General features: G+C 47.1%; 8 protein-coding genes, 3 long non-coding RNA genes, 1 other non-coding gene and 3 pseudogenes across 32 annotated transcripts; 4 read left to right on the top strand and 11 right to left on the bottom strand.

Annotated features, from left to right (window-relative positions):
* Nucleotides 1–14484: 14484 nt before the first annotated feature.
* On the top strand, nucleotides 14485–14623 carry LOC120693667. The gene has a single exon (XR_005683123.1). It is a non-coding gene; the product is annotated as a small nucleolar RNA Z247 (small nucleolar RNA).
* An 8506-nt stretch (nucleotides 14624–23129) lies between these two features.
* On the bottom strand, nucleotides 23130–23813 carry LOC120687990. Its single transcript, XR_005680934.1, has 2 exons — nucleotides 23676–23813; nucleotides 23130–23439 (listed from the first exon to the last, which is right to left on the bottom strand). It is a non-coding gene; the product is annotated as an uncharacterized LOC120687990 (long non-coding RNA).
* Nucleotides 23814–29379: 5566 nt separating this feature from the next.
* Nucleotides 29380–30433, bottom strand: LOC120692306. The gene has a single exon (XM_039975573.1). The coding sequence runs from the start codon at nucleotides 30287–30289 to the stop codon at nucleotides 29753–29755; it is 537 nt and encodes a 178-aa protein (XP_039831507.1). The 5' UTR covers nucleotides 30290–30433; the 3' UTR covers nucleotides 29380–29752.
* Nucleotides 30434–55274: 24841 nt separating this feature from the next.
* On the top strand, nucleotides 55275–55903 carry LOC120689603. The gene is made up of 2 exons (XR_005681331.1): nucleotides 55275–55393; nucleotides 55499–55903. It is a non-coding gene; the product is annotated as an uncharacterized LOC120689603 (long non-coding RNA).
* Nucleotides 55904–60552: 4649 nt separating this feature from the next.
* On the bottom strand, nucleotides 60553–63984 carry LOC120689602 (annotated as a pseudogene). Its single transcript, XR_005681330.1, has 10 exons — nucleotides 63661–63984; nucleotides 63067–63203; nucleotides 62920–62966; nucleotides 62118–62444; nucleotides 61953–62035; nucleotides 61775–61850; nucleotides 61627–61688; nucleotides 61448–61543; nucleotides 61183–61344; nucleotides 60553–61032 (listed from the first exon to the last, which is right to left on the bottom strand). The product of XR_005681330.1 is annotated as an alcohol dehydrogenase 1-like (transcript).
* A 13937-nt stretch (nucleotides 63985–77921) lies between these two features.
* On the bottom strand, nucleotides 77922–80689 carry LOC120688093. The gene is made up of 3 exons (XM_039970257.1): nucleotides 80074–80689; nucleotides 79843–79959; nucleotides 77922–78402 (listed from the first exon to the last, which is right to left on the bottom strand). Exons 1-3 carry the CDS (start codon nucleotides 80092–80094, stop codon nucleotides 78292–78294), a joined length of 249 nt encoding a protein of 82 aa, XP_039826191.1. The 5' UTR covers nucleotides 80095–80689; the 3' UTR covers nucleotides 77922–78291.
* Nucleotides 80690–83420: 2731 nt separating this feature from the next.
* On the bottom strand, nucleotides 83421–87445 carry LOC120688092 (E3 ubiquitin-protein ligase MARCHF11-like). Of its 7 annotated transcripts, none has more exons than XM_039970254.1 (7): nucleotides 87045–87433; nucleotides 86701–87002; nucleotides 85274–85408; nucleotides 85156–85198; nucleotides 84740–84805; nucleotides 84453–84567; nucleotides 83421–83764 (listed from the first exon to the last, which is right to left on the bottom strand). In XM_039970254.1, the coding sequence occupies exons 1-7, from the start codon at nucleotides 87180–87182 to the stop codon at nucleotides 83622–83624; spliced, it is 942 nt and encodes a 313-aa protein (XP_039826188.1). In that variant the 5' UTR covers nucleotides 87183–87433; the 3' UTR covers nucleotides 83421–83621. The 7 variants fall into 7 exon arrangements, 5 of the variants coding, with proteins under 5 accessions (XP_039826188.1, XP_039826189.1, XP_039826186.1 ...); XM_039970255.1 differs by having other exon boundaries at nucleotides 86701–87008; nucleotides 87051–87433; XR_005680971.1 differs by having other exon boundaries at nucleotides 85287–85408; nucleotides 86701–87445.
* Nucleotides 87446–92804: 5359 nt separating this feature from the next.
* On the top strand, nucleotides 92805–94623 carry LOC120687761 (flotillin-like protein 1). The gene has a single exon (XM_039969785.1). It carries the CDS (start codon nucleotides 92898–92900, stop codon nucleotides 94350–94352), a length of 1455 nt encoding a protein of 484 aa, XP_039825719.1. The 5' UTR covers nucleotides 92805–92897; the 3' UTR covers nucleotides 94353–94623.
* Nucleotides 94624–104829: 10206 nt separating this feature from the next.
* Nucleotides 104830–106880, bottom strand: LOC120687621 (flotillin-like protein 2). The gene is made up of 2 exons (XM_039969643.1): nucleotides 105729–106880; nucleotides 104830–105570 (listed from the first exon to the last, which is right to left on the bottom strand). The coding sequence occupies exons 1-2, from the start codon at nucleotides 106671–106673 to the stop codon at nucleotides 105034–105036; spliced, it is 1482 nt and encodes a 493-aa protein (XP_039825577.1). The 5' UTR covers nucleotides 106674–106880; the 3' UTR covers nucleotides 104830–105033.
* A 3868-nt stretch (nucleotides 106881–110748) lies between these two features.
* Nucleotides 110749–113537, bottom strand: LOC120693203. 2 transcript variants are annotated; one of them, XR_005682921.1, is made up of 3 exons: nucleotides 113263–113537; nucleotides 112482–113166; nucleotides 110749–111389 (listed from the first exon to the last, which is right to left on the bottom strand). It is a non-coding gene; the product is annotated as an uncharacterized LOC120693203 (long non-coding RNA). The 2 variants fall into 2 exon arrangements; XR_005682920.1 differs by having other exon boundaries at nucleotides 110749–110902.
* A 1956-nt stretch (nucleotides 113538–115493) lies between these two features.
* On the bottom strand, nucleotides 115494–120458 carry LOC120690653 (zinc finger RNA-binding protein-like). Of its 12 annotated transcripts, XM_039973386.1 has the most exons (7): nucleotides 120177–120458; nucleotides 119437–119553; nucleotides 118303–118395; nucleotides 118041–118104; nucleotides 117374–117514; nucleotides 117003–117239; nucleotides 115494–116163 (listed from the first exon to the last, which is right to left on the bottom strand). In XM_039973386.1, exons 6-7 carry the CDS (start codon nucleotides 117141–117143, stop codon nucleotides 115645–115647), a joined length of 660 nt encoding a protein of 219 aa, XP_039829320.1. In that variant the 5' UTR covers nucleotides 117144–117239; nucleotides 117374–117514; nucleotides 118041–118104; nucleotides 118303–118395; nucleotides 119437–119553; nucleotides 120177–120458; the 3' UTR covers nucleotides 115494–115644. The 12 variants fall into 12 exon arrangements, with proteins under 12 accessions (XP_039829320.1, XP_039829319.1, XP_039829317.1 ...); XM_039973385.1 differs by having other exon boundaries at nucleotides 118303–119553; XM_039973383.1 differs by having other exon boundaries at nucleotides 117374–118104.
* A 153-nt stretch (nucleotides 120459–120611) lies between these two features.
* On the top strand, nucleotides 120612–123313 carry LOC120690654 (annotated as a pseudogene). Its single transcript, XR_005681854.1, has 2 exons — nucleotides 120612–121619; nucleotides 122723–123313. The product of XR_005681854.1 is annotated as a translation initiation factor IF-2-like (transcript).
* Nucleotides 123314–124764: 1451 nt separating this feature from the next.
* On the bottom strand, nucleotides 124765–130548 carry LOC120690651. Its single transcript, XM_039973378.1, has 6 exons — nucleotides 129285–130548; nucleotides 126481–126536; nucleotides 126128–126361; nucleotides 125732–126020; nucleotides 125429–125625; nucleotides 124765–125289 (listed from the first exon to the last, which is right to left on the bottom strand). Exons 1-6 carry the CDS (start codon nucleotides 130455–130457, stop codon nucleotides 125136–125138), a joined length of 2103 nt encoding a protein of 700 aa, XP_039829312.1. The 5' UTR covers nucleotides 130458–130548; the 3' UTR covers nucleotides 124765–125135.
* Nucleotides 130549–133859: 3311 nt separating this feature from the next.
* LOC120691318 (nascent polypeptide-associated complex subunit beta-like) lies at nucleotides 133860–136766 on the bottom strand. Its single transcript, XM_039974361.1, has 6 exons — nucleotides 136658–136766; nucleotides 135495–135562; nucleotides 134863–135011; nucleotides 134712–134768; nucleotides 134400–134438; nucleotides 133860–134230 (listed from the first exon to the last, which is right to left on the bottom strand). Exons 2-6 carry the CDS (start codon nucleotides 135560–135562, stop codon nucleotides 134046–134048), a joined length of 498 nt encoding a protein of 165 aa, XP_039830295.1. The 5' UTR covers nucleotides 136658–136766; the 3' UTR covers nucleotides 133860–134045.
* A 4360-nt stretch (nucleotides 136767–141126) lies between these two features.
* The window catches only part of LOC120688865, a 5980-nt pseudogene continuing 5872 nt past the window's right edge, over nucleotides 141127–141234 (bottom strand).

Raw genomic sequence — 141234 nt, 5'->3', positions numbered from 1 at the left:
TCCAATGGGTCATTTTGCCACTCTTGACACCAGGCAACATCCAAACACTCATACTATAGTCAAGAGCCACCTTGAGCTTCATCTTTAACATACTTGTTCATCCAATCAATCAAGAAGCAAGATTAAGGACTTGAGTAGAGAGAAGCTTGTGTGCATCCATTCTTGGTGATCGGTTCTTGCTCAAGTGAAGGCCCTAGCTTGTTACTCTTGGTGATTGGCATCACCTAGGCGATCTTGGTGATCGAGGTGTTTCTCGCGGAGCTTGCCAAGGATTGTGGGAGCCCGGAGAAGAAGATTGTACGTGGCTTGATCTCCACCACGCCGGGATGGTGAACGGAGACTCTTAATGAGCGCCCTCGTCTTGGTGACTTGGGAGGTGACAAGACTCTTTGTGAGTGTCACAACGTGGATTAGGGGTGTGTGCCAACACATCGATACCACGGGAAAAAAATCCGGTCGTCTCTTGTCCACTCTCTTTATTCAAGCATTTTCTTTCATGCAATTTATTCATGTGCTTGACTTAGAGATCATAACTTAGCTCTACCTTGCTAGGTTTTACTTCTCGTTAACTCTTTCTTAGCTTGTGTAGGTAGTTTAGTTATCCGGTTGGTGAATTGGTGCCTTACTAGCATTGCATAGGTTAAGGTTGCTTTATTGTGTTTTAGAATTTGAAAAAGGCCCAATTCACCCCCCTCTTGGTCCATCGATCCTTACAGAGGTCCCGCCACCCGCGCTGCCCGTGGAGTCGTTGGATGGCCCGCACGTCCCGGGGGCTGCTCGTGGACTGCCCGCGTTCTCCTCTCCTTCCCGAGCTAGAGTCGTGCCATGGCCTCCATGAACTGCAGCAGCAAGTTATCAGCATGCCGAGCATGCTCAGGCAGTCCAGGCGGCACGCGGGCGCTTCCTCCGCGGAGCTCTCGCACGGAGGCGTTGCCGACCTGGCCCACGATAGAGACGCAGATAAGGACAGGCGGCACTGCCGGTCCTGTCCCCCCAGAGGTGGCGCAGAGCAGCAGTGAGGCGCCGTCGATGCCATCCCCCGGCGGCGGTGTCATGGGGCAGCAGGGGGCGACGCCGGTCCCGTCTATCCCTCGGTGGTGGCACGAAAATAGCAGGCGGGATGGAGGCGGAGTGCGTACGGCGCGGGAGGAGGAGTAGGGGCCTCCCTACAGACCTGTGGGAGAAGGGGCTCGAGTGGGGGAGATAGGGGCCTCCCTAGAGTAAGGACTCGGGTAGGGGGTCTGCTGGAGTGAGTTTTTTTCGCTCTCAGACCTACTTTAAAAGTAGAGATGTGAGTAGAGGGCTTATTGGAGATACTCTTAGAGCACCAAGGGTGCATGATAGTTTGGGACCAGAGTACAGTTAGAGCCCTCTTGGTAGCACTCTGCGCGGTCTGCTCTGAGAGCGAAGCCACAGTTGGAGCAGACGGAACTTTTTTTTAGGGTCTATTGGACAGGGCTCCAGCTCCAGCTCCATTGGCGGCTCCTGCTGGAGCCCAACTAAATGCTCTAGAGGTGGAGCGGCTCCATCCTATAACTTATGAGAAGGTGGAGCGGCTCCATCCTGTAACTTATGAGAAGGTGGAGCAGCGACTTTTCCTATGAGAAGTTGGAGTAGCCGAAGCCATAAGACCCAGCTCCGTTTGCTCCAACTTCGGCTCCACCCTTTTTGCTGGGAGCCAGAATCCTCCCAAACAGAACCTTAGCTTCGCCTTCTCACAGTGCAAAATGGCTCTGGCTGTCCCAACCTCCGCGCAGAAGCCCTCAGCTGGCACGGTGCGTTTGGTGCAGCTCCTCAGCTTCAACGCAGGAACTGCTGGCGGAGCCAATGTGGGGCAGCAGCAGCACCAAACGGAGAGCCAAAGCGCAGCGAGATGGCAGTTGGGGGCCACAACACGTCACTAGATAGACGGACGGCCGGATGACCAGGGGCGGGAAAGGGGGGGCGCAGGGGCCTCGCCCCCCCCCCCCCAATCCTCCCTTAGAACCACTAATACCCTCTAATGATATGGTACTAATTATCAAGATTAGCCTATATTGCCCCCCCCCAAAAGCAGTCAATAATTATTTGGCCCCCCTTAATCCAAATCCTGGCTACGCCCCTGCGGATGACATCTAGGCCATTGCACTGGGTGGATGACAACTGGGGCTAGAGCATGGTTACTATTTATATAGGCACAAGGGTCATGGCACTAGGTGGTAACCGGCCCAGAGTACAATTTTTAGTTAGATAAATGACAACTGGTGTTAGATAATGCATACTTGGGCGCGTTTGGTGTGGCTCCAGCTCTAGCTCCTATTGCAACTCCTGTAGGAGCCGCACCAAACAGGGTGCTCCATTAGCAGCTCTAGGGCCTGTTTGGCAGGGCTCCAAAAGCGACTGCAGTTGGAGCCCTACCAAATGGTAAATTTTGCATTAGCTTCGAGTTAGGAGCCATCCCTTTGGGGGCTGCTCCGGCGGAGCCACAAAACGTGGCTCCGCCTACTCCAGCTCCGGCTCCACTCGGTGGAGCTCCCAAATGGGGTCGTTGTAAGGATCACCGGGGTGTCCGACCCTAGAGGGGGAGGGGGTGAATAGGGTCGCTAATTGCTTTTTAACCTAGGGCTCAAACTACTTGCATAAGATAAACCTAACACGTCCTACGCATGCTAGTTATGACTAAGGTTTATCTATGCTACTCTCTACTTACCCCTAAAAAGACTTGCAACCTAGCTAATCCTAATCAAACTAACTAGGAAAGTAAAGGTATGCAAGGTAGAGTAAGTGCGGAAACGTAATGCGGTAAGTAAAGAGGTAAGTGCAAGAGGGATGCAAACTCCCGAGTAGACACGGTCATGTAACGTGGTTCGGCATAAACGCCTACGTCCACGGGACACCGAGGCTCTTCCGATCACCGTCTTGCACTACGCCACCAATGGCGATGCCGGCAAGCAAAGGCAAGTGCCCACAAGACACCGAGTCTCGTGCACCGCCACCGTCTCTCTCGGTCACCCGGCCGAAATCCACTACGGAGCTTCTCCACCAAGGAGGGGGCCTCCTCTTCCCCCGCACAAAGTGTCATTGCCACTCCACACCAAGACGGAGGGTCACACGACGGATCACAAGTTGCTTGCCGCAGCAAGACTTCTCTCAAGGGAGCTCTCGCAAGAACTAATCCCTATTACAAGCACTAAGCACTCTCACAAGTGTGCTTAAGCTTATATGATATACAATGAAGCTCTATGGTGGTTGGAGATGATCTTTAGCTCTTGTATACTTCCTTGAACTCCAGCACTCTCAAATGACCCGGCCTTGGGGGTATATATAGGCAGCACAAGCAAATATAGCCGTTGGAGAAAAGCTGCCAGAAAACTGCGTAACGCCGGTTAATCCGACGTACCCCAAAAGCCATCATCGGTTTAACCGGTGTATGTAAACTGCTACGTGAAAAACTAGCCATTAGCAATTAACCGGTGTATCGCCGGTTTAACCGATGCAATCGACCGGTGTATGTAAAATTAGCGTCGGTTTAACCGGTGATTGTAACTTCTTCACGTTCCTCCAAAAACCACCTCTCTGGATAACTAAACCGATGCAATTGACCGATGCATCGTCGGTTCAACCGGTGTATGTATTTTCATCGGTCTTCGTTTGCCAATGCACCGACGTATGCATTTTCTTCAACGTCGGTTAATCCGGTGAGTGTATCTTCAGTTTCCAGCTTCTGGACAATTACACCGGCGTGTGTCTTTTCCTTAACGTCGGTTCAACCAGTGTATTGAATTTCTTCACAGTCTCTTCGATTCTTGTCCTTTGAAACCCCCGTAGGGGTGGCCCTTCGGGCCTTGCTACGCCTCTCTTCTCTTTGTCATCACTTGAACCTAAAAGCCTGAGAATAGTCATCTTAACAATCACATTAGTCCAAGTGTTGTGTGTGTCATCAATCGCCAAAACATTATATTGAAATATGGCATGAGAGGATATTTTCGCTACAGTCGTAATATGAGGATTACAACTCAGGCTAAACCACAATTACTGATTAGCGAATGACTACGAGCAGAGGGATAGTGCATTTTTTGGATCATATTTAGAACGTTTTAATTCTACTTCTTGTGGTTATGGCTCAATAGGTGGATGGATCACAACTAGGGCCAGCTCGAGCACCCTCCTTTGTCGGTTTGCTTTTTTCTAGATTCATATATATTTGGATGGATTTCATGCTTCTACATGTTACTAATTACAATGTGGAGTGGACAAGGGGCAAGGGCCAATTCTCCTTCCCCTGTTTGTTTTCCCCCATTTTTTTAGTGATGGGCTTTCTACTATGTCTAATTTGAGGGGAAATGCACTAACTCCGCGTATCACTTTGATTTAGAAGTTTGTCAAATAAATTTTATTTTGTAAAATTCTAAAGAACTCAAGCTATGACAATTACAGTAAAAATAACTCGTTATTGCAGTGAAATCTTGTAATATGCTTTGAAACACTTAATATAGCCAAATATTTCTGGCACCTTGAAAACATCACATTTTTTAGGATAAAAATCAAGCTGATGGTTATTTCTTATTTTATAGGAGAAAAATCAATCTATTATGGTTATTTATTAGTGAATTATGGGTTGGCCCAATTATTGTCTAGTGTGGTTTTACCTACGCTTTCTTGTGTGTAAGGCTAGTGGGAGTTTTATAAGCACAGTTATCTAAATTGGGAACTAGATAAGGCTGTCTGCACTCGTCATACTCTAAATCTATCTTCTAAAAGGTATATTCTGTCCTGGTCATCAATATTCTCTCCTCTACATTCAGTTTCTCCGCACTCCATACTCTACAGACATCCTCTGTACTAACTACCAAGACCCGGGTCCCACGTGCCAGTGCCCTTTTTCTTTTTTTACACCCCCGCCGCCCCACCTCCCTCCGCTATCTCTCTCTCTCTCCCTCCCTCCCCTCTCTCTCTCGGCCTTGCCGGCGTCGACAGTCGACACCCGCGCGGCCTCCCTCTTCCGGCCTCCACCGTCGGCCATGGCGGAGCTATAGCGGCGATGGCGAGCGCACGTGCGCGGCGGCGGCGGCGGGCCACGGCGAGGCCGCGCAGTGGCGGCTCGGCCCGGCGGCGCAGAACCCGGACCGCTCCTCCCTTCCCTCACAACGAGCAGGAGCCCTGCCCCCCATGGAGGGCCTCCTCGCGGTCCGCTGGATCTGGCGCTCACTTGAGGTCCGGCCGTGGCGGATCTGGTGCCCCCTCGTGCTCCAGCCAAGGTGGGTGAGCGCAGATTCCGGCGGCGGCGGAGCTCTTCCTTGAGCAGCCTGCGTGACGTCACCTCTCCCCCCTCCCGCCTCGCGCACCTTCCGACTCCCCGCGAGCTCGGCCGTGGCCCCCCTCGTCGACGGCGGCCATGGCGCGCGGCTGCACAACCGCATCGCTCTGGGCGCGCGGCCGGGCGGACGTCGGCGTGCGAGACGGCGTCGGCGCGCGCGCGTCGGCTCCGATCCACCCTCCCCATCTTCGGCGCGGAGGAGGCCGGCGCGGAGGCCAGGCATGCGGGCGTGGCCTCCGCCCTCCGCTCGGCATCGACGGCGGGGCGGACCAGCTCGGGGCTGTGGCGGCAGGCCCTCCCCCCTCCTCCCTCGCCTCTTCCTGTGTGTGGCCATGGCACCGGCGGCCATGGCGGCTCCATGGCGCCGGTGGCCAAGGTCCGCGGCGGAGGAGGACCGGCAGTTGGGGACAGGCGCGGAAAGGATGGAGGGGGCCCGCGCACGGCAGCGTAGCGGCTCGTCCGTACGACGCGGTATATGGCGTGTCGGAGGCCGTTCGGGATCGTAGCGTTCGTTTTTACCGTACCCACTGCAGCGTTCTTTACGCCAAAGTCATACTCCATATGGATAGAGGTTGGGGTAGCGGGCGGCATCCCATACCCAGTGCAGCCAGTCTAAGTGTGCTAGATTAGTTTTATGGTGCTGAAACTCTCATTACATCTCATGAAACTCATCGTTCTCTCTCCTTGCCATGTCAGCAAAATTGATAATATTTAATACCATGAAATCCTCCACGAAACTCACATTGAGGCCAGTCTCATTTGAGAGTGTCATGACACAGTTACCAAAACTGTAAACTAGGTAATCGAGCCGAAGGAGTGTCATCACCACGACACACCTCTCACATCCCCTGACACTCCCCCTTCTCTCTCTTATACCATGTCAGAATATTTAATACTCATGACACTCCCATTGAGATTGACCTAAGCGATTTCTTGTATAAATGATTTTATGCATGTGACAAATTTAGTGCGGAGCTAGCTGGCCAATCGTGTGGCCGTGCCGTGACGTGTGCAGGCTATCGGCACCTCCAAGAATCATTTTTGTTGAGCTCAAACTTGTATGCATCTCTTTTGGAAGTTGATCTTGAACCGCTGGCGTACATTGAGTCGTCATACTTCACCTTTAAGCCCCAAATTCGAACTAGAGCTGATGGAGGGTGTGCTGAAAAACAGAAACCTCTCTTTTACCGGATTGGATCAGGTTTGAGACCGGCTAGTAGGTTTTCAGTGGTCAAATATGTCTGTGTCTGTGTGAGAGCACCCGAGTTCATCTCTCGCATTCGGATTGGTGCTGTGGCACATGCATATATTTGCTCTCGTCCAGTCGGATCACTGCAGGCGCGCGTGTGTTTGCAGCACGTACGTGATGTTACACCTTCAATAATCTTGTTTAAATTAGAGACCGTTCGTGGAGACACACATTGTGTGTAGTATGTGTGCGTGTGTACATCCAACTTCTGAATTACATAAAAGTACATGCGAGTGGCGTCACCGCCCTGGGCACGTACGTACACACCCTTTTCATACAGCCACACGTCTTTACCCTCTTCCTTGTCGCTAGTACATCTGTCTCGATTCCGTTGAAGAAAGGCATCACGCCGGCCGCTAGACTTCTTTTTGGGAGCACGACGACGTCGCGGTCCTGCCATATACTTCGTCCTAGTTGTGAACAGGCTCGCAAACGCAGCAAGCGGAAAAGTTTGTGCGCCATTGGCGCACAAACTTTTGCGCTCCAAAGATCCCTGGCCGGTGCAGGAAAAAAGGTCCCAAAAGTGGCCGTGGAGGTCGCTGTTCGTCAAATGAAAGAAAACCACTAAAGTCGACGTCCTGATGGTTTTTTTTGGAATACTAGTACATACATTCATCTGCCGAAGTGCCGATCCACACCACACTCCGCGTGGCCGGGTTTAATTAGCTTCTGACCCGTGTAAACTGTGTGATGTTATGCCAAGGCAATCTGTGTGAATGTGGAAGAATTGTGGCTTACCCATATTGGAGTTTGAACTACTCCTACAAATTAAGGTCGCGATGCCGAGATGGCTTGCAGAGCATTTCTACCTTTGTTTTGAGTTCTGTTCGTGTTTGCCCATGATGGCAATGGCATGTGATTGTTTTGAGCCAGGTCGCCTCTGACATGTTGACGCATACAGTATTGCTACGTCTGGTCGAGATAAGATGAATTTTGGTTGCTCCCATAAGAACACATTGCATGCGATAAAATGGATAGATAACCACCATAATTGTATTTATTATGCGCAAATATTCTCTTATATATCTTAGTTCATCTTGTTACTCTCCTTAACATTATTTAAGATATATTAATATCATTTAGTATACGCTAATTATGCACTAGTAACATCATTAGATGGAAAATTGCTTGCATCTAGCGAGCCTGCCCAGGAAGAAACTGCCACCATTATCATTTTCCGGAGCCAGGCTAATGACACTCCCTAGTATTTTTTGAAATATATTAATATCATTTAATTTACACAAATTATGCTGTAGCTACATCATTAGCTGGACAATTGCTTATAGCTAGCGAGCCTGGCTCGAAACGGCCACCATTGCCGTTTTCCTGGGCCAGGTTGGTGACACTCCTTAGTATTATTTGAATATATTAATACCTTCTAATTTACCCGAGTTATGCACTAGCAACATCATTAGCAGGACTATTTCTCGCATCCACTGAGCCTGGCCCGGAAGAAACGGCCATCATTCTCATTTTTCGGAGCCAAACTAGGTGACACCCTTAGTATTATTTGAAATATATTAATATTATTTAATTTGTACAAATTATAGACTAGCAACACCATTAGCTAGAAATGAGTCTGGCCCTAGAGAAACACCCACCATTCTCGTTTTCCGTGACCAGACTGGGGACACTTCTTAGTATTATTAAAAATATATTAATAGCATTTAATTTGCGCAAATTATGCACTAGCAATGTCATTAGCTGGACGATTGCTCGCATCTAGCGAGCCTGGCGTGAAGAAACACCCACCGTCAGATTGTTCAGATTGTGCGAATTCTTCTTGGTTGCTAGTGAGAAAGATAACTATTTTTGCGAACTACCAGTACACTTCTATGTGTGCTAGGGGCGGACCTAGCGTGGGGGCAGGTAGCTAGAGCCCCCTACCCCGCGCAGCCCATGGAGCCCCAAGCAATTTTTTAATTATGAATGAGTGGAAGAAGGAAAGGAGAAGAAGAAGAAAAAAGAGGGGTAGGAAAAAGAGTTGGAAAATAAACCCCTAGATTCACATACTAAATGGGCCACTGCCCACCATTGTCGTTTTCCGTGGCCACGCCGGGTGACAAATTTTGCACCCAACGAACCAAACCCAGATGGTGCAGGCAGCCAAATAGATTTGATCGGAGCAAAAAAAAAAAAAGGCAACCGATAACACGGTAAAGTTCTTTTCACGGAACTGCGTAAACGGATCAATTTCTCTGTTTTGTAAAGTACTAGCGACATATCCCTAAAAAAAAGTACTAGCGACATAATCCTGGCAGGACCAAGACCGTTTTTTGAGTTCACGTAAAGTATAGGCACGAATCGATTGACAAATAATTCGATCCGTACTTGGCTATAACCAGCAGGAGAGTACGGCTCGTTTGGGCTCGCAGGACATACTACGCACGACGCTTGCAGCAAGGAAAAGACGTCGCCGTACATGCTGGCTGCGGCGATGCGAGAGGGCGGAGGCAAGCACGCGCATCGGTCATAAGCCGATGGAGACCCGGGGAAGCGGGCGCGGCGTCGACGACACCCGCTCGGCGCGGCTCGTCGTCGTCGCTTTCCCTTCTAGAGATCCGAGGCACGCCGCTGCGTGACTGCGTGCGCGCGAGGGCGTGGAGTTAGTTCCGGTGGAGCGACGCACGCCGCCGCGTTCCCACAGACCACAGTCCCAATCCCCAGTCGAGCCCGGTCGTCGCATGCGGCGGCCGGCCGCGCGCCTCGGGCGAGGTCAGCAGCGTCAACGTCGCAGACGCCTCGCCACCCCTCCTGCCTGGGTCTTCGTTGGCTCTCATCGCAGAGGACGACGGGTCGCCGTCGTGCGTCAAGGTCCCGGCTGGCCGTCGCATGGCTCCCGGGCCGGGCCGGGCCCCGCCCGCCCGCCATCGTATCTCCCGGTGTATCTTCTTTGTGGACTGCTGCATGAGTACCGGTACAACGCGTCATCGGCGTACCGGCCTGTGCTGAGCTGCCAGGCGGCAAGCTGCACACCAGGACCAGGTGCGCGGTGCGGTACTGCGTGGTCAAAGGTCGGAAGAGTCCACTACTGTCATCACGGAGACGACGCGTGATGTACGAGCGGATGAGCTCGTTGTTAAAAGTTCTTCTCGTCTCCTCTCATCCCCTGACGTGGATGCGCCCGGTTGACACTTCAAACCGTAGCTTGCACGACAGGTTCAGGTCGTTAAAATCCACGTACCCAATTGCACAGCACGCACAGTAGCTGAGTATTGTACATGCTTGTCTTAGGGACCCATAATTTCCCAGTGCGTTACGAATTAAGAGGGACAAAAAAACTGCAACCGCGTCAAATTTGTGTTAGTGTGGGCGCCGAAAAGGATTGGTAGATGATAGTACAAATATGATGACAAAGCGGTTCGAAATGGTTTGCGATTTTTGAGATTTTCCCTATATTTGTGTAATGCAGTTACAAATTTGCTATGAAATCGATTAAAATGGCAAATATTATGTTTTGGTAGAACCAAAAAACTGTCGGAAATCCATATTCATAAAAACGGAAGACGGTTCCGGACAGTAGGCGAGTTTACGGCACCATTTTTTACCCTTTGTGGCCCGGACCCAACGATTTTATTAATTTACTTTGTCGCATGATATGTGTATCGGTGTGTGAGCAGCGTACAAGCCTATGCAAGGATGAGTTCATGAACCTTTGGGTTTTCCTTAGCTGTTTATGTTGTATTTGTACAACTCTCAATTTTATGAAAAAGATAGTTTTATTGTTTTCATTTTTATAAGAAAACCATGTTTTACATTGTTGTAATTTAATTTCATTGTCCTTTTCAGTTAATTACTGCACTAAAATTAATTCTAATATTTTTCCCCCTCCATGCTCTGGTGTGGATATGTTCCACTTAGATGCTTGTGCTATGCATCAAAGTTTATTAGCAGCATGTTAAGAAGGTATATATTATGCTAATTTACATGTTTATTTACAAACTTATACATATTCATCAAAGTGATTGTGAGTTGTATTGCTTAGGAGACTTTTGCTTCCTGATTTAGGTCCTGCGAGCGTTCTTTGCACTCATTTTGCTTCGTAATACAATGAATAGTTCTGATGGGAGCAGAAATTGACTGATCAATGCGTTGTTTTAGTCATTCCATGCTTTAATCTGTTAGGGTTTGACTGAAATCACAGTTCATTCATCCAGCTTTTCCGACGAGACAAAATAGCCTTATTATTGGACCAATGATTTCAACTGAGAGCAACCAAAAAAAAAAGCCGATTGTTGGATCGACACTACAAAAACGATCGTTCACATGTCTTCACGGGCTGGTCCAACTCAAATCCCCCACCAGGCACACCTGGGCTGGGCTAAGTCCTAATAGGCTAAAACTAAGGAAACAATACGTCGTGACGGGTATCTGATCAGGACCTCAGGCCCAGCCACACAATACCAACCAGATCAATTAGTGGGCTTTAGGAATTGGTTGCCCAGATCTGTAACGGAGTTAGGCCCAAAAGGATAATTGCCCACTCACGAGTCCATAATTCATCTGATGGAACATACCGACAGGACAACCAAAAAGCTTTGGCAACCTCAATTTTTCATAAGCCTGATTCTTTCCCCCTCTTTCGAGCATTAGTCTGGACGTCTCATCATTCATCAACGCAACCTTCCCCTTTTGGCGCGGGCGCGAGTGCGTGAGGAACATGTTCCTTGGCTTCGTCAGGAAACCAAGGCCCTGTTTAAGGCCCTGTTTAGTTTTTTACATGTAAACGCAAAAACACCGTAAACGCATTATTTTATAATGGAATCTTGCTAATTTGAAGCACTAAATGAAGTCTATTTACAAAACTTTTTGTATGGATGGGCTGTAAATCGCGAGACAAATCTAATGAGCCTACTTAATTCATGATTTGCAACAGTGATGCTACAGTAACCATCCGCTAATTATTGATTGAACATGGATTAATTAGCATCATTAGATTCGTCTCGCGATTTACAACCCATCTATGTAAAAAGTTTTACAAATAAACTTCATTTAGTACTTCAAATGACCAAAATTCCTTTGCAAATTTTTTTTGCAAAATGAACTAAACAGACCCCAAACCAAAACCAAAACCCTTAGTGCGGCTTTCTCGGACAATGCCAGTATTCCCATCAAGAGTGCACAACACAAAGGCTGCGCAAAAGAGGAAGCACGCCGAGATCCAAAGCTGCCGACATATTAAACAGACCTGAGAAGAAATCATATGCCGTATGGCTAGTCCTAGTCCTAGCAGAAGTGGCTCGCTTCCTTCGAAAGCGCAGGCAGGAGCAACGCCATCTAGCCCGTCCGGTTGATCTGACCGCTCGGCGTCTGTGTCTTCCAGCAGTCGCTTCACTGTTGGAAGTGGGTCGGCACACACTGATTGGCACGGAGGAGCGGTAGTGCGCGTGCACATGATCGTATCGTCACTCTCCTAGATGGCTGATCTGATCGCTGGCGCAGCTGCGCGACGCCACAAGCGCTGTCCACAGTCCACTGTTCCACACAGCTAGCAAGGCATCAGGGTCCAGATCGACCGGCCGGCGCCGTGCCAGCCACAAGCCCGTGTCCGGCCATTGAGCCGCGAGCGCGCTGCCGTTCGTCTGCCAAGTGCCACAAAGCCAAAACGGCGTGTCCGCCGCGGTGGGCGCACCCGCGCGCGCGACGCCTGCCCGCCGCTGCGGCCGATGCGCGCGTGCGCGGCTGCGGTTGGTCCGGGCCCGAAACCGATGCCGCGGGGGTGGCTCCGGGCTCAGCTCAGGCCGGCGGCCGGGGCGCCGAGGCCATGTCGGCAGCTCGCTCGCTCCTTGGCGTTTTGATTTGTGGGTTCCCGTGAAGGATTCCCGAGAAGCGATTGCCGGGGGGGGGGGGGGGGGGGGGGGGGGGGGGGTTGGCCTTTTCGTCTTCCCGACGCCTTGCCGATCTCCAAATATGCGCAGCAGTGGCAGCAGCACTCAGCAAAGGGGCCCGGAGGCGTACGTGCGCTGGGCCCTCGGCGTCCGCGCGCCACGCACGGCCTGGCTGCCTGCTCGCCTGCTCGGACAAGGCTTCGTGGAACATCTGTCTGGCCTGTGGTGCTGTGGCCTCTAGGATCGACGAGAGCGAGCGAGGCGAAGTACACGTACGTAGGGTAGAAAATGAAAGTGAAAATTTCCGATTACCGGAACCATTTTTGAGATTTTATCGAGATTCTGGTGTAAACAAAATGAAAACGGCTACCGAAAATACGGAAACAAAAATGATATTTTTATCTAAAATTGAAAACAAAACGATTTCAGTCTCTATCGACCGTTTTCAAAAATTACCGTATTTATCTAATAGTTTACCGCTGGTATTACTGTATTTGAAGTCTAGCACTAGCACTAGTCTAATGGCACCGTATTTGAAGTCTAGCACTAGCACTAGTCTAATGGCATGCTAGTCTATGTTTAGGTCTCTATTTGAATTTGGTTAATGATCATGTATGACTATGTCACATATGTTGTGTGCAATTTTGTGCCATACTATCGTGCATGCTACTATGTGTCAGTTATCACGGATTGGTTCGATATTTGGATTAATATCTTAATCGAATCTTCACTACTTGCATATAAGATGTGTCAAGTCATATAGTTAATGTTATGCTCTATTGTTTGATATATTTATCGTTTTTTAAATATCGTTTTGATGGATTTCGACCGTAATCGATGTGCTCTCGACCGTATATTTCCGTTTTCGAAATTACCGGAATACTGATGCCATTTTCGTTTCCGAAAATATCATACCGCTCTCATTTTCAATAAAAAATGTGAAAGTAAAAATAGTGAAGTCTTTCGCCCCTACACGTACGGTTTAAGGTGGGCGAAAAGCAGCGGTGGCAGATGCCCCCGGCCCCGCCCGGTGCGCGCCGTGCGCGTCCAGTTCCCTGACCCAGTGTCCGGCGACCCTTGTCCGATCTCAACTGTTGCCGCACGCGTCGAGCTTCCGGCTCCGCTCCGTCTCTGCTGACCGGACGTGCGCGCGCGCCCCCCACCGCTCGTAATCGACGCCCGATCCAGACCACGGTGCTCGAACAGGACGCGGGGGTTGGCCGCACCTCTGATCCACCAGGATGCTGCCACGGTAATCGCTCGCTTTCAGACCTGCTGGATGGACCACACGTAATGAACATGCCCTAACACTTGCTCTCAGGAAAATAACATGTCCTAACTGTTAAGATACGGCTAAGTATAGCTTAGGTGATGAGTTGTAATCCTAACCACCAGAGACTTGTCTCGGCTTGGGTTGTATGAGTTGTTGTAGAAGAGATATAGTTTGTTGTAAACAACTCTAGCCGGCTCTCTCTGGTGGTTATCTCCACACCTATGTAAAAGGCCACGTTAGGGGCTCTTCCTCATCAATCAACACGCATCCGTCGTGACCCTAGAGAAGGGCCGACGTTCCTCCTCGCGCCTCTGTTACTTTACATGGTAATCAGAGCCATTCTGAAGAAGCTCGAGTCATGGCCAGTTCATCTTCAGCCGCCGGGAGTTCTCTCCATGGCAGCACCGTGACTGAGAAGCTCACCAAGGGCAACCACGGGATGTGGAAAGCCCAGGTCCGCGCTGCTATTCGCGGCGCCCGTCTACAAGGCTATCTCACCGGCGCCACAAAGGCACCTGACGCCGAGATTGTCGTCAAGACTGACGGCAAGGAGGTGAAGAAACCCAATCCGGCGTACGAGCAGTGGGAGGCCAAGGATCAGCAGGTCCTCTCCTACTTACTGTAATCGATCTCCAAAGACGTCCTCTCTCAGGTGGCGTCATGCGAGACGGCAGCAGAAACTTGGAAGATCATCGAGTCGATGTTCGCGTCGCAGTCACGTGCAAGAGCCGTGAACATGCGTCTTGCGCTCTCTACCACCAAAAAAGGTAACATGTCTGTTGCAGATTACTTCACCAAGATGAAGGGTTTAGCCGACGGCATGGCGGCGGCAGGAAGGCCGCTGGATGATGAGGAGCTAGTTGAGTATATTCTCGCCGGCTTAGATGAAGAATTCTCTTCGCTAGTTGCTGCCCTGGTAACCAGGGTGGAACCGATCTCTCTTGAAGACCTCTACGCCCAGATGCTCAACTTTGAGACTCGCATGGATCTCATCTACGGCAACAAGCAAGGTGGCGGGTCGGCCAACGTGGCCAACCGTGGTCGCGGCCGCGGCCGCTCCTATGGGCGTGGTGGCCAGGGCCGTGGCTATGGTCGTGGCCGTGGCAACAACAACAACACCTCACGCCAAGGCGGCAGCGGCGGCTACAACAACCACGGCAACAACTACTCCAACAGCCGCACCAACAACTCCGGAAGTGATGACAAGGTCCTCTGTCAAGTGTGTTTCAAAAGAAATCACACTGCAGCAGAGTGTTGGCATCGGTTCGATGAAGATTTCGTCCCCGACAAGAAGCTTGTTGCAGCAGCGAACCGATCATATGGAGGGGACGCCAATTGGTACACAGATACCGGCGCCTCTGATCATGTGACCGGCGACTTGGAGAAGCTACAGATCAGAGACAGGTACAATGAAAGCGATCAAATCCACACTGCTAGTGGATCAGGTATGGACATTAGTCACATTGGTCATACTACTGTTCGTACCCCTAGCCGTAATATCCATCTAAACAATGTGCTCTATGTACCACAAGCTGAAAAAAATCTTATCTCTGTTCATCGTCTTGCCACTGATAACTCTGTCTTTCTAGAATTTCACCCAGACTTCTTTTTGATCAAGGATCAGGTCACGAAGAACACGTTGCTTAGAGGGAAGTGCCGCAATGGTCTCTACCCCCTTCCTGCTTCCGCCAGTACATCTACAATAAAGCAAGCCCATGCCGTCTCCAAGGTCTCCTTGTCTAGATGGCATAGTCGTCTAGGTCATCCATCTTCTTCTATCGTTAAGCAAGTTATCAGTAGGAATAATCTCCCTTGTTTAGATGAAACTCCAAGTGAGTTAGTTTGTGATGCTTGTCAACAAGCAAAAAGTCATCAGTTACCTTATTCAAAGTCTGTTAGTGTCTCGAATCATCCTTTGGAACTTATATTTTCTGATGTCTGGGGTCCTGCACCAGAGTCAATTGGGAGCAAACGATATTATGTGAGTTTTATTGATGGCTTTAGCAAGTTTACTTGGATATATTTGCTAAAATATAAATCTGAAGTTTTTCAAAAGTTTCATGAGTTCCAGGCTATGGTAGAGCGACTCTTTAATCGGAAAATCCTTGCTATGCAATCCGACTGGGGAGGTGAGTATGAGAAGCTTAATTTCTTCTTTACTAAAGTTGGGATAGTACATCATGTCTCCTGCCCACATACTCATCAGCAAAATGGATCTGCTGAGCGAAAGCATCGACACATAGTTGAAGTTGGCTTATCTCTTCTCTCTCATGCCTCCATGCCCTGAAATATTGGGATGAAGCCTTCTTATCAGCTGTTTATCTGATCAATCGTGTGCCTAGTAAGGTCATACAGAACATGACTCCCTTAGAGCGCCTATTCAATCAAAAGCCTGAGTACTCCTCTTTAAGAACTTTCGGGTGTGCCTGCTGGCCGCACCTGCGCCCATATAACACACATAAGTTAGATTTTCGATCTAAACAGTGTGTCTTTCTTGGCTATATCCCTCTGCATAAGGGGTTCAAGTGTTTAGATGTTCCCACAGGGCGTATTTACGTTTCCAGGGATGTCATCTTTGATGAAAATATTTTTCCATTCTCCCAATTACACTCCAACGCTGGTGCACGCCTTAGATCTGAAATCATTCATCTTTCTCCCATGCTTTTGAACCCTTGTTCTTATCATCATGGGGACAAACGTGTAGTAGGCCAAAGTACTAATGATCCTGTTAATTGCACTAATGATTTTGTTGGAGATGACAGTGAATATCAGGGGCTAAATCAATTGGGTGAAGCATCTGGTACACCAAATGACGCTTCTCCTGATGACACGGCTCCCGATGAAGATTTGCCGACACCAAATCCCATGGAAGCTGCGGCGTCGAACGAGTCTTCTTCCAACCCGGCAGCACCAGCAGCTCCACGCGAATCAGGCGAGGCCACGCACCCAACAAACGATTCGCGCATGGTGACGAGCGGCTCGGGCGAGCCTGAGCCAGCCGTGCAGGCGATAGCACCAGGTGAAGGGGGATCATCTGTGGCGCCTGACGTAACTCGACCGCATACACGACTTCAAAGCGGCATCAGAAAGGAAAAGGTATACAAAGATGGTACTGTTAAATATGGTTTCTTCTCGTCTGCTGGTGAACCACGTAGTGTAGAAGAGGCTTTAGCTAATAATGATTGGAAAGCTGCTATGGAAGTAGAATACGAGGCTCTTATGAAGAATAAAACCTGGCATCTAGTACCTCCTCAAAAAGGAAGAAATGTCATAGGATGCAAGTGGGTGTATAAAATTAAACGGAAAGCTGATGGGAGTTTGGATAGATATAAGGCACGGTTGGTTGCAAAGGGCTTCAAACAACAATATGGAATAGACTATGAAGATACTTTTAGTCCAGTTGTTAAGGCCACAACTATTCGTGTTGTTCTGTCTATTGCTGTCTCACGAGGGTGGAGTATGCGCCAGCTTGATGTCCAGAATGCTTTTCTTCATGGGTATCTAGAAGAAGAAGTCTATATGCAGCAACATCCTGGATTTGTGGATGTGACCAAACCAAATTTTGTCTGTAAGCTTGACAGATCTTTGTATGGACTCAAACAAGCGCCAAGAGCGTGGTATTCTCGGTTGAGTACAAAGTTACTTGCTTTAGGCTTTCAGGCGTCGAAGGCTGACACATCATTATTCTTCTACAGTAAAGGGAATATTACTATGTTTATCCTTGTTTATGTAGATGATATAATTGTGGTCAGCTCCATGGAAAAGGCTACGGCAGCACTTCTGGCAGATCTTAAAGGAGAGTTTGCTCTCAAGGACTTGGGAGAGCTACATTATTTCTTGGGCATCGAGGTGAACAAGGTATGCAATGGCATTGTGTTAACACAAGAAAAATATGCATCCGATTTGCTTGCAAAAGTAGGAATGGTTGAGTGCAAACCAGTTAGCACACCACTCTCTACTAGTGAGAAGCTGTCTTTAAATGAGGGTTCACCTTTGGGTCCAGAAGATGCAACTCGTTACAGAAGTATAGTAGGTGCATTACAATACTTGACCTTAACTAGACCTGACATTGCCTTCTCTGTCAACAAAGTATGCCAGTTTTTACATGCTCCTACAACAGTTCATTGGGCTGCTGTGAAGAGAATTCTCAGATATTTGAAACAATGTGTTCGGCTAGGTATCAAGATTAATAAATCTATGTCTACTCTAGTCAGTGGTTATTCAGATGCAGATTGGGATGGTAGTTTGGATGACAGAAGGTCTACAGGTGGCTTTGCAATATTTCTTGGATCTAATTTAGTATCATGGAGTGCTCGAAAACAAGCCACGGTTTCAAGGTCTAATACCGAGTCAGAATACAAGGCTATTGCCAATGCAACAGCTGAAATTATGTGGGTGCAGATATTGTTGAAGGAACTTAGAATTAAAAGTCCTGCTGCAAGGTTGTGGTGTGACAATATAGGTGCCAAGTATCTCTCGGCCAATCCAGTTTTTCATGCTAGAACCAAGCATATTGAGGTAGATTATCATTTTGTCAGAGAACGAGTATTTCAGAAATTGTTGGAGATTGACTTTGTGTCATCCAGAGATCAAGTAGCTGATGGGTTTACTAAAGCTCTGTCGGTCAGACTACTAGAGAACTTCAAAAGCAATCTCAACCTCACTCGGTTATGATTGAGGGGAGCTGTTAAGATATGGCTAAGTATAGCTTAGGTGATGAGTTGTAATCCTAACCACCAGAGACTTGTATCGGCTTGGGTTGTATGAGTTGTTGTAGAAGAGATATAGTTTGTTGTAAACAACTCTAGCCGGCTCTCTCTGGTGGTTATCTCCACACCTATGTAAAAGGCCACGTGAGGGGCTCGTCCTCATCAATCAACACGCATCCGTCGTGACCCTAGAGAAGGGCCGATGTTCCTCCTCGCGCCTCTGTTACTTTACACTAACACTCTCTTCACAGACTTTTATCACCGGCCGCATAGTGAGTAGTGACCAATCAGTACTTTTTTTTTTGGAAATTACCAATCAGTACTTTATGTAGTGGCAAGGCAAGGCGCGGGCGGGGCCCACTGCCAGTGGATGTCCTCGGTTGCAGTTCACTGGGTCCACACACGTAACGTGTTCGTCCCCAGTCATCCACACGGGCCGTGTTTATTCAAGAGTTATAGTTATTTGGGCTAGAACTAATTAGCTCAAATAAATAGTCCTCCAATAAAGAGATTTTTTTTAATAAAATAGCTTTTGGTATGTTTGGATCTAAAAGTTATTTAGTCTTTAAAGCATTTTTTTTCTAATCATTGGAGATCTACTACCTCTTGATATAGTGAGTCCCACTTGAAATAGCCCAAATAATAATTCTTTGGGTGAGATAGTTTTTTGAGATAGGCTATTTGCAAATAGCCAAGAACTAGCCCTCATGTTTGGAGATTTTAGGCTATTTTAGGCTATTTTAGACTAAAAATAGCTCTAGCTCTTGGATCCAAATATGACCATAGTCTTTGTTCGTTTTTTTAGAAAATAAATAAAAAACAATGCACATGATTGGTAGCGCCTGATCAGAAGGCTTTGGTAGGTCAATTATAAGCGCGCCTACATCTCCTACATTGTGCACCTCTGTTTGATTGACACTTGAGCAAAGCAGCTGCTAGCCCCTAGCTGCTGCTAGGTAGCTTGGCCTTTACAGTTCAGTAGTTCACGCACGCGCGAAGATTCCTCCCCACCAAGGCACCAACGACAGGCAACACTCCTCTTCCCCCCGGCTGATCACACGATAACCAGCGAGACGTCAAAAGTTGTCTCCCCATCTCACCCCCATCAGATTACCGCACGGATCGCGATCCCATGTGGCATGTGCGATTTTTTTTAGAGTCCTGAACCTGGAGTTTTCTTTTATGTAGTTGGACAATACTGACTCTTATTTAGATGCCTTCAAAATTTTACAAGACCCTTGTTTAGAAGCGTAAAAGAGAAGCGGTAAAGTACTGTAGCATTTTCATTTGTATTTAGTAATTATTGTCCGGTCATGGGTTAACTAGGCTCAAAAGATTTGTCTCGCAAATTATAGACAAAATGTATAATTAGTTATTTTGTTTAGCTAAATTTAATATTTGATGCATGCGTTTAAAGATTCGATGTGATATGGAATCTCGTAAAGTTTTGAATTTTTTTTTGGAAAGCACCCAGGAGCACTGGGTAGTCGTGTAAGATTTTGAGCGCCCACGTTGACCGGACTCAACGCAGACGAGGCTGCCCGAGTAATCTCGGAACACGCCATACTGCAGCACTCACGCCACCACACACGCACACACCCCACGCACGCACGCTACAGTACCATGGGAATGCTGTTTCCAGTGGGACACCCGCGTCGCCCTCGATGGGAATCGAACGCGGGCCGGCAAGCTCGCGCGCCTGGCGAGTTGCCAAGCGAGCTACGGCTAGTTCGCGCAAGTTTTGGAATTTTGAAGGGAACTAAACAAGAGAAAGATTTTCCATCACATCGAATCTTTGAATGCATGCATGAAGTATTAAATGTATCTAAACAAAATAACTAATTATACAATTTATTTATAATTTGTGAGACAAATATTTTGAGCCTAATTAACTCACGGCGGGACAATAATTATTAAATACAAATGAAAATACTTCAGTATTTTACAACCAAAACTTTATGCATCTAAGAGCATCTCCAACAACTTATGTATTATGTTATCTAAATTTGAAGATTGTACCCTTTTATAAAAATAGAAAACCCCCAAATTATACAAGGTAATCCAACAGACTAGGCATAATTGGTTCCACGTCAGTTCATCCCCTCCAAGCCGAGCTCTCTTTTCCACTGAAATTCCTCGCAGTTGCTTGTTCTCTGCTCGATTCCTCAGATACACCGCATCATAGGATCACCACCAATCCATTTGAGCTCTTCCCAAGTTGAATCTACCACCGGAGCCCCAATTTCGGTCATCTTCTTCCTTGGTCTGCTTTCCTCCATGGCCAGCGCCCACCAAAGCAGCTTTGGCGCCCCTATTCTCTACCTCCCAGCCGAGGTGCCAGTAGGAGCGGATCCGCGAGTAGGAGCAGCACGGGATCTGCCGGCAGGAGCAGCACGGCGCGCTGGTGGGAGAGAATGCGGGAGCCACGCGGGATCCACGATGCGCCGACGGGAGGGGGCGGCGCGGCGGAGGGGCTGGCGCGGCAGAGGGGGCGGCGGAGTGGCTGGCGCAGCGGAGGAGGCGGCGGAGTCGGCGTGGCGGAGGGGCCAGAGGGCCTGCGGAGTGGATGGATGCCGAACCGAGTGCTTCTGCAAAGAAAACTAATGGAGGGTGTTGGATGCATACTCAGATACAGAGCTGAGAAGTTTAGAGAATCTGTTGGATTTGGATTTAAACTCAATTTCTTTATTTTTACAGAACCAACTCATTTTACATCATTGTTGAGATGCTCTAAAAAAGTGCCGAGTACGAAGGACGAAGGAAGGGAACAACCCATGTTATTTCCGTTGCCTCGCGAGGCAGCCAGTACATCACCCATCTTTCGGCCAGTCTTATCCGATCCATCCCCACTCTGGGAACGCACTGCTGCTCACTGACGACACCCAGCCAGCCACCGCTCGCCGGCCGGCCTACTCTCGCCTCGCCGGGCCGAGCCTAGCGCCGCGCGTCCGGCCCCCCTGCTGTTAGCAGCTGATCGACACAGGCTGTGTTCACTTCCCTCCCGTTACTCCAAATTTTTTAAATTTTTCATCACATCGAAATCACATCGAAACATTAAATATAACAAATGATCTATGTATAAAGTACTAAATGTAGATAAATAAAAAAACTAATTGCATAGTTTTGGCGTACGTTGCGAGACGAATCTTTTGAGCCTAGTTAACCTATAATAGAACAATATTTACCATAAATAAATAAAAAATGTTATAATATACTACAGTGTCCGATGTAACTTTTTTATCAACTTTTCGAGTATCTAAACACAACACAGCCACGGAAGGACGCGGCTGGAAAAGTTTGGCGAACCATCGCGTCCGAGCTACGGTGCAAGTTACGTGCACCGGCCTGCTGTATGTCGTCATCGTGTACTGCTGCTGCGGCAGAATTTCAGTGGATCTAAACACAGCCTTTGGGTGTGTTTAGATCCCACAAAAACCCCTCCAACATCCAAACTTTCCATCACATCAAAATCATATCGAAATATTAAATATAGCAAATAACTCATGCATGGAGTACTAAATGTAGGTAAATAAAAAAACTAATTGCATAGTTTTAATGTACGTTGTGAGACGAATCTTTTGAACCTAGTTAGGTCATGGTAGGACAATATTTACCACAAACAAACGAAAAATACTATAGTGCACTATAGTGTCCGATGTGACTTTTCGCATCCCTTTTCCCTCCATCTAAACACAACCTTTGTGGAAAACTGGCGCCGCGCCGTAGTGCGATGCTTTGCCACATTTTTTTCTTACCCCTCCCCTCCCGGCAAGCTGTGTCAACTATACTCGCCCGCGGGCCGCGGCACAGCGCGTACCGCACACAATTGTGAAGGACAGCGACCGTGCCCTCTTGTCCAGGCCCAGGTCGAGAGGCGCCACACAGCCAGCGGCAACGCGAACGCGGCGGTCCGCTCCCGCGCCGCGGACCTTTTAAACAAAGCAGCCACCCACCGCGGCGAGCTGCTGCCCCACCTCGTCCCCCCTAGGGCTGGAAAAAAAAAAGCTCGTTAAGCTGGCTCGGTGGCTCGTTTCAAAATTGCTCCGATTACGTTCGTTCTTTTTTTAAAATAAAGATTAGTTGATTTGGAACAAAAGTCAATTTTGGCAGGCTCGGCTCGGCTCGGCTCGTTATGCTCGATTTGAAGTTGCATATCAAACAATACGGGAGACTATAATAAATACAAATATATTGATTTCGAAGAAAGCTCGAAAAAAGTCGAGGCTCGGCTCGATTCCACCCCTTGGCCCCATCCCTTTCTCCACCGCGTCGGAATCAAATACTTGCGCCGAAACCAACAGGCGCGAACGCATCCGGCTCAGCGTCCAACGTTAATAGTGTGAAAATTAGTGATGCTTCCTCACTTAAGAAAATAACAGAATAATGTAAAAGAGTAGCAAAAACTCAAAGCGAGAAATGTTATACAAAATATATAGGAAAATAGCCCCGTCACTCAAAATCAGCATGTCGACATCAACAATTAGTTGCACCACTGAATATAATTTGGACGCAGCTAATTTACGGCCGGGCTAAATTAGCCTGTTGTACGGCCGCACTATTTTATGAAAGCAAAAATAGATTAGCTTTCTATTTTAGGCAACCAAAAACTGATTAGCTTTCTATTTTAGACAACTAACCCCGTGTCGCCTATGCTGTCACTGCAGCTGTTTTCTGCCACACCACTGCGCACCCCCAACATGGTAATCCAGCAAATTTAACTATTCCACACAAGTGTACATAATTTGCCTGGAAAAAAATTAAAATACTGCACGCATGCATATCTTCACCTGAACTACTAATAATTCTTGTCAAGCAACATCTCATAAATTCTTTAGCAATTTATTTCATAATTTTCTGTACAAAAGCAACCTGATCTGGTTTTCTTAACTAATACACAGTATAATTTCAAATATTTGTATTCTCTGGACACAACCATATGCCCAACAAATGCAATAATCATAACTAATTCGGATCTTGCAAATAATTAATTCTAATATGCAGGCTATGATATGATATTTGTGCATTTGCACTACATCACAAGCAATTCACCAATAATGATTGCACATTTGCTTCCCCTTCATGACCTGCAAATTTGCAATGCATTTAAGAAAAAGAATATAATACATAATTTGATGTATTTGCCTATTGGGAAGTAATAAAATGCTTCTAGTAATTGATATAATTCTCTATTAGAAAAGTACTGAAGATGCTTCTACAGTTCTACTATTTGACAAAAATGACTATTGCAAAGAACTGATATGCCTACGACGATGTGAAAAAGAAAAAGACAACCATTTCAAACCAAACTGAAGCTCCATACCTGAAACCCAAATTAACAGCGTGTTGTCGGTCAAAACCCACCGGCGCGTAGTGACAGGCAACACGAGGAGCCGGGAGGCTGCCGGGGCGCTGGCTGGCACCGGTCCCTCGGTCAACGGCCCAGATCCTGGTACACGCCGTCGCTTCCGGAGATGCAGGTCGTGCCACCTGATCTATACCCGGTCAGGAGGGTGCGAACGTGCCTTTGACGATTTGTCTACAAGCACAGACACGTGTAAACATTAGTCCGAGCCGTGGTCGGCTCCCCGGGATGACTCTTGCATCGACTTTAAAGAGCCGATCGAATCCCGGTGTCAGATTGGATCTTCATATCTAGATGGTAATGGATAAAGCAAATAACTGCAAAAAACTGCTTCAATTAAATCTAGCTAATCTAATCCACGACGGTAAAAGCTTCACTGCTAGATCGGAACATCCTACACGTAGTTAGGACTAACGTGCGTAAAAGATAACCAAACCTTGATCAGAAAAGAGGCCTAAGAACAAGCGAAAGCTGATTCCCGGATCAATCCCTATTAAGATCAAGGCAAAGCATCTAATACGTCGCCGGATCGTCCAACCCGTTTGCAAGGCCTAAACTAGCAGATATTACGCCAATTCTTAAGTATAAGAACTAACCATAACAGATTAGATCTACTAGATAAAAAAGAAGCAGGGTGTTATCTCTACGCGACTAACTCTATGCAACGAGAATTAGTATAAGATTAAAACATGATCGCGCAGAGATGACATGATGTTCATAGATGATGAGCAACAAAAGCACGATGGATCTACTAAAAATCATGCTACGAAAATCAGGATAACTAGTACTACTCGCCATCAAAAATGCTTCAGTACGAGTAATACCAAGGTAAAAGAAAGAACAACGCTGCCCTGATCGCAAGAAGCGATCATGGCAGCATGGCGCTTACTTGGACGAAACCCTAGAATTAGGGGTGGCGGTGCGCCGAGAGTTGTTGTTTGCAAAACGTGATGACGTTCTTCCTTTTCAAATGTCATAAGGTACATATTTATAGTCTTGTAGACTTGACGACCAAGTTAAACAAAACCTAGTCCAATACGAAAACTAATCTATCTCTAATGATTACAGATAAAGAGAGTCCATTGGCTCCCGACGCACACAGATAAGAAGAGCCCATCGGCTCTTGGCATGGACCACAATCGCCTCTTCCCTGGACAATCTGTATAGGCCCATCGACAGCTTCGGCCCATATATTTCTCGACCAAATTCTGGTGGTAACACAGCCGATTCACAAGCCTTCTTTAATTTCCGCACTAAGCCCAACTTGCTCTCGGCCCATTAATTAACCCTGTTAATTTATGGCGATAACACAACGTCACCCCTTCCAAGCCGATGGCCAGACATTGATCAGAACCCTTTCCGGCCAGGACCACGAGCCCGTCAATGATGATGCTGCAGCTGGCCATGGAGAAGTGCAGTGCCAGGAGCGGTGTCATTGACGGCCGCAGCCGAAGCGTCTCCTTCGTGACGGTTCACGGGTAGGCCATGCCGCTCAAAAATCACCCTCACCGAAACATGAAACTAGGTAAGGAAACATGAATTCATGAAAAGGATAGCAAATGCACTTAGTATCATGAGTAATATATCACCAAAGACTAAATACTTCTCGAAACAAACGTTGTTTAATCCTTTTTTTAAAGGAAACGTTGCTTGTTTTATATGACCTAATGAAGTACACTGTTTAGCTAATTCATGACCATATTAATGCCTAAATTTGAATATATTAGACTATATTTCTGCCCACATTATTTCCTAATCCAGAACCATATTATTGCCTAAAACAAAGTGCATAACTTGCCTAATCTAAACAACATCATTGCCTAATGGAAGTAAATATTTAGGCAAAAGAAGGCAAGAAATGCACTTGGTCTCACCACGCATGTACTTGTTTACTTGATCTAGCTCATCCTGCACATGCACCAGCTTTGCTCATGATCTCCCCATGCTGGATAATTTAGCAACCTGCAATGTAAGAACAGAAAAACAAAGAGCAGTTAGATAAGAAAGAATGATGTAAAAAATTGCCTCATGATTTGGACTATTTTTCCTTAGACCTTACCACAACATTGCTTGAGCAGAGTACATTTATTTGTATATTCTCTTAGCTATTATTACTTTGTTACTGCCTAATAAATTCAGTAACTAATTAGATACACCTGCAGGCACATCGTATTGGTGGTATCTCAACCATAATCCCCAATTCCCCAACTAATCTAGCTGCTACTAGTCGTGCTACTACAGCGCCAAACATAAACAATCCACCAAAATCCAAAGTTAAAAAGGGAACCGAAAAGGAAAACATGCTAGCTAACAAGGGATGGATGTTCAGGCAAAGAGGAAGTAAAAAGTGTAGGATTTTGCAAGTCAACCGAGTCATGCGCTCCAAAATGTACAGAGAAATAAGCAAAGGGATTTTCAATCAGAAAAAGCTTGTGGGTGTTAATTGGAACCTAATTTATTTGTTCCGTGATGGTAATAACATAAAAACCTTAATTCTAGACCAAAAGTGTGTCTGACACATGAGATATATGAAATGCTAAAAAAATTGCTTGACCTAAACATTTAAAAAGGCTATCTAAATAGTATTTAAATGCCTACTAAAATATGTGAAAATGCTTCTGATAATGATAGTAGATAAGTTTGTGAATTGCAGACATCCAATATGTAGTAAATGCTTATAAGTTGTACCAAAATGCTAATTGATTTAGCATAAGTTGCCTACCTGTAGGCTGTATTTGCCCCTGAAAATTCAGAGAGAAAATACAAAACAACTGCAGTTGCAATCGCTGGCTACTGCTTAGGAGAAAATCACTTCAGTTTTCCATAGTCGACAACAAAACAGAGGGGAAAACAAGAAACCCCCAAAATTTAGTGCGCGGTCTGTGAACTCATGCATGATATGTAGATTGCTTAATAATAACAAGAAAATGCTAGAGAGCGAAGCTATGTGGTTCTGCATAAGAAATATATCCAAGTGATTAAGAAAAGGTTGCTGTCAAATCTATGCTAGACCCGCCAAAAAAAATCTATGCTAGAACCCCCACCTCCAACCCAACAAAAATCATTATTAAGCTAAAACATTTCACTGGTAAAAAAGCTAAGAAAAAAAAGCATTCAGTTATCTAGCTCTGAATATCATTCAGTTAAGTTATTATTTCTTCCGACGGAAAACGGCATGTCTAAAAATCAACATGCTTCCTCTTAAGCTCTTAGTCTTAGATGTCTATTCTTTACCTGACCATAAAAACTGGAATCTATTTTCAAGCTTGGTCGCATTGTACTTTTGCTTCTCGACGGTAACAATTGGCTAGTGATTTCAGATATAGTAACCTCTGTCCTGGACTTAAACAAAAAAGGATTCGAAAAGCTTCCATGTTGACGGTATGTTCGAATATAACTAATCCTAGAGATACTTGATCAACTAACCCAGGATTAAACACAATTAATAGATGCCTAGACAAGTAGTAAAAAAATCTAGCAACTAGATATGTTGTTCCTTATACTGAATTGAAAAAAAAGAGAGTAATGAGTACGCTTGACTAAACTTTCTGCACTTTCTCACTAGGGCCGTGTTTGGTTGCAAAAACCAAAATTCCAAAAAAAATTTCCGGCACCTGCATGGAGACTTAAATCTAGACGAAATAAAAAACGCATTGCGACTGCTGTCTGTAAATGGTGAGACGAATCTAATGAACCTAATTAGGCTGTAATTAGATGCTAAAAATGTGTGAGAAGGTAGTAAAAATTGAAGATCTCGTTGAGGAATCTGTCACCTGGTTTGACCCCAGATGAATCCCTACCATTTCTCATCTTCGCATGCATCTGCTCCTCCACCACCACCTAAATCTCACCGCATCTCCATCGAAAAATCCCTAGAAAAAAATCCCCGAAAATTCAGTTCACTTCGCAACGGAAAAGGGAAGAGTATCGAAGGAATCTATAGAGGAGGGAGGGGGCGCCGATGTGAGGGAGAGCGGTGGAGGGAGGAGGAGGGTGGGCGGTTCACCGGCGTGAGGGAGGGCAATGGAGGCAGGAGGACGATGAGCGCCTCCTGTGCGGGTGAGAGCGCAAGGGGCTCCCCGGACGAGGAGGCCTCGGCATGGCGGATGGGGGGAGGGGGGGCGGGGCCGAGGACAGAGGCAACGACGACGACTGCTTCCAGCGCGGGCAAGAGCGCGAAGGGCTCCCAGGACGAGGAGGCCTCGGCGTGATGGATGGGGGCGGCAGGGCCGAGGATAGTGGCAACGACGGTGACCGCCTCCGGCGCGAGCGAGATCGCGAGAGGCTCCCCGGACGAGGAGGCCTCGGTGTGGCGGATGGGAGGGAGCGGCGACGACGGCGGCGACGACGCGTCCGCCCGTTGCGGCGGGGTTGAGAGGCTCGACGCGGATCAGGAGAGTGGGGAGAGAAGCTAACCTAGTAGAGAGACAATGGGAGGAGGTGAAATGACGGAGGCATAACTCGGGAGTGGAAATCTTATTTGTGCCGTGGCGTTCGATGGCGGATGGAGCGGCCGTACACAAACGCAAGGTTACGGCCGGCTGGTATGGAGTCTTTACCATATAATTTTAGTTGATCAGCCTACTAACCATCAAATCCGACCGTCTGGGATGGGCACTGCACGTCAAGTCGTCTTCTTTCACATCCGGGAGCGCCGTGTGCGGTGTCGGCGTAGCATTTCTCCTGTGGGCGCAAATGGGAGCCGGCATATTCTCACTTTGCAATTAACTACTGGTACATGTATGTGCTAACCAACTAGTTAATCCGAAGTGTCGACATTTCGCCCCCCTTCCTCCAATCAGAGAGCGGGCCCACACCTTACTTCTCTCCCCTTCCTTTTCGTCCTATCCATATTTCACAAATTATTTTTTTCTTCTCTACCCTCCACACGTCCAAATCTGTCCCCCGGGTCCCCATGTAGTAGGCTTTTATTATCTGCTTTCGTGCCTTGCAACTCCCCACAATCCAACATAAAAAAATGTTGGCTGAAACTAAAATCAGAGCAACGGCTCTAAAAAATGTGGCTTTATTTAGTTCCCAAAGAATTTTACACATTATATGTCACATCAAATCTTCAGATATATATATAGCATTAAATATAGTTAAAAAAATAACTAATTACACAGTCTATCTAATTAGCACAAATTGAATTTTTTAAGTCTAATTAGTCAATAAATTAAATATTATTTATCAAATAATAACAAATATGCTATAATACCAAAACACAAACTTTTTCACCAACTAAACACACCCTAAAATCAGAGCAACAGCTCATTTACTGCATGCTAAGCAATGTGTTCATATGATTGTCGTGGACTCATGGTACAGATGAATCCATCCACAAGATAGCGGCAGTGACAGTATTAAAATAGGACTCGAGAACAAAGCCCTAGTGATCCATAGCTCTAGAGGCTATACTCACCGCGTCCTAAAATGTAAATCAATTTAATTTGTTCTAAACCAAACTGTTTTAAATTTAATAAAATTTATAAGAAAGAGTAATAATATTTTGAATATCAAATAAAAATAATTAGATTTATTACAAAATATATTTTCACAGTCTACTTATTTGATGTGTTAGTTATTAAATTTGTACAAGCTTAGAGTACTTTAATTTAAAGAAAGAAAAGTAACTTTTCACTACCGAGTAGTGGAGTAGGAATTAGGAAAAGCCCGATCATTAATACTAGTAATAATCAAAGATGAATTAATTTTACTAGTGGTAGTACATCGACCGGGCCTCTCCGGGGGGAAAATGCCAAAAACAGAGGCCTTAATCTCTACTCCCTCTTCCTCATCGATCATCACGACTAAACGCGGGGAACAAAATAAAGCAAAACGAAAAAAAACTTATCGAATCAATCCATAATGATTGAGGCCACTAATCAGAGCGAACGCTCCTCTCTCCCTCCTCAAAGGCGAGAACGGGATCAACGAGGCCGCGGCGGGCATTGCCGTGAAGGTGGGCGGCGGGGCTGCGGTGGCTGTCTTGCTGGGGGGGGGGGGGGGGGGGGGGGGGGGGGGTTGCCACCGGGTCAGTCCTGGAAGCCGGTCTTCTCCCAGATGGCGTTGCGGACGCGGCGGAGGTCGCGTCCCTTGAGCGTGCGGCCGGCGCCCTCGCGCACGGAGAAGGACGCCGCCGCGCGCTCCCGGCACTGCAGCATCTCGTGGGGCGGCACCCAGCGCCGGCCCCCGCTGCCCGCCGCGTCCTCGGCGAACGCGTCGTCGTGCGCCGCCCACCCGCGCGCGCCCGCGCAGCTCCCGGCGTACTCGGCGCCGAGGATCTTGGACCAGTCCGGGATGTTGACCGGCACCGACGCTGGGCCCGGGCCGCCGCGCGGCTTGGGCTTGGACGGCGCGGCCACCGGCGGCGACCGCGCGTACGGGTCTGCCGCCGCGGCGGAGGGCAGGAACGGCGACGGCGACGACGGGGACGACGACGCCGGGCCTCCGCCCCAGATGACGTCGGCCTCGTCGAGCTCCGCGCCGTGGTCGGCGCCGCCCACGGCGTGCACCGGCGCGAACAGCCGGTGCGACGCGACCATGGAGAGGCTGCTGCTCCGCCCGGCCATCCGCCTCCGGTCTAGAGAAAGAGGGGAAATACGGAGAGAACGGCCGCGAGCGAGCTAAAGCACAAACCACCGCGCGCGGGGAGGGAAGGGTAAACAACCTGGGAGTGGGAGGCGAGGGCGTCTGGTTCGCGTCTGGCAGCGGGCGGGGAGGCGCGGGTTTTATAGCGGCGGGCGGGAGAGGAGCGGGGTGAAGCGGTGAAGTGAAACTGTGAAACTGGAGAAGGGGGGAGATGTGGATAAGGTTGCTCGTCGTCGCGCGCGGCGTGACGGAAGTGGGCGCGGTGGTTGCCTCGTCTTACGGCTCTGCCACTGGTGGTGGTGGCCTGGCGTGTCAGCGACTCAGCGTCCGTATGGGGTGGGGGTGAGGTGAGCGTATAGCCACAGTAGAGCTCGGGGCTTGTTGGCATCCGGGTGGGGTGCGGGCTGGAGCAGCAAAAAACGGCTGGAATCGGGGTGGAGGTATGGGCGCGGCGTATTGCTGCGCACTGTGCTCTTCGATCTCGCGCAAGACGACACGGGCACACGGCTGACAGATCCGAGGCATCGCGCCAAGGACGTACGAGTATGGTTTCGTCATGGAGAATGTGTACGTCGTGGGAGCTACTCCGTAGTGAGGATCGCCATTTTTTTTACTTTTTTTTTGACAAAGATGAAGCATGTAAATAATGTTCCCGAAATCTATTGTAGTGGGTATGCCATTGGAATTTTGCATATTTTTTATGAAACTATGATTCCCCTGTCCGCGACTTTTCAAGGTTCAAATTGCTTGTTGAACCCTGGTTCTCGCTGGATGGCAGCGAAATACCAATCTTAGAACCAAACCACTTTAAAGTGGCAAAAAGGATTCAAAACAATAGTTCCTACCGTTCAACATACATGTTGCTTTAGTTTGTTTTCTTTACAGCTTTCCGAATTATTTACTGCCATGCAAATGCATTGGTTTCTTTCTCTATGTTTTTCTTCTGCCTCAGAAACGAGGGCGCAGTTTTGCACGCATCAGCTGCGCATTGTATTCGTCTTTCGTAAAAAGTGCTTACAGTAACTTGTTTCAGTACGGGCGGGCACCTTTGCACTCTGCTCAGTGTTCACCGTACTCCTTCTCGCGTCGGATTCCCATCGGTGAACAATTCGCACAGAGCTTCTCCCTGGTGTAAAAGGCGCGAAAGCCTGTGGCCGTGATCCCACGGTAATTAGTGGGGTAGTACCACGAGTACGATCGCTGTTCCCGGGCGGGTCATCATTGCGCCCCCGCTTTCGTGAAACCCTCTTTCCAGCCCCGAAAGGCGCATCGCGCCGGCCCAGTCGGCAGTCGCTGCTCCGCGGGCCCCACCTGGCCATCAGGCCATCCGCGCCGAAACGGACGGCTGTCATCTGACGCGCCTCCTCCATCCGACGGCCGTCGTTCCCTCGGTCACGCCGGGGGCCGGAAAACGACAACGGCGGCCTGACACTCATGGCCGCGGCCCGCGGCCGTCTCTGGTGGTGGGGAGACGGCGGCCAGACGGGAGCACCCGGCGCCTTTGCCTTTTGCGCGTCCTACCACCGTCCCTGTCGCGACGCGCGGGGCCAGCGCGGGCGCGACGCGTGTCGCCTCCGGCACTTGTCACGCCGGGAGAGGCCGGCGCGGCGGGCGCTCACGCGATCCCTCATCTCTCGCGGGAGGGAGTGTCCCCGTCCAGCTTTCGACCGGAGGGAGCTAAGGGAAGTGGGGGCCACCGGATCCGATGCCAAGGTTAGTGGAGAGAGGCAAGGTTAGACTGACTTCAACAACGATAGGCAAAAGCAAAATTGCATCGCGCACAGTGTTTTTGCGATGAAAAACGTCCTCTAACAGAAGAGGCAAACGAAGCAGGCATTTTGCCTCCGATGCCAACGGCGATGCAAAAATGCATCTTCTCTCTCCACCGATGCAAATCGCTGGCGCGAGCTCCGCCGTCGGGCCTCGCCGGGGCGCGAGAGAGCTCTGCTGCCGCGGCCCCGCGAGCTCTGCCCCAGGCGCCTCCTCGCCGCCGCCCTTCGCCTCGTCGCTCTGGTCTTTCTCCCTGGCGGCCTGGAGGCACGGCGCTGTGGTGGCCCGCCTCTTCCGGCGCCTCTCTCCCTCGGCGGCCGCCGCACCTCTCGGTGGCCTGGAGGCGGGCGCTCGGCGGCTCGGCAGGGAGGGAGCCGGAGGCGAGCAGGGGAGGAAGGGGGGTTGCAGGGGGCTGCCGGCGCGCACGGGGGCGGCGGCGCGAACTCGCGTGGGGAGGCGGCACGTGGAGCCGGGGTCGCCGGCGCGCACGGGGGCGGCGGCGCGAACTCGCGCGGGGAGGCGGCGCGTGGAGCCGGGGTCGCCGGCGCGCACGGTGAGCGGCGAGCGGTGCTGGCGTCGGTCGTCCGGCGTTGCCTCTAAAAAATGCCTGCCTTTGTTGGAGATAACAATGAATGCCTTCGCTCTTATGCACTGTGCACGATAGGCAAATGTCTATTTGCCTCTCAAAAATGGCTGGCGTTGTTGGAGTCAGTCTTAGCGGAGGGGTAGAGAGAGTGCGGCGGCGTCGACTCGCGTACCCGTGTGTTGGTGTCGAAGGGAGCAAGCCCGCTGCGTCGTCCTGTGCGGTGGTCCGGTGGCGCCGCGCTGTGATCCACCCACCCACAACCCGCCGTTGGGGCGCGGGGTACGGGCGAAGCAGATGGTCCGCGTCGCGACCCGCGCGCGGGGAGGTCGAACGTCGAAGCCCGAGGGGGTGGCGGCTCTGTAGCTGACGACGTGTACGTAGTAGTACGCCAGAAGTAAAGCGAAGGGTGTACGGCTGCGCGGCCAGAGATCAGAATTCAGAGCAGCATCAGCGTCGCTGCTGCTGCTGCTGAGCTGCAGGCGGTGGCCTCAGCCTGCATGCAGCGTTGACTTGGAACGATTATGAGAAACGGAGATGGCGACGTAAACGGTGGAGTGGAACCGTGGAAGAAGGACACGTATACACTTCATCTCCACCGCAGGGACGGCAACGCTTGCTGTAATTTACTTGTGGCCACTGGCCAGGATTCCGTCGCCCGCGGTTGTGGAACAAAATCGAGTTTTCGGTAATTTACGAGCTTTTCATTTTTGAAACAAATATAATTTACCAGATGACCGAGGGGTTTACTCCGGACCCGTGCTGCTGGTTTAGGCCAGTCTTAATGGGAGTTTTATAGAGAGTTTCATGGTATTAAATATAATCACTTTTGCTGACATGGCAAGAAAAGAGAAGGATGGAGTTTTATGGAATGTGGGAAGAATTTCATCACCATAGAACTCATCTAGCATAATTACCTAATTTTCAATCTAAGTAATTGTACCCATAAAACTCTCACTGAGACTGGCCTTATGCCCCTCCCTCCCACACTGCACACGTGTGATGGAGGGGGGCGGGCACGTAGGGACGACGTGGTTAAAGTAAACTAACAATGCCAGGGGCCTCAAACTAAGCAGCAGGTTTGAAATCCACTAGCACCTCTCTTTGTTCTCAAGCCTCTCTAGCAAGCAAACCAATGCTGAGAAGATGAGATGTGGACTTGCGTAATCCACATGCACGGTGCACCTAGCACCTTGTGTCCACACGTGAGTTGGATAAACGAACCTGCCCTTTGTTTATTTGCAAAGTTCAAAATTCAAAAAAAAAATTCCAGCACCTGCATGGACATTTAAATCTGGACAAAATAAAAAACACATTGCACAGTTTGTCTGTAAATCGCGAGACAAATCTAATGAACCTAATTAAACTGTAATTAAACGCTAAATTGCTAGACCCAGCCAATTCCGAGATGGGGTGGTAGCTAGAGCCATCCTGATAGGACCGACGCCACCACAGCTGGTTGACCTGTTCAAACGGCCCAGGAACCACAGCTTGCGTGCATGGAGTGGATCTGCGACGTGCTTGCGGCCGGTCCTGCAGAAGTGAGCTGTCCCGATAAGGCTCCTTTGTTAAGTTTTACTACTGGGGATAAGAAATTGAACGCAGCTGAAGCTATGTCAACTGCTGAAGTAAGAGCCGCGACCGGATTAACTTATCGTCCTTCGTCCAATTATTTTTTTTTGTAAGGGAAGTCTTGATATTGATAATGACCCATTTTTTTCCATTAAAGTATCGTCGTTTTTCAGAGTCGACAATACACTATTACAGTGGCAGGTTTCCTTAAAAAAATAAAAATATTCACATGTAAACTAAATATTTTCTAAAATTGTAACCTATCGATTGCCATGTTACATTTCAGTAATTCAAATATTTTTTCATGATATTTGGTTGCTTGTAGTTATGTCTATTATTTTTGAATAACTAAGCTTCAAATAGAGAAATAATAGATATGTTACATTTTTAGAAAAATCTTGGTACTACTTTCTGATTTAAAATGAATCTATTATCTTTTTATTTGGCCAACAAATGGAGTCTCCACGTTCGCTCTCAAAGTCTAGAAATTTCCACGTTAATAGGAAAAAAATAAAATAAAAATTACCCACCACTGCCATTATGATAAAAATTAGCCTAAAATACCCCTGTGCCTAATTAAAAATCACTCACTAATGCCATTATGAAAAATTAAACATAAAATACCATTTAGCTATGTATTAGTTACAAACATATACTATTAATAAAAACTAAAGCTAACAACAATCAATCAAAATAAAACAAAAATAAGAATAATTATATATATAATATTATTAAAGCTCAACAAATTAATTTATTATTATAGGTATATCATATTTGAATTGTTTTAACCAATAATAAGACATAATTTACGATAATGAATAGGGTGATGTATGGTAAAAAATAGTATAGTCCTTAAGAATGCAACGACATGCAAATTTTTGAATTTTTAATATTAGCCGCGCAAATGCGCGGGCTATACGCCTAGTTAGATTTGATTTTTAGATCTAATTAGAATTTTCAACTTAAAAAAATATAAAATCACCTTAGAAACCATCCCAACGTATAAATTTGCCCGATTTCGATAGTTCGAGGCATATGTTATCCGGTTTTGGAGTTGAAGATTGAAAAGCAAACTTCTGCAATCGCTTGAGGGTGTAAATTTTTTTTTTCAAAAAAAATGTTGTGGCAAACGAATCTATTCGTGTAGTACGGTGGAGATCAGTTTAGAGACGGTAGCTAGGGTTGTGAGCGGATTTTTCTTCCCGGTGTCGTGGGAACGATAAGGCGTGCGGATCGTAGGGCTGGACTGGAGTCGACCAGCACGGAAAGTAAGCACCAGCACAAGATGTCCAGACCTGCCGATTATTCCAACGAGATGACGAGCTCATTTCGCCAGGCTTATATTAGTTAATTTACTGGCTTCTCAAGCATCCGCCGCCGTAGGCTAGGCGATGGCCGATGGGCGCCGGAATCCGGTCAATGCCCGTGCGCATCTCGCCACTGTCACATCTCGCTTAATCAGCACACTTAATCTGAGCGCAAAAACAAACGGAAAAGCGGAGATGCTTGCCGCACCAGCACGGCCGCCGCCGCCCGCCGGCCGAGCACATGCCCTACCTGTGGGGGCGCCGGGCGCGCACGTACGGGTTTAAAAAACCAACCACGGCTTGCACGGGGCACTCCGTCACTTGCCCCTCATGCTCGCCTTGTATCTGGAGCGGGAGACACGCCGTGCCGAAGCGCATGCAGCCCGTCGGAGCCCGCGAGACCGTCGATCGATCTATTCCCTCCTGAGCTTTATCCGACGCATACTGCAGTACTGGTGGTCGCCGTCGTGGCAAACGGTGATCGGCGACGACGACCGTTACCAGTAGAGCCCTGCGATTGGAGTGAGCTTTATGTGAGATCGAGAGCTTGTCATCGTCCTGCGATTGGACAAGAAAGCCCTCGCTTCGTTCAGGGAGATTTCTTTAGGCCATCAGGCGCTGCCTACTTACGCCAGTCTCAATGGAGTTTCATGTATAATTTCATGGCATTAACTCAATGGAGTTTCATGTATAATTTCATGGCATTAAGTATCATCAATTTTGCTGACATGATAAGAAGAGAGAAGTATGAAGTTTCATGGGATGTGAGGAGAGTTTATCACCATGAAATCCATCTGGCATGATTACCTAGTTTCCAGCCTAGATAACTGTGTCCATGAAACTCCCACTGAGACTGACCTTAGCACATCAGGTGTGCAGTGTTTGGCCCCTTGTTTGGTGCAAGGCTGTTCATTCATGCACCTGAGATCTGATTGATGAGCTCTCTCTCTTCCTCCAGTCTCTTTCTCTCGTTTTGCATCTGGCGGTTGGGCACCAAGGTTTTAAATAGCCGGCTATAGTTTCCGCTATAAATCGCTATAGCTTTTATAAAGGGCAGCTGCTATGGCATTTAGCCCGCTAAATGCCGGCTATCGCCCGCTAAACACCGTAACGGCAGCCCTACTGCTAAACGTCTTAGCCGGCGATTTAAAACCTTGTTGGGCACACGCCTGGTTTCCTACTGGCATCGTGAGTCGCGGAAATTGTTTATAAAAGGGGTGAACAGCTGTGCGCAGTGCGCTTGCCCCTGGAGCAAGGCAAAAGGGGTGTTTGGCTGCGCAAACAGAGAAAACGGGAGATCGATTAACAAATGGCAATGGGAGGGTCGCTTTGCTTGCGCCGGGGATTACCGGCCCGGATAATGTTACCTGCAGGCCAGGGGCGGCACGATCTTATCCGCAGCTCGGCCAAGACCGCCTTGTTTATTTGTGTTTTCGGGAAAGTTTGCGATCGCCTGATCGATCGATTCTACCGTATTATTATAGTTTCAAAAAAAAAAAATTCTAGCGTATCATTGAAGCTGCTACAGTGAGCGTTGTTTACTGCCATAGGGGCAAGTGGCACATTTGCATCTGAGGAGTTATGTATGATGATTGCTATATACGAGTGTGGTGGTTTATACATTCGGTTAACCTCATGATTTGCTCTACTGGTAACTTGTAGGTTAGATTACAGATGGTGATGGGAATAAAATTTTGGAGCCAAATAAACATAGCGCCGCGACGTGCTGACTTTGGCATTCTTGGAGGCATACCCCGGCTACGAGCTACCGTGTGGTAGATAGTGAGTTACGAAATGCTGAAGTTTTCGAATTGAGATTTTTTTCTTTGAAATGAATTCGAGTAGGGATAAAAGTACGTACTATGGGAGCCTACACTTTTTTCTTTTTTTCTTTTTTTGAGATTTCCTACAGTAGTTCTTGGAAACTGCTGATAGTATGAACCTGTACACACAAGTCGTTCATTTTATATATGGGTTAATTTGGGCTTGGACAAAAAATTGCAGGACCTAAAGAACCAACCTGTCCATGCTTGATTGATGTGGGCCTCTGGGGTGCGGTTGTATGTCACTTAAGGCGATGCATCTCCCACCATCGCCTGAAGATCCGGTTATATATGTGATGGGCCGTATTTTAGCCTAATAAATATGACCGTTTGCGTGTCAAGAGAGAAAAGACATGTCTATGCATGCATATAAGACAAAACAATGACATCATTCACTTGCAAACATAGTTGAAACAAGAAAAATCCATAAATTTCAGAGGGAATATCCAAATTAAATTCTGATTGCAGCATCATATTTCTTGCGTCAAGATCTTTAAAACAAGACCGCACTTGACTATATTTGAAGAATTTTATTTTTTAAACATTTTTTGATAAAGCTGGAACGTATAGACTACAACGAACAAATATATATCTCTTTGAGAACAAAATATTAAACCCGACGAACAAATAATAGTACACTACGGAACATTGAACAAAAAAATTGGGGATGCATATGTCAGATAAATAACAAAGAGATTCTGTGCGTGCATATAAAAAAGGTAACAAAGATGACATCATCAATATGCATGTAAATTTTAAACTAATAAAAATTATTACTGTTAAACCATATATCTAAATTAAATTTAGATTGCACCATTATATTTCTTGTCATAAATTTGAATTGTACCATTATCATTCTATGACAAGATTTTCATAACTAAATAAATAATTTCGGGTTTCGAGAATGAATAATTATTTTTACAAACAAAAAATTAAATATAGCAAACACTCAATAACGTACAAAGAACAAAATATAATACATCACGAATATTTAATTGTATAGGATAGATATGAAAAATGAATATCACGAACAAGTGAGTTAACATCACAGAATAATTTAATCTACAAAGCGAATAAATTAATCAACTTCACAGAATAATTTAATCTCTAAAACGAACAATTTAATTTTATTGGCGGAAGAAGTCAACGTAAAATTCAACAAAGAAAACTGAAAACAAAAATAGGAAAAGAAGAAAGAAAAAAATATGTTAAAAAAAATAACAAAAGACAAAAAAAATAAAAGAAAAATACGGAAGGAAAAAGTGGAAGGAAAAAATGAAAAAGAATACATAAAAGAGAATTTAAAAAATAAAGAACATGTGTGCTACCCACCTTTAGACTTTTCTAAAAAGTCAATTATGAATTTGTGTATATATGGAAAACGAAGAAGAATGAAATGGGTTATAAAATAGAGAAAACATCTACTTAGAAATAGAAGAAAAATAAGTAAGCAAATAAAAATAAAAAGAAAATAAAAAAAATAAGACTAAAAAGATTTGTACAATAGATAAAAGAGAAAGTGTGTGACGGAAGGGGAAAATGGATGGGAGAAACCAAACTATTACTGGATGGAAAAAAGTGCAGAAAAAATGAAACGAGAAACAACAAGACTACATATTTCCTTCTTGCATGTAACGTGTGATGGCATTTCAGCTTCATGTGTGCGTAGCACATCAACTAGTAGCATGTAGCAGAGAGACATCCCAGCTTCATGTGTGCGTAGCACATCAACTAGCAGTATGTAGCAGAGAGATGTGGGACTCTGAGCTAGCACTTTGGGCCACGAGCAAAAAGAAAAAGAGAAAAATGCACGGCAACTTAGTGTAAATATGATAATGGACCAAATTTGCCAAATGATACACGTAGGCGATGGCTTATCATTTTGTAACGCGCGTGATATATTGCCTCCACCGCCTCTGGGTCCTCTAGGCTGGCTGGCCTTGATGTGGCCACCTTAATTTTTTGTTAACACGACCGACTGAGAGAGTCCCATGGTCTCATGTCGGCGGCCAGCCCAAACCGTGCCTATGGCCTGATTTCGGAAACTGGCCCAAACCGTGTGTCCCGGAGTTTGCTATTGCTACGTCCAAAACTTTCAGGTTTTCTGAAAAAAAGGAAAAATGAACTGTTCTTCTGTTCCTTCTGAAAGAACTTGCGACACTAGCATACGTGCGAGAAAATCGTAGGTCAAGAACGATAGAGACGTAAAATACGGGGAAATATATTACCCTGCGTGCATGCTCCCGTTGCCGGAATGCTAATACCACCTCTTCTTTGGCACGACATCACGTACGGATGGATTTCATAGCATCTCTAACTCTGCTACCCGTTGGTCGGCGGCTCAGGTATCCAACAGGATGGGGGCCGGAATCCGGTCAATGCCCGTGCGCATGTCGCCACTGTCACATCTCGGCTGGTTTGCCATGTGGCACACGTAGCACAAATTTTAATCAATAATTAAAAGTACTAAATAAAAATAATTTACAAAATTTGTTGTATTCTTTTGCCTGTGGTTGATGACTGGTGCTGATTTATTATGAGAGAACAGTACTGCAGACTAACTGGTAGTTAGTGGCTGGTGCTGATTTAGTATAAGAGAACAGTACTGTTGGCTGGTTGACTGACAAGCCAAGCGAACACAGCGACTAACTCTGCAATCCCTGCGCTACTTCGCGAGACGAATTTAATGAGGCCTTTGATCGCACGATTAGATGATGGTTCTGTAGCATCACTGTAGCCAATCATCGATTAATTACAGTAATTAGATTCATCGCGAAAAGGTACACCCATTCGTGAATTTTTTTTGCAAATAAACTTTATTAACACTTCAAGCATGCAAGATTCCTTTGTAGCGCGAGTAGCGACTTGAAAACAGAAGTTGGATCTTGGATATAAAAGGAGCTCTTACAGTGGAAGTCCTTGTTGAATACTTGCAGCTTTGGGACCTCCTGGAGGGAGTTGAGCTACAATCAGAGATTGAGGACACTCACATTTGGAATTTCTCCGCCTCGTGCAATTGCATATGAAGCTCTCTTCATTGGATCTATTGATTTTGAACCTTGGGAAAGAATCTGGAAAACCTGGGCTCCTAGCAAATGCAAATTCTTCCTTTGGACAGTGGTCCACAAGAAATGCTGGACAACTGACAGATTGGCAAGAAAGGGACTAGACCACCCGGCCTCCTGCCCCCTTTGTACTCAAGCAGAGGAAACAATTGATCATCTTTTAGTAACTTGTGTATTCAGTCGGCAAATCTGGTTCACTGTCTTACAAGACCTTGGCCTGGAAACACTGGCACCACAGGTTGTGGACATGTTCTTTGTGGAATGGTGGGCTGCTGCGAGCAGCAGGGTTATTGGGCAAAATCAGAAAGGCCTCAATTCCATTATCACCCTGGTTTCATGGTTCTTGTGAAATCATTGCAACCGTTGTGTGTTCGATGGAATTTCTCCTAATCTGTCATATGCTGCTGCATCAATCAAAGAGGGGGCGAGACAATGGTCTATTGCTGGAGCTCGAGGAATCTCTCATCTCCTCGCCCCAGCAGCTACTATCACCTAGGTGATACGGGTCTTGGTTATTTGGTCTAGCCTGTTTCTTTTTCTTGTAATAGTTCACTAGCGTAGTTACAGACCCTTTTTCTGTAACTCTTTGGGGCTCTTTTCCCCTTTATTCTTCTTAATATATTGATACGCAGCTCTCCTGCGTGTTCGAGAAAAAAAGCGCTCGTTTAATCAGCACACCACGCACATTTAATCTCAGGGCAAAAACAAACTGAAAAGCGGAGATGCTTGCCGCACCAGCACTGCCGCTGCCGCCCGCCGGCCGAGCACATGCCCTACCTGTGGGGGCGCCGGCGCCCACACGTATGGATTTAAGGACATGTACAACAGTGCAGGTAGCTGCTGTTTTTTTATCACAAACAAACAACTAAATAGACAACTTATACAATAAGCTGTCTGTTTAGTTGTTTGCAGAGTGATTATTCATTATTTGACACACAAACTCATGGTGATCTAGTACATAATAAATCTTTATAGTCATTTTGTTGCATATACGAGAGAATGCACAATACATTCAAATAATTCACATGACTTTTAAAATAAGCATGTATATAATTCGACCAAGAGCAACGGGAACATCATCACCAAGCGACATTGACTAGAGGATAGAGCTTATCTCTTGTGTTTCACCCTTATCATTATGGTCGTGTTTAGTTCCGTTGCAAAAAAAAAATTCAAAGAAATTTTACTAATTTGAAGTACTAAATGAAGTCTATTTATAAAATTTTTTGCATAGATGAGTTGTAAATCGCGATACGAATCTAATGATGCTAATTAATCCATGATTAATCAATAATTACCGGATGGTTACTGTAGCATCATTGCTGCAAATCATGGATTAAGTAGGCTCATTAGATTCGTCTCACGATTTATAGCCCATCCATGCAAAAAGTTTTATAAATAGACTTCATTTAGTACTCCATACATGTGTCGAAACATTCGATGTGATATTTTTTTGTGTTTACGGGGTTTACGGGGTTGTATGTAAACAGGGCCTATGTATGCGCACACATGCATCACTTCGCACATTAGAAAAGTAAACTGACAGCACTCACACCATGCATCAGTTCACACAATAGAAAAGTAAACTGACAGCACCAAGCATCAGTTCACACATTAGAAAAATAAACTGACACCATATGCATCAGTTCTTCACAAATTTGACAGCAACAAAGAAATGACACTTAACAGTTCACACTAGACAAATAAAAATGACACTTGACATGTTCACACTAGACAAATAAAAATCAGCCTCCAACCTTGCACGCCAGTCGACAGGAACAGATCAGTCTCCAACCTCAATTCAGAAATGACAGTTCATCACCTTGCACTCCAGTCGACAGGAACAGATCAGCCTATAACCTCAATTCAGTATGTAAAGTTGTTAGATATAGTACCAAATCAAATTATCAGATGTACTTCAGCATAACAAAATGATATTTACAAGAAATAACAGAAGTGCAACTCAGATAACAAATTTGACATGATTAGTTTTTTAGCCACTCAAAAAATTAGTAACATGACTTCAGCATATTTTCATGATGATAGCAACTAGTAATTAAAAAAATCTGCTAGTCGACAGCAACTTCAGTTAACACTTGAACTGCAGGAGATAATTCAGAAATGTATGTTTCAAAAGTATGATCTTCAGTTAACACTTGACATCTTCCGTTCACATCTAAATTTCAGAAATGGCAAAATGATATAAATCGGGAATCAGTGAACATACAACATGATCTATCTGTTAGAAATAATTTCAGAAATGACAAAATGATAGAAATGGAATGCTTACTGTTTTTGGTACTTAGAAGGCACTCTATTACCATGGCATATGCTTACTGTTTTTGGTACTTTTGAGAAAGATTTAACTAGGCCTTTTCTTCAAATTGAGCCAGGTACTATATTAGTGAGGGACGCAGATTCAAATTGAGCTAGGTACTATATTAGTGAGGGACGCAGAGCGACGAAGATTCCCTGATGGACTCCGCTGGATAACAATATTGTAAAAACTTGAAGTGCCCCAACAATAACTGTTAGATATATAGAGTTGTATTTATGCTTGTATTGTGTTTCTTGTAACTCAACCCTATACGGCCTATATAATGAAAGGTCACCCCTTTCCTAGGGTGTGTGGTGTTTGCCAATTCTCTACAATAACAATATTGTAAGTATAACAAATATGCATACATTCACATTATTAGTTTGCAAGGAAAGGGAATTGAAAACATTCAATAGAAAATATACAAATCAAACTTGAGATATGTCCAGCAGGTTCTCGTAGCAGCTAAAAATTCAAGGATCAACGATTTGTGCACAGGTCGCCAGTTCAGAATAATCAGATCAGGAACATAGAAATTGCAAATGTTCTGGTAAGCAGTTTGCCGAAGCATTGTTTAAGAACTACTTTTTCTTTTGTAAGGGAACAAATGATTAAACTTGAAGGCAGCACCCTATATGCATACAGCATACCAACAGTCATGTAAATATAACAAATATGCATACATTTACATTAGTTTGCAAGGAAATGGCAATTGAATACCTCTATAGTCCATATACAAATAAAATTTGAGTTATTTCTAGCAGGTTCACTCAGCATCCTAAAACTTGAAGAGTGTCAGTGCATTTGTGGATTCAGTTGGCCACATCAGAACAACAATACTTGTAATCTTCTGCTAATAGTTGTTTAAGAATTGTGTTTTGAAAGGCATCTGTACTAGCATAGCACCAGGTTGATAGTTAGTCCGGTTGGTGAATCAGACTGTGCCATTGAAAGGCAAGAGTAAAGAGTGGCTCACCAAATCCCTCGCCATCCAGATCCAGGACGGACAAAAATAGAAAACGGAACGGATCTGACAAATATTCCTGTTCCGATCCGTTCTATTTTCTATTTTTGTCCGTTTGTTTCCGTATTTGTGGGATCACGTTTCTGTATTTACGGAAGTAGAAATGAGGTTTTTCCGTCCGTTTCCGAGGAATCCTGTTTTTACATGGAATTGATCCGTATTTATTCCGTTTTTCATCCCGTTTTTAATCTACATAAGATATGTCTAAAAATTAATATTTACAAAAACATACCAATCACTAAGTATGCATGTTAACATGTTAACACATGGCATACTAGTGAATATTGGACTAATAACTTCGTACGTGTATATTATTTTGTGACTATGTTAATGTATACTCGAGAATATTTGATCGCGTTATTCTTTCCGGCTCAACATCCGTATTGGTTCGTTTCCGTACTTCCGCGTAACCCGATCCCGTTTCTGTACACGTATTTTTCGAACCCGATCCCGTTTCCGCCAAAAAATATAGAAACAGAAGTAGAAATGAGGTTTTTCTGTCCGTTTCCGTCCGTTTTCATCTCTAGTCGCCGTCGTGGCAAACGGTGGCCAGCGACGACGACGACCGTTACCAGTAGAGCCCTGCGATGCGATTGGAGTGAGCTTTATCTGAGATCAGGGAGATTTCTTTAGGCCATCAGGCGCTGCCTGCTTAGCACAGCAGGTGTGCAGTGTTTGGCCCCTTGGTTGGTGCAAGGCTGTTCATTCATGCATCTGAGATCTGATTGATGAGCTCTCTCTCTCTCTCTCTCTCTCTTCCTCCAGTCTCTTTCTTTCGTTTTGCATCTAGCGGTTGGGCACACGCCTAGTTTCCTACTGGCATCGTGAGTCGTGGAAATTGTTTATAAAAGGAGTGAACAGCTGTGCTCTTGCCCTTGGAGTAAGGCAAAAGGAGCGTTTGGCTGCGCAAACAGAGAAAATGGGAGTTCGATTAATGTTGTGGAGTCTTTGCCGGTGTGACGCTGCAATGCTTGGAATGTCTCAATGTTTTGGTGCAGCGTATTTTGAGTATCATTGACCTACACCAGCAATTTGCCCAGCTGCTGGATGATGGCGCCGAACCCGCGGGACGAGGCTGTTCGCCTTGTGAGGCTCGGGGCTCCGCTGGAGGTAGAGTTGGTGGATCAGCGGCTTGGAGCCTGCCGTGCCCACTCGTCGGTGCTAGCATTGTGCCAAGACGAACCACCCGCCCCATGCTGATATGAGGACTGAGGCTGCTGAGGCGGTGGTTGGTTCTTCTTCGCTTCTGGCACTGCTTCTTGTCATCCTGACAGGTAAACCAGAAATGATATGCCTTTGCCCGCCCCCCGCTCGTGGAAAAGGGGATGGTTAGCGAGTGATAATTATACAAACGGTACTCCGCATTGGGTAGTAAAATCTCATTTGTATATCCCATGAAGAGAAAAATTAAAGAGTCATTCGGGCCTTTCTTAAGTGTGTGACCTTGAGTCAAATAAGCCTCGTCGATATATGTGCAATCACCTTCAATGAAAGGAATAGTACTCCCCTCTAAGGCACCGACACGAGAAGCGAAACAAGTAATTAAAGAAGTACACTCAATAGAACCTGTTATTTTAAAATTTGTAAGCCATTGCTTAACCAAATCCTTTGCAGGGGAGATTTTTATTTTGTTGACCATGGCATATAGGATGAGCAACTCATCGTTGCGCATGGGTCGAACATCATCTCTCGGAATGAGAGTGATGGCTAACCATTTGTGCATCAAATGAAGAGTTGTTTGTCGTTGCACCGAGGTGCAAACTTGCAATGGACAACTTAACCTGAAATCTGACCCCAAAATTCATGACGATTAAAACCGCGACAAACTTGTTCAAGGGAAATCGGCCAACGCTTATTGAAATCGAGGTGGCTAGCAAAAGTTTTCCAAGAAAGCAAATATTATTTCCCAAAAAGTCAAAACTAAACCCCATTTTTCACCTCCCGAAGAGTGCAAAGGAATTGGATGGTGAGGAGTCGAGAACCGTACTCCTCAATGGGAACAAAGTTATCCCATCCAATTGCATGCCAAACATTAGTGAAGTCTTTGTTCATACCTGTTTTGATGAGGAGTTCTGGATCGAAGGCTCAAGTACGGTCGAAACTTCGGTTCTTGAGGATGGTGTAGCCTTGCCGTTCACGATCATCTCGCAAGTCGAGGTAGGGTGCGTCATCTGCATCAAATTTCATGGCCTCGGCTTGTGGTTCGGCTTGCACTCCGTCGTGTTGTTTTTGTTCTTCCTCAATGTGCATCATGCTTGGGCTTGGCGTAGGTTCGGGTGTGTGACTGGAGCATGAGCTACCCCGTGAGCGGGACAAGCTTCCACCCGTCATCTTCTTGAATGCACCGGAGACTTTCTGCGCTATGCCCTTCATGTTTGGACAAGAACGAACACGTACAACTCAAAACGGGTTATGTTAGTAAAACCGAAATGAAAGTTCTTACCACAGAGTTGTTTCTCCACATATGTAGACTTTCTTGCAGCAAAGAAATGAGAGAGAGAGAGAGCTTTCTTGAAATCAAATTTGAGCTAAAATCCAATGAAAACGCGTGCAAAGCTAGTGAGAGGGAGTGTGAGAATGAGATTGAGCATGAGAGCTTCACACCCCCTTCCCGGCCTCTATTTAAAGAGCAAATGACTGGGCACAACAGCAGGGGACAAGGCACAACGGCTAGGAGCCATTGGCAAAAGTCAGGTGGGGTCGGCCGGCCTCTATCTTTCGAAGCAAATTCAAACAAACGGCTAGGAGCAACGGTCAGGTGGGGTCGGCCGGTCCCCCTGTAGGCCCCCCTGTCTCCGCCAGGGCCCAGGTGCTCCCTAACGGCTCTTTGTTTGAATGTCCTGGTGCCGGGTTCAAATTTGCTTCGAAAGATGTTTAAAAATATTTTTTGAACGATTTTGATGCTCACAAATATTTTTAAGGATTTTTTTCTAAAAGTTAGAAAAGGTGCTAGAAAAATTCTAGCATGCAAGGGAGTTTTGAAAAATTCAAACATGCATTGGGAGAAATTCAAAAATTGAGAAAAGCAAATTTGTGGAAAATTAAATATGAGATAAGTACCGATTTACCTTCGGTAAGGGCTCGTCATTTCGAGTCTGACGAGCGGGACCTTTTTCCTGCATGGCCTACCATTTGTCGTCCCGTCCTGGAGAAGTGGACGAAGACGCGCTTTCCACCTTACACCACACCTTCTTCAAATTTCTTCTTCTTTTGGACTGTGTGGTGTTGGGTATTTTAACGATGCGAATAAACCCGCAAGCGCACGGATACCGTTGTAGCTTTCACCGTGAGTATTCAAGGGTATTGTATCCACAGGAAACGTGTGTGCACTAATTCGTAACTTAGTCGGTCCAAGGACACTGCAAGATAAAGTGGCAAGGCTGGAGAGGATTCCTGCAGTAGCACTAAAGATGAGTTAAAGGTCGATCTCTCGGGTAAGAGACTTCGGCCAACGGCTCTATGGTGGAGGATTACGAAGGACCGATAGGCTGTCACCACATGCGGCCTACTTCACGAACCGTGGGATATAAGGCAAACGAAGGTAACCATTAGCCCAAACACCTTGTTTACGCTACTGGTTACTACTGCAGTCTAACTACGTCTGAATTTCTGTAGGAAACTACAACACTCCGTATAAATATGAAGAGACGAACCCGCGAGTAAGAGAACGGATCTCACTCAAGCAAAAGTACTATGCAATACAAGAATCATAAATACTAATTAACTCATACCAGAGGAAGCTAGCATCCGTAGAGGTACCTTGCTCTATCTTTTCTTTTCTTCTTTTGCTTGTCACATATACATAATACCAATGGGATAAACACACTTGCTTGCAACACCTGAGCCATCTCATTTAGTACCAATTTCTCAATTATATTACTGCTCATAATCTCATGCAAACAAGTTAGTCCTTTAATCGTGTTGCCAATCAATACTCCAAAACCCACTAGGGGCCTAAATGCTTTCAATCTCCCCTTTTTTGGTGATTGATGACAACCCGATTAAAGCTTACAAAAAAATATTCAATAAAACTTTTGAATTCTCAGATTTAGTTGGAGCTCCCCCTCAATATGTGCAAAAGAATCGAATTCAACACAAGTTGGCCTCACATGCGAAATTACACATATTGAGCACAAATGAGACTTCCCCTAAATCTCAGCATCCGTGGGGTGCAACAAGTGTGTGAAAACATCATAAATAAACCCGTGATGCGATATGACAATTGATCCAAACAATTAACAACTATGCAGTGTTGCCACAGACCGGTTAGACCGGTCCCTGGGACCGGTCAGACCTGTCCACACCAGCCAGCACGCCACATGGCTTAGACCGGTCAGACCAGTCCCTCTGACCGGTCAGACCGGTCAGAGACAACCAGCACAACCCAAGGCTGAAACAAAAGCATCACATCATATAAAAATTTCACACTATCATAAATATTTCTTATGCATTTAAAACTTGATAAATACACCAAATAGCACACAATACAAGTGTCTCAAGTCCACAAGTCCTTAATACAATAGAAATGGATATAATTACAAGATGAGACAAGAATATCCAAACATATCCATACACATCCATACATCATGTCTTCTCCCAAACCATCCATACACCATGATGTCCATACATGATAAGAGCTAGATGATACAAGATGATCTCAAGATGATCTCAACACACACATCACATCTACTCTCAATACAGCACACACACACACACACACTAGATAAGCATTAATTCTCCTTTTTTCTCTCCCTTTGTCATCCATCAACAAAAAGTGCACAAGAGGAGAAGAGTGTGCTGTCGTCTGAACTCACTGTCCACCCGAAGAGAAGCTGCCAGAAGGGTATCCGGACGAAGAACTGCCGGGATAAGCAAAAAGCGAGTCACTCCAGCTGGCCATGGTCGCCTTAACAGAGTCAGGAGCTAGAGAAGGTGAAGGTGCTGTCCCTACATATCTCGTATCTGGTGAAGACAAAGTCCCTCCAAGTCCAAAGTGAAGTGGAGGTGGTGCAGAAGCTATAGGAAAAGTCGCTGACGATCCTGGAACTGTCGACGAACTGACGTGAGTCCTAAACTGAGCTCCTGCACTGAACGGTGGAATCTGCCCCCACAAAGCTGGAAGTGAACGGCGGGGGCCCTGAGTACGGTCCTGCAAACTGAGATCTCACAAACTGTCCTGCGACCATCTGTGGGCCTGTAGCAAAAAGCTGTGGACCTGGACGGAACTGAGGTGCAAAGTGTGGCGAAGGTCCGTGAGGAAATTGGTGAGTTGAAGAAGAACCACCTAGCTAACTCTCATGCTCAAAGAACATCCTCTCTCTCCCAGGTAGTCATACTGTCCAAAACCCATGCCCTGGAAGCTCTCTATCATCTACTCAACTGATGGAATCACTGCTGCCTCTGGCTCTGGAGAGATAGGCGAGAGCGGTGGCTGGAGCTGCATAGCAGTGTGCATCCTCTTCTGCTTATCCCTCAACTTCTTATTGGTTTTCCTCTCTTGCTCCTGATTAACCAGAATATCCCTCTGGTTCTTTATCATGCTAGCAAATGTCCGGAACATACGCCTAAAAGAGAAAGAAGACCTCCCCTCGTGATGCACATAGCCTCCAGCTGGTGCCTCCTGGTGAGGTATATCCTCAGCGTGCTGCTGTGCTTCTACACCCTGGTCATCCTGTGGATCCTGATCCTCCTCCTGAACCTCATCACATCTGCCAGCTGAGGGAACTCTCACATGCTTAGGATGTTTAATCCTAAGCGGCTCATGCTTCACGTCCATCCTGAAGTTTCTCCTAGTGACCTTCAGTATCACCCTCATGATATATGGTGCATACCCACATGTCTTCAAGGGAGTCTCAGAAATGTGCTTGATCTCCTCACAAATGAAGTCACCGACACTGAAGTCACTGCCTCTGGGATCTGGCTGCATCTTGCTCATCAGATTCTTGGCATGCGCTAATATGTCACTGGGATTCCAATCCCGGCGTGTGAGAGTCTTCCTGAACAGCCTGTTTAGGATAGTGTAGTAAGTGTACAACCCTGTGACCTTGCCTGCATTGCCAACCCTATCCCTCGGATACATGAATCTCACCTGATCAGCTGTCAAGGGTAGGTCATAGTGAATCTTAGGATGATTCACGTCCTGATCATCAAGTCTCAAGTACCGATAGAAAGAGGTGTAGGAACACTGGTAGCGGTGTCCCTCTGTCATCCAGTAGATAATCCTCTCATTGTCATTCTATGCATCATGTCCAAAATATACTGTGGCATAGAACTGGGCTATCACCTCCTTGTTCCAATCATGCTGGAACCCCATGATGTCCTTGATGTGCCTGTCCTCACACATCCGAGCCACCTCATCACAAATCTCATTCCCCAAATCAGCCATATGAGTCCAATCCACCCACTGAGCCTCTGAAGCAATCCCTGCCTTGGCTAGAATCACGGACTGGTAGAAGTCCTATTGAAAGCGAGTGTGAAATATGTAGTCAACTGTGTCCTTTGGGACCTCCAAAGGACTCTGTCGCCTCAGTAAATGTGCAGCCGCTGTCATCCCGGTGTTGTAGTAATTGACTAACTCTACACCGGCCTACCTGACAGGTATTTGAATGGCAAGGGTCACCAAAGGACCCTCCAAGTCTGAGCTGTTAGCTGCACTCTCCTCTGACCCATCATCACTATCATCATCACCACCATCATCTCCAGCATCCTCATCCATATCAACTACATCTGCATCTGTCTCAGTCTCATCATTACTGCCATCTCTAGGATCCCTCAAGTAAGGCTCGTCCTCCTCTGTGTCGTTAATGTACGACTCATCAACATCCATTAGCTGAGCATCTGTCCTGGCCCTTCTAGTTGACCTGCTGCAAGAGGCTGTGAAGCTGACACAACTGCAGCTGCCTCGGTACCACCACTGCTCGAGGCCCCTCCAGCTGCTCATGCAATTCGATCCTCATTGAGCTTGCTTCTCTTCTCACGATTTCTCACGTATTGATTCATGATCTCCAATCCTGAGATAGGAAATATTCATATTGGGTTAGATCATGAGAAGCAAACCACAAGATCTGGATAGAAATAAATTGAAATGCACTTGAATTTGGAAAACTGTATTCTGTCAGTCACAGACCGGTCAGACCGGTCAGATGGACCGGTCAGACCGGTCTCTGACAGAAAAAGGACAATGACATGGTCTTGATGATGATTACCAGATAAATTGCTAGAACAAGATGATATGAAAGTTAAGATCATCTAGCAATTTTGTAAGAACTAGAATTGCTCAAAATGAGGAAATTGGGCTCTGGCCAGACCGACCGGTCTGACCGGTCGGGCGGACCGGCCAGACCGACCGGTCTGACCGGTCGGGCGGACCGGTCGGGTCGCCACCCGAATCCTAGATTTTGATTCTGATCAATGTGCTTCAAGAAACTTGGTGATCTCTTAGAGGTTGGTTCCTAGGCCTAGCAGGAACTACTTGACCAAAGGAATTGAAAAGTTATGCGCGGAGCTAAGAGATCAGGTGAGGAGATTGATTGATACCTTGGGAGACGATGAAAAACAATGAAGAACTCCGAAATCGACTGCACCAACGGCCAATCCGCCTCCTCTTGCCCCAATGCACGTGAAGAATTGATCAATTCGAGGGCTAGAACTCCAAATCTCCAATGAAGTGGAGATGGAGAAGGGGGCGACGCACAGGTGAAAGGAGTGGCTGTCAGTGGTAGGATGGTAAAATGTGAAGTGTTTTGATAGTTTAACCCGAGGAAGGGGTAAAATGGGAAGTTACCGGGTTGGACCGATCAGACCGGTCGGCCCCTGGCAGCTGGAAAGAGCTTTCTGGTGATTCTTGGATCATCCAGAGGGTGGAACCTCGGATCATCTGGACCAAGGCCGGATCATCCGGACTTACTCAGTGTCGAAAAACACTGTTTGGTCGGATCATCCGGGGTAACTCAGGATGATCCGACCCTGTACAGAAAAACTGTGCAAGAGTGTTTCGTGAGAGATAATTCCTTGAATTAAATGGTTAAGCATTTCCAAAATTTCATATTCTCTGACCTTATGTGTTAACCATGGAATTAGATGGGAAGAGAAGAACTAACTTAAGGAGCATTTTGATAATTGTCAATTTCCGAATACGAGCTCCTTGTTACTTCCAAGGAAGATAGGATGTTTCCAATATAACCAGTCCTTGGATGAGAGAAGTGATATGGATAGGGATCTATGAACTTGAGAAAATCTCACTACTCGTGACTAGCCATCAAGCAATCAATGAGAACAATAGTCACAAGTAGCTTGATACGGTCACAAAGACCAAGATCTAAATATTTTCAAATTTGACACACAACCTATAATGCTAGTTGAGTTTTTCAAAACATCTATCCTATGACACTCAAAGCATGCAACAAGTCAAGATATCACCACACTAGAAGATTTAGCACAAACCTTACACAGTTTTACATAAGGTTGACACTTAGTCACAAATAGGAATGTTTTAGCTAAATATCTAGGTGACAAGATTTTTTGAGCTTGATGCACACAAATGCACGCACTAGCATGAACATGTGGCCTAGATGCTCAAGGGTAAAACATAAGTGAGTAGAAAACACACCTTTGCCTCTTAGCCACTTAAACTTGTGCATAAGAATTTTTAAAGTCAACACTAGCTCTCAAGGATGAGACACAGTGTGTAATATAGCACAAGTACTCATGATTATGCTTAGTCAATCAATATTTGATCCATTTGACGAATAATCTCACATTAACTCACATTGGTTCCATAAAGAGCATAATCAAAACTATGAGAGACTACAAATTCACTTAAAGAAAATGTTAGTCCCAAAGACACAAATTTTAAAGTAAACTCCCCCTAAATAAGTGCATAAGAGTTTTGAATTTCTTTTAGATGCACTTAATCCATATTAAAGGACGAGGAGAGATTACTTTGACAATTTGGCCACAAAGCACATAAAAGAATGTTTAATTGAAATTGTGCTAGATTCTCTTACTGCCTGTACTACATGACCCCATGAGATGCTTCTTAAACATATGTACTGAGAAGGAACTTTTGTGGATAGCTTCTTTCTCCTTTCTTCTGACTACTGTAGTTTTTCTAGTTCAGACCGGTCAGACCGGTCACACCAGGCAGAACTGCAGTAGACTTCCATTTGTCCATGTCTTGTACCTTTGAATGATTTACTAGATAAATTTGCTTATCTGCACTAAAGCAAGACATTGCTCTACACAAGAGCCATTAAACGCATCTCACGCATATGGGGAGTAACTCAAAAGAATATGTCTTAGTCACTTATTCAGAATGTCACAAACTCAAACACAAGTGACATACTTGAACCACCAAAGAGTTAAGTGACTAGTGCAATTTGAAATTATAAATGAGTTACCAAGATGACATTGGATGAAGATATGCATAATAAATCCATAGACTTGGCCAATAGCTTTAATGCACAATAAACTTTAATGAGCCAATCTCTCCAATGCATCTCCATGTACATGTGACTCATTTAGCCTTTCTTTGGTGCCCAATTCTTGTTGGGCCCTACAATGTTAGCCACAATTGACTTGGGAACCCAAATAGTCCTTATGCTAACATTGGGTGACTTGATCACCTTAGTAGCATAAATACTCATCTTGTCCTTCCCAAGCTTAGCAAAGTCATATTGAACAAGTTTTGAGTTAAGCAAATTACCGTTCGGGCAATCCTTGCTCATATGACCTTTTGCTCGACAAGTGTAGCAAATACGATTTTTGATCTTAACAAATGTGCTCTTGACTTGCTTCTTGTGCTTCTTAGCATCAATAGACTTCTTGAGTGGAAGAGTGGGCTTTGTGGGCTTCTTGACAGGTCCAACAGCAACTCTGGCCTGGATCGGTCTGACCGGTCGGGCGTGACCGGTTTGACCGGTCTAGTCAGACCTGAACTGCTGAGGGCAGCATTGAACCAAGTGCCCCCTTTTTCCTGCATCCAAAGCACATTCTATTTTCTGGGAGCTTTCTTTGACTTCTTGAAATTCGTTCGTCCTCATCGGGCTTGATTTGACAATTTCTTGCATGATGCCTTTTCTCTAGGCATCTATAACACTTGATGTGTCCTAGAGACTTCTTCCTTGGAATTTTGTGCTTGATGCTCTTTTGATCTTGTTGAGGAGCTGAGCTAGTGAAGTTTGAACCCTTCTCAAGCTTTTTCACCACGGAGTCGCAGTTATCTTGAGAAGGTCTCATTTGCTCCTTGCCCTTCAACTTGATCTCTTCTTCTTTGAGCCTCTTTATTTTATGCATAATTTCTTCATTTTCTTGTGCAATGAAGTCATCATAAGATTCTACAAATACTTGCTCAATGCTAGATTGGCTTGCTTGAGAACAACATGATTTAGTGCAAGTCAAATCAATTTGAACTTGTGAGCATGTGCAAGTGTGAGTTAGAGGTTCATAGAATTTTACTGTTGTAACCATAACCTCATGAGCCACTTCAAGTGAGACATATGAGTCCACAAGCATCTCATAGGATTTTTCAAGCTCCGTATGAGTTCCTTGCAAAGCCACATGCTCACTAGTGAGCTTCTCCAACTTGGCTTTGAGCACTTGATTCTCCTTCTCTAAAGAACATATACGAGATAAGTTCTCTGATTTTCTTACCAAGGAGGCATAGATGATCTTGAGCTTATCAAGCTCTTCTTTGAATTTCATCGATTGAATAGCTCCTTGGTTATCTTCTTTCTTGATTTCGGCGGTCAAGCACTTGTGATCAACATCACTTGAAGATGTTGACTCATATGAAACTTGTGCTTGCCTTGATCGCCGTCGGGAGCACTTTTTGCTCTCTTTGCTCCGTCCCCTGGTCAGACCGGTTTGACCGGTTCCAACAGAGAACCAGCCGACTTCTTTTTTTTCTTCCTTGATCATCGGAAGAAGTCACAAGAGAATGAATATAATTTTCTGAAATAGTATACTCCTCTAGTGACTCTTCATCTTCTTCTTGATCTTCGTCGTCACTATCTTCTTTGCATATTGTCTCGAGGAGTTGCCAAAGGCGATATGCATTAAGACATATCTTTTAAAATTTCTTCTCCTCTTGTATAGAATCTGCAAAATCTTTGTCCATACTTCCAAACCAGAGGTCAATGACACGACGATTACACAACAAGCATTCTTTTTCTTTATTTGACAAATTAGTGAGATCTTTAGGTAGAATGCTAGTTTTAATAGCTTGCTCAAAGGAAGGACCCATGGTCCTTAAGACATTACGAATATGAGCAACCCAAGAAATGTAGTTTGAGCTATTCATACCAAGGGGCTCAAACGATACCTCGCAAAATGTCGACACTGTGATTCTCCAAGTGGTTAGGCTTCAATCCGGAGACCAATGCTCTGATACCAATTGAAAGGATCTTGATCACACAATGTCGTAGTCTAGAGGGGGGGTGAATAGGCTTTCCACCAGACCGGTCAAACCGGTCTGATCCGGCAGACAGGCCAGCAGCAGGGATTTACCATGTTCCATCAAATGCTGATGGATGTGTTTGTTTGTTTGAAGGATTGAGGCAGATGAAGCAAAAATGACTGCAAGGAAGCATATGCAGAAAGCAAAAGCAGCAATTCAAAAGCTTGTGGTATGCTTGTTTATCTGTTTCAGGGCTTAGTTTTCTATCGCATGCTTCATTCTTGTTTCCTGACTAATAGGAGGTTGATATCCACTCATACTTGTGATTCTCCAGATAACACTTGAAAAGAAAGACCATACTCGCTGGAGATGATTTTCAATACCCTCAAGTCTGGTCCTAGGAAAATGCAGGTGGTATGCAGTACGTCAACTGCGAGTAGTATCGAATGGCGCAACACCTCAGCAAGAATGGTCAAATGTGTTTGTTGAGTGGATGCTTCACATGTCGTGCTTTGTAGAGATGTACTAGTTCTATGCTCAAGTAAGATGAATTCAGATTTTACCATTGATTAATAGCATTCATATTCTGGGTACTCCTTTGGTTATGATTCTACCAGGGGAACATAAGAAAGCAGATGAAGATTAAGAGGAACAGTATGTTCTCATGCATTATTTGTGAATTGTGATTATTGTTACCTGACCACAGAATAATAAGAGTTCCTGTTCTGCTAGTTTTTCACAGCGTTGTTTTTACAGAAACTGTCGGAGAGTACATATTACATTCCAATCTTTTTTTTAAAAAAAAAAGAATAAAAGATAGCAGGAGTACTGCTATGTCATTTAAGAAGAAAGCAATTGAACATCACGCGCCGAAGCGAACACCACCACCGCACAAACAACACACACAACATAACGCTACACCACCACAACTAGGGAGAGGAGCCGAAAGTAAACCACCGCAAACTACGTCGTCGTCTCCAACGTTGTGCCATGCCGAATGGCGCAGCCCGCTGCAAGCCAGAACGGCAACTCGAACTCCTCCACCAAGGAACTATCACCCTCAAGCCGCGCATACACGATCGTCGATCCCCCTGCTCCAGTGGTGCTTCAGCAGAACACTCCCGTCGCAGCGCCGTTGAAAAACACTGATCATGGCCACTCTACGTGGGGGCCTCGCCTCTCCCACCGCCTCACACTCCTCTGCCAAGGACTCAGGTAACTGAACCCGCTCTGAAAACAACAACCTCCACCCAGCCGTCACCGGGATCACCACTGCACCATGTGCGCCAGCTCAAGACCTCTAGCACCCATGGATCCTCTGCACCTCCCGCCAGCACGGACCATGCGCACCTCCTTTGCCGCTGCGCGCGGGCAACACCACCAACCAACCACCACCACTGCCTAGCCAATGCGGGTCTCCAGATGCGGCGACGCCAATGGCGCCGTCGTCGCACGTCCATAGATGGATAGGGTTTTCACCCTAAAGAGCCTCGTGCAGTAGGAACATGGTGCCTCACAATGACGCCCCCAACAGGGAGAACGGCGCCAAAGGGCGCCGCCACCATCGCCATTGACAAAAGCATCAGTGAAGGCTTTTGCCCGACTTAGCACCATGCCTGCCGCACGTTCTAAGCCAAGCCCGTAGCCCGCCCCGAGCCTCTGGATAAGGGGGAGGGCTCCGCCGCCGCCTTCACCGTTGGCCGCGCGAGCTCCCAGCGGCCCGCTCGGGCGGCGGGGCGGCGGGAGGGGGTGGCGGTGGGTGTTGCGGCGGCTAGGGTTTGAGGCCCGCTCGGTCCACCGCACGGGGGGCAATGCGGGCGGGAGAGAGAGGAGCTCAAGTTCATTACATTCCAATCTGAGAGCTGGGAATCGTCTTATGACCTGGGTCAGAAGCAGGACGCACTTCAGTTTGCTTCGCCCCAAAAGGCATATCATTACCTGAAGACTGGCGAAGAAAAAAACCAATTATGTTATGCTAACTGCCTTTTAAATTCAGTAACTCGTGTAGCTTCTGATAGTGACATTGAACCATGTATTGAAAAGCACAATCCATCAGTAATACACAAAGAGAGATCAAAACTGCTTCTAATAAAATCAGTAACACACGCAAAGTGAGGTCAACTGACTTCTGATTAAAAAAAACAGAATGCACAAGTTCCAATTTAAGCAAATATTGATTCAGTTAGCTTGCACTCCTGAAACCCAGTATCTGGAAAGTCCCAGAGTTAGGTAAGCTTCTCAGATGAATCCACAGATTATATAGAACAACATCTAAGGGCTTCAGACTGTTAGAGTATATTAGGCAACTCCGGATATGGTTAGTTTAGGATTGATTGTAATCCCGAGATAACCTTCCTTATCTCTAGGAGAGGCTACTTGCCCTCCAAGCCATGTACTACTATATATACCGTCCAAGGGGCTCAAGCAATACATCGACCACATTATACGCATCCTACCTTTCCTACATGGCATCAGACGCCTAGGTTACGAGATCCTAACCCTAGCCGCGCCACCGCTTCCGCTGCACCCGCACACCCCCGGGGAGATCGAGATTGATCTCCACCGGGGGCAGTGCCCTCCTAGGATGCGTCGCGGATCCATCTGATCCGCGCCGCCGCCGTCGTCAACCAGCAGCAAAAGGACTCACCTAGCCGGTCGTCGCCAGGATCCGCCGCAAGCACCACCGTCCTCGTCGCCCCTGCCAGCGCATCTGGTAATGTGGCCCCATCTACTCCTCCAGCGCCGTCGCTGCCCCTGTGCGCGAACCCACGGCTGCGGAGGAGATCGGGGGCGCCATGCCGCTGCACCACTGGGGCACGTCCGGTAGCCGCACGCCGCCCCTCCCACGCCGGTCCAGCTGCACCGCCCGTGGTCGCCGTTGTACCCGGTGGGGTGGCGGCCCGACCTCGCTGCCTGCTGTCGTCGTCGTCGGGCTGCGGCGCCCCGCCTGGTCCTGCTCCGCCGCGCCATCTCTCCACCTTCTGTGGCGGGCCGCCACGCCGTCGGAGCGCCACCCCTTCCCCACCGGCTCTTCTCTGCCCGTCGCGCGCCGGAGAGGAGCACTGCTTGGGCGCACTCCACGGGCGCCCTCCTCCCTTTTTCCCATGTCTCTCTCTCTGTTTTGGCCGACGGGAAGAGGTAAGGGGATGGGATGGCGGGCAACTGCTACGTGCAGCCGAGATTGTACCCGCGGGTCCTCTGCTGCTGTGATTTTTTAGGTTATTCCCCATTCGTTATCGGGTTTGCGTCCCCCTGCCGTTCGTCGCCGCTTCATCGTCGACACCCCCGAAGGTCGAAGGTGTTGCTGCGCCTTTCCAGGCTGCAGCGACAACGTTCGTGATCAAGCCACCCTACCGGTGTCGTCGCCTTTTCAGGCGGTGGCGCCACTCGCCGCCGGTCTTCGTCAAGCAGGCGCTCGATCCGCCTCCGTGCCTCCAGCCGTTCTCGCGCGGACATCGCCGCCGATGTTCCTGAAGAAAGACGTCGTCGCCACCCCTGATATGAGCGCGACACTTGCTACAACATGCGCCGTCGCCATCCCTGTCCTGAGCGTGACCTAAGTCGCAAACTGCGCCGTCTACCATCGTCATCCGCCGCACCGTCCTCCTGCTGTCTTCGGCAAGAAGCTACTGAGTTTGTGTACTTGAGCACCTCGACGACGCTTCGACCCGCGCCCCCCTCCACGGCTTTGTCCACGTCCACCTCGACTTCGGCTACTACGGCACTAAAGGGCTATCATCTGCATGAGTCTCCTGTCAAAGCTTTCGCATCGGCATTCCGACTGCAGGGGGGATACGTCTCCATATTTCTCCAGTCTGACCGTTCGTGTTGCTACCGCTACGACTGCAGGGGGATGTTAGAGTATATTAGGCAACTCCAGATATCATTAGTTTATGATTGATTGTAATCCCGGAATAACATTCCTTATCTCTAGAAGAGGCTACTTGCCCTCCAAACCATGTACTCCTATATATACAGCCCAAGGGGCTCAAGCAATACATCGACCACATTATACGCATCCTACCTTTCCTACCCAGATCTCAGGAAATGCGTTCCCAGACTAATACAGGCACATAATCTGCATATAGCATAAAGTACATCAGTTAATTTCCTGCAAAGGATTTTCATTTTTGTAAATTGAAGAGCTCGAAATTCCTCAACTATTTCAATAGCTAAATGTCATTAAATTGCTGTCTGAGCTAAAGTTGCAGATATATGTTGCCTGTGTAGTGAGTGTGTACACAGATTTTTTTTACACCAAAGAAAACTTTGAGCTAAGATCATGTGTGCGAAAGAAAGAAGTATTCATGCCTATCAACATCACATAGAATCTACCAGCAGAGTTCACCTTTTATCAGGACCATAGATAGCCAGATCTTTGATTACAACCGTAAATGTGTTGTGCCTTTCGTAGTTTCAGCAATTCTTTGGTGCTTCAGCTCTTAGGGTACCAAAAAACTATTCCATTGGCCACACTTTTGGCTCGTCCATGGCCAAAAAATTTCCTGATGATACCGAGGGCAAAATCAACAACTGTCCCAATCCCCTTCCCAGTAATCAAATTTCCGTCGATCACAATATTGGATCGATCAATAATTTTGCATGTAAGCTCATTGACTACAGCGGGATGAGCTGTCACTATTTTATCCTGGGTAAAAAACATCCAATGTCATTTTCCATTTCCAAGGAATAGAGGTGCGGTGAGTTTTGAGTCTTTGAATCTCACCTCAAGTAAACCTTGCAGCTGCAAGAACTTCAGAGAACAGACCCCACCATACATCCTGCCAGATTGCTTTTGTTCTTTGAGTAACTTCTTCAAAATTCTTGACCTGTGCAGCCGCTCAACTCCAGCAGTTCCTCCCTGAAAGGAACATCTACAAATGAAATGCTAAAACAGCATGCAGTTGCACATAACAGCATAAGTTCAACTCTGTTTAGCATTTAATTCCCCAATACTGCATCTTAAGCACATCAAGAACAAGATAGGGATTCATAAGTGAAGAAGGCACATAATTTATCTGAGAAACATACAAACATCGCGACGACCTATATGCTGAGAAACAACAACACTAGCGTAGTAGCATGGAGACAAAGGTTACATGCTGTTCTTATTCCACTAAAAACAAAACTACTGTTACAAGATCAATGTGCCGGCACAACTGATTGTGATGGCATAAAAACTATAAATGGCATCTGAATTGCTTATCTGAACAGAACAGCCACTGAACAGATGTTCAGAGCTCCAAGCCATGGTGCGCAAGCAATTTGAAGGGAGGCATCACTGCATCAGTACGGGTTCAGGAGAGCAACAGCCACATACAGACAACAAGACCCCATGTTAAATGTCTGAACGGTAAAGAAAACATACTGTCACCACTTGTTGGTTCCTAACGTTGAAACCACCAGAGGCAAGATGAAATTCAACTGATTCACAGGCCCACAAACAGATCAGCAAAAATCACCAACCAGTGCAGCACAAATGAATCAAAACAGCCTGGTCGACTCAAACTCATAGTGGTACGTACCATACCATATATTAAGCCGAAAGACAGTTCGAGAGACTCATGCCGATAGATAATCACAGACGCTGGAAGCTACACCCTACTGATTGACAAGGCCAAACTGGACGTGACACACATGGGTGGGATGCCACCACTGTGTATCTTTCCTCCCCCATCGACAGGGCAGGCTCACCAGACACTGCTACCTTTATTAGCCCAAACCCGAATCAGGCAAGCCACGCGACTGAATCTAGTTCTCCATGCGGATGATGCAGCGGATGCCCTCCCCCTTCGCCATCAGGTCGAAGGCCTTGTTGATCTCCGCGAATGGGACGCTGTGCGTAATGAACTTCTCCACCTCCAGCTCCTGCGCGCAAACAAAGCGGAGTCATAGCATGAGCAAGCAGTGTTTTGCGGGGGGGGGGGGGGGGGGGGGGGAGCTAACCGCTAACAATTTCAGCAAGGGGTCAACTAGCAAAGTAGCAAGGCTACTGAAGAAACAGCTCTTGGCATTTACCTTCTTCATGTACAGCTCAACCACATTGGGCAGGTCAGTGCGTGGCTTATAGTTGCCGAAGAAGGTTCCCTTCAGGGTCCTCTCGTTCAGGAAGTTCATTGGGTGAGTCTTGAATTCAGCATCTTTGTGTGGCACACCAACAAGCACAGCCACACCCCATCCCTGTATTAAGAGCAGAGTTGTTAGAATTTCCATCTCCATCTGAATAAAGGATTGAACTCAGAGGATGATCGCTCAATAGAATGTGTAAACAGAGTGTACATACGTCATGAACACACTCAAATGCTTGGATCATAGCGTTGATGTTTCCAGTACATTCCACGCTGCGGTCAACTCCTCCATTGGTCATCTCAGCAAGTACCTAAACCATAATAAAACTCCATGTTATCGCCAAGTTCTGCACATACTGAGCAACTTCTGATTGTCTAAGGTAAAGAAACAAACCTGCTGCACTGGCTTGTTGTGGTCTTTTGGGTTCACAAATTCAGTGCAACCAAACTTCCTAGCTGAAAAATGGAGCAAGAGATGAGTCACTTGGCAAATCAAAAAGCAAATAAACTGACATACTCAGTTAGATCAAAGGGACTCTCACCTTCTTCGAATCTGCTGGGGTTTAGATCAACACCAATGATCCTTGACGCTCCAGCAATCCTTGCACCTTCGGCAGCCTAATAAATAATGCATATATGCAGGATATCAGATGCAAACCCTACACACATTCTGATTGCAATCGAAAGAGCATATAACAAGCAAATAATTTCAACACTTACAGCAAGACCAACAGCTCCTAGACCGAAAATAGCCACTGTAGAACCCTTTGGAGGTTTTGCAACATTAATTGTTGCACCAAGACCTAAACAGAGAAATGACATAAGTCAGAATATAAAGAGAAAAATCCTCTAGCATGCATACCAAAATGTACTGAATGAACTTACCAGTAGAAATACCACAGCTAAGAACACAAACTTTATCAAGGGGAGCCTCAGGGTTGATCTTTGCAACACAACCAACATGCATGACAGTGTACTCGCTGAAGGTGGATGTCCCAACAAAATGGTAGATAGGGCTTCCCATTGATTGAAAACCGCGACTTGCCATCACCAATCATCACACCCCGGTCAGTGTTGATCCTGAGCAGATCACACATATTGCTCTCGGCTGACTTGCAGTGGGGGCACTCCTTGCACTCCCCAGTGAACACAGGAAGGACATGGTCACCAGGGGCCACGTCAGTCACACCCTCTCCAACACTCTCTATGATACTGTAAAAATCATGAAATTTCAGTCTGGATAGAATCAACCAAATTTGACTAATCTGATCAAACATGATTCTACATAAGTATACTTCAAGGAAAACTTCATCATGAAATTAGGCAACCAAAGGAATACACAGCCACTAGATGTACATGTCATTGTCTCAACTGAAAATACTGAATTAGTCAACTAAGTTGCTGCTGAAATAATCACAAATCTGTCAAAGTCTACTGCCAGGAGCCCAAAAACATCTGACATCCACACAGATAATATTCAATCATACTGATAGCATTTCAAACAAGACAAAACTATTTCTTATGGCTCTTCCACATGTTCACTAGAATCCAGGTTACACAAATAGATCGCCCTGCATCTAGTAAGCCAAATAAACAAAGACCGCCAACGATAACTATGAATCCAAAAACACACAAAAAAATTATCCCAGCAACATAATAATAAAGTGGATCGGGGAAGAGAACATACCCTCCTGCCTCATGCCCAAAGATCCGAGGGAACACGGGCGTCTGCCCCTAAGACAGGTAAGCCGCCAACAAAAAGGCGCAAGTCAACCGCGAGTTGCTGCATCATATCTACTGACAGAGCTACGGAAGGGGATGGGTGAGTAGATACCTTGGCCTCCCAGAAGTAGACGTCGGTGTGGCAGAGCGAGGTGTAGAGGATCTTGACGCGCACCTCCATGGCCTGCGGCGGAGCCACCTCCACCTCCTCGATCGACAGCGGCTTCCCGGCCTCCCATGCCACCGCGGCTGCAATTGATTACCGGCAGATTAGCACAAAGTCAGTTCAATCGATTATCGCAGCGAGAACAAAAAAAAAAAGACACTCCTTGAAAAGTTGCAACTTGCAACATTCGTAGATCATAAGGAAAACGACTTCCTCGTTTGGGGAAAAAACAAAATAGCAGAATTTTTCTCCCATAAAGTGATAGTGGAGGCAGGCCGGGGTCCGTCTGTGACGAGCAGAGCAACAGTACCACGACGAACTACTTCACATTAGACAAGATTTCTGGTAACATTTCTATGGGGAGTAAAGAGTAGAAAATATGTTGCCCACGGTCATCGATCCAAAAACCAAAATCCAGCAACTCTCCCAAAAAGTTTCCGGCCGACCGTCGAGCATCCAACCTTTTCCGCCCAAAATTACTCCCTACTCACGGACTGAAACTAAGACAGATCGAGACACAGAGGGGGAGCAAGCACGGACCTTTGCACTTGATCACCTTCCCGGCGGTCGCCATTGCCTCGTTCCCCAGAAATCTCCGAGAAGAATCCCAAACCAAGCAGCTCCAAGCGCACCACCGATCAAATCAGGATTCAGGAAACAACCCAATCCAAACCGAAGCGAATCGAATCCCGTGAGGAGCCGGAGAGGGAGCGCCCCGCCTATATATAGCTCCGGCCCGGCGGTAAGCCTGGGGGAGGACAAGGAGGGGACGGAGGGTGCGGTTTCGCCACCTCCCCGTCCACCTTCGTGGGCAGCAAACCACGGACAGGCGCGGCGTGGCGGCCGAAACCGGGGCTCCGGCCTCCACCTGGAAGCGGAACGCGGCCGCGGTTTCCGCTCGTGGGGGGCGGTGGTGGGGGGCGCCACCGCGCCATCCCGGCCGTCGGATCGGCCGCGCGGGCCTGTGTGCGGCGCAGCGGCAGGTGCTCACAGGTGTGCTGCTGAGTCAGGGGTGTTTCGGGGATTTCTAGACGCCGCCCCCATGTGGAAGCCGGCGGAAGGGCAAAAGTGTCGCGCCGTGACGGCGATGCTTTGGCCTCATGTCCGTGATTCGGACCGTTCTCCAAGGTGCATGGTCGGTTCTTGGACATGTTACTGTTCACTTAGGTCGCTATATTTTTAGGGTGTGTTTAGATTCAAAGTTCAAAATTTCAAAAGATTTATAAATTGTCTGCATGGTGTATTAAATATTATTAAAAAAACTCACATTACACAAATAGACTGTAAATCGCGAGACAAATCTAATGAACTTAATTACATCGTGATTAGACACTAAATTGCTACAGTAAATCTATAATAAATATAAGCTAATGACAGATTAATTAGGCTTATTAGATTCATATCGTAGTTTACAGACGAGTTCTGTAATTAGTTTTGTGATTAGTTTATATTTAATATTTCAAATGTGAAAAGATTCCCTTCCAAAATTCCAAAACAGTGGAACTAAACACGCCCTTAAATTGCAGATCCAACTCCTTAAACTTAGGTTCAGATATCATTCGGGTCTATATAATTTCAAAATACAGATGTGACCCACTAAACCTGGTTTCGTGTGTTATACAGGTACATGTACTCTTCAAAATCAGTGTCATCTAACAAATAAAACATGATATGAGAAAATATTATGCTTTCAAGTCTATAATTATTTTTATTGCCTCATTTTCTAACTCGTTTTGTTACCCCATTAGTTTCTCCTAATATTTTTTTACTTGGCAAGAGCAGTTAAATGTTATTCAAATTTGGATGATCTTCAAATTTAAAGGCCAACCACATATTTAATATCAAATATTCATTCCAAATTAAAATAGGGTCAACTTTTTTAGATTGGTACTCCCTCCATTCCAAATTGTAGGTCGTTTGACTTTTTCAACCCCAAGTTTGATCACTCGTCTTGTTCAAAAAATTGTGCAAAACATCACTTCTCTTGTTGTGGCTTGTTTTATTAATACAAGTTCTTGAAGAATGGTTTAAATTTGACTATGTTTACATAATTTTTTTGAATAAGACGAGTGGTCATACTTGGTATCAAAAAAGTCAAACGACCTATATAATTTGGAACGGAGGGAGTACTTATTGATATCATATACATTCTTCAGTTGAATTAATTTTATTTAACAAAAAGTTTTATCAATTTAATTGAGATAACACTGCATTTTAGTTTTATAGGGACCTAAATGATGCTTGATGTCAAGTTTGGGGAGTAGAATATGCATTTCAAACCGAAGCTAAATTTAGGTACTCAAATCTGCATTTTGATAGTACTGGGGGCCTAAGTAATATAATCGAACATGTTTATGGACCGATGCATTTTACTCATTTCTCCAGGTGCATAGAAGCAACAAAACTTTATGATGCAAGTAAATACTATCGGAGTGTACTAACGAAATGAGAGTGATTTCCATGGCAGAGTACGCATATGAGTTGAAGGGAATATGTACTTAGTTGAATACTGTAGAAAGCTTCAAACTTTCATTGCAAATAAAGAAGTGAAATGGAAGAATCTTTACTGCAAAAGCTAGTTTTATTTATCTCCAACTAAATGATTAGCCTCGCCAAGCACAGCATGGCTGGAGCGGGCGAGCTTGCCCAGCTGAGGTCTAGCTCAGGAAAGCAATGAACCAAACGTACCCTAAGATCGCGTAGACAATTGAATCGGTAAGCCCCACAGTTTGAAGGTTTTTTTTGCCGCGCCTTTGATATCGCGTACTTCGATAGCAAGAACTAGGTTTGTGGTCATTCCAGAACTGACAATAGTTTCCAAGTAGGATGTCGTCCATTTTTTATGCTTGTGCGTTGTGGTGCATATCATTAATATGTGCCTCCTCATATTAGTTTCGGGAGTAAAGTACACTAGCGGTATCTAAACTTGCTCTAGTACATCATTTAGATTCCCAAACTTTAAAATACATTTTCAGATCTCTAAACTTGTTCCAAGTTGTCACACAAGTATCTAATCTCTCGAAATACATTTTTAGGTTCATAATGCACTTGTCCCCAGACACCGGCTTCGTGCATATGGGCACCGGCTCTAAAATAAGTATATTTTTAGAGTTTAGTGCAGAATCAATACTAGTGAGAGATTACACATACCCCTGTGAAAATATAATTATTTTATTTTGGGAGGAGAGGAAATAGAAAACAACTAGAGCTAATTGTCTTATCTATGGATGTGCATTTATTTAGAACTAATTTTCAACTCTAAAAATACTTTTATTTTGAGACGGAGTGAGTATGCGGTAGATGTTGTAGCTTCTCCACGACAGATAGACGTCGTAGCTTTTCCACGACAACCTCGGATCGTAGATCATACGGCCGCCACGTGCTCTTCTGCTGCCACACATGTCTTGGTCTGCCCACATGTCGGCTCGTCGGCCGCCGCCCAAGTGGCATCGCCTTTTTTTTTCTCTAAAACAATGTGTGCGGTGTGCCCACAAAATGGCCATTCATTACAGTGGGAGCAGAGACCAGGTCGCCTGGTACAGCGGGAGCACCACTCACCAGTTGGGTTCTTGCAGCTGGGCCTGCGTCAGACTCATGTCAGTTCAATGGACCAGGGGTGTGTTTAGATCCCACAAAATTTTCAAACTTTTCATCACATCCCCTATCACATCGAAATATTAAATATAGCAAATGACTCATACATGAAGTACTAAATGTAGTTAAATAAAAAAACTAATTGCATAGTTTTTATGTACGTTGCGAGACGAATCTTTTGAGCCTAGTTAGGTCATGGTAAGACAATATTTATCACAAACAAACGAAAAGTACTACAGTGTACTACAGTGACCGATGCGACTTTTTCTCTCACATTTTCCCCATCTAAACACAGCTAGGCAGCTTTCGGCAGCACACGACTAACTTAGAGTGTGTTTAAATTTTGTGGCCTAAATTTTTGGAAGAGAATTTTTCTATTTTAGAGTACTAAATAAAATTTATTTATAAATTTTTTGCACGGATAGGTTGTAAATCGCAAGATGAATCTAATGAGCCTAATTAATCCATAATAAATTCATAATTAGCGAATGGTTGCTGTAGCACCACTGTTGCAAATTATAGATTAAGTAGGCTCATTAGATTCATCTCACGATTTACAATCCATCCGTGCAAAAAATTTTGCAAATAAATTTTATTTAGTATTCCATGCATATATCCAAACATTCGATGTGATGTTTTTGGGTGTAAAATTTTAGAATCTAAATAAGACCGTAGTGTGGCTGCTAGAAAAGCAATTCAATTCAAAAAGCATTCTGTTATTGAACCGTTTTTTATGTCGTCATTGCTTCAAAATTTGTCACATGCATATGATCCCATTCTGTTACTGTACATTTGGACTTGGATGGTGTAATAAGAAAACCTGTTATGTTCAGTTTTGCTTATGCTGGCTTTAACACCTTCAGAGGAAACACGCCAATTCGAAACGGGCACCGGCTGTTCTGACAAAACCATTTCCCCTATGTTCATGGAGAGAGCCAAGTGATGAGGCCGTGGGCCTCTGTTCAATCTGTTTTGGAAAAAATCTTATTTACCTCCCAGAATTATGGTTCGAGTTTAAATGTCGACCTTGAATTCAAAAACCAGGTATTTTGGCTCCTCGAATTCACAAAACCAGATATATGACCTCTGTGGATGGTTTTCTTAGTGGGTTTTCTCTTTTTCTTTTATGTTTATTTTGAATGAATTTTTAAAAAATTATAGTAAATCACAAATAAATCATAAAATGGATAATTTAATTTTGTTGAACTCTACAAGAGTAATCTATGCATTGAACATATTGTATGATATAATTTAGTAAATTTTATTTTTAGTTTTAAATATATAATTTTTAGTAATTAATTCATATCTACATATTCCTTGGTCCAATTATGGTGAATTTTTTATGGTGAGCTAATAATTATATTCTTAAGTTGCAGTAACAATTTTATGGTCATTGGATCATTTATTATTGACAAGCTGAAGAGTATAGTATAGCTTGAAATTAAACTCCTGAATCTATAAGTTAAACTCTTGAATCTATAACTCATGCAAACATGATCCAATGAGCATGAAATTTTTACAACAACTCGATCATTTAATTATTAGACCACCATAAAAATCCCACCATAATTAGACCATGAAAGATGTAGATGAATTAATTATAGAAAATATATATCTAAAATTACATTTTTTACTAAATTATATCCTATCATATTATATGTTTACTGCATAGACCTACTCATGTGGAGTCCAACAAAATTTTATTTTCCATTTTATGATTTTTTAGTTATTTACTATAATTTTTTAAAGGTTTATCAAAATAAACATAAAAGAAAAAGAGAAAAACCACTAAGAAAAATCATCCAGAGAGGTCATATGTCAAGTTTCGCGAGTTCGAGGAGGAAAAATAGCCAATTTAGGTAGGTAGTATGCTGGTCAGAGCAGTGTCATTCCATTCCATTTTGGTTGTAAACTGCTATGGCTGTAAATGAGAACTATGTTCATGTTATGAGCAAGATGAATGATCAACAATCCACTTGTTTCAAATGAGCAGCATGTTTGCAAATGACACGTGATTAATGTTGCACATGGCAAATAAGAATGTTTGCAAATGACACGTGATTAATGTTGCACATGGCAAATAAGCATGTTTGCATATTCTAGCCATAAGTTTGGCATAATACATCACCAAGCAGCATAGTTTCTGCATTACAAATAAGCATACCATAGCAGATTCTAGCCATACGTTTGGCATAGTACATCACCAAGCAGCATAGTGTCTGGTTTACAATAACTGAAAGTTCTAATTGAAATAGATATGGATGGCTATCATATGGTGTCTGGTGACTGCAGAAGGTGTGGAAGGCGTCTTGAGGTCTTCGATGCAGGTTTTTTACTTGATGGTTCTTGGGCCTTCACTTGCAGTCCCAGAAGTGACTTGAATGGAGACTTTTGCTCTAGCAAGTGAAGATGGCACAGTGGCTTCTAAATTTATTGAAGCTGTTCCACCAGGTATTGTTGCCACCCTTCCTTGAGCTGTTGTCCTAACAATCTTCTGAGCAGATGTAGGCTGCAATTAGGAAGGAACCAAGTAAGCATACAATACGGTTTCAACACTTTTAGGAATGGACAGAGTTGTTGGTTTTAACTTACAGTTTCTACAGTCACGGTTTTAGTCTTCTCTGAGTATGCAACTCCTGAACTAAAGTTCCTTTTTCTGTTCTTGTAAGCACTTACATCCCTGGTTGAACTTGATGAAGGAGCCTTCCTCTTCCCAAGAGCTGCTGCACTTTGTTGTGAAACTGGCAATGGAATCTGAATGCATAGTAGTTCATGGACAATATTTAGTAACATGAACTTGGATTTATACTAGCAAAATGAAAAAAACATTTACTTACCATTGCATTTGCTGCGGTAATAGGGACTGTGTTAGATGGTGCTGCCTTGTTAGAGGTTCTAGTGTTGCTATTGCTCCTCCTTTCACAGGTGCTCCGGTTGTGGCCTACTTGCTTGCATTTCTTACACCTAATAACAGTTCCCCTTTTTGACAACCTTGTGCCTTTTTTCGGCTTCTCATGTGCTTCCCTCTTCCTTTCTTTTCTGGGCCTTCCTGGCATCTTCAGTTGCTTGGGTGCCAATGGTTTTCCCATCCCAGAGGAGTGCCAATTTTGCATGCCTTCCACAGGTTGCAAGAAATGTGCATAAGTTTTTTAAAGGCATCCACTGTGTAACAGCTTGCAATATAATCATCCAATATGTTGGTTTTGTAGTATATGCAGGAGATTGCATGTGGGCATGGCAGTCCAGAAAGTTGCCAATACCTACATGAACAAGTTTTTTTGTCAAGGTCAACTGACCACCTATGATCATTATGCTGCACTTCGTATTGGTCTCTTCCGCAACAAATAGCCTGACAGTAGGCAGATGAATTCACAAAATTTTGTAGCTTCTTCAATATGTTAGGACAAATTGCTTGCTGCCACCTACTAGCTTTAGTTGCCATGTCATGGATCCTAATCATTACTTTGCACCGAATGGCCTCTAACATACTAATTATAGGAAGGTGCCTTGGTTCAACAATCCACTTGTTAAAGGACTCACAGATGTTATTATCAACCGAATCACAGTTTGCTCCTAGCTTCATCCATGCTCTGCACCAATGATGTGGATCTATGTTCGTTATAGCTTGTGCACCCTGGGGTGTCTTCTCAGCCAATTCAGCTCTTGCTATGTTGAAAAGACTGAGGCAAGAAGCCTTAGCACATTTCCAAAACATCTTCTGGTATTCCTTCTTCTTGAATTTCTTCCTCCAATTAGCATATATATGCCTAGCACAGTTTCGGTGCTCAGCATTAGGAAGCCATGCCTAAACAGCTTTTAGGATTCCCTTTTGTTGATCTGATATAACTACCCAACCTTCTCCATCTTCAGTTTGCAAGTCTCTACACAACAAGTAAGTGAACCAGTCCCATGTATCATTTGTTTCCATTTCAACCACAGCCCAAGCAATTGGATATATTTGGTTGTTTGCATCTCTGCCAATAGCACACAACATCACACCGCTGCATGCCCCTTTGAAGAAACAACCATCAAGACCTATTACTTTCCTACATCCTACCAAAAAGCCCTTCTTACAAGCATCCAAGCACACATAGAACCTTTGGAACACAGGCACATGAAATTCTGGGTCCATCTTTACAACAACTGTGCTGCCCGGATTGCTCCTTAGTAGTTCTTCTTGGTAATCATACACTTTACTGTATTCACCCTGAACCCTGTCCAACCATCTAGCCATTACTAAAGACTTTGCCCTCTTACACTTAGAAATGCTGACATTGGCAAACATCTCCCTTTGAATGGTTGCTTGAAGGTGATGTAAGCTCCATGATGGGTTGGCCCTGATCAAACTTTCAAACCTGTCTGCAATTCTTCTAGCTGTCACTAATTTGTTGTCTCTTCTTTGCGGGCATGTGTGCTCATCTTTTAAGCTTGTCACTAACCAACTGTCTGCTAAACTGGTTTTTTTCAACAAACATACCCAAGGACACATGGGCCAATCACATATAACTCTAACTCTATCTCCTTCATCCTTGATAAATTTCAGAACCCTCCTAGTAGCAAGTCCATACTTAACAATTGCCTCCTTGAACTCTTTCTTGCCACTGAATTTCGTTTCTAGAGAAAAATCTGGAATATCAGCCTTTCTGTCAAACCTATCGAAATTTTCTTCTTTCCCAATGACCTCTTCACCAGAACATTCTTCAAATGATTCATCTTCACCACCACTAGAGTCAGCATATGGTGTCGAGTTTCCATCCACAAGGTCACATCCCTCTATAAGCTCCAGATCAGGTTGTGCAATCTCTGTCTGCGAAGCAGATGTATATACAACATCATCTAGGCTTTTCAGCTCTTGGGCCTTGCACTTCACCTTAAATTCCTTGAATTTTTTTTCAATCTCCTTTGCTTCATCACCATCTTCTGAGGAACAAAACCCACCAGGAAGGTACTCACTATCAGAACTGCTATCTGACTCTCCCACCTTGCTACTAATCTGTGGCTGTTGGCACTCCTCAATTTTTATAGGAGCAGGTTGGATGGCACTAATCCTATTCTCCCCTATATATTGCACTTCATCAGAGCTATCTTCATCAGGGGTTTCCAATTGCACCTTCGTTGATTCCACAAATACCTCTGCAACCCCACTGCCTTTGATGTGGTCTGACATGGCCAGGCACACACTGTCATCATGCAACACCCTAAGCCCATCACCTAGGTCTGTACCAGGGCGCAACCAGTGCAACAAAACACCATCTACATCCACTCCATGATCCTTCAGATGGCCAGTAATCTCAGGCAATGAGATTAAATCACGCTCTATGTATGACAATCCTTCTGATCCACCATGGTAATGCATCTTGTTCCCATCAAAGAAAAACTTTCCCCCATAATGAAATCTAACAGCAAGCATTTCCTGATCATCCATCTATCAAACAAAGGAAGGACCAGATTCAGAACAAAATCCCTGACCCTAATTCCTGTAAGCAAAACGCATGGATCCAAACCAATAAAAACTGTGGAAGGAAGAACTCACCTCACTAGAACCAGATCTTGTACTCCTAGCGTATTCTCATATGGATGAGCTGTGAGCTTGCACAAACCGTGGGGGAACTGAGCAGGGGCGGCGGCGGCAGCGCTTCACCTTGCTAGGGAAGGAGCAGAACGGGAACAAGCAAATGAGGGAGGGGCGTCGCCGTGCCGTGCGGCTATGAAGACGCCGCAGAAGCTGCCGTAGACACCGTCTCGCCCAGCTGGACGGAAACCGGGGCACGAGCGACGGGGGGGGGGCTCGCTGCGTGGTTTCGCTAGTTGGGGGTTGCGCGGTAGCCGGTTTTGGAGATTAGGGTTGTTTTGTGGACTCGGAGAAGAGATGAGGGTTGTAATGTGGACTTTTTCCTTTTTTTTCAATCCACTTCTGGGCTAGGCCCACCCCTCGTTGCCGCGCTGGAAATTGGATGAGCGCCGGTACCGGCCCAGCCAAAATTTGGCCAGTGACAGCGGCCCAGCGTGTTATTTAGATGCTTTGCCAGTTCATTTTTGCAAGCTTGGCCAGCCAATTCGTGGGCAGCCAAATTTTGGCCGTGGCCTGCGTTTGGCAGGGCTGACGACCTGCAGAATCCAAACGTAACCTGTTTGGAGCCTACACATATACAGTACATGTATAGAGACAGATTGAAAAGATGTTGAGCAGAACTCTGGACTGGACACCTCCTTGGGGAAGATCTCAAGATATAGCCTCATATGAAACTGCAATTTGCGGTAGAGGCTTTGAATATTATTAACAGTTTAACGCTGACAACATTTCATTATTTATTATCCAAATGGTAATTACATGGACTCTAAAGCCTGACCACAAACTTCTCTTTTTTTTGTGGGCCCAAACCCGACCACACACTCACAGTAAAGATGAAACCGTGAAACGGAATACAGGGGGATGGGCATGTTCGCATGTCAGGACCACAAGCTGTGTGCGCTTGGCTGTGGCTGGTGGCTGGTGCTGATTTGTTATGAGAGAATAGTACTGTTGACTGGTTCGTAGCTGGTGGCTGGTGCTCATTTAGTATGAGAGAACAGTACTGTTGGCTGGTTGGCTGACAAGCCAAACGAACATAGCGAATATTACCAGACTGAAAAAGCAACCAATCACATGCCTCGTATAAGCTCCGCGGTCACTTATACAACTGTCAATGCATTTCTGTTAAAAAATAGTTCAAAACCCAATCATACACTCATAACAAACATTTTTTTTTAGAATTTATCATCCAACGCTTTCTAAAAAAAGATTTTTCCCTTATTGTAGAGTCAATTTTGGTTGGAAAATTCCACCCTCGCATCAATTAATCATTTTGTTGTGCAGTGGATCTTCTGGGTAGGGCCTCTCATCGGGGAGGCATCGCCACGCTCTACCACGAGTACGTCCTGCGGGCAAGTGCTCTCAAGGCACTGGGCTCTTTCAAGGCTGGATAGGTATATATAGCGACTTCTTGGATCCCGCGATGATCAGTCGTGCCTGGCGTGAAGAGCATGTATTCGGAGACAATGCGCTTGGATAAAGCATCATGATCACCTCCTTAAAAGTTGCACAAGGCAGTCTTTACGCCCTGGCCACCCTCTTGGATCATGTTCTATATGTACCATTACTTCAGACTCTCAAGGTATTCTAGTCTCCTTTCTTTCTTTCTTTCTTTCTTTCTTTCTTTCTTTCTTTCTTTCTTTCTTTCTTTCTTTCATTTTGAAGTCATGTACTGCTATTGAGAAGACTGAAATGAACCATATGGAGCACAGGTCTCACTCTACAAGTCAAGTTCGATGAGCTCTTAGCGGGCCTGTGCCTACTATCTACTAAGTGCTGTAATGCGCTACATGCCTACTCGTACAATGTAACGTCATTTTCTGATAAACTAGTTGATCTGGTGAAATGCCTTGGTATTTTTTCTGAAACACACTGAACTTTGTGCACATAGTGAAGAGAAACAAGGAGATTTTGAATCCCATGTCTTCACTTCCTTTCCTTGCTCCCATACCTAATCCCCCCAACAAAAGGGAGCAATCATACAATCTAAGCCATGCCTCCTTGGGTATGATTACACAAATTAAACTAACACAAGATTCCAAACAACATTCTGCATACAGTAAACTGTATCCATTGTATATCTGCATAACATATTAGCCTTCGACAGTTGCAGAGTTAACCTAAAGATACATCACAGAGTGTGGCATCCTTGTCCTTCTTGTCCAATACATTTAACAAAGAACCAAAGCAGCCAATACCCAGAAAGATTCCTAGTAATATATCTTTGTGCTTCTGAAGAATGGCTGGGTGCTAGTACAACAAGTTCAACAGCACATTCAGACAGACAGATTCTGCTTTGCAATGTCCCCAGACGGTCCCCTCTGGAAAAGATGGAGGAGTAAAGGCGACGGAACGTGGGGCATGGCTGCATGCCACGCCTGTTCAATTGCTCGCAGCGGCAGCGGCGGTGGCGGGCGCTCGCCGAATCGATGGATTCGGCACGGCAGGCGACGGTGCGCGCGCGCGGCCTTGTCCCTGCACAGGCAGCAATCATGTCTGGGGCGTTGGCGCGGCAGGGCATGGCTGAGTGGACGAAGAAGAGGAGGTAAAGATCATGCCCTCTGCTGCGCCCCTGCAGGTGTTGCCTGGGCTTTTCTGGGCCTTGGATGGTTTATCTAGTGCAAATTGGGGCCTGGATGGTAAAAGTAGCTGGAGTGGATGATTCGGGGTGGTGTATTCATATAAGAAATCACCCTACTTGCAGAGATTGATCTGCACAGTTTCCCTGCTAAGTTTGTACGCTGACTGTGTGATTATTTGGTTGCTGTCACATTAGCTCCTGAGGCTTCTGCCTTAGCTCTTTTACTGATCAAGAGTTGCTTCTAAGTTTGCCGTTATCAATCATACACCAAAACAATCAAACAAACACTAGTACATAACTTCGCCAATACCTACAAGATATTCAGCTCAATCTCAATGACTGTAGGCCTAACATTACAAAGGATCCGCTTCCCATTCCCTCTGTGGCAAAGAATGTTTCCATCATTAATAGCCCAAAAGCCAACAGAAAGCTAACGAAAAGTTGCTTAAAAGAGCATGCTTTTAAAAAATAACAAACTAGCAGTGTTTCAGAAACACATGTTGGAGTGACTATGATTGATCCCCCTACTAGTCTAATAAACAAGATTTTTTAGGAAGCTGAATAAGCAGGACTGATTAAGGATGTGTCTGTCTCGCTCTCAGTGTCTCACGCCACCATGGATATCGTCTGCACCTGGAGCTAAAGCTCTCGCAGAACATCATTCCATCTCTTCACACCTCCTCATCATTCTGCTTCCCTTTCGCTTGCCACTACAAGAATTGCAGTAGAAGCAAAGCCTCACACACCGGACCTTTGCTTGCTTACTCCTAGGGCCTCTATATAAGCACTACGAATTCAAGCTCAAGCTCACCTGCACACTTATGTGATCGAGAAAAGCAACCACCAGCTGAAAGTTCAAGGTGCAGCTCAAACCATGGGAAAGATCACGGCAATGGCGGCGGCGGCGATCACTCTTCTGCTCCTACCACTCGGGCAGGCCGAGGAGAGGCCCACGGCGGCGCACCCGCACGGGCTCCCCTTCGAGAGCCCGCTCACGCTCTCGCCGGCCGCGTACGACTTCTTCCACCCCAGTGCGCGCGCCCGGCGGGCGCCCGGCGTCGCGTCAGGGCCAGCGCTCGCACCGCGCGGGCAGCAGCAGCTGAGGGAGTCCGCGGTCAGAGGAACTACGGCGAGCGTGGCGAGGGCTGACCAGGAGGAGGGCGGCGTGGCTCCCGTCAGGACGTTCAGGCACCGCACGGTGGCCGGAGTGTTCATCGGCGCCGTGGCCGCGGCCCTAGTGGCTGTCGGCGTGGCGTACGCCGTGGTGCGGCGCCGGATGGTGGCGGCGCGCCGTGGCGCTGGCGCTGACGCGGGCGCGCCCAAGTCAATCGCGTAGACGCGTAGTGCGCCGATAGCTTCAGGGCCCGTGGGCTTAAGTGTGCGTGCGTGCGTGGGTGTAGGTTTGGTAGATTTGAATGGGCCCAGAGAGTTGGGCCGGGCTGGGTGCTACTGCTTGTGTAAATGTGGGCTGCTGTCACTGCTTGCTGCTGCTGCGGCAAATTCCAATATTTCTTTGGGAAGAATGTTGTTTACATATCTTCCACTTTAAAATTCTAAAATTTGACGGACATGCCCGTTGGGAGATGGTCTGAGGCAGATCCGTTGGCCCACCAATGAACGTGCGAGCATGCTACTACCAGAAGGTTAGCAGGGATAGGTCTGGACAGGTGGGCACGAAACACTCCAGCAAGATGTGCACCCTTGCGTTCACAGACAAGTAGCAATATGAGGTTTAAAACTTGAGAAAGCTATTGTTTTTTTTTTTTGATAAGATGAGAAAGCTCTTGTTTACGGAAGATTAAGAACTTCTCCAGCTCACAACTATACATAAATTATTATATATAATAGTAATCCATGATATTCTGAAGTGTTATTAGAAGATTGTATTAGGCCTTGTGGTTGTGCTTGGTTTGGCCCATGGGCGTCTGGCCGCACCAGCCTTCCTGGCTGTGCTGCGCCGGCCCTAAGGATAGGCTTACATAGCAGTCATGTCTATTAGACAAGGTATTCCCTTGATTGGTACTGTTTCCATAAGTCCAGGGTTACCTTGCCTATATGCAATCCCTTGTGCGCTATCAATATATTTTCAATTCCCGGTCTATCTATCTTTCATATTTTCAATTCCCGGTCTATCTATCTTTCACTTAGCAGTAGCAGCCTACGGGAGCCTATCAGGGTTAAACACCCATATCAGAAGAGGGGGGGGGGGGGGGGGGCGAAAGAAAGGAGCCGAGGGGCGCCGCCGCCGCCGCCGTTTGCGGCCCCGTTCCCTCGCCTCCGGTCTCGCTGCCGGTGGTGACGAGGAGCGGGCTCCGTCTTTTTAACAGATCGTCTATTTTCGTAAGGTCTTAGTCGAGTCCACCTAGGTCTAGGGTTTGCTCGCCGTCGATGTTCAGCAGTGGAGTTAGGTTTTGTCGGAGGAGTGTGGCTCCTCTGCGGCTTGCTTTTCCTGGCGATGCCGGCGATGCGGAAGCGACGGCGGCACAGCAGAATAATTTCTCCCAACCTCTTCCGTTCTCCGATGGCGATCTACTCCGACGTCAACGGAGAGGCTGGGGAGACCTGTCCAGGAGTCGAGGGCCGGCGCATCATCGTCTTCTTCAGGTGATGATGTTGTTGACACTGTTAATCTCGAGGAAGATGATCTTTGGTGAAAATCTGAGCTTTGCTCGGGTTGCCGGCGGTGGAATCAAAAGATGCGTCGTGAGTACGAGAGTTGGCCGATGCGCCTGGGAGACAGTGTACTCAGCTGATTCGTCTAGAAGCAAGCCCTCCTTTGCAGCATCCACCTTGTGGAGATTGGCTCTGGTGTCCGACGACGATTGGAAAGCGGCTTCGGCGGCGGTGACGAACAGATCTCTGAAGGCTTCGAGGAAGATGAACAGGAGCTTTGGTCTTCTTTGTAATTTTCCTTTTCGTTGGGATCCTTTTTGTGAAAGGGCCGGTGTAATGCGCTAAGATCAATACATTTTCCTTCTAAAAAAAAGTAGCAGCCTACGGGAAAAGTCAGAGACGGAAAAACAGAAATGATCGTGATAAGGGAAAAACAGGTGATTGATCATTACATGATATGGATAAATGGATAATGTCCATTTGAATGTTGCAAAGTCAGCAAAGCAGTGTACAAACTTTTTGTTATTCAACATATATATGTATAACATTTAGAGGAACCAGGCTTTCCCCAGGGTTAGAGCATTGACCATGAGGTAACATCCGGATCCTTGTTCAGGGAACAATGTACGGCAGAATCAACCATATTCAAAATAAATAGGTCACTGGGGAAGCTTTCAAAACAAAAACATGTTCAACTCCGGGTGCAGAGAAATGTCAAGTACATCAGTTATGTTTCAGCACAACAATGGCTTGAAAGTCTTGCACTGCCCTGTGCGCTTCCTCACTTTCCATGTTCAAAATGGTGCTTCAATCACCATCCACGAGAGCTAAGGTATACAACAAGTCGCCCGAGAGTCTCATCCACCGCCTTGTTCCATACATGAGCCAACTCAGTCAAGCTTCTACTGGTGATTTCACCAGGCTGTGTAACAGAATGACTGAGGCAGTCAGAATAGCTTCATCACGACACAAAAACGGACACAGATAACAGGAAAGATTCAGTAAAAGTTTGGACAAAACAATTTTCATTTGTTGCTATGAAAGGGGACAATATTTCTTACTGTTCAAAATATGGTGATCCACATGTCCTCACGAAAAACATTACACATCCATGATAATACTGTCCAGCTTTATATTCTGATGCTGTTTCTAGCTATCACTTCCACTTGAAAGACAGTTCAAACACACATTTCACAATTCCAAAATATTATTTAACCTCGGGAACATGCTCAATGTCAGAGGTGCAATATTTGTATCTTGATATGTATGAAAACTGAGGGGATAGCAGTTCCATTTCTTCAAAAAGGCACCATACGTTGAATTTGAATAGATCGCAATGGTTCCTCGTCCAAAGAATATACATAATACATGGGATAACCATTTAACACTTGGATGTGTTTTGACCTTTGACCTCTTGTACGAGATCATGCGCAGTGTTCACACAGTAGTTTCAGACTCCATAACTCTTTTGAGGTTTTGCTTTTGTATATTGTAATGTCAATGGTTTCGGAACATGTTTAATCCCTCAAGCACCAAGGTTTCGGTAACAGAATTTGACATTTTCTAACTTGGAGGTTTCTCATAATTTTTTTAATGCCATTAATACCACACTATGCTACAGTCTCTATTAGTGAAGCAGCAACAGGAACATCGATCCAGACAACACGAATTTGATGAAAAATACAACAAAACTAAGGAGGGAATAAAAGCTTCCTCAATTCCTGAGCTTGGCCTATGTTCTTTTCCATCCCGATTTGTAAAGTCGCCATAAGCATATTTGAACTTCAATATCTCTTATAATATAATGTCAATCATTACAAAACCAATAGCATAGTAATAGTACTACGAAATGCAAATCTAGTGGTATAACTTTTTAGCACTAAACTTACAAATAATTCGATCAACTATTGGTCAAAACTTAGGAAATTTGACTTTTTTTTAACAAAAATATACTGTATAGAAATGAATGGAGGTATCAATTATTATCTATTCAACTTGCAATGTTCACCCTTCTACTGTGGTGAGGAATGAACTACCTTGAATATCGAATCGTAATGGTTGCAGTTGCAGCAACCCATTCGCTTAGTGCATTACTGAAGGAATTGCACTACCGTCATAGAAAGACAGAGGATTCTTCAAACTAAACATCTGTTTTAATTGGAACCTGCGCGATAATAACCTGCCTATTGCCAATTTGCCATGCTAATGGCGGTAAAAGGTCACAACATAAACAAAAGATCACGAATTTCCGATGGTCGCTAGAACTCTGTCATGCGATGAACGGAAAACTAAGCCATGAACCGCAACAATAGTTCAAAAGCAGACATTTGCTAGGCTCGGGGGGAAGCAACCAGATGCCTACCTGGTAGGAGTAAGGCGACCCGTCGGCTTCGGCGAGGGAGCGGTAGATGGCGCGGCGCTGGTGGAGGACGAAGCCGCCCATGGAGACGGAGCCCAGGGCGAACCCGAGGAGGCGCTCCTGCGCGTAGATCCAGACCCAACCAACAAAAAAAAAAAAGAACCGAATCAGCCACACCAATCAAACGGGATCCTGTCGATTTCTCGGTGCTTAAAGGGGTTTATGCTGGGTTACCTGCGCGAGGATGCTGATCATGGCGGTGACGGTGGCGCGCCGCCGGCGAGACGCGAGATTGGGCGTGCAGGCTTCTTTTCCCCTTCCTTCCGGCTACGGTGCGTTGGGCGGCGAGCCGGTGGTGTGGTTGGTAGGCTCCGAGAATGCGACGCTCATGGGCCGTTGTGGTGTTGTTTCTTAGTGGGTCGTGCTGAAGTGGAATGGAGCTCTGCTAGAGATGGCCCAGCTCATCGGGCTAATTTCTTCCTTCCCTAATCCCTAACATATTCTATTTATGAAAAAAATCTAATTTACCTCCCTCAATTATCGTACAAATCTGATTTTTCTCTCTCAAGTGCAAAACCAGGTATCGAGTCCCCAAACTATAAAAATTGTTTGTTTTATCTCTCTCGGCGGTTTTACAAGTACTTTTTACATTTTCTTCATATATTTTTTCTCCTCTCTTTTTTCACTCAATTCAGATAGAAAATGTGGATAAAAAATTATAAAAATTGACACAGTGGTAGAAAAGAGTATAGACAATATAATTTTGTAAATTTTGAATTAGCATCAAGATGAACTCCATCTTTATAAGTTGAAACTCAAACAAACTTGAAAATTGAAATTTTGAAGAAAAAAATAATTCAAACTTCATTGAATTAGCGTCAAGATGAACTCCATCTTTGACAAAATTTGAACTATTTGATACACATTAGAGGTGCATCATTAGGGATGTCGGTACCCTACAACTGGGGTACCTACTCCTACTGTGCCAAGACTCGCGTATTTATCCGTAACTACGCCCTAAGGAGCTGAGCAGCCGGACTCCTGGGTTCCGACTCCATCTCACCGGACCAACGGTCCCGGACCCGCTTCCCGCTCAGGGACGGGTCCGGTGTCACCACGTGTCCCAGAGGTGGAAATGCTCAGCACCTGTGGCCGCGGACCCGAACTCCCGCAGGTGGGTCCGGGACCTCCACGTGCCATCCGGACTCCCGCAGGTGGGTCCGGGACCTCCACGTGCCTATCCAGACCCCCCGTGAGCTCTCGGCTCAGCTAGCTGCTCGGGAGGGGTCCGGAGCCGCCACGTGTCACGCAGACGCGGGCGCGGGCGCAAGCCTTCCGTTGGAAGCTCCCTCACCCACCCGCATTAAGTGCGAGTGGTTGAGGCAGGCTCTGCTGCCGCTGGGCACGGGGCAGCTTTTGTCAGTCCACACTGTAGATCGCCAGTTACCGAGGCGGCTCGTCAGTTACCAAGGCAAGCACTAAAGACGCAGCGCCGCGCCCATGGGCGACGAGTCATGATGACCAGCTACTGACTGGAGCAACAGTGCACGCTGCTACAGTGGACTGAGTCAATAGTTCGGCGCTTCATCATGACCTCGACGCGCGGCTGCAGAGGCTAGACTCTACTCTGACAGGACAGCTCAAGACCATCCCTGGTCAGAAGCTACGCACGGAAGCCGACGACAAGATCTCCGGATCTGAGGCATTGAAGACCAAAATGTAGTTTATAATACATCGCCGGGTCCACATGTCGGGGCCCCGCTCAGTGTACGTGCTCCCCTTGGACATATAAAAGGGAGAGCACGCCCGCTAGAACACAGGATCTCCAGACAGACTCAAGCTCTCGCACCTTCTCACTCTCGTGGGAAGGCAATACAACACACAGTGGACGTAGGGTATTACGCTCCGGCGGCCCGAACCACTCTAAATCCTGCTGTGTTTCTCGAGTTCTTGAGTGAGATCGATCTAAGACTAGCTACCCCCTGAGTACACACCCTCTGGGCTAGGGCGGGTGCCTTCCGCCACCCGGCCGTGGTTTGTAGCACCACGACAAGGGAATTTTGGGAGAATAGGTTTTATAGCAAAAATTTGAGTTTCTTAAGCAGGATCAAATTTGTTGATTATACATATGCAAATTCTTAAGTATATTTTACATAATGTAAAAATAAATAGGAAAGTATAAAATTTGGCTCAAATTTCCCTTCAAAATAAACTTTTCTATAGAACCTGTACTCATAAAAATTCCCTAGTGATATACCTCTAATACGTGTCACACAATTCAAATTTTATCAAAGATGGAGCTCATCTTCATGCTTTAAAAATTTAATAAACTTCAAATTCTTTCTTTCTTTAAAATTAAGTTTTAACTTTTTTAGGTTTAAACTTGCGAAATTGGGTTCTTTGTACTCTCCTCTAACACTATGCTAATTTTCATAATTTTTTAATCACACTTGCTGCCCTCATTTGAGTGGAAAAAGAGATGAGGAAGAAAATTTTATGAAAAAAAATGTAAAACCAGCAAGTAAGGTAAAACAAACGGTTTTGATAGTTGCAAGAGGCTCGATTTTGCAGTTGTGGAAGGGAAATTAGACTTTGCGATAGTTGAGGGAGGCAAAGTAGACTTTTTCCTTATATCTATGGAGCACTGGTAGAGATAACCCAGCTCACCAGCTAGACAGGTTTCGTAGTGTTTTTGTCTCACACCAAATCAGCATTAGCCACCAGCCACCAGTAATTTTCTTTCACAATAAATAACACCAGCCACCAGCTATCCCTAGCCGAACAGAGGCAGTAGTGCCTTTAAGTGTTGCCATGTGTAACTGTATTGATGTGAATCAAGGCTTGCTAAGAGGATTGCTACAAATCTGAATTTAGAAGGGAAATGCAAATTTTCTAGACATGTTAAATTACCATCACTAAGAATCGTAACTACTTCAATAGCGCTAATCCAATTCAACTCAGCGCTTAAACGATATCAGAAATAGCCATTAGGCAATGCATATCACTTCAAAGCCTTACCCACGGCTAGTGATGAAACTCCATGGACTCAAATGGCCTTCACAAGCATTGTAGCCTTCAAAACCCGCTCTATTCGATTAGCTGTAGCTGGTATGCTGATTAGTTGTAAGTAAAAAATACTACTAGCTGACGATTGATACTGATGTGATACGAGAGAAAAACACTATTAGCTGACTGTCCAGCTAACAGATCAATATATCAACACAATGCTGGGCACGGGGCGACGGGGCATCGGTCTAGCAGGGATGAGGGTGACCGAAGGGAGGGGAAGGGTGCTGGCGTTTAGACTTGGTCTTGGGCTGCTTTGGTACCTTTGTATCCGATGCTTGGCCCAGACCCTTGATCTTTTTTCTAATGTATATAATATCATGTTAAGCATCATCTAAGCATCACCTAGAAAACATCTAGTCACGCCTAGGCTCTAGGCGGAGGGTCACCGCCTAGAGAGCACCTAGTGCTATTGGTAACCTTGATCAGAACAGACCATGAGGCTGAAGAAACTTAGCGCTGCTTGCAGCATGATTAGCCGGGTTGCATCCACGACCACAATGCGGCTGACTATCTGGCATCAACACTCCCCCACGAACACTGAGCATCAGGAACTGGTTATTTACATTGGAGCATGACCCCGATCGTGATCAACAAGCTTTGAATCTGAGCTCGACTTTGACGAGCAGCAATCGTGTGAGATTAAGTTAATCACGAGGTGAATCCAAAAGCCAGCACGAGCTTAGATGTTTCTACGCTATTTACAAACCTCAGAATTATACGACTGCAGGATGGTACCCAGTAGGCGGTATGTTCTCCATCCTTGGCATGTTGCTCACATTCCTCCTCGAGCCCCATTCCTGACAGCACTCCAGAGCTAGGCGAAGGGCGGTGCCCAAGCCGAGAACGATAAGCACACCTGCAAACATCAGGTAGGTGAGGCAACTCGATGAAAACATCCAGCACGCAGAGCCTTCTTCAAGTCAACCAACGAACAAGTAGCGGCAATACAATTGAAGCACAACAAACATATCCAATGCCAATAAACCTAATGTATAGATCTCTTGGAGAACTTACAATCATTGATGACACATGGTCTATCAAAATTTGCAACTGTCAATTTGAGCTGATGCTACATATATAACCTCTATCACATTCATTATTCAGAAAAAAAAAGATTGTTTCAAGCCCATAATTGCTCCACGGTATTCACAAGTTTTGAATCACTTGTCTTCCCCTGAAAATCCCTAGCTTTCTAGTAAGATCCTAATGCTAAAGCTTTAGACTTGAAGATTTGGAAAATCATAAAAATTTACATTTAATAATCTGCTTATTTAATCAAACCATGTTAGAAAACAGTTTCAACAATAACAACACACACGACTCAATTTCACCCTGTGGCTTGCAATTTTGCTTTTAATGAAACAATCATAGTTCCAAGCTCCTAATATTTGCAAATCCAGTGATGGTAGGTTGACATTTTGCTCATTGCCAACAAAGAACAAACTGTTAAGGTTAAGTCCCTCCCCCTCCCTCGTTTGATGGAAGCTAAATAGTAACAAAACCATAAGGTCATTGGACTACAATAGAGCAAAGATGTTCCATACCAATTATTATGTTGACAGGAAGTGCGGAGACACCAAGGGAAACAGATATCAGCACGTCCAATAAGAGACCACCAATCAGAATTGCAAACGCGACCCAAAGTGGGCTAAACCATCCCTACACACATACAAAAAGAAAGAAAATAAAATATGAAGCAGAACGAAGTGCACAGATTTAAAGAAAAAATGAAAGCTTGCACATGGTTACATAATTACTAATTCATTATTGCATATAGAGAGTCAAATTTGTGTGTTAATTTCTTATTTATCGTATCCAGTCATAAAAATACCCTTTCACGTCCTCCTCGTCCCCTTCCATAAGTCGAATCAACCCTCCAAACCCAATAACTTGTCTGCTGAATGAAAACAAGTAAATTTCACAACTAGAAAGAGGAATTCGACTTGTACAGTTGTATTTTTTTGTACTTTTATCAATACCGTGACTCCACAAATTTCAGGATCACCTTAAATTATGCAATTGAGGAATAGAGGTCTTCTAGAACAGAGTCAAATGATGTTGCCATAATTAATGAGGTGCTCCTAAAACTACAAGCACATATGAACACACAATAGGTATTTTAACTTGCTAAACATAAACATAGAGTTTCTTAGTCAGAACATAATGATCGCATGAACTAGGAAGCATCCATCCTCAAAATAGTCCAATACATATTAAATTATGTAAAGTGCAAAATATTAAACATACACTTGCTTGCGTTTCTGGAGGGGGGATATTGACAGCCAATTGCCTGCATAGTAAGGAAAATCAGCTCGGCAAAGTAATTCAAAGCAACAGCCAAGAACCACCTATGCAGAAGACTTACTGGCATATCTCACATTTGTTTGATCCTCTAGTACGAAACCAAACATTAATGCATGTGCGATGTGCTTTAGCAAGATCTCCACGACATCTGCATCCAAGATCTACCAGAGGTTCTTCTGTCTTCTGCTGACAAACTCTGCAGAAGTGAAAAAATTATTAATCCTCCAGGGAAAAACACCTGGTCCCCAAGTAATGGGCTTGTTAGTGTATTGTATCATTCCTCTCAAACAAGTGACAAAAAGCGCAAACTCCCTTAGCAGTTAGCACTACTAACCAATACTGATTTCAGGTGGTTATAATGGGAACAAAATAACCAAAACACAATGTTCCTGTGAATAATTCAAAATGTCAAAATAAAGATTCAGGTGGTTATAATGGGAACAAAATAACCAAAACACAATGTTCCTGTGAATAATTCAAAATGTCAAAATAAAGAGGCAGGATGATTCCGCAGGAACAACAATAGATGCCAAAGCAAAGGTGCAGGCTATGCTTACAGCATATTTGGACACAAAATCTTTAGCCAGATGTTGATTATCACTTTACAGCATGCTTCCTCATATTATTTCACCTGCAGCATCCAAGCTGCCAGTTAACCTTTAGTAGCCTAGAACTAAATACTCCATAGATATATTGACATGGTGTCCTAATCTACAATAGTACTGTACATGATCTTACAACCTGCAAGCTTGAGCACAAATTTAATGTAGGCTCAAACCTTTATTCCCAATATCCTTTGCATCTACAATTAAGGTCAACCAGCTGCATTGGGAAGCAAAACTTACCTTCCCTACAATAAAGCTCAAATACCTACAAGACCATGAGATAACATAGCTGCCATCAATTCTCTGTATTCTCTTTTGCACTCCACAAGACCACAACAGCCTAACTACACTGTTGTATGAGCTTCATTAGAATTACCCTTTAGCACTTCAACTAAATTAGCACATATAAACTGCACAGGGAAGGTCGGTCAATACTAACTAAGAGACGGGTAAAATGGCAATTAACATTTTTAAAGACTTATTGCTAGTTCGTGATCAAGTGATGAACAACATCTATCTACACAGCAGCCAAAAATCCATTGGTGTTCTCAGAGTCAGAAAAGCAAGCTAGGGTAATCAATCACAAGTCATATTGATGTGCTAGGGGCTGGGGCAACTCCAAGAAATGAATCACTACATCACAAAAGAAGAAGTTCATTCATACACCTACAATCACTTCTCTGCACGAGCAAGCAGCGCAAAGGGCAGGGATCACCAAACGCCATCACATGTTCAGTTGAACGCGCAGCTGCTAAACCTAACGAGTTCAGTATACAAAATTGGAAATACTTCCGGGGAAAACAGACTCCCGTCCCCTTCCCGATTAGCAATTCAATAAAATGATGCGAGCTTGGGCACAGCTGAACACACAACGACGGGCTACCTGCATTGCTCGTAGTCGTCGAAGCTGTCGGACCTCGCCAGCTCGGCCTCCTTCGCGGCCACCGCAGCGGTCACCGACACGGAGGCGGCCGTGGCCTTGCCGCCACCGGCCTGCGGGGAGGACGCTGGGGAGACGCCCTTTGCATCGGGCGCATGAAGCTCGTCCCCTGGCCGCGAGATCACGATGGTAACCGCCGGCATCGGCGCCTCCGTCTGCAGCGCCACCACCTCCTGCTGCGGCGCCGGCGCCAGCGCCTCCATCTGCAACGCCACCACCTCCTGCTGCGGCGCCGGCCCCGGCGTCTCCATCTGCAACGCCACCGCCTCCTGCTGCGGCGCCGGCGCCTCCATCTGCAACGCCGCCATCTCCTGCTGCGGTGCCGGCTCCGGAGCCTGCAGCACGGGCGGCTCACGGTTCAGCTCCGGGCCGGGCGTCGGGTCGAGGGCCGGGCCGGGCGCCGATCCGTCCGCGCCGCTCGACATGGGCGGGCCGCCGGCTCCCACCTCCTCCTCCTGTGCGGCTCGGCTCTCCGTCGAACACCTCGCGTGCCGTGCGAAGAGGGGAGGCGGCGTCCCTTTCGGGTATTGGAAGGCGGGACACGGAGCAGGGAGCACCTACTCCTGCGGCTACTGGCTGCTCGGTCTCGCGACGGCGAGGGGAGGTCAGGCAGTGGGGACCTACGCCGACGGGGAGCTCAGCTCAGATGGGGACGGATGGGATGGGGAGCTGCCGGTGTGGGTTGGGGATAAGGACGAGGGCTTTGCGGGGGAAGTGGGTATGACTGACCGGTGGGGCTTTCATATCGTGGGACCCGGATGTCAATGGCGGTCCGTGGTGAACGTATGAGTAAGGGAAGTAGCGCCCGGTTTCGGATCTGGAGAGACGAGTGTGCCACTGAAAGTGCAGTACGAATGAGTTTTTGCCAGTTCTCCGTTTGGATCGAAATGAAATCATGTTGCCAAAATTACAGGGTGTTGTAGTTAGTGAAAAATTTTTGTTCAAAGATCACATCGATTGTTTAACCAGATGTTGGGAGAGTTTTTCGAGCACTAATTTCAAAACTTGCTTGAAAACCGCGAAATGAATCTTTTGAGACCTTTGACTGCATCATTAGTACAAGTGGGTTACTGTAGCACTTATGGCTAATCACGCACTAATTAGGCTTAAAAAATTGTCTCATTGTGTACATCCAAACTGTGCAATTAATTTTATTGTTTGACTATATTTAATATTTCATACATGTGTTCAAAAGAGAGAAAAAATTTTGACCAAAAAATTTTGGGAACTAAACGGCCCCATAGAAGAGTTCAGAATGTTGCTTCTTCACTTTTGTCAATTAGGATCTCGTCGTAGCTACGAGGTGTTAGGGTTGAACGAGCTGGGCGCTGGCATAATCAGCCAGGTACAGTGACTGATAATAACCTTAATAAAATGGCTATTTAATTAATTGAACTAAACATGTGTTTAGACGAACACGGCCGGCCGGCTAGAATAAATGACCATTTGTGTTACAGAATGATACGTATAATGCTTTATGATTTTAGATTTAGAAGGTACTAGTAGTAAATTTTCGATTTGCATAATAAAAGAAGGGTCCTTCATTCCCTTCAACTAGGAGAAAAGTATCTTGATGCAAAATTCTTGTTGCTCTAGCCCACCTTTTATAATTTTTTAAATACAACTTTTAGTCAACTTATTCTTTCCAAAATTACCCTCCCTTAATTGCATAATTAAGTAACTCCATTTTAGTGCATATATACACCTCCTTAAGTAACTCCATCGCTGCTTGTTATTGCCGGGAAGGAACAAGAAAGGGCCTGAGATAAATGCTCCAAAACTGTCGCTGCATGACTGGTTCTTTCGAAAGAAAAAAAAATTGAGTGGTCGTGGGGCGGTCCACATATGATGTACTTCTCTCTGGAACCATGCGGTATAGGCTAGTGTGTGCTTCACTTTTCAATCATGGGCGAGGCACCGAGAAGAAAAAGGTTAGTCCATGATCCATCACGGACGCATGATCCATCCATTTATTCCTTCATGGTGCTAGCATTAGTTCAGCCTTTGTTTTCGACAAAATGGAGATGAGGATTAAAAAGAAGGCGTGTTGTTAATACGATCCAACACCCGGTGATATTGGAGCCTAACCGTGGCAGGGTCATCTTTTCAAAAAAAAAAAACCGTGGCAGGGTCGTCAGCGCTCTGAAGACGACAAGCGAAGGAGATTATCTACGGCTCCGCCAGGAGGTCAAGGTGCTCCATGTGACATCGAGAACGAAGTGAAGTAGCACATGAGTTATAGTTGGCTAGGAGAGATGTTTTTTTTTTTCCTTTTTGAGGGAGGCTAAGAGATGTTTGATACCGTGTTACGGTGGGTGTTTTTTTCGAGGGGTTGTTACGGTGGGTGGTTGAGGTAAGCACGACGTAAACCTGATCATGGACCGGATCCTGGTGAAACAAAAGAAAAGTGTGACTCTTTTTTCTGGACCCAAGCCCAACGGCAAGCTTGAAAATTTTGCCGCAGGGCCCGGCCCGGCATGGGCGGGGTCGAGCCTATAGTTAGTCTTGCGATGTCGGGCTTGAGTTGAGATTATCTCAATTCGAGTCTGCCTGGGATTATGTAGACATTGGATGTTATGTAGAAATTTCATACTCCATTATTCTTGCAATAAAATATGATGAGGAGACGACAAGAAAAGGTGCGCGGATCGTATTCGTATATTGATGTGAATCTAGCAGCCCGTTCGGATGGCTGGACTGGTGGCTGGGCACTGTTTCAGCTGGTACAGTTCCAGCTGAAAAAAGGCTAGATTCAACCCACCCGATCGTTTCCACCCAGTCCAACTAATCGTTCCACTCATCCGAACAGGGTCTAGGTTTCGAAACTTCACACGCTCTTGGCAGCCTTTTATTACTTTTTATAAAAACAGCGTGTAGGAAGTAAGTATGTGAAGTTAGCCACGCACATAAATTGACTTCCAACAGTTCTGACTTTTGGGCATCGATAATCCGCGGTTTAGTTGGTTTGGCGCGCCTCAACCGAAGCCGGGACGCGGGACATACATGGTCGGCCACTAGAAGACGCGTGACGTCGAGCCGTCACCGCTGCCGTAGTGCCGTACGTCATCCGCTAGCACGACATCAAAAATACCATGTGCGTCCGCGAGCGATGGATCGAGGACGAGCAGCGGATTTGCCTTGGCCTCGTCGGATATATCCGCCAGGTTGTACTTGTTCCCTTATCCCCTGCAAATAACTCAAGAGGACGTGAAGATCGGTGCTGACGAGTCGAGACAAACATATATACACACACAGCACAATGATTACATTACACGAACCAGCTGGTTATGATGCACACATCGTCGCCCTCGAAGCTGAAACCGAGGAAGTAGTTTAGCCGTATACGGCGCGGCAGGTTCCAAGTCATCGTGCTATTTTCTGGTTCGATAGAATTTTTGAACGAAACTAGCAGGACGTTTTCATTCTTGATCGGATCGACTTGGAAGTTTCTGGTACAAGAGCAACAAATTGGATATACACTTTGTACACGAATAGAGGACAAGTAGAAGCAGCAAGCGCGTGGTCTTATTTCCTCGGCTGTCATAATTGACTTATGCGGCCGTACTTACCCGGCAATTGCATGGAGTTGGGGGATGACTTATACTCCGTCAGTCCCATGAAGACCGTTCGTTTAGCCCACAAAGACCGTTCGTTTAGCTTTTTAAATTTTATCACACAAAAATTGTTCGTTTAGATTGTAATAAATTAAATTCATCTAACTAAAACAATACCAAATATCAAAAAAGAATTGCATTGACATGGGTATGGAGCCAATCAAATATTTAGATTGATGTTACTTTTCTAATTCCAATGGTATTTGTATTTATTGAGGATCTAGGAAATAAAAAGAGCACGGTCTCCAAGGCCTGTTTGGATCCCCTTGCTAAAGTTTACTAGTTGCTAAAGTTTAGCAGCTTTGGATCCAAACGAGTCAATTGCTAAACTTTAGTTGGAGCCCAAAACGTGCTTTAGCCTTTAGCAAGCCAAGAGATGCTAAAACTTGCTAAAAGTGATGAAAGTTAATATTACCCATCACAATTAATAGCCTCTGTGGAGGTTGGTGCACTAAATGCAGGGTAGCATGGTCACTTAGGAGAGTTTAGCAAGAGAATTCAAATAACCTATGCTAAAATTAGCCCTGCTAATGGATCGGATTGAAATGGATTTAATGGGTTGAGTTTTGATATGGATTGTATTTGGGTGGGTTCAAATGGGTTGTATTAGCTAATGGGGTGGGGTGGAGTGGGTTCTATGTAAATATGGATTGGGGTGGATTGGAGTGGGCTGAAATGGATACTTTATGCAAAATAGTATGACTATATATAAATATCGGTCCCATAAAAGCCGGACCCTAAAAATAAACCTCGCGTTCACACTATAAAATTTTATCGAATTGACTGAAATTTGTTAGAAATTACTCATTATAACTAGCAGTTACTTTGTGCAAAACAGTGTGGCTAGAATTACACGTGGGCCTCACGTCAAGAGCTGAACCCTAGAAACAAAACCTCGCGTCCACACTATAAAACTTTATCAAAATTGACTAAATTTGTTGGAGATGACTCAATATGACTAGTAGCTATTTGTGCAAAACAGTGTGGCTAGAATTACACGTGGGTCCCATGTCAAGAGCCGGACCCTAAAAATAAAACCTAGTGTTCACACTATAAAATTTTACCGAAATTAACCGAAATTTGTTGGAGATGACTCAGTATAACTAGCGGTTACTCTATGCAAAACAGTGTGGCTAGAATTGCACGTGGACCCCATATTAAGAACAGGACCCTGGAAATAAAATCTCGCGTTCACACTGTAAAATTTTATCGAAATTGATCGAAATTTGGTGGAGATGACTCAGTATAACTGGCAGCTACTTTGTGTAAAACGGTGCGGTAAAAGCTACACTATAAAAAAAAATTTGGAAACGGGTTTTTATTGGGTCGTAACCATAGTTTGGCTAATAGTTTATTACATTATGAGATAAAATGTTTGGGTTGGATTGGTGTGTGGTGGTGGTAGTTTGGAGTGGTGTGGGTGATATTAATTTCCCTAATGATAATGGATTGGTATGGGTATAGTTTGGTTTCCAACCCATTTGCAGGGCTAGCTAAAATTTAGCGATCTAAGCTTTAGTTTGCTAATTCTTTTTCAAACTTTAGCATGCTAAAATTTAGTTGAAGGGGATCCAAACAGGGCATCCTATACATGATCATTTTCCACTATTAGTAATATATCTGAAATTTTCTAAACGAACTGCCATTGTTGGATGGAGGGGAGTGCTCATCAATCATATCCCAATCCAGTATACCAGAAAAATAAAATAAAATACAGATGCTGTTCCCCAAACAAGAATGTATTCCTTGTGTAATGTTATTCAGTCGATAAATTTCAACCGGCTGGTTTTATTCGAAAATAGAGATGTATGGCTGGCATGCGTAAATGTCAAAGTCAACTTGTCTTTTACACTTTGTCAGGCAGCCTAATTAAGAAGAGCGATTGAATTTGAATATCCTTTGTTTATCTTGACCCACTACATGGGGTGGTTCGTTAAAGCTCAAATTAATTTGCGGCCGCCTGACAAAACAGCATGCAGATGCCCCCCCCCCCCCCCTCTCTCTCTTCTTCTCCCTGGTATACCAGATGTAACCTGTTCTTGGCTCCCATGCCATTTGATCAATGGAATGCAAAGTAGGTGGGGATCTTCCCCCCGAATTGGTTTCAAAAAAAAACAGCATGCAGATGTGGAGGGAGGGGTACTTTTGTCAGGTTCACAGCATTCTTGTATGTAGCATTTAATGGACCTCTCACCCCCGAAGGAACCAATGATGAGTTGACGTGAATTGCGAATAATTTTCAAATAATACCATTGCCCCGAAAATATCGCGCCAATGGCAACGAAATGCACAGCCTGGAAGTCGTTATAGACTGCATTTTTGTTTTCAACTAGCCACGACGATCTTCCATATTGCATTCCCCTGCCATGTTCATAGGATATATATACACACTCGTTGCAGAGTTGCCCTTCATCCAACAACTCATAGTAGTAATCTAGCCTTTCTTGCTTCGATCGTGCACCTCAAAGCTGTGCTACGAAAGAAGCAGCAGCTAGCAGACGCCGATCGAGAGAGAGAGAGAGAACAATGGGGTTCGTGTACCGGATCGCGAGCCCGTCGGAGTACCTGGCGATCACCGGGTACGGCATCAACGACGTGAAGCTCGCGAAGAAGGCGTGGATCGCGCCGGGGCAGCGGTGCACGCGCTTCGACATCTCCCCAGTCAACTACACCTTCGAGGTGCAGGCCATGAGCGCCGAGAAGCTCCCCTTCATCCTCCCCGCCGTCTTCACCATCGGGCCCCGCGCCGACGACGAGGAGTGCCTCCTCCGCTACGCCAAGCTCATCTCCCCGCACGACAAGCTCTCCCACCACGTCAACGAGCTCGTCAAGGGCGTCATCGAGGGCGAGACCCGCGTGCTGGCGGCGTCCATGACCATGGAGGAGATCTTCCGGGGCACCAAGCACTTCAAGCAGGCCGTCTTCGAGAAGGTGCAGCTGGAGCTCAACCAGTTCGGGCTCATCATCTACAACGCCAACGTGAAGCAGCTCGAGGACGTGCCCGGCCACGAGTACTTCTCCTACCTCGGCCAGAAGACGCAGCAGGAGGCCGTGAACCAGGCCAAGGTGGACGTCGCCGAGGCCCGGATGAAGGGCGAGGTCGGCGCCAAGGAGCGGGAGGGCACCACGCGGCAGAACGCCGCCAAGGTGGACGCCGAGACCAAGGTGTACACGGTGAAGCGCCAGGGCGAGGGCGCCAAGGAGGAGGCCAGGGTGAAGGCGGAGGTGAAGGTGTTCGAGAACGAGAGGGAGGCGGAGGTGGCGGAGGCCAACTCGGAGCTGGCCATGAAGAAGGCCGGCTGGGAGCAGCAGGCGCGGGTGGCCGAGGTGGAGGCGGCCCAGGCGGTGGCGATCCGGGAGGCCGAGCTGCAGGTGGAGGTGGAGCGCCGGAACGCGGCCAGGCAGACGGAGAGGCTCAAGGCCGAGCACCTCAGCAAGGCCGTCGTCGACTACGAGATGAAGGTGCAGCAGGCCAACTGGGAGCTTTACAACCGGCAGAAGGCCGCCGAGGCGCTCCTGTTCGAGCAGGAGAAGGAGGCCGACGCGCGCCGGGCGGCGGCCGAGGCGGCCTTCTTCGCGCGGCAGCGCGAGGCCGAGGCGGAGCTCTACGCCAAGCAGAAGGAGGCCGAGGGCCTGGCGGCCATGGGGCAGGCCCAGAGCGCGTACCTCTCGGCGATGCTCGGCGCGCTGGGCGGCAGCTACGGTGCGCTGCGGGACTACCTGATGATCAGCTCGGGCGTGTACCAGGAGATGGCGCGCATCAACGCCGACGCCATCCGGGGGCTGGAGCCCAAGATCAGCGTGTGGACCAACGGCGGAGAGGGCGGCGATGCCAGCGGCGGCGGCGGCAGCGCGATGAAGGAGATGGCGGGTGTGTACAAGATGCTGCCGCCGCTGCTGACGACCGTGCACGAGCAGACCGGGATGCTGCCGCCGGCGTGGATGGGCACTCTGACGGGCGGCCCGCCAACGTCCTCCTGATAAGCTCAGCAGCTCAGCTGCTACTGCATGTGAAGCTTTGTGTTTGCCAGGTGAGTTGGTACTTGGTAGCCGAGCTGAATCAAGGGCCCGCGCGCCCCTCTCATCAGTAATTTGCACGTACAGTCATGTACTCATGTGGGTTGACATGTCAGATTTTCAATTGTAGTGTATTTCATATTTGTATCTCTCAAGAATGTAAATCACCAAATTTCTTTTGATTGCTGTGTGTAACTGCGATATTGTTTAAAGAAAATAACATGTGCATTTTTAATTGGTGGGAGCATGTGTACGTGTCACCCTTTCCTTTACATTTGTGGATGATGGTAGTGGTTCAGGTTAAGCGTTTTGAAATTTTTGGCTAGGTCACTAGGATATCTTAGTTTCAATTCCTAAGTCCGTTACCGGTAAGTTGATTTAGCAGGTTGATTCGCGCGAGCATTCCGTTCCGTGGGTGCCGCCGGTGGCGGTAGACGCGGGGCCCTGGGGGAGGGTGAGGTGGGCAAGCGGAAATGACCGGTGGCACGATACAAGCCACACATGGATGAAAAGGTGGGACGAAAAATTCACGTACAGATCGACACCGTTTTCCGTTTTATGATATCTTTCCAACCGTTTCCATTTAAAAATATAAAAATTATTATTTTCAATTAATTTTATAGTCGTTTTTCAACGTATTTGATTTTTTTAGTTTCATAAATACTAAAAAATTCCATACCAACCGCCACCATTTTCCGTAATATGATACCGCTCCGACTGTTTCCGCTCTACACAGTCCATGAGGCGGTTGCGAGGTTTCCCCGAGGAGGTCAGCTGGTGAGGAGGCACTGACTCTGGCTGGTCAGGCGGCTGGACGTAATCCTCCCTCCTCAGCTAATCCCTGGCCCTGGTGCTAAGCTCAACATTACGCGACGCCTAGTGAAAAATTGACAAAGCTGGCGCTGTACCTGGTGCGAGGCATTCCTGCAAGCAAGCAAAACAACCACCGCGCGGGTCGCTGCTGCCTGCTGGTCCAGAAATGGCCATCCAGATTGATCTTGGGCTTCATGCGGCGTTGGGGGCCCAGATACGCAAGCCGCCGAGGTCGCAGCATTCTGCACGCATGTACGCGTTTCATCTGTTGAAAAATGAAATGAAACGAAGAGGGGCAGAACGTTTGATTTGTACCACTGCCTAATCAATGGAGGGCTTGTTTAAATGAGTTTGCATTTTGTGTTTTTGTGTTTTTGCAAGAAAATCTTTAATATTTGAAGTATTAAATGTAAACTAATCACAAAATTAATTAAATATAAACTAATCCCAAGCCATGAAGGTCCTCTCTTGGCCACGTCTCGTACGTCTAGTGCCAATGGCCCCATGTGCCACGTCCTGCGTCCAGTACCAACGACGCATCCCAGATGTCCGCGCACTGACCCGCCACGCGCCCGTCCACGTACCGGTGGCATCTGCGCCCCCACGCGCCCGTGCTCATGCCCGCGCACATACGCCCGTACGTGCTCGTGAAACCGCGAGAGTCGGCTTTGATACCATTCTGTAACATCCCGCCTCCCCGAGGCCGGGCCCGCTTACATCAGGCAGCTTTTCTAGGACAAAGACTGCCCTCACAGACCAACACTAGTCTTTTCTGCGCACTTTGTCCTCACTCATGCGCACCCAGGAATGACTTCCCGGTCGGTCACTCATCGCCAAATTGCTCCGGGCCAAGCACGCTTAACCTCGGAGTTCTTTGGAGACCGGCTTCCGGAAAAAAAGTTGCAACTTATTGACATGAGTATTCTATCAATCCTATTAAGCCCTGGACCAGGATGTCACAAGGCGGAAGGGCGCGATGGCGGGCTCGTGAGGCGGCGGGATGGCGCAATCAGCCGAAACCCCAAGCGACGGGGCAGCGCGACGCTTGGGAGGCTGCCCGCTCCCGTGGCCGTTGGATGGCCCGATTGGACGGCCGATATTTATTTGGGTGACGTGGTGTCAAGAGGTGCCAGAGAATGTCCTTGGGATGGACGCGCTTTTGTGGTTTGAGTTTGAAAGGGTTTACAAAACCGGTGGGAACATGTCCGGTTCCGGTTTGGGTCGGTACCAAATCGGTCCAAATTCAAATTTTAAATTTGAATTCAAAAAAAATGAAAAATTTCAAAAAAATCCTAAAAATACTTCAACGTGCGACGAATCTAATGGTGTCAAATTTTCTCAAAAATTCGTTCGTTTAACATACTTTTCGGGCATTTAAAGTTAAACCAAAAAAGAAAAAGAAAAAATGAGACGGCCCATTAAGGCCCACTTGGTAAACCGGTCAAACCGGCCGATATACCGTTCCAAACCGGTTACACATGCGCTTTTAAATTTGGATTTGAATTCAAACCGGTCAAACTGGCCAGTATACCAGTACGAACCGGTTGAACTGAGTTTTTTGATTTCAAATTTGAATTTGACCGGTACCGACCGGTTTCCGGCCAAACCGGTCCGGTATACAAGTACCGGACCCCGGCGGTTTGGCCGGTCCGGTCGGTAAATGAAACCCTGGCCTCGCCCCTTTCCGGATTGGATCTTTCACCGATCGAGCCACCAAGCGGATGCACAAGGGTCGATTGTGGTGTCGTACTCCTTCTATATCCTATCGTAAAGGAGGTCGTTTCAGATATCGGCACGGTTTTCAAAAACAAATTTGACTACTATTATTTTGCTATAAAAAGTTTGTAAAATATAGTCAATATATATTTTTACGAAACTACATTTCAAGATGAATATACTTAAAGCACTCTTATATTTTCAAACTCCATTTAAAAGAATTAATTTATAGTTAAAATTTAAAATATTTAACTTAAATAAACTCAAAACGACTTCCTTTATAATATAGAGGAAGTACATACACACACGTTAGGTTAGGCTGCCCGCACCGGTATCGTGTATAGGATACTAGAGGGACAAAATAGCGGGGCGGGGCGCTGCAGCGGGGTACTGGAACGCATCTGGTACCCTCGCATTTGTCCCCGTTCCATTCAAATCTAGAGGGATACTGGATCCCCGCTACACGCTGCGTCAGCTCTTGTGGGGCCCGGCAGCCGCAGTCGCCTCCGAGGCCGCCCCCGGCCTGCGCTCTGCCTGCTCCAGCGCCAGCCTCTGCCACCGCACATCGCCGGCGCCCTCCCCTGCTCGCGCCGGCCACCGCTCCCGCCCGCCCTGGCCGCCGCCTGTGGTTCCCCGGTCGCTCGCCGCACCGCTGTGGCAGTCCCGCCCAAATTAATCCGGCTTAAGTGCGCTAACCAACACCGAAACAGTAACTAGAGTTAACACGCACTTAAAACGGAGTAATCCGGCAGCGCTGTCGGGTAAAATCCCGATTAAACCACTTGAAACAAGATCGACAAAGCAGTCCAGAGAATGCCACATTCCACAAATTTTATAGTACAGAGTATGAAATTGAATTATTATTACAAACCGAGTTTGAATTTATAAAAATATAGCAGAGTTCAAGAGTAACGGAAAACGAACGAATGGTCTAGCGACGAAACAAGACGTCACGATGAAGCCCGTACATGACGTCGTCCATCCTCAAATGTACTACCTGAAAAACAAAGCCACAAGCAAGGCTGAGTATACTAATACTCAACAAGGCTTACCCGACTAAGGGTATACTTAGCCCTTTATCTAGACATGCAAGGCTTTTGGCTTGAGGGGTTTGTTTTGCCGAAAAGTAGTAAAGAGTAGATCCTTAAATTCAGGTTTTAGCTTCCAGATTCTAGTTCAATTACCACTCTAAGTGAGCATCTATCCAATATCATACATGGTGGAAACAACTATCTTTCATCAACCAACCAGCCAAATTCATCATCATCATCTTTCACTTCTTACTCTATGTAGCAGAAGGGTTAAGCAGTCCCAAACCGTGAGAAGCGGATGATTCGAATCGAATTTGTTAACACACATGCATGGGGATCGACATCTCGCTTCGCCCACGCGACTTTTCCCTTCAATTCCCGCTGCACGGAACAGGCCCACCGCCCTCGACTACAAGAATCCACGTCACGGTACGGCGCCGGGTCGTGAGCCTTCTTGCACCCGCATGTGGCCGCATGAGAACAACGTTCAAAGACGGTGGGGAGTATGTTCCGGCCTCGGTGCAATCCAGTACTTAAGCTTACCGATTACCATATTTCTCGGCATGTGGTTAGTACGTTCAAACGCTTAACCACCACTACCACACACTACGGCCTTATCCATTTTCACTAAACAGACGGGGTATCACAAGTACCACAACCCCGCCCGTGAGCCTTATAGTTGCAGTAAGTAGTAGACGTTCAACTCCTATAGTTCTCGCGAGTGACAGGAAATCACTCGACTTCTACCGAACCATTAGCCTAGCCATCTAGCGACCTACACATACTAGTGTTCAAGCATAGGTACCTAGGATTATGCAGCTAAGATTCCAAGCAACTCCTGTAAACTTAAATGCGCAAGTAGATAGAAACAATAATAAGTTGCATAAATTTAAAATAGATAGGACATGCTCCGGGGCTTGCCAGGAATTAACACTAGGTCAGTGTTAGTTAGAGAACAACTGCGCGGCGAACATCTTCCTTCGGTCGTGTACATCGGGATCCATCCGTCCATCTTCTGGATGTGTCCACCATTCACCGTCTTCTGGCTCGGTTCCAACATCACATCCTTCATACAGTACATCTATCATACCTAAATGAAATGCAGCAATGCATATGTATGAATGCACAGTTTCGAGTTGCTCAACAATGTAGATGTTATTATTTTTCCTTCACGATAAAGTTGTAGTCCAACATGATGTGAGTTTGGATGTGAACTTTTTAATTAACATTTCCTGGGCAGCCATTTATAGAGTAGTTATTTAACACAACTTAGTTCATAAAATCAAAGTGGGGTTTTCATTATATACCAAAACATACAAAAGTTATTTCTTCTAACAAAACTAAAGATAACACGCTTTGTCCAAAACTATAATTACCCATAGGTCATGGGGTTGAAATTTTGATGCAAGGAGCAAAACTGAAGTACCAACTTACAATAAAATTTTCAGCTATTTTCATGAAGCAGATTAAACATGAATAATAAGTTAAACAACTTTTGCTAGGGTAAAGATCTATTTTTACAGGACAAAGTAGTAAGTTATTGATTCTCAAACTTGGCCTGCTAGTTCATCTACACAAACTCAAGCTCTAGTAAAACTATGAGATTTTTCTAATGAAGGAAACTAGGGTTTTTGATTTACAAAGTTTATTCATGATTAAATCGAAAGGACTAGTTATACATTACTAAAAATTCCCAAAATTTTTCTATAGCATCTAGAAACTAAAGTAAGGCTTCTGTAAATATTTCAGCTCAGGAAAACTAAAATATAACCCTATGGATTTAATTCTATTTAACATAGGCATAAACCAAGATCTAATGAAACATATAGCTAGATTTGTCAAAATGTCCTCAAATTTTTACAGTAAGCTATTAATCTAGGGTGTAGGACTCTGTCCAAAAACTAGCCCTATTTCATGACTACAACAGGAGATACATTTGTGTGCTATTTAATCTAATCTTTATCCTAGATTAAAATAGAAGCATAATATGAACATGTGACTATAACAAAAGTTGTAGGTGTTTATCTGAGGATTCCAAAAAAATTTAGTTTGAATTTTTCTTATTTTTATACGATTTTATATGGAATTTACAAATTTGCTGTTTTTGAAAAAAAAGAAAAAGGAAACGAACTTTTGCATCTAGGCCCCTGGAAGTTTGTTTCTTCTCAGGGAAGGTCCTTGGCGGAACTGGAGAGAACAGGGGAGGGTCGGGTGGCCGTTTTCCGGCAAGGAGAGGCACCGGAGGTGGGGGGCTAGGTTGGGGAAAATGGAGAGGAGTTCGAGCCGCACCTGTAGATGGTCTCGGTGGGGGCTGGGGTGGCCTGTGGCGGGCTGTCCGCGGGCGCCGGCGGCCGGCGGCGGTCCTGTACCGCGGCTGTGGCACTCCGGCGAGGGGGGCGGCTTGGCTGGGCTTGGGAGCTCCGTTGGGGCGAGGTGAAGCCGTTCCCGAGGTCAATTGAAGCCGTGGGACGGCGGAGGTGGGAGCTCGACAGTGGGCAGGGAAAAACGGCGGCCATGGCTCGTGGCGGCGGCGTCCCTGAGTGCCGGGGAGAGCTCGATTCAGCTCGGAGATGGGAAGGCAGTGGACAGGGAGGTCGGGAACGTGCGTTGCACGAGCTCAAGAGGAAGGAGAGGACCGAGGGCACAGGGAGATGGAGAAGGGGCGCATGGCACGGCGCAGTGGACGGCGACGCGTGGCGAGGTCGAGATGCTTCAGGGAGGAACCGGTGCGGAGAGGGCTGGGGCGCAGCAAGGGCGCGGTGCGTGGCCGACGGCGGCGGCGAACGCCGTCATGGCGAGAATAGAGAAGGGAGATGGAGGTGATGGCATAGCTGTAATTAGATCGAAGTTCAAAATTTGTTTTGCAAACTCAATTTTTCTGCTTCTATATGGCCTCAAATGAAAAACTTTTGAATACCAAAGTTGTTCAAAATTTCGAGATCTACAACTTTCGTTTTAGGCACTCTTTCATTTACACAATGGTTTGAAAGATAAAAATTGAAACTTGAGTACATTTGAAAACATCGTATACGCTTCGGAAATCACATTTTTGTCCCATTTTTGGGTAGCAACTCGAAAAACTTTGAACATGAAAGTTGTTCGTCTTTTGAAAACCTACAACTTTGGGTTTGGACAAAAATTCATTTGAGCTATATTTTAGAAATTATTTTAAAAGCATATTTGTTTAAAATTTGAAAGATTGTTGAAAACCTCGAATTATATGGTTCATTTGACCTGTCATTTTATGTGCGAAATTTCATATACACATATATTATTTTCCAAAAGAAATACATAATTTGAGTTTTTCTTGTTTATTAAGCATGAAATCATATTTAAGATTTCTTGCTTAGCATTTTAAAACTCTGGGATGTCACAACCGCCGTCCGTGCTCACCCGCCTGCTTGCAGCGCCGCCGTCCGCGCTCGCCAGCCCGCCCGCAGCGCCGCCGTCCGCGCCTGCCGCCGTTCGCGGCCGCCGCGTCCTGCTCGCCGCGACGCCTCGCGCGCCCGGCCATGCTCGCCACGCCGCCGTGGCCGGCGCGAGCGGAGGGAGCAGGGGCCACGCCGGAGGCGGCCTCGCGCCGTCCCGCCGGCCGCCGCGCGGCATCCTCCGCCCTGCGCCGCGCCGCTCCTCGGCCCCGCGCGGGCCGGCCTGCCTCGGCCACTCGCCAGCGCCGCCGCGGGCGCTCCACCTCGCCGCCCAAGCCCATGGCCGCCGGAGGAAGCACCGGAGGGAGGGTGGAGGAGGGAGGGGGTGGCGCGTGTCCGCCATGGCTCTGCGCGGCGAGGGAATAGGAGGGGGCGGCTCCGCACGGCGGCGGCGGAGGGAGGAGGAGCGCGCGGCCGCCGGCGCGGGGAGGGAGGGGGGGGCGCCGCCGGGGAGGGGGGCGGGATGGGCGTGGGAGCAGAGCATGGGAGGGCTCGCAGTGGAGAGAGAAAGAGAGGAGGGGAGAGGGGAGAGAGATGAAGTGTGGGACCCGCTTTAACTATAGAAGGAGTTGATTTGAGTATGAAATGGAGATGACTAGGATATAGAGAATGAGATATAAAGTATGACGAGTGTAGCAGAAATTGGGATAGAGGAGAGAATCTCGATGACTAAGACAGAATATTTCTTTTAGAGAATAAATTTAGAATATGACGAGTGCGGATAGCCTTAGATCTTGATCAGTCAAAGCTCCTCCCAGCCATCTGCAATCTACACCAGACGCGCACCTCGCTGCCGCCGAGCTTGCCCTCCCCGCTCCTTTTCGGTTTTCACCGGACGAGCTGTAAAAAACTTCTACCCCTCCTTCTCTGATGTAGCTGGCCACCGTAACTTTGTTGCTACTACTACGGTGGTGAATACAGTCAAAGCTGTGTAGACCCCACATTGCCTCGCCGGAGACGCTGGCATTCTGCGCCCAGGAACTGAGAGGCACAAGGGTGCCTTGCCCCCTGCACAGCAACACACAAAATGACAAAAAGCACGGCAGCCGCCGCGTGCTGGACCACAAAGCTGCCTTTGCCACGCACAAAGCCTGTTGCGCTAGTTTGCTTGCTGGTACCATTGCAAAGCAAGCAGGCTTAGCGAGACCGATTTCACAGGCCCATTAATGATTCAAAACAAAAGCCACCAGCATCTCTCAAAGACCACTGCACACGTAGTGTGTGTGGTAAAGCTGCCGGGCTCAGCAGCATTCCAACCTTAGGGAAAGCGTTGATATTTCTGCACTATTGATCGAAGGTCCAAACTCCCAAGACCCGACGGCTCCTCACGAGCCAAGCCACGCATGCGCGCGCTTCATCTCCTCAAAAGTGAAATGAAATTAAGGGTGTGTTTAGTTTGTGAAAAAATTTGGATTTTTGTACTTTAGCACATTTCGTTGTTATTTGACAAATAATGTCTAATTATGACATAATTAGAGTTAAAAAATTCATCTCGTGCTAATCAGTTAGACTGTGTTATTAATTATTTCTTTAAACTGCATTTAATGTTTCGTGTCCGAAAATTCGATATGACGGGTACTGTAGAACTTTTTTTGGAAACTAACTAAACAGGGCCTAACAGCGGCAGAACGTTCGTATCACTGGAATCAACTAAATCGGATTGGGGCTTTTGCGTTTATACCCCTATTTTAAGTGATAATGGTGATTTTGCCCCTATTTTTTTAACTTGGTGATTTTGCCCCTGCTTTTTTAAACTGAAGATTTAGTTCACCCCTATTTTATTAGAAAAAGCTAATGACATCAATTTAACTGCAAAAGAAAAACTTTATGTCCAACCACATTCAGCAAATCTGTCTGCATAAGCATACTCGACCGCCCTATGTGCGCTCACCGGCCGCTGTGAATGCTAGTTTGCTGCCATTGGCCGCAGAAGCTACTAGGGTTAGAAGGGAGGTGGAGGTGGTGCAAAGGAGCAGGAGAGTTTTAGATAGTTATCTAGGGTTGGGATGGTTGAATAAGGGGTACTTACATATTTTTATAATTTTTTTAAAAATTTTATTACCTTTTAAATTCATTTAACAGAGGTACACTTAAAAAACACTCAAAGTAGGGGTAAATAGAAGCTTCATTTTTGAAACGTGAGGGTAAAATCACAAAGTTACAAAAAGAAGGGTAAAAACACAATTGGCTTCCTCGGCAAGGGTAAAAACACCAATTTCCCAATCGGATTTGGGGGGAAATGAAACAGCAGCCGGCAGACAAGCAAGAACCCAGCGGTAGCTCTGGTCACCCACATGCAGAGCTCGCTCGGTAGCGACAGGGGCAGGGCTTTGCGTTTGCGTTAGCTTTTGCTTTTGGCAGCAGAGCACGGGGGGCGCCAATCCCAGCCTCCCAGGCACGGTAGCGTTCGCGTTCGCGTTCGCGTGCGCCCGCTCTATCGAATCGAAAAGATGAACTCATTGGCGCCAGGCATGACGAGCGCTGCGCCCTCGCCCCTTGCCAGATTCTTTCACCGATCCAGCGGAGGGATGGACGATAGGTCAGCTATTCAGCTAGGCACAAGGGTGCCCTGCCCCCTGCGACTGCAACTCTGCAAGGGCCGCAGAGCAACATGGCGAGCTTGGGATCTGGAGGACAAACCTTTGCATTGAAACGGATCAGCATCTTTTTGGCAGCAACAATAATTATAACTAGAAATCGATAGAAAATATCTTTTTGAAATAGCGCATGGCAACACATGGATTAAGGATTTGGATCTCCTTCACCCGTCTTTCTCTGCACGGCTTCTTGCAGAATTTGTGCAATTTTGGAAGAATGTTCAACAGTTGAACTTTAGGCCGCACATCAAGAATGAAATCTCATGAAAGTTTAACAAGTCCGGTCAGTTCTCGACAAGCTGAACTTACAATGCGCAATTCCTAGGGGCAATCATCGATCAACACAAACCTCAATGAAATCATCTAGTCGGCTTGGGTATCTCCAAAATGCAAATTCTTCGGTCAGCTAGCAGTTCAAGATAGAATGTGGATTATTTTTACGTGGCTGGTTGAACCGTTACTACACCCGACAAAAGGAGTTCCACGCGGAGGTATGAAATCTTTAGTCATCCTTGTTTGATGTGAAGTATGGATGAAGCGCAGCACCCTCTTACGTGGTGGTGACAGCAAAAATCAAAGATGAGGTGTAGATGTGTGACTGTAGTGAAGCATCTAGCATGCCTTTGTGGTAGTCTACTTGCGTGTTTTAAGCGCTCCACACTTTTTTAAAAAAACTTTGTGCTAACTTTTAAACAGCGCTGAAGCCTCTTGGCTTTATGGTCCGCGTGCTAGATGCCTGGATCTATCAGTGGCGGAGAGCAAAGCAGCCTTTGCCACAAAAGCACAAAGCCTGTTTTACAGTTTGCCTGCATGTACCGTACGTGCAAACCAACCACAGACATGAAGAAGATGCAAGCCTTCTGCGACGGAATGTCCCAAACCATATAAAACCGACTTCACAGCACCATTGTCGATAGATTCAAAACAAGAGCCACCAGAGAGATGACGACGCATCTAAATTACCTTCTGCGATGACATGCACTAACGACTCCATAACGACAAATCAAGAGACGAGCTAAGATAACCATCTAGATAGATGTCTCCCTTGCTGCGGCGGGTTTCAGTTGGCCTCCTCCTTGGGCGGCAGCGCGCCCATCCACGCCGGCGGCAGCATGCCCGTCTGCTCGTGCACGGTCGACAGCAGCGGCGGCAGCATCTTGTACACCCCGGCCACCTGCTGCATCGCGGCGCCGCCGCTGGGGCCGGCGCCTCCGGCCGCGAGGTCGCCGCCCGCGCCGTCCGAGCCGTTGGTCCAGATGCTGATCTTGGGCTGCATGCCGCTCACGGCGCCGGCGTTGATGCGCGCCATCTCCTGGTACAGCCCGCCGTCGATCATCAGGTAGTCGCGCAGCGCGTGGTAGTTGCCCCCCAGCGCCTGGAGCATCGACGCCACGTAGTCGGCCTTGGCCTTGCCCACCGTGGCCAGCGACTCCGCCTCCTTCTTTTTGGCGTACAGCTTGGCGTCCTCGGCCAGCTTCTGCTCGAAGAACTGCGCGTCCGCCTGCGCCTTGCGCGCCTCCGCGGCCTTCTGCTGCTCGTACAGCTTCGCCTCCGCGGCCTTCTGCCGGCTGTACAGCGCCGCGTTCGAGTCTTGCACCTGCGATTATATTCAGAACAGCAAATTGAAATTGGTTATGAATCGAAGCTGAAATTGATCACGATCGACATCCATGATTTTGGAACCTGAAAATGGCGAAAGAAATGCATCTGCTACTGCTGCTACTCCATGATGGATTAGGAATCTATTAGGATTACCTGCGTGTCGTACTGCACGGTGGCCTTGCTGAGCTGCTCGGCCTTGAGCTTCTCGGTGAGGCGCAGCGCGTTCTTCCGCTCGACCTCCATCTGCAGCTCGGCCTCGCGGATGGCGACGGCCTTGTCCGCCTCGACCTCGGCCACCTTGGTCTGCCTGTCCCACGCGGCCTTCTTGGTGGCGAGGTCGGCCTTGGCCGCGGCGACGACGGCCTCCCGCTCGTTCTCGAACACCTTGACCTCAGCCTCCACCTTGGCCTGCTCCTTGATCCCGATGGCCTCCTGGCGCACGCGGAAGACCTTGGTCTGCGCGTCCACCTCGGCCGCCTTCTGCAGCGTGGTCCCCTCCCGCTCCTTGGCGCCGACGGCGCCGCGCATCCGCGCCTCGGCGACGTCGACCTTGGCCTGGTTCACGGCGCCCTGCTGCGTCTTCTGGCCGAGGTACGAGAAGTACTCCTGGCCGGGGACGTCGACGAGCTGCTTGACGTTGGCGTTGTAGATGTAGAGGCCGAACTGGTTGAGCTCGAGCTGGACGTTCTCGAAGACGGCCTGCTTGAACGACTTGGTGCCCTGGAAGATCTCCTCCATGGTCATGGAGGCGGCGAGCACGCGCGTCTCACCCTCGATGACGCCCTTGACGAGCTCGCGGACGTGGGACGAGTTCTTGTCGTGCGGCGCGATGAGCTTGGCGTAGAGCAGCAGGGAGGCCCCGTGGGTGCCGTCGTCGGCGATCTTGGGCCCGATGGTGAAGACGGCGGGGAGGATGAAGGGCAGCTTCTCGGAGCTCATGGCGTGGACCTCGAACTCGTAGTTGACGGGCGTGATGTCGAACTTCTTGCACTGCTGGCCGACCCACACCCACGCCTTCTTCGCGAGCTTCACGTCGTCGATGCCCCAGCCCGTGATGGCCAGGTACTCGGAGGCGTCGGCGACCCTGAAGCTCGCCATCGATCGGATCTCTCTGGACTTGCTGCGGAACGGGGGATTGTTTCGGTGGAAGGAATCGAAATCGAAATCTACGTGATGATTGGTGAGGGGGAGCCGGCGGATTTATAGGCAGGGAGGGAGGAACTGAGGAAGGGGATCAATCGAGCAGATCGGAATGGGGTTTTAGGCTTTTAGCCGGCGGCGGAGGAAAGAACTGTGCCTGTGCCTGTGCCCGTGCGGTTGGTTGCGAGAGCCGCTTGATCGTGGTGGAAGCGATCAGACGGGCGAGGGCGCGTCCTGGCGAGGCACGACAGGAGATCTGTGACCGTCCGTCGAGGCCTCGTGGGGTGGCCTTTGGCTTGTTCGACACATCGCGCAGATGCGGTAGTAGTACCGGGCTGATTTCCGGGGAAAAGAAGGAATTTACCGATCTCTTTCCACTTTCACTCTTTTTTTTGGAAATCTATTTTTTTGGTTGATTTAAAAGGAGTAAATCTGCCTTTTATTTGCAGAGAATTGCAACGGGAGAATATGATTTACTATATCTCCTTTTTCCGAACTACTATAAAACAGCGAGGAGTTCGCATCTGCTTCCACCAAATCCCCTGTTCAAGCGCAGCACGAGTGCACGACACGGCCATAGTAAAAATTTCATTGTTTCGCACGATGCTACGAGCCTACAACAGCCTCCGAGTCTCGGCACTTTCCTCATGAACTACTTACCACCCATGACGACTAATTTGCTTCCGATCCAGGCTACTAGCATTCCACTTGAAGTTCAGATTTCGGAGTGAGAAATTATAATCGTCAATTTTTCTGTGTTTGCCATTTTTCACTTCTAAAGGCAGCTTGCCAAATCGGCGAATTGAAATTTGGAAGTTGGGTGGGGATAATAAAAATTACTTGCACTGACTGTTTGAAATCTTCCAAGTACATCTATTAGACTTCGTTTTTGACATTTCCACCGACGAGGTAGTTTGCATTGAACATTTTTTTTTTCGGCCCAAATTACCTCACTAAATAAACTAGGTGAAAAGAGGTGTCAATACATTCTCAAAGGAGAATATATTTTTCCAAATTACGCCACTTAATGGTCATACACCCAAGCCGTGGATTTGCATTATAAGAATTGCAGGTGCGATATACTAGTGTACGTCACTGAGAGGAAGGCTTCAGCGAACGAATTAGGTTGGCAGATGACAATGCACGCCAAATTTCTGGCACTGATTAAACCCCGAGCTGCCAGCATGTTGCGAACAAGATCATGTGCGTCTCAACGAGTGTTTCACAGTTGTGGCCTACGGAACGGCACTGCTACCAGGCAATGAGGCCTGGAAGCTTCGAGGAAGGGGATTCGCATGCTACATCTTCCTCGCTGGTGCATTTTGCAAGGCAAAGGACACAGCCGGTGCTGCACGCATCGTTCCATTTCCGGAAAGGTTGCGACGACCTTGCAATCAGGGGTGGATCTAGCGTGGGGGCAGGGGGGCTCAAGCCCACCTACCCCAGAAACTCCATGAAAAGTAGAGGCAAGGAGGGAGAAAAAGGGGAAAGAAAGAAGGGAGGAAGAAGAAAAGGGGGGGACTGGAGGAAGAAGAAAGGAGATGAGTCCCCCCAAAGGGCAAATCGTGGATCCGTCACTGCTTGCAATGTGAATCGTCTGATGAGCGGCGGCAGCACCAAGTCTTGGGTCGGACGGTGGTGATGGAGATCTACGACGATCGCCGGTTGTGGAGTAGTCCTTGGCATGTTGGGAAAAATACTCCCGAATGAGGTAGTCTCAGCTCAGCTGTTGATTGAAAAGAAACAAAAAGAAAAAGGATTATTTGTCTCTTCTTCCAACAAAACCAGACGGGCCGACGGGGGGCCGTCGAGGTGTGGTGTGGTGCCATGCGCTCGCGGCCTCGCGCCATGCGTGCACGCCAGGCCCGGTCCTAAGTTTTTGGTGGCCCGGGGCATAACTAAAAAAGAGGCCCCCATAACAATACTACGAACTAATAATAACAATAACAGTAGTAGTCAAAAACACTTTAAAGTGTCCAAAGCAACATTTATATCATACAATTTATACATATTAGCTTAAAATTTCTTTTAGCATTTCTCAATGCGAAATCATCGATGATGGCATTAGTGTTGATCTACCAATAATTTATTCTCAATGCATAAAGTGGCCAAACCATTTAACCTTTTTGAGATATTACAGACCTGAAATAATTCTTCAATAGTTTTAACTTTGATGGGTGTCTTCTAGATGACATGAGGGCTCTGAAATTTTCAAAAAGATAATTATCAAATGTAGATATAGAGGGTAGATGCTAACAGATGAATTCTGACTTCAAAGACGAAGGATCAATGAAGGGGCTAGTATCAGTCTATCAGATGATTTACGAGTTACGGGCAGTGAGATTGGAATCCAATCAGGGTGAGTGAATGAACAACGACAATGAGAATTTAAGGAATCGATGAGTCGGCTAGCGTGGTACGCAATTGCCAATTAGACAAGCATGACTACGTGATTAGCTTGTAGGCCTTCTAGCGTTGCTTCTTGCTTGTCGTGTGAACCTAGCCCATTTACAAGTATACTATATATGTATGCGTGTTACCTTGGGAGACCCCTACGTTTTGGGGGGCCAGGGCGGCTGCACAGCTCGACCCCCCTCAGGGCCGGGCCTGGTGCACGCGCTGCCCCTACAGCTCCGCTGCGCGCAGCCGTGCCCCAGAAGTATCACCGTACCGTCGCTCCTGCTCACACCGTACGAGTACGACGGCTGTGGGATGGAACAAAACACTGGATGCGGAGAGAGGAAAGAAAAGGCAGTTGGGAGTAGAAAATGTTGCAATAAGCCATCAGCATCTGTCCAGGGGTAGGACGCTGGTCTCCGCGATGGAGGACGGACGGGACACGTTCTCCTGCTGGTTTGCTGGACTGGGGCTGAGTTCTTCTGGATTATTGGCTGACCATCTAGTGCAGCACTAGTGCTCCTCCGATCCTGTTCTCACGGCCGGCACGGGCGGCATCCCTAGGCCCTAGCTGCCTACCTGCTTGCTATTTCCTGCTTCAAATTGCCTCGTCGATCCTATGTGTTGATTGCAGCCATCCAATAACATCCCTTAATCTTGTATCCCACTGTATATTTAATTTATTTTGACTTCTCTGCAAAGCTTGGTTGGCAAAATAAATACAAACTGCTGCCTGCTATCACACATCCGACTGACCGTTGCCGATCTGAATAACTAGAGTAATTGGCCGGCATCACTAAAAAGCACGACAGAGAGAAATGTTGTGCAATTGTACATGAATTGATTCTAATGCAAAAGCATCAAGAAATGTATATATAGTGGACTGATTTTTGGATCACACAATAATGGCTTGTTTGTATAAAGTAGCATTTATTGTCACATCGACCGGTTTGTAGCACTTGGGTCCGCACAACGCGCAATTGGCCCTGCACTCTTCCCTTGTCTGGTGGCAATACTCTTTCCGGCTTCCGTCCGGGCAGCAATAACATTCTTGCCAGCCATGTCCGAAGAAATCGCACTTCGACACAGAACAAAATATCAAGGTAACCTTGCTCTCATCAAATGATTTTGAGTTGATGGTGTTATTAGCTGTAAGACTTCTAGCATTTAATACTAGAAACCCTGACGCGGCTTTGCCGCGCCCTAGTTGAGTTGGGCCAGTGTGCCACTTTCTGATGGGGTACAAGCGTATTATATTTATTTATGTATACTTACAATCTTGCAGTGGATATGCAGTTGCCGATTAAACGGTTGGAGCATACAAGAGTTTTAGATATAGATATACTACTTAACATACCACTTTTTGATAGATTCATTTTAAATTTTTATTGCACAATTGAAAAAGTTGCTTCATAGAAAATCATGAAAATCCTTCGAAGAATGAATGCAAGAGGAGCCTCTGAAGATTAGAGTTGTGCACTATATGTGGGCAAAAAAAAAAGAACCCAGGATTAATCATTCTTCATGCCTTGATTGGTATAACAGTATGACTTTTCTAAATATTGTATAAAAATCAAGTAGCAAGTAGAATTTACATCATTGGTAAATTTTGTATTGCAGACGTTGCTCTTGATCCTTTTTTTTTGCTTCGTTTTTTATACAAAGAGGCCTTCTTGCTCCTCTTCCACCTTTTTCGTATTGGTTTTCCATCATCCACAAGAGTAAACACTTAAACAATCAAGTTGTCATAAGTTGCCATCTACTAATAGTAAGCTCCAACATTATCCTCACTGCAGAATACGAAACACAGATTGCAAAGTGAATCTGAGTGGTCAATGTTTAGAGGAGAAAATATTGTCAGATTCAGTAAGATGAGTATCCTAATTTTTTAATGCAGGCAGTGGAAGTAACTCCTATTAATTAGAGCGTAAATTTGGTTTTGTAAGCTCTGCTACATGGCAAGAAGCATAAAAAAATTACCAGCGTGTTTGTTCACACTGCTAGCTGCTTACACATTGCAGGTTGCAATGGATGAGTAGCCAGTGTGGTTAGATTAAATGTGGTACCATAACACGAATAGCCAGAGGAACCAGATCATGCTCACATCTTGGCGTAGTGGTTACCCAAGTAAATCTCAAAATTAGTTTACATTTCTGTTCTTTATCTATCATATATAACCATCAACAAGCCCGGAGAAATCAATGTATGACACCAGGATTGGAAAATGAAATTTTGTTGACACCATTTGCAGGACAGGAATAGAAGGAAAACAGGTACCTTCATTGTCGGTACCCTGTAGCAGGGGTACCAACTTCTACTGCAACAAGGCAAGGCTTATGTTGTCATCCATAACTATGTGGTAAGGGGCGGAGCAGCCGGGCCCCACGGGTCAGGCCCTTACCTCAACGGACCAACGGCCCCGAACCCGCACCCCGCTTAGGGAAAGGTCCGGAGACGCATGTCCCTGAGGAAGGGAGGCTCCGAGCCAGCCACCGAGATCTCGGACCCCCCGTGGGGGTCCGGGACCTCCCCGCACCCGTCCGGACCTCCCTCGCGCTTGGATCTAACATACCGCCGGAGGGGGTCCGGAGCCGCCACGTGTTCCGTAGCGCGGGTGCGAGTGCGAGTCCTCCACTGGAAGACTCGCCCACCCACCGCATTCAATGCGGAGGATGGGGCGTGCTCTGCCGCCAGGGCACGCGGGGCAGCCTTTGTCAGGCCTCCCTATAGACCGCATATTACCAAGGTACACAATGAGCCGCCTGCGCCGCTCCCGCTCAGAGCCCGTCTACCGCATTAATTGGATACGACGGCACGGCACTTTTTCATCATGCCGCCTACGCCGCAAGCTACACGGCCCGTTCAGCTACGTGGCAGGCGACGCCGCTAGCTACGCCTGGCGCCGTTTTGACAAGACAGCGCCTGGTCATGCTGAACGGGGGATTCAAGGAGCATGCAAGGAAATCTAGGAGAGAGATCCCCTCTGCCTGCAACGCCATAATGTATGAACAGTACGTTATTTTATCCTGCACCGGTTGGGCCCACCTGTCGGGGACCCAACGGCCATGTACGCGCCTCCCTTGAGATATAAAAGGGAGGCGCTCGCTGTACACAACAGGCAGACTAGAGCACATGCGGACGCACGCTGGACTCAGGTCCAAGCTTTTCCGTCTTGAGCAATACAGCACATAGTGGACGTAGGGTATTACGCTCTGGCGGCCCGAACCACTCTAAACCCGGTGTGTGTTCATCGTGTTCTTGGTGTTCTTGAGCGAGATCGAACTAGGCGCTAGCTAACCCCCGAGTACTCACCCTCTGGGCTTAGGCGGGTGCATTCCGCCACCCGACTGTGGTTTGCCACACCACGACATTCATAAATAAAAGATGCTATACGCTTGGGAGCTTGGCATTTTGTCGAACACCTTGTTGGCAGTGGAGGTAATGTTGACTATGGCCACTGGAGGGATGGTGCAGTAAATAATAAAAGAACTTTGCAGAGCTTTCTTAATACTGAGAAATCTGTAGGAATATGTACTCCAAGCAAACATATTAGTAGCTAATTTGCGCTTCTAATGGTAGATAACATGTAGCTCGTCTTGGTTGTATCAGCTTATTCATCGTATAAATCTGAAAAATCAAACGAATTTAAGGCTGCACAAGAGAAACAGAGAAAAACAGAGCTTGACACCTTTGCTAGCAGCTGCGATGACATGCAAGATCAAGAACCTGTAAAAGAAATGTTTTTTTCTCCACTGTGGAATCCAATAAGCACATGTTGCTAGCTAATCAGATTCTTCACAATAACAGAAGGCTAAAGATTTTTATCAGAACTGCAGTCATGAGTGGGAAGCTCAGACCTGCATGACACAGCATCTCAATCTCATATTCTCATCTGTAGTTTCGATTTGGACCATTTTCTTGATCCCTCTACTGATCTGCACAAACCACAGAAAAACGAACAGAGGGTGTGATGCTTAGCCTGCGCGGGTCTTCAAATTCGTTGGGGCATTTACGCAAGCACAGAGCGTGCACCAGCATCAGACCCGTAGTTAATCTGCAAAAGAATACATAATTACATATACAACATGCAAGAATCGTGAGATTACAAGGCAGCGATGGATGAGCAAAGAGAGGGCAGGTAGCAGCTCACCGTAGCTAGACGACCTGCAGCCACAGGATGGATGAGGTCCACCACGGACCGGCTGGGAAGTTCTGGCTCCGCCGCGCTCCATGGCGACCGTCGCGAGGAGAATGGGAGGTAGTGGCCAAGGTGCTGCAGATCCACCATGACGCCGCGCGCAAAGCGTGGTGGAGCCCGGCGCGGCTGCAACCCGCCGATCCGCCGCCGCTGGGGGCCGGGGCTCTGCGGGTGGGGTCGCCGGAGCATGGCCGCCGGCGCAGGCAGAGGAGCAGCAGGCGGGGGGGGGGCAGTGGTGAGGCGGAGCGAGCTGGCTCGGCCTCGGCACCATAGGGGACGGAGGAGCAGAGGCCACTCCGCCGAGGGTGAGCCGGGCGAGAGCAGGGTGCGCCGCAGGTGGAGTGGAGGTGCCCGGGGCAGCGAACGGGACGGGGCCGCGGCCGGGTCAGCGGCGACGACGCGGGACACCGATGAGGGCGGCGAGGTAGGGGCGGGCAAGCGGCAGAGCAGGGGCGGCGACAAGGCAGGGGGCGGGCGGCGGCGGAGCAAGGTCACGGGTGTAGACGGGAAAGCCGCGGACGGGAGCGGAGGCGTCGGGGCAGAGGACCGAGGAGACGATTTGGACGGAGAGGCGGCCCGATCGGACGGCCGATCTTTTTTCGGGCGACGTGGCGCGACGAGAGGCCAGGGAATGGCCGGAGCGCGGACGCGCTTTCGTGTTTAGAGATTTGCGGTCGACCACCTATACAGATAGTTTTGTTTTCATCAATACTTGTGTCACTCGTATGTATTTTTGCTCCAATAGGTTTAATGACAAGAAGTCAAGAACCTTACCTTGTGCAGTCAGTGATAGGGATCCAAAGAGCAGAGTGAACAAGAACATCTTCATCCACCACACCCATGCCTTCTTCGCGAGCTTGACGTCGATGACCCAGCCGGTGATGGCCAGGTACTCCGACGCGTCGGCGACCTTGAAGCTCTCCATCTCTCCTTCCGCTCTGCTCTTCCCTGAGCGGCGTATCTCTCGATCGGCTGCCGCTGCTGCTACACGATCGGCTGCCGCTGCTTTGGAAGATGGGTCCGTTCAGAGGAGTTTCATTACGTGTGCTTTGGAAGCAGAACTAGTAATGTTGTAAGCAGCAATCTGGCAGAACATAATAAACAGACAATAAATGCCAAAAGCACAACCAAGAATACAAATCAACATGACCCCTCTTGCAATCTTGGGTGATTTATGGGTGCATCTAGTGTGGCCAGCAACAAATGGCAACCCCCACAGTTATAATAAATCTCCGAAAGCCATCAGTCCGGAGCATCGTTAATTTGCTGGCATTGCCTACAGGCTGCAGATGCGCTGTGCGATAGCATACAGATCGTACCTTGAGGCAGCCGGCGATCGGATCCGCGCCCTCGGGATCTGAGAAGCCGAAGCGCGAAACGCAGCAAGGGGAGGCCTCACCGGCGGGCAGCGTCGGAAACCAGAGGCAGGAGAGGAAGGAGTATGTAAATAACACCAAGGGATCGCCTCGCCCGGTCGAATCGCCGTCGGCGGTGCCAGCCAGGGGCAGCCACCACAGGAGGAGGCGGCAATGGCGGTGGCGGGGCGGGTGGTCGAGTTGAAAGAAACTAAAAGAAGGCGACAGCAGGGCAGGAACACGGCGTCACGGGGCGGGCACCAGACAGACAGGCTCGAGATGGAGTGAGCGGGCGCGACGCACCGGCAAGGCGGATGTTATAGCATTGGCATGGCGGCATGGTGCACGGTAGTGGGGCGGCCCCGGGTGGCGGTGGCACGTGCGTCCACGCCGCGGCCGCGGGACGGGGACGGGAGGGGAGGGGAGGGGAGTGGTGGGGTATTTTTTCCCGGGTGTCTGGTCTGGTTCTGGTATTGGAGGGAAGCGTGTGGCGATGGGGGTGTTGGGGTGGCCGTGGTGGCCGGTGGGGTTGGGGGATCTGCCGACCTGCACCTGATCATCTGATCTGATGTGCTGCTTCGTTGCGGCTTTTTCGTCAGGGATTCAGGTCAGGATGGATGATGGGATGGGTCTAGTCCTGGACGGCACCGAAAAGCCTCTTTCCGGATGGGCCGGGCTATCCTCTTTCGCCGCCGGGAGCCTGTGGCGCCGATGATTGCCACAGCTCAGATCAGGTGTTGGGCCGCTTTCTACGACGATTTGGCAGCCAATCATGCGCTTTCTGCGACGATTTGGCTGTTTTACCTCTTAATTAAGAAGAAAACTGACTAGCATCAATCTTGCAGATAGATAGCTTTTTCAACTTATATATATGGTACACCACCATCAGATGAAATTTCCATAGTGCACTGACTGTTTGAGAACTAAACACATTACTCTACATTTCAGAGGAAAATGTACAAGGAGCATATTGTAGACATCAGACTTCAGTGAAATCCATGCTGCTCGTTGGTGGGGCAGTGCATCCGGTTTCTTCTATTCCATTAGTCCTGCTTCCAGAGGACAGATCACAGCTTGCAGAAACAATGCTACTAGACACATTTGATTCACTGTTTCTGCTTCCAGAGACTGCATGGCTATTTTGTACAGGGTTCCTGATACCTGAACATTGACGGCCAGGTCTTCCAGTGTTCCGATTTCCAAGAATCTCCAGCTTTTTAGCCTTATGTTTTTTCCCTCCAATGTGGGCACCGAAATTGAATTCAGTAACACAATCAACCTTGCAAATTTTGCACCAAAAAGAAGGTACCACGTTTGGTCTGGGGCATTGCAAAATCTGGGAAGGAAGATGTGGAACTTTCACTTTTTTCTTGATGGGGTACCAAGCTGTCTGTCTCTGTACAGCAGAGCAACTAAAACTAGACTGCTGTTGAGGTACAGTGCTATCTGGGGCTAACTTTCTCCTAAAATCATCAGATATTGAATCTGTACCAACCTCCTGAAATTGATTTTTTTTTTTACACAATCAAAATTAGTAATGAACAATTTTCACAATTAAAAGTATCAATGTGATGCGAAATAATGAATAGCACATAAACCAAATATCATGGTTCCAGACAACATAGTACTCCAGAAGAAACAAATGACTGACAACTATAAATTTAAATACATAATATAACCAATCTTATGATCTGAAGAAAATTGATTTGTAAAATGTTCATAATTGGAAGGTGAAAGAAATAGGTAAGAAGTCAGCAACCAAGCATATTTTAAGCAAATCCATAGCCAGAACCATAGTCTGCAAGGAGCAAGGTCAGATCATATTGATTATGGAAAGTCCTTTATGAAGCTGGGCCTTTTGGTAATAGTCAAAGTTTTGCCTTTGAACAAGCGGAGGTCCAAGCGAAAACAATATTACTTTGCATTGCTGGCTTACATTGCACAAACAGAATAAGGACATGACTAGAAATATGAAAGAGAAACTATAGAGCTAAACTGCTGCCAAAGCATGTATCATCTGAGCTCTGTTAATGTGTCCTAGGTAGTTTCAAGTGTCATGGTTGAGAATGAAAAAAAAACAGAAAATAGAAAGCGAACATCAATTGTGAGCCTATCTTTGTGTGCAACTCTCCTATTGACTATTCGATCATATTCAGCTATATGCTGGGTTTATGGAAGAAATTAATCTACTTCCAATTTAAATAATTTAGGACCAATGGAAAATAACTGTTTAGTCAAATAAAATCCTTAAATTCTTCTGTAGATTACACATTTCCGATCCCTGAAGAATATTTCTCAGTGTTGTACAGCATAATAGAGGTCATAAAAAAAACTTACTTTCTGCCACTCAGGGGCTCCATTGAGGGCAACCAGCAGATGAGGGTGAGTCCTCTCCAATCTCTTACGATACTCCATTTCTCTCCAAAGAGCTTCCTCAAAGATAATAGTAGGAAAGGCCGATGCACTGGATCTCTGCATGGCTGAAGGCCTAATCACACCTAGTGATTGAAAGAACTACTTATTCCTCAGCCAGCAAAGGACCCCTTCACTTAATTTGCCCAGATTTCTCGGCATCTACAACAGCCAGTGGTCACCAATTCAAAGGTCTAATCCAGGGCAGACATAACACAGGCATGAGCATGAAGTTTAATTCACATGGATTTGGAATATGTACTGCAGAAGAAAACGAGCGGAGCGATACGAGAAACCTAGAGCCTCCGCACCGGTGAAGACGGAAGTCGACAAAGGTCCAGATGAATCCCCTCTGCAGTTTGCACGCCCGACGGCAAGGAATTGTAAGCAAGGGAGATGGGGATGCCTGGATCTGCGCGGTGGAAGGTTGAGAGAGCCTGCAAAATTTGGAGGGACAGGGCTAGAGATGAGCCCGTAGGCTTCTAGTTTCATTTTAACTAGGTATATGCACATGTGTTGCTACGGGCAACAAAAGTTTTCATTGCAATATAGTGTATGGACAATATGCTATTGTAAGGCTAATTGAGATCTAAAAAGTAGATCATGTAATCATATCTTGAAAAGTACGATATGACCATACAGCAAAATATTTTCACATTCTGCTCAAGAACTTGATGCAACTTGACTTTAACAAATATAATAACTACAATTTTTCAAATGGAAATCCACTCTAAAACAATGAAAAATTGGTGTTGTAGATCTGTGTATCAAAAAATATGGGACCCTGACAAATAAAAGATGATCATATCATATATTCTACATATTTTTTGTTACCCTATTTTAAGTTTTCTTTCAAACACCATTGCTATCCAGGAAGTGCTTGACTCTTTGAATCTACGCAGCACTGGACGAGAATGAAACTGACAAGTTGATGTTACACATCAACAGGTGAAGAAACTACACCTGATCTGTAATGCTTCATGTACCTTCTTGCAAAGGTCTCCACTTATAATTCCTATTTCTCTAACTGGGCAAGAAATAAAAAAGCCAAGAATCACTAAGAACAAAATAGAAACATGGCATCATGGAATCGCCAAGGGAAAGATCATTAAATGATGTTGACAGGAGAGAGCAAAAAAATTTCAAAATTCACAGTTAGTACCTATATATAGGTATAGATCTTTCATTGCAATACAAAAAAAATGGTTCTGGATTGTGCATGTACCTGGATGAATCTCCCCTTTAAATTCTTGTCTCTATTTTGTGGTACAGAAATAACTTTTAAAGTGATCTTCCCTTTTAATTCTTGTCTCTCTACCTGTGGTACAGAAATAATTGCTGAAGTGATCCTCCCTTTAGAGCAGTGTTGCATAAGACATCAATTTACAGTTCTATCGATTGTTGTCGGATAATTGATGTTGGATGAAAATGCACATTAAAGACCCCTTATTTTCCAATGAAATGAACCAATGAACAGTTGAACACACAATCAACACAATATAACTAACTTGATAGTGAGACATAGAAACACACAAGTACTCTTCTTTCTCCAGAGACATACATCTTAAAATCTTACAGCAGTAACTAATGGCTAACGGAATGTCTGATCGTCTATATTCGAATCGCATGGTCTGGCTCTAATAGATCACAGAATCCACTTATGATCTTACAGTTGAATTCAACTGAAGAAGCACCCACGATTTACTCGCTACAGGAGAGAAGCAGGACCGATTTACTCGCTTGGTGGGGCAGCACATTGGGATGGCTGGACGGCGTTGGGGAGCATGTAACCCAAGCAGGTTAGGTTCTTTACAAAACAAAAACTGCAACATGTACACCACTATAATACAATCATGAAAATGACAGGCCAGTCATGTTTGCAGGCAAGATTGGCCTTTAATATAGTAAATCTTGCACATTGGGGGCGCAAAAACCTACAAATTATCTGTTGTCGTCATAGTACTACAAATAAATTATCAGCCTAATTTATTTTCGTGAGAGTAAAAAGACTTGGCAATTTACAGCAGCACTACCAAAGAATTAAGCACTATAAAATCCAAGCAGGGAACAAAAACTCTGTGGACCAAATTTGCACCTAATATAATCACTGATAATATGTACTGCATTTAAGTTATCGGAAGACCATGTGACAGGGGCGAAGCCAGACCGTGGAACCACCGGGTTCTAGCATAAACGGGGACGTGGTCATCAACACTATTAACACCAATATACAGTGTTTTCTATTAAAATCTTCCGAACTCGTCGGGGTCGACGGACCCCGATGGCAAGCTTGAGCTCCGCCCCTGCCATGTGAGATGACATGCTTAAAAAAATAGAATCCAGTCATCAGTATATATACCAATATAGCCTGAATATCAACAGCTTGAAGGTGCTAAACATTCCAATTCTGTAGCTTCAGGTGCGCAGAACAAAATCCACACTTATAGCTCCATCAGATTAACAGGGTAACAAACAGCTGTCACGAGAGCAAGCAAAATATTGAGATTACTAAGCACCTGAACCAGGAAATAAAGCATAATTAATCAGGAAGAAAAAATGTGAGTACAGACTTCGCATAGGATTAGAAAACATGTCTGGTTCTTCATGGCCAGTGATCAACTTTGTCCAACAAATAAAATAAAAAAGGCCAAATTAGAGGAGATGATCAATGATGTTCACTGAAAAGCCCTTGAGTGAATTTGAGTACATGTTGGAATGGATAGAGTAGAACAGGGGATGATACGCATGGCATGACCTTAATGCAAAATGGGAAAGCGATATATACAACTAAATAGCTGATTGTCCTTTGCAATAGTTACATAGCTATACATCAATAATTATAGGAGCCTATTTTCAGAAGATTAAACAAACACAGAGGAACAAATACTTTGTTAGCATGTCCAGTTTCAGGCCGCCAGTGTACTCCGGGCGGGCGGGGCGTGCGTGCAAATCATTGACACTACAGATACAAAATAGCTTTGATGTTTTGTGTTCATGGTGGATGGGAGATCTGGCCGGCACCATCCACGGTGCCATCTAGGAGCCCGTGTGAGGAGGAGGACAGGAAGAGGAGAGCCAGGGGATCTCTTGTGTGCTCACCGGGCACCGAGACGAAGAACTCCGGCGGGAATTTGGTCGGTGGCCGGCGACGAGCTCCGACAGGGGCGGCTTGGGCCTTTGTCTGACGGAGGCGCTCCGGGCCGAGGGACAGGCAGCGAGGACCGGCGGGGCAGGAGCGTCTTGGCTAGGAGGAATTCGCGGCGATGGCGACTTCTCACCGGCCCAAGCGGGGGAGGGGAGCGGCTACGCCTGCTAATGGGTCGGGGGGAAACGGATTTTTTGGGGCCGGTTGATACGGGGGGTGCGTGTGGATGGGTGGAAACGGGTTCTCTATATCAAAGGTTGGGGTTAGGGATAAGATGGATTGGAGTGGGGGGGGGGGGGGGGGGAGAAGACCTGCATCTGCAAGGCGCTCCGCCGCGGCGGGCGCCGCGCCGCGCGGCCACCCGGGGCACCAGCTGCTCGAGTCCGAGGAGGTGTGCCGGCTCGGCGTGCGCGCACGGCCGCTCGACCACGACGCGCCGCTCAAGCCCGGGAAGCTCTACTTCCTCGTCGAGATCCCGCGCGGCGGCCGCGGCGGCACCATCCGTTCCACTCGTCCGGCCACTCATCCCGTCATCCGCCATGGCGGCCTCCTTCCTCCGCCCCCTACTCCCCCCAAACCCATCCTCTCCGCCCGCTGGCCTCACCTCCCCGCTGCCCCCGCCATCAGCACCACCACCGTTCGCTGCACCGCCGCGCCAAAACCGGCAACCTCCACGCCGAAACCCAGCCAAGAGGAGGCCGTCAGCCGAGAACTGCAGCAAGTGCCGCAAGAACCCAGCGAGCGGCCACTCCGGACGAGGCGAACGCCAATCCCAACACATCCCCGACAAGGAGACCCCGGCGGCGGCGGAGGCGACCACCTCCTTCGCGGTGGCGCGGCGGGTGCCGTCCGCCATCTCCCCGGACCGGCGGCGGCGGACGGCGCTGACCGGCGGCGACCACCTCCTTCGTGGTGGCGCACCAAGGAGCTGCCCCTGGAGAAGCGCCGCCGCCCGTACGGCGCCGAAGATGGTGGCGGCGCTCGCCTTCCTGCCGAGGCAGAGTACCCGGGGCTCTTGGCGGGCGCGCGGGCCTCGTGCCCGCACGGCGGCGGGGTCGCGGACGCCGGCCACCGGTACGTGTTCTAGCTGCCGTCGGACACCTTGGCCCACGCGGCCGCGCCCGCGGCGCCGGACCTCCTCTTCTCCGGCGCGGACGCCGGCGGACCTCGCCCTGCTAGTCTCCAGGGAGTAGGCCGGGCTCTGGAACGCGACCGCGAGCGTTCGCGTCGTCGTAGTGGCGCTCCCGCAGGAAGCCGCGGCTTCGATGGCGACGGCATTGTGCTGCGGTGGGCGCGACCGCTCGGTAGAGGCGGGCGGCCTCGAGGCAAGGACCGACGCGGAGGAGATGGAGGTGGGTTTGGGGAAGGTTTTAAATCTCCCGCTATAGCTATTTGAGGTATGGTTCCGCTATTTGAACTCGTGTGTATTTTAGTTGTTATAGCCCGCTATAGCCTCATTTAGCCCGCTATTAGCTATTTTTTGAATCCAACCGCTAAATCTCTTAGCCCGCTATTTAAAACCATGTTGAGGGAGGGCGTCAGGTAGCGTGTTGGGTTAAACCCATTTGAGATGGGGGCGGGTTGAGTCGGGTGAGAAGCTAATTGAATGGGTGGAATTGGGTCGAGGTAATCACCTGCTTATATTTGGGTGTGGTTGGATTTGGAACGGGTTAAAGACCATTAGCAGGCCTAGGAGCGGCGGAGGAGGAGGAGATCCTAACGATGGTAAAAACGCAAGGGTCAAAAGCGTTTCTATCCTTTTGCAGCTGAAATGATGATTTTGTCTTTATTCTTTTAACTCTGTGATTTTACGCAAATGAAAGTAGAATTTATTCCTAGTCTGTTAAATTCTACTAACGGTGTTTTCATCGCACCCATATGAATTCTGCCGATGACATTTTCAGTGTTTTCATGTGCCGAATTAATTGTTTTAATCTACAGCAGTCCTCACCCCTTCTTTTATAAATTGTTAGCAAAATATCATTGTTCGCCTACACGACCATTTATACTCTTTACATAGTGTGTAAACGCTACTCGATGAGTAGCTGTGTAGAGCGATTAGCCGTGTAAAGCCGTATAAATCCGATTCGACCGTTTATAAGGCCATTTAAACAGTCATGTATTCCGATTATTTACTACACGGTGGGTGACCGACTGTTCACCGTTTAACGTTTAGGCTAACATTGAAAAATATATAACAGAACATTAGAACACTAGTATACATCAGTGAAAAACACACGGCAGAGGTGAACATGCATTATAAGCCTGAGAGAACATGGTGCTCGACTTGTGGTCTACAATTACTTAGTTTACTTATAGAGGCGGTGTTTAATTTGTTACAGCATAATTTAATTTGTGTGGTAGTTAATAAAGAGAAAAATACATTAAAGGTATAGTAACTCGCATGGTGTGTAAAAACATATTGGGTAGAAGGTTTGGGCTCCATCCAAGTGCAAGTTCTTTATGTGGATCATGCTGCAAAATTGGGTTTGGACTGCAGATCGACTGCTCCCGAGGGAATGGCCCAATTGCTACTTTTGTCAACTTTGTTGGAGGAACCTAGAAACTGCAGTGCACCTATTTTCTGAATGCCCGACCACTCGTGCCATTTGGAGTAGCATCAGTTCTTGGTGCTCCTGGACAGCGATGAACCCGTCATGCTGGAGGGCTACGGATGATCTGGAGGTCTGGTTTTTTGAGCTGATGGGTACCTCCAACAGTCCTGCAGCGAAAGGTGCTCGTTCTTTGGCAATTTTGGTCACCTAGACCATCTGGTGCGAACGCAATCGCCAAGTTTTTAATGAGGAAGTGAAGTCAACAGCAAGAATCATCGATGAAATTAAAGAGGCCTCTAGGCTGTGGATTTCAGCTAGTGCTAAACACTTGGCCTTTCTAGTAGATCGTCACATAAGCGAGTAAGATGTAATTTTTCCTTCTTCTCTGGTCGTGGAGCTATTCCGATGCTCCAGCCTAGTTCGTTTCAGACTAGGTCTTTTGGCGCCTTTGGCATCTGTATTGCTACTCTTCCTTATTAATTAAAGCCAGGAAGCTGTCCTGGATTTTTTGGGGAAAAAAAGAACGTGTTTGACAATATCATCTTTCTGGTAACCTCCCTCTACACCTTGCCACTGGCGGCCCAGCCACCGCGTGATGCCTTCTCCACCGCACGTTAATTGTCATATCACTTCGCTTGGCTGTGGCTGGTGGATGGTGTTGATTTGTTATGAGAGAAAAATATTACTAGCTGGCTAGTAGCTGGTGGTTGGTGCTGATTTGGTATAAACAAAAAGCACTGTTGTTTGATTGGCTGACAAGCCAAGCGAAAAGTTACACTACGCTAATCCATCCTGGCTAATCGTATGTGACCGTTTCTGTGCCAGCCTTTCACCGTGTATGGCACTCGCCACGCTAATCCATCTTGGCTCGGCGCTCCTACGGTCCTACCCCACCGTCCACTACGGAAACAGTCAATTTGCAAGCTAGAAAACACTCGGCAAAAGGTCTGCCGAGTGCCACCTCTCTATAACTCACTCGGCCTCAATTTTGACAGCAAATAGCTTTTTACCGAGTGTTTTTTTTATCGAGCACTCGACAAAGAGTTTGCTGAGTGTTGTATCGGCTCTCGGTAAGAAAAAAATGTATGGGAACAGCGAGGAGACGGCGATGGCATCTTTGCGAGTGTCATGACGGAGGAATATTTGGTAAAGATCAGGACTTTGCTGAGTGTAATTGCATTGACACTCGGCAAAGGCTCCAGCTTTATTGAGTGTCAAAGGAAAAGCACTCGGTAAAGTTGGAGCCTTTGCCGAGTGTCACTAACGGACACTCGACAAAGTTTTAACGGCCAGCGCTGTGCTTGACGGTCGTTGCACATGGCGGGCACATGACGATGTTTTACCGTGTGTTTAATGTTAGCCAAATGTTTTGTGGTTGTTTGTTGAATGCTATTTTTCCTGCACTCGGCAAATCTGACTTTTTCTGACTGTTTATCTTATAACACTCGGCAAAAAAGTTGTTTGCCGAATGTCCGATAGAATGCACTCGGCAAAACTTAGGGTTTCTAGTAGTGTTCATGACATCCTTTCGCCTTGGACTTCCTCGAGGCCATAGATCTCCAATGACACCCCAAAACACTCTAACCCCAAACTCCAAGCTTATAGGAGGTGTTGCCGGACCGGATCTGGAGTTGAGAAAGAAGGCTGAGAGCTTCAATTGACAATCATTTCTCTCCATAGCCGCCGCCACCAGGCCCTCCCATCGCTGTCCCCTCGGTCCCCCTCCTCTATTCCTCCGGTGGCCTCGCCACCGGTAGGTGTAGGAGCTAGATATAGTCTTTTAGTTTTTTTTCAAGGTTTGATTTTTCAGCAACATCGACGAGGTGGTGGCGATGATGACCTTTTTGAATAAGGTCTGTTCGATGTAATTTATTTTCTTTACGTCGTCGTGTGTCAATTTATCATTCTCTTCTACCACCAATTGTTTTCTTGATATGAATCAGATATGAGACATCTTTCTAGTGTCATTCTAAAAAGAGGACAATTATTTCTCCCCCAAAAGGAAAGCATAAATCTATATATCATCAAATTTCAAAATGTTATGCATCATTCATCATTACCAAACAGCATCACCTCTTCAATACGAAAAATGCAACACCTAAACAAAAGAGTGCGTTCCCCCACATGAGCCTACTTTTTTCTTTCCCTATCGGAGCTCACAATGCTATATACATACTCCAGGCTTCCCTCCACTGATTATGTTCCACATTCTTCTGACATCTATGCTCAGTGATTCGTCCTATTGGCCATAAGCCAATGGCCAACCCAACTGGCTGCAACTCAGACTGTATCGTGGGTCGTGGCATGCCCCCAAGCTTCACCACTACTGTACGCACAAGTAGAATTGGATGAATCCTCTCAGACGTTCAGGGACCAGTCATAGTTCATGTAGGAGATGCTGATCGGACCGCCGTCGTTGAGGAGGTGCGTCAGGAGCCCGGCTTTGGTCGGGTCCAGGTAGTTGAGGAGCCACCGGAGGATGTCCCTGTCCTGACCAAAGTCAGCGCTGTACCTGAAAAAACACCACATGGATCATGATCTCGACCTCAATTTGAAATCACAGATACCCGTGGACGAACTAGCTGTGCGTGCGTTGTGACCTCAGAACATGAACTGAAGCAGAGTGACCTGACAAGAAATGTTGCCCTTACCATTTGACGATCCTGGTGAGGTGGACGGTCCGGTTCTCCAGGTCGATCTCCACGCCTCCGTGGAGGAAGAACTCCCTGGCCGCATGCCGGAGCTCCGGCTCCACGCCCTGCGTCGTGTAGAACCGGACGATCGGGCTCGACCGCGTCGCGTCGCACAGCGCGAAGTGCACGAGCGGATTCGGCCTCCGTTGCGCGAGCTGCACGATTGTTCAGCACCGATGATCACTGATCGCACTACACCTAACGGAGGGTCGCAGAATTGCAGCACCGACGGCAACTGAACTGAAGCGCACGCACGCGTACCTCGAGCCTCCTGTCGTTGGAGCCGAACGGCTTGGCCAGCGTGTACGGCTGCCGCCGGTTGGCCCTGAGGATGCCGTTCCTGATGGCCGCGAGGGAGTAGGGGTGCCCGCCGACGATGTACTGGAAGTCGGAGAAGAAGGGCCGGCGGTCGACGGCGCCCGGCTGGCCGATCCGGATCACGGCGTGGATGGCCATCGCGTTGTGCAGGTTCAGGAAGAACGGCAGCCGCTCCTCCGCGGGGAGCGCGGTCATGTCCGCCCGCTGGAGCTCCTGCACCAGGTTCGCGTACCTGACACACCGAAAGGAGAGATCGTTAGCATTTAGCAACCGACTGACATCAACCGATGAGGTGATCCTGAAATTCTGAGCAGCTGCGAGAATGTGCTACGTTTACACCTTCTGAACTCCTCGCTGGCGGCGATGCGGCTGTAGTCGAGGTGGCGGCGGTCGTCGGAGGCATAGGCCTCCAGGATGGCGAGCATGATCTTGGTCATCCTGTGCCCGACGGCGGCCGCGGGCTTGGGCTCGCCGTCGTTGGTGGAGCCCCGGAAGTTGTAGTACTTGGGGACGGCAGGGTCGTGCTCCAGGAACCGGTACAGGTTCTGGCTGCCGTCTTCGAAGTCGTTCTCCCTGCACATAACACGGCATCAGCCACCCGTGAGCTAAATGGTGTAGTGATTTGCAAGAGCAGGTCGCGAGCTGAATGAATGTTTGGTACAGCAACTGCTATGGATGGATGGTGCGCTGACCTGAAGACATGGTGGATGAAGTGCTTTCTTGCGAGCTCCTTGCCGATCTCCACCGCCTACAAACAACAGTTGCGTAGCTGTCAGTCTCCACTCTAATCTTAGCAGAAACAAGGGTGCAGAAATATTGGATGGTTTGGTGCTGAAGGTTTTCTAACTTCGTCATTCAGCACAACTGACCCTTCTCAAGAAAGGAGAAGATACTTTTTATTCTCAACCACAGAGCCTGCTGACGAACAACAGTTGCGTAAACCGTCAGACAGTTGCTAGGGTGCAGTGAGCGAGCAGCAGATCGTCTCATGGTCTGATCCGAACTTTTGGATTCAGCCAAGGCAAAACTTTTGACCATCAGTTCATAATCTGCTTCGTGCCTCGTTTGGTTTGATAAAACATGCAGCAGAGTTGTTCAGGCAAGAAGATAATTTGGTGACGAAACCAAAACCAACCCAAGCCACACGAGCAGCACCTCCAACCTGAGCACCAACGGCTCCTCTCTTATCCGAAACCACGATAATAAAGAAGAACGAAAGACAAACTACACTAGACAGGTTCTCGTCCACCACAGCCTGCATCTGCACGCCGAAAAATCCGTCAGGTGGTGCAGTTTTGCAATGCAGCCATGACAGCGACTAGCTCGGACGGGGACAGCAACAAGAAACCCAAGTCAAGTATCCTCGACGAAAATTACGGTAGCCAACCCACCCGATCAATTGTTGGGTCGGTGCTTAAGCACCAGCGACTCGGTGGCCGTGGCCTCCGCTTTCACCTTTCGGTTCATCCACTAAGACTCTCAAGAAGCAGATCATAACCTCATAAGGTTCCAGCAGTGCTTCCACCGTACCCTTTTGTTTCAGCAGTTGAATATTTTCTCCAAATGCTAACACGACTAATAATTTGAGTCGGAGGGACTAGTGTCAGTAGTCCGTAATGATAATTTTTTTTAAAAAAGAAGCTTTTGGTCAAGCACTGTGGAAAAACAATCATGCTAGTACCAGCTACCAGGAAGATTTGCGCCGGGAATAAAATCTCCCCCTCTCCTTGCACGCGGGCCAATCAGAAAAGGGGTAGTAGCGCTCACGAAGGTTGCATCGTTCCACTGTGACCGCGCGAGCAGTAACGATTGTACTCCTCGCAACGTGGTCGGCACACAATCTAAGCTCAAGCTCAATCATCCTGGTCAAAACAGCATGCCAGATGCGGTCTGATGGCAGGCATGATACGACCAGAGCCGGCTCGCACCTAGCCACGTCCGTCTGATTGGGGCGCAGGCGTAGCCGCAACCGGCGATGAGAGCCGAAAGGGGATTGGAAATGGTTGGGCCGAGGCGGCAGAAATGGTCAAGGCGCGCGCGATCGACGGGCCGGTTTCGAGCTGGTGGGGCCTGCCCGGCTGCAACGGAACGAACCAACCGGCCGAACAGATCAAACCGGTGGCAACGCCATGTGGGCGTCGCGCTCCTCGCCGTTCCGTTCCGTTGCGTTCCGTTCCGTTCAGCCTCTGCCGCCAACCCCTTCCGTTCCGGCTGCGCGAGCGGCGCGGGAAGGGAAACCAGGTCGAGCGGGCAGGGCGATCGCCGATCGGGGTTGGGGGGACCCGCGGAGCGGTTGGTTCGGCACGGCAGCACGTAACGAGCCCTCACACGCACGACGCAGGTGATCCCAGGGCGAGTTCGCGTCCGGGCCCCTCGCTTTCTCCGCAATCCCTTGGGGTTCAACTCTCATTCTTTCATTTAAATAAAAAAAATCAATTGATCCATTTTCCACACCCCATACAGTTTCGATGTGGTTTGTGCACTTATAAAGGATAGATTATTTACCGTGGAGTGACACGTCTCACGTGCCTGACGGATCCTCGCCGTGACGCCATATGGCCTAACATATTAAGAACATTAAATTTTTGGTTGGCCATCATGCCAAATTGCCATTCTGCGTTGTCCCCTCCGCCAAGACGATTTATTATTTACTCATATAATGTCAGTGTATAGTTTTATTGTACTTTTATCAAAATTGTGAATTTGGTAACCGAGTTGAATGTGTACTATGGGAATGAAACTCCTTTTATATCCTATATGAAGCTCATCATTCTCTTTTCTCATCCCGCCGAGTCAGCAAATTTGTTGATATGAATGCTCATGAAATTACTCATAAAACCTCCATAGAGACTAGTCTTATAAAATTAATTAGAGTAAATACCCTGTGTGTACTACTCCGAGGCAATGCTACCTAAGCTGTGTTTGAACGAATTCAAATAGAGCCACACTACTCGCAAAAAAAAAGAGCCACACTGAGTGAAGTTCGACAAGAAAATCCCAGCTGCGCAAGACGATCGAACCAGCACGGCAGCAGCCGAATAAAAGAAATTACCAATGCTAACACATTAATTGGAGTAAGGGCATGGCTAGCCTGCTAGCCGGCTGTTTGCGGGGCCTTGCGCCTACTTGTGCGCCTGCGGAAGGCTGCATGCGGGCGACTGAGCTTATCCGGACCCACAAGCAGTGGTTGGAGCGCCGGCTGAGGCGGGCGGTAAGCCAAACGCCAGGTTTCTTCTTTCTCTTCTTTTCTCTCTCTTCCACATAAGATTTAACCAGCATACAGCTATTTATAATACTTACTCTAAATGACACTCTCCCCATGTACCCGTCAACTATTCCCAACCAAGCATCTTATCTTAACTAGCTCACGATCACTGTTCATCCATGCATAAACAATGATCGAGCGGCAGGCACCGGAGCACCCAACGAGTAAAAAGTCAAACGATGAAGCAGCAGCAGAATCAGCAATGGCAATATGCTCGGACGGGGGGCTCACCTTGTTCCTGCCGCACTCCAGATGGTTCACGATGGCGTCCACCATGTCGGCGCCGGAGAAGCAGTTCTTGACGAGCTTCACCCGGACGAACCTGTCCTGGATCGGCAGCCGTTGCCGCAGCACCCTCACGATGCCCACCATGGCGTCCTCCTTGCCGCCGGCCTCCTCGTCGAACCCGTACACGGGCACCCGCGGCGCCGAGTCGGGGCACCGCCGGCCCGCGAGGTCGCGCACGCGGCGCTCGAACTCGCCGCTGTTGCGCAGGGAGTTGAGCACGACGAGCCCGCCCAGGAGCTTCTCGTTGAGGAAGATCTGGGGCACCCGGGCCGCGCCGCCCGCGCGGGAGGCCAGCTCCGCCTCGCGCTCCGGGAACACGTCCAGGTTGATCTCCACGTAGGGCAGGCCGGACTGCCGGAAGAAGGCGCGCATGGCGGCGCAGTCGCGGCAGCCCGAGCGGGAGAAGAAGCTCACCCGGCCCTTGATGTGCCCGCCCGAGAAGGAGTACCCGGCGTCGCCGCCGCCGCCGCCGCCCGGGGCGACGCCGTCCTCTTCCTCGGCGGCGATCGCGTCCTTGAGGCGCACCGTGACCTTCACGTTGGGCAGGTGGATCTCCTGCACGCCGTAGGTGTCGGCCGCGGCCGGCGCCGAGGGCTCCTTGAGCGACGAGATGCGGCGGGTGATGGCCGACGACAGCACGTCGCGGCGGCCGCGGAGGAACCGCCCGATGGACGCCACGTCCACGACGGCGGAGTTCGCGGAGGCGGAGCGGTCCACAGGCCTCTGCTTCCCTCCCGCCTCCTCTGCCTCCTCCTCCGCGTAGCCGTGCGGGTGCGCGGGCGCGGAGAGCGCCCTGGCCAGGCCCGGCGGCGCCTCGGGCTGCGGCAGGTGCGGCGGCGGCCGCAGCACCGCGCCTTGCAGCATCCTGCGCGCGTAGTACACGTCCTCCCCCACCCCGGCGGCTAGCGCGGGAGGCGGGGTCTCCGGCCGCGGGACTGGCGCCGGCGGCTCGACGCCGCCGCCACGATCCCGTTCCTCCTCCCGGTCCGCAGGGATTGGCTCCGGCGGAGGCGCCTGCGGCGGCTGCGCGGGGGCGGCGTGGTGCGGGAGCGCGTCGAGGCGGGCGTGGTGGTGGTGGGGCGCGAGCGGCATGGCCACGAGGGTCTCTTCTCCCATGGCGCTCCTCTCGGCTCCCGGGCCCGTGTCTGGGTTTACCAACGGAACGGTATTCCTTCGGCTGCGTAACGGGGATCTGGGATTTGGTCTCAGCGGCGAGGAGGCGGGGAGCGCGGCAGGGGGGGGTTTAAGAACCGAACCGCCGCGGGATGCGCCGCGCCGCGCCACGACGGGGTCCGAGCGTGGACGCGGTGCGCGCCGGTGCGAGGACACTGGGGCGCCGACGCGCGGGGCCCGGCTAACCGGCGCGCGTGCGCTCCCGCGAAGTGTTCAACGGGGGGGGGGGGGACTGAGGAGCGCTTGGGGTTTCAATCCGGTTGGTCGGTCAGGCCTGGAGTGTGAGGCCGAGGGCGAATCACCCACCCTGAGTGGCGAGTGCCAGTCGAACCGCGCGGGGCGGGGGTCGTGGTGGGACCGGGCCGGCGCGCCGGTCTCTGGCTGCTGGTTCCTTTCGTTTTCCGGGGGCGCCTCGCGCCGCGGCCACTGGAGTACGTGCTGCTACGGTCTGTATACGCCTGACGCTTGACTTGTAGACGAGCTTGTGGCGTGTGGTGGATTTTTGCCGTGCACATTAAAGGTCAGAACGCCGGCGCCTGGTACAGGCAAATCTCCGAGTCGCGCCGCGCGACGACGGAGGAGGCTCTCGCCGTGCGCTGCGTGCCACTCGCGGCCGCCGCTCGAGCCACGCCCTGCGGCGCGTCAGATTTCCCATTCCTCCATTTACAGCTGAGGAACGGCCGGCAGGTATACCATACCAGTGTAGTAGTAGCAGCATACTGGTAGCACTAGGCTACTAGCAGATAGGCTAGTACTAGCGAAGGAGCCGTATGCCTACGGCGATAGGTCCGGCGAGGTGACGAGATCATTTTTTTTTTGTTTCGTATAGCATCGAAATCGTCAAGATTTCAAGCAGTTTCGTCAGAGTTTCCCTGCCGAACAGAGGAGAAAACCCCGGCTCCGTCAGCGTACGAAATCCCAGTCGTTTTCGCGCTAGGAACGAGCAGGCCGCTCCGGGACGGTCTGGCCCGCGGCCTGCTGCATCGTGTTCGCCGGACAAGTGCCAACCGAAGCAACTGAAGAAGCTCCCCTTCGCTTTCACATCCCCGATGTATCTGAAGCATCGACCCTTCCGACACCAGCGGATAAACAAATGCGTGCGGTTGCAAGAAAGGGGTAAACAAACCGCGCCAAATTCAGAGCGCATCGTGGCTCGCGGGACCGGGACCAGGACCCGTATCCGGTTGCCTGTGCCATTTGGTCCCCGTTGAAACGGTGCTGACTCCTTCAAGTGCGCGCCCATAATCATCAGCGAGGTCAGGACACTTGTACCAAAGAAGAATGGTTGCCAATCCTTTCAAAGAAAAAAAAAGAATGGTTGCCAATCCAGTTAGGAACAAGTAGCCCATTTCTCCCTTTTTTTTTCTCTGTCGCTTGGAGTTGTGATGAGTTTAATTGAAGCAAATTGGCTATTCTTTCATGCATCTTGTAAATGCAGGCCCCGGGGCTCACCTGACTGACTCACGCACACGCCGCCCAAGTCAATGGTTATCTCAAGGATTACCACGGTGCTGCACGGTCTCAGCTCGTGCTTCCTCACATGCTTGCTCAAGTGTTTGACCTGGTACTGTTCACTGAGTTTTCTTTTTTTCGCGTCAACGAACCGTGCTGGCAACCGTCCTCGCTTGTAAGCCATAGTTGTTGAGACTTGGACGCTAATTCGACAGCCGTGACCAGTTCAATTGGAAGCCGGAAGCTCGCACACGCCTGGACATGCATGCCTCACGGACCGTGAACGGTTCAAGTTTTCGGACTTGGTTTCGCATCAACGCGTCAATTGGTGAAACCGCACCCTCCTTTCAATTCGTGTTTAGGACGCACGCACGCACCCGTAGGCCGCCGGGTTGGTTTCCGCGACAGGTCGGGCAACCGAACGGCGAGAACCGTCAGCTCCGCGATCCGTGTGTTTCATTTGGGACTTTCACGCAGCTGCTGTTGGACGTTTGACATTTCCTCTCTGACACGTCGGCAGATTCCGGACGGTGAGATCAGCAATCTTATCGGAAAAGAAGCCAGATGGCGTCAACAAGGTCGATCAATCAAATAAAAAACATCAAAATCTCGTCGAGAACAAGAACAAGGGTTGACCTGGGAGTAAACAAAAAAACTCCGGCCCGTGATCTGCTCTGCTCATCCGTTTCGCCTCATTCACCGAACAGTGCTGTCGATCCGCAAGGCATGCGAAGAAATTAGTATCCGCACGCACGGCCGCGCTTGGGCTACTGAAACCTTACCTTATTGCAGGATACTGAACTGCAAGTAACTTTCGGCGCTATTTGCATAGTTGGATCGTTAAAAGAAAAAAAAAAGAACATCACGTTCATGCGTATGTGGGGACGGGACGGAGTCCTCGAAGGCATGGCCCGAGCACATGCGTGGTATGGTGGCATCGTAGCAACGTGCGGGGGGGTGGGGGGAGTGCCGAGCGCGCGACACCGTTTGGCGAACGGAATTGCTCGGCACACGTGCGCCTGTCGCCATGCTAAGCCCAGGGCAGGAAACTGCGACTGCCTAACGCCTGGGCGGCCGCAGTGAAGCCACCGGATCGATGGCCAGGAAGGCATCGGGAGCGCGGGCGGGCCTGCAGCACCATGTCACCGCCTTGAAATGGTAGGCGCATGGACGATCACGATACTGGTAGATGGCAAGATCCGTCCGCCTACCAACCTTGGCCGCCGCTGCCGGCGAAGGGGTGCGGCCGAACTGCTGCTTTCTTTCAGTCTCTGCAGCCGCGAACTCGGGGACGGAGTGACTAGTGAGTGATCCGGCCGGGGACGCGGCGGCAACTGCCAACATGGGGGCCGGCCAGAATCAAGCCAATCCGGGGGGGAATTGATGATCGCCCACCCAACACGAGCCTAACAGATTTGAGATTGGTGAGAATGGGTGCAGCAACGCCACCACCTGGCACCTGGTATGCTGGTCGTCCATCTGAGTGACTTCATCTTCAGCATCAGCATGGTCCCAGCATCTCGACGACGAGAAGAACTGTGCGGTCAAGCGCGGCGGTCGTGCGATTGGCTATTCCTGCGGCTGCAGTCTAAGCTAGCGCTAAAGCATCCAGCACATCAAGGCACGAATCCTAGGCCAATCTCCAACGCCACAGCTCCCAGAGGAATACAGATACAGTGCATGTAGAACTAGCAGCTATTCAAAACAGATTCTTGACTACGAACCAGATAAGGACATGGCGATGGAAGCATGAAACTAAGAAGCTTTCAGCGGCCCAGGTGCATAAACGATACTAGGAACGGATCTTTGGTATGTCATACCATCTCCATGAATCAATCAAATCACCGGGGAATGGTGAGGCGAGCATGATAGAAGCACAAGAAGCAACGAGAATACGGGTAGCAAAAAGAGGCGTACTTCATGTGAAATCCCACCAACACATCCGACCGGATTCTCGTACATGACAAAACCGGACCACAGGCACAAATAAGGTAGGGTCAGAGGTCCCTCAACAGTATGTCTTTTCTAATGGCAAAGCTTGACTTATAAACCCTTCACAACTGCAGGCACGCAGCAAAATTATGACGACTCCTTTTTCTCTTCAGCAGCCTCCTCAAATGTCTCTCCAGGGACAAGCTCAGGGACGTCATCATCGTCATCCTGAGCAGCACCTGTGCTAGCACCAGCCTCAGCGCTTGAAGCTCCAGGGACCTGCTTCTGGAATTGCTCCGCAAGCATCCGCAGGTTGTCCAAGTTGTCAGGACCTGAATTGGAGGAAAAATTAAAGGTAAACCAAAATCACAAGTCATAATTACATGGAAGATCTCAGAAATTGTCAAATTGGTATAAAAAAGGTGGAGACAACATGCCAACAATAAGATACATGTCAATAGAAACATAAACTTTGAATTCAGCAGGTAATTAGAAACATACCAAGCTGATTGATAATCGACGGAAGCAGATCTTGCAGCTCTGTTCAAACAAGAATATGCAAACATGAGAATACTGCTATGTAAATCTAGCGCAAGGTAAGTTCAGAACTATTTTTTCCTTGCAAAATTAAAACTGACAAAAGGTATGTGTAACACAAAGCATCAGCTGACAATGTAACAGTGAATACAAGACACCACTGACACATCTAGTTCAGCAGAAAGCCAGCACACAGCAGAAGGAATAATATTAGGCTATCAAGTGCATATAAACAGAAGCTGGTTAATCAAATAATTCTGGTCGTGAGGAACATACTCTTTGTCTGTGGAGTTCCACTGATCACCCATGTATTAGCACCAATAGAAGCTTGCACTGGACGGGAACCAAAAGAACAAATGTTAGGGGGGGAACAGAAATTAGATCGTTACTCTTGTAGGATTGACATATTAGAGTTAGGGTATCTCACCTTTAGGATTCACAAACTGAATAACAACATCATCCTTGAAGATGTTGACCTCTTCAATACCAGGGATAGTGTTCACTCCTACTCTTTTCAGGGTGCTCTGAAGCCTTTTGTCATCTGTGGTTGTAGTCTTGTGGACTGCCTTCTTCTTCCTGCCACCAATCAAATCTCATTATAAATACACACCATGAGGTTCCTAGCCTGCTAGCATAGCTCAATTATAAAATACCATGGGTAGTATATGTATATATGACAGCACCAGCATGCATAGGTGTTAATTTGCAGCAAGTTCATGAGTAGCACATGATTTGAACTATATAATACAATCTTTCTATCATTTTAGAGCGCATCAGATAACCAGGTTAAATTGCACAAGTCTTCTGACAGTACCATAGCTAAGACATGATAGAAAGCAGGTGCATTTACGGAAATAATAACAAGGACACATGAATGAATGCAACGGGCACACATAATCTTGCCGAACCAAAAGAGTAATCACATAAGTCAATATGCAAAAGTTGTCAATGCAACAGAAATGCATGTGCCAACGCAAAGTAAAGGAACTAATAAGAAAGCAGAGTTCTGAACAATTGTTGACACATCATCTTGAATAAGTCTAGGTGAAGAATAAGTACCTGCGCATGCTACCCTTTCCACCGGTGCGCACGGCACCTGCCATCTTCTTGAGCTTGTCAACATTCATCTGCATTATAGACAAATAAATCATACATAGTTCTATAAGTGAAGGCATGTGGCCATGTGGGCAGAGGACACTAACTACAACATGTAGTTCAGGTGCACACAGAAGTAACGGAAAGCACAAAACGTCACAAAAAATTTAAGCTCGAACAGAAACGGAAAAAGTGTATCAGGCAATTAATGCCACAACAGGTGCACAGAAGAAGTAAATAAAATTGCTAGATACAACAGTGTATCATGACATAAGTAATCACACAGACAGACACACTAACTAAAACACATGGTTCAGGTGCAGAGTAAGTAACGGAAAGCGCAAAATACGTCATGGAGAACATTCGCGCAAACATAAAAGGAAAAGTCATAAGCACACAATTAATACCATAGCAGATCCACAGAAGTAAATGAACTCGCTAAATACAACGCTGTGTCGTGACATAAATAAGTAGCCGCACACAGAAACGAAAAAATGGTGTAACAGCAACCAGAACAAGCAACGGCATGCATACTAGCTATTTCAGCACTGCCATGCAGAGACAGCTTTCACAACTGCACTGAGGAAGCCACACAGAAAGCATCTGCTACACCGCTGCTAAAATGCATTCTTAATCTAACTTCTCTGGAGCTAACCGCTCGTTCATTTACTATAAGTATCCATGCAGCTGCTACCTAGCACAGAAATGCTACAACAGTATTACTCCCCACAGTGTGAAAAATAAATCATTAACTACTTACAGAGTCCAATACAACCTAATCCGGCACGGCTGCTGGCCTGCTGCTACCAAACATCATATCAAGTACTCAAACAGGAACAAGCTAAACCCTTTCCCCTACCGCAATACCGCGAATCTAATAAAAATGGGAACCACTAAACCCTAGCGCTTCCCCGCTAGCTCCGACCACAGATCAACCAACAAAGCAGCCCAAACGATAGCCTCCGGTTACAACACGAGTCCTCCAAACGCGCGCGGACGTAAGCCCGCTAAAAGTGCAGATCCGGCCGCTCCTAGGCCAAACAAAATCGCGCGAAACGCAGCTTAGTCCGGAAGCTACACGCGCTACCGTCGCTACTGCACGGGACTGGAGGTGGAGGGTAGCTCACCTTGGCTCGGGTGAGGAAGGGAAGCCGCGGCGGCGGCGGCGGCGCGGGCGAGGGGAGGAGAGGATAGGAGTGGGGGGTAGGGGAGACCCGGGGGGGGGGGGGGGGGGGGTGGAGGATAGGGCTCGGGGGGCTGGCTGGGCTGCCACAGCAGGTCCCTTTGTAGTTTAGGGTTTTAACCTCGAGGGGGACCTGGACCGTCCGATTCGTGATGGACGGGGGCCGTGGGTTCTGCCGCGGGCTCGTGCTCGGGCTCGGGGTTCGGGGTGCGTGGTCGCTCGGCTGTTTGGTGGCTTTCGTTCTCCCAGTCTCGGTCCGGTCGGTGGTCACTTCGGGCTAACGAGCTGTGGCCCGTAGAGATTTCTGCCAATTTTTAACTTTGGCCTTCGAATCAGAGAATGAGAGTCAAATTAGATCACTGATCTTCTGGGTTAATTCATCGACTCTGCTAATATGTCGCTTGTCGCAGAATAGATCACATGCAAAAGCAGAAACACAGAAAAGGGGGTAACAAGTGTAAAGTGCCCATTCTTTTATATTAGATAGGAGAAACAATTCCATGAAAGAGGTCACGATAAATTTCGTTTTTTTTTGTTTCCTCTTGATTGAATGAAATTAAAATAAATAGAACAGAAGGTGGAAAACCGTTGTGCACAGGTGTGGCAACTGAAGGTGAAAAATAAGTGTCGTTTCTTCATGTGGCTGTTCCTACAATGCAAGCTCCCTACAGCAAACAGGATCATCCAACGCGGCAGCACAGCGAATGCAGTTTGCAAATTGTGCCATTGCAGACAAGAGACAACTTTGCACATGGTCGCAAATTGCTTTTATGCTAAAGATGTTTGGCGGTTACTGGCAAACCGAACTTCATTCTCCTTTGTGTAGCATCCGTCGCAGTAGTCCAATGTTCAATATTGGTGGGAGCAAATTACTAAGGCCATTGGTCTTGATCATACTCTTCTACGACAAATCCTCACTTATGTCACTTGGAACATTTGGAAGAAATGTTGCCGGCGGGTTTTCGACAACAAAGCACCACCTGCAACTCATTTGATCCCACTAATTGTGCAAGAAGTCGCTGCTTATCATCAGGCACATGCAACCCCGGTTGGCTAGTTTTTGGTTTAAACTCAATCGGTGTTTTCCTTTTCTGTCCTCTTCATTACTGTTCTTGTTGTTTTTATTCTTCTTTAGCTTCTTGTTCTTGCTTTTAATTTTTGTGACTTTCTCCTACTTTTAATGCATAAGAAGAGCACCTGCTATACTTCCTCCGAAAAAATAAATGGAACATAACAGTACGACGAAAAGGGGTAGGTTTATAGAGATGGGTTAGAAGGAGAGAACACTCCGGTTTTCTTGCGAGCGAGGCCCAGTGCCTTGTGTTTGATGGGCTTTGTGGAATTTAGGTTCGGTGGCCTTGTATAGTTTGGTAGTATTGGGAAGATATTATCCGAAAAAAACTATCAGACGACCCGTCGCGATGACGTGCGAGCGCGCGACGCGTCAGCCCATCTCGAGTTTGTATCTGCGGCCCAACAAACCCATGTGCTAAAATTTGCTCTGCCTTGCGCTCAGCGTCTACGGCCCACCGATTCCATACGCATGTGCCCATATTCGGCAACCTTCATATCCACGCACAGCAAGTAAGCGTGAGAAGAAATTGACTTTTTCTTACATGAATCTATTCTAAAAATATTTTATCTACTTCGTGTTACCTCCATTTTGAGAACTGATTTCATCAATGTGTTCTACGCAATGAGACGAACAAAACTACATCCCACTTGCATATGTTTTAATAATATTTTACACTAGTAGCAACTTATGTGATGACTTACTCGCTTTTCTCTAGCAACTTATGTGTATATCATATTACTTTAGTAACAATTTATGTGTACTATATCATATTTAGTAATAAGAACTTATGTGTACAACAACTATTATTTTGTAGCAAATTATGTGTACGAGTTTATGATCGATTTCATTTGCGGTAATTTGTATCTTATATGTGTGGCAATGTATAATAGATGGTGTTTCGTGACAACTTTTGTTTTATATGTGTGAATTTTTTATTTTTATACAGTTCATATATAAACTTATGTGTATAATAACTTTTTTTTACTTCTCATGTGCATTTTTTAGATTAAGGAATACTATTCATGTATATGACATTTTATGTTTGTGACAATTTATGTATGATATCGGTTCTATTTTTGTGACAACTTATGTTCATAACAAATTATAATTTTATTCCAACTTTATTTTTTAATAACTTACAAATATTTTTTAACTATTATCTTATATGTCTGGTAACTTATATCTTACATGTGCGACAACTCATGTACATAATAAATTTTATCTTTTAGCAAGTTTTGTTTTATGTATATGACAACTTTTATTTCTATGACAATTTATATATAAACTTATGAGTTCGATATTTACTTTCTTTTTTTACTACTTTAATGTATGACATTTTGTGTTTGTAACAACTTATGTATATGATAGATTTTGTTTATGACAACTTATGTTTATGATAGATTAAGTTTTTGTGACAACTTTATTTATATGGTAATTTATAAATCTTTTCTACGGCAACTTTTATCTTATTTGTGTGGCAACTTATGTGTATGAAAACTTCTATTTTTGTGGCTATAACATATAGCAACTTGCTATCAGTTGAAAATATCATCAAAATATATGTAAGTGAGATCTAGTTTTGATCGTCTTATCACGTAGAACACAATGGTGCAATCAGTATTCAAAACAGAGCTCGTACGAAGGAGATAAAATATTTTTTAAAAAGCTACTTTATAAGATAGGTTGAAAATGACATAAGATATCAGGGGGGAACTAGGCATTGAGTACTGCGCGTGAGAGACACAAGCGCAGGAAGAAGATGCTCCACGCGCAGGGACAAGATGCAGTACACGTGGAAGGCAAAATCACATAGGAGAGGTCGCGCGCTGCGCTCTCCGCGCGACGGGTCGCGCTTTAACGTCGTCCATACCGATCCCCTTCCGTAGAGAAGAAATTAGAGAGTGGTCAGAGTCCGAAACATTACTCTAGATCGACTCGATTTGCAAGCTTGCAACACATGTCGTCAATCTAAAGCCGATGTTGCTTGGCAGATTCAGTCTATTCTTCGCGCGAGAGAAGAATCATGGATGCGGGCGAAAGCGACGGCGAGTCCCCCGCGCCACGCCCGAGCGAGGAGACAACGCTGCCTGCCGCCACTGCCACGCTGCGTTCGTGGGCCGCCGCGCCGTTCCGCTACCTCGCCCGCTCGCTGGCCGCCATGCTCCCATGGCCCGTCGCGGCAGCTGGCTTCCCTGCCGCTGACGACGACGGCGACAACGAGCACCCCAAGCTGTTCTTCACCCCGGACGTGGCGTCCTCGCCGTCTTCCGGCTACTCCAGCGCCTGGAAAGCCCGGCGGGCGGGTCGAGAAGCTCCCGTGCGCGGCCGGCGTGTTGCCGGAAGGCGCGCTCGTTATCCCAGCGACGCGTCCTCTGCACGGCCTCGTCCTCCTCCGCCGCCGGCCGCCGGCGGGGTACTTCGTCTGCAACCCTTCCACCGGGGCACTCCTGCCGCTGCCCGACACCAGAGTGCCAGCTACAACCACGTCCGCTACGGCCTGGGTTACAGGCTTACAGCGAGGCGGCCGGCGAGTACAAGGCCGACAGGCCGTGCGCCTGTTCTGCCTCTGCGACTGCGACCGCGACCGCGCCGTGGTGGACGCGAGCTGCGAGGTCCTCGTGCTCGGCGCGTCCCCGGACTGGCGGCCGGCCGACGGGATCCCCACCTCCAGGAGGTTGTAAAGTGTAAACAGACCGGTGGTTCAAGATCTTGCCGAGTCAGTAGTGAATTAATTAATAAAAATGGTAACTGTAAGCATAACTGTGTTCAGCTCTCTATGCAACCATTCAGTTCGCCTTTTATGAAAACAAAAATTGGTTGCCATAGGCTGTTTCTTGCTGCTGCAGTAATCATATAACCACATTACGCTAATGTGTTTTTCGAAAAGAGAGAATAACATTACGTGAATGTGTTTTTCGAAAAGAGAGAATAACAGCAGTGCAATTAGCCTATCGGCCCCAACCAAGGCACCGCTATCTTTCCTCCAGAAAAATAACATAATCTATACTAACAAGTTTCCAAATGGAAAAATGGTGATTACCTTCCAATGTTCTTGCTCCTTTTTGTTGATACTGAAAAACTCAGTTCGTCAACTTTCACAGCACATAACAATGTTCAAGCCTATAGCCCATACAAGTGAACCAAGAAAAAAATGATATAATCTTAATATAATCTTAACATGTATCAAACCCATTTGTTTGAACTCATAGAAACACGAAACTGCCAGACAGGACTAGAACAGCTACTTTCATTACTCTAGCACAGATAAGCTTCTCTTGAGCATTTTCTAAAGCTTCAGCAGGATACTCCTTCGATTTTGTTCAATGTAAGCAAATGCCAACTCAAGCAGAATATTTTTTATTTCTGACTGCTTTTGCAAGACAGACAAAACACCAAGAGTTGCTAAAGAGAGAAAAAAACATGAATTACAAAGTTATTTCTGTGTC

This window comes from Panicum virgatum, chromosome 9N, assembly GCF_016808335.1.
Source record: "Panicum virgatum strain AP13 chromosome 9N, P.virgatum_v5, whole genome shotgun sequence".
Taxonomy (NCBI): domain Eukaryota; kingdom Viridiplantae; phylum Streptophyta; class Magnoliopsida; order Poales; family Poaceae; genus Panicum; species Panicum virgatum.
The sequence above is the reverse complement of the archived record's forward strand: the minus strand, read 5'-3'. Positions and strand labels throughout refer to the sequence as shown.

Coding starts and splice junctions, on each gene's coding strand:
- LOC120692306 (XM_039975573.1), bottom strand. CDS start 30,289: ATGGCCGGGCGGAGCAGCAGCCTCTCCATGGTCGCGTCGCACCGGCTG.
- LOC120688093 (XM_039970257.1), bottom strand. CDS start 80,094: ATGATCAGCATCCTCGCGCAG. Junction 79,960..80,073: donor TGATCAGCATCCTCGCGCAG/GTAACCCAGCAT, acceptor ATCTACGCGCAG/GAGCGCCTCCTCGGGTTCGC. Junction 78,403..79,842: donor GGTCGCCTTACTCCTACCAG/GTAGGCATCTGG, acceptor TCTGTTACACAG/CCTGGTGAAATCACCAGTAG.
- LOC120688092 (XM_039970252.1), bottom strand. CDS start 87,182: ATGTCGAGCGGCGCGGACGGATCGGCGCCCGGCCCGGCCCTCGACCCG. Junction 85,409..86,700: donor GACGACTACGAGCAATGCAG/GTAGCCCGTCGT, acceptor TCACTTCTGCAG/AGTTTGTCAGCAGAAGACAG. Junction 84,806..85,155: donor CTCCAGAAACGCAAGCAAGT/GTATGTTTAATA, acceptor GTTTTCATTCAG/CAGACAAGTTATTGGGTTTG.
- LOC120687761 (XM_039969785.1), top strand. CDS start 92,898: ATGGGGTTCGTGTACCGGATCGCGAGCCCGTCGGAGTACCTGGCGATC.
- LOC120687621 (XM_039969643.1), bottom strand. CDS start 106,673: ATGGCGAGCTTCAGGGTCGCCGACGCCTCCGAGTACCTGGCCATCACG. Junction 105,571..105,728: donor CCGTGCAGTACGACACGCAG/GTAATCCTAATA, acceptor ATATAATCGCAG/GTGCAAGACTCGAACGCGGC.
- LOC120690653 (XM_039973380.1), bottom strand. CDS start 117,143: ATGCAGAGATCCAGTGCATCGGCCTTTCCTACTATTATCTTTGAGGAA. Junction 116,164..117,002: donor GAGCCCCTGAGTGGCAGAAA/GTAAGTTTTTTT, acceptor AATCAATTTCAG/GAGGTTGGTACAGATTCAAT.
- LOC120690651 (XM_039973378.1), bottom strand. CDS start 130,457: ATGGGAGAAGAGACCCTCGTGGCCATGCCGCTCGCGCCCCACCACCAC. Junction 126,362..126,480: donor TTCATCCACCATGTCTTCAG/GTCAGCGCACCA, acceptor TGTTATGTGCAG/GGAGAACGACTTCGAAGACG. Junction 125,290..125,428: donor CTCACCAGGATCGTCAAATG/GTAAGGGCAACA, acceptor GTGTTTTTTCAG/GTACAGCGCTGACTTTGGTC.
- LOC120691318 (XM_039974361.1), bottom strand. CDS start 135,562: ATGAATGTTGACAAGCTCAAGAAGATGGCAGGTGCCGTGCGCACCGGT. Junction 134,769..134,862: donor TCAGTTTGTGAATCCTAAAG/GTGAGATACCCT, acceptor GTTCCCGTCCAG/TGCAAGCTTCTATTGGTGCT. Junction 134,439..134,711: donor TGGAACTCCACAGACAAAGA/GTATGTTCCTCA, acceptor TTGTTTGAACAG/AGCTGCAAGATCTGCTTCCG.